We start from the raw sequence: 144,179 nt of genomic DNA on the forward strand, positions 1-144,179 counted from the left end.
CAGGGCAAAGGGCACGGCCTGCCCTGCAGGGGCCGGCAGCCCCGGAGCTAAGGGAAGTGTGAGGCCTGCTGCGCTCTGACATGCCTTAGAATAAAGTAGGTGAGGGTGAGATTGAGGCTTTATAACCCTGAAGTCAGGCCTTGAGGGACTGTAATTCCCTCACCTCCATGAAACTGGGTAGAAAACTGCTTGGCCAAACTTGTGCCTTTAGGATTATAGTCAGAGCAAGACTCAAAGCAAATCAATGAGAGAGACACTCGCATTGCACGTAGGAGCAGGCACAGAGAAAAAGCTTTCTGGGTGTACAGTATCTGCATCAAACCAAGCAAAATATAAGAATCTCTTTAAAACTGCTGGCAAGGAAATCTGAAAAAGTTTCTAGTGGGCAAAGCATAACGAAGTGGAAATTAATTGTATAGTACCCGTTTCTTCTAATTTGAGGTGTCACTGATAATCTCTCTATTTACCGTATTGTCTGTTGTTTTATGTTAGTGAAAGTAAAATAATTACCTATTAGAGCTTTTGTAGATTCATTTGCAACCGTGTTCCTCCAACTTTACTTCTTTCAGATGGCTTTAAGTTCCTGAGTCCCCAGTTCTCTTGCTGAGGGGGTTTCAGTGATGCAGCACTTTGCGGAGTGTGGTAGGCAGCCTCCAAGATGGCCCCTCATGTCCCTACTGCCTGCTGTTCACACCCCTACATAGTCCTCTCCCACGCTGTATCAGAGTTGGTCTGTGTGACCAGTAGGATACAGCAGAAGTGACTGGAGCTCATTTCCAAGATTAGGTTTTAAAAGACACTGCAGCTTCCGTGTCAGATACTTTCTCTCTCACCCTCTCTTGGGTCACTAGTTCAGGAGGCCAGCTGTCACACCACCAGGGCACACAGACAGACAGTCTACGGAGAGGCCCATGAGGCAAAGAACTGAGGCGGCTAGCTAATAGCCAGTGAGGAACTGAGGCCCCTGGCAGCCATGTGAGTGTGCTTGGGTGTGGTTCCCCCAGCCCCAGTCACGCCTTCAGGTGACTGCAGCCCTTGTTTGGCTACAATCTCATGGAGGAACTGAGTCAGAACCACCCGGCAAAGTCACTCCCAGATTCCTGACCCACAGAAACCGTGAGGGATCATACATGTTTGTTGTTTTAAGCTTCTGAGTCTGGAGGTAATTTGCTATGCAGCAATAGATAACTAATACAGGGAGGGAAGAGAGTATTTATTCCCTGCTACCCTGACTCTCTCAAGAAGAGGCCCTCATTGCTTCTGCAGGGATAGATGTCCAGGGCCCTGATTATAGGAGGTGAGGCATCCTTACTTCCTTTGCTGGTTTGGGGGCACCAGTGTTTTGAATTAAATATAGAAGGATATTTTCCTTATATTCATTGTTATATGTTTGTCACCCCTTAGCTATACCCTTGTTATTTGGATGTATGGATGGTGAAGCTCCCATAGAATCTACAGGATGATGCAGAGGCTTCTTCTTGTCCCGGTCCCAGCTGGGTAGAGTGTGGAAAACATTTTTGTGCACATTTTGTGCACACTTATTTATAAATAAGAAAAAAGTAAACCTTGATTGTTTATTTCTTTTTACAAAAGCAGTAACATCTGTGGTGTAAAAAAATAAAAAGACAAAACCATTAAACACCCTAATTCCACTATTTCTATCTCTTTATATATTTTACACAAAGAGATAATATACTAAGTGCTATTTTGTGACTTGTTTCTTCATTAAATATATTATGAGCCTATGTTTATGTCATTAACATATTATGTCATCTACAATTACAATTTAAAATGGCTACATAGTACTCCATTACATAGATGTGTCATAATTTTTTAAGCCAATTCTTTTTGTTAGACATAATTTTGCTTCCATTTTTGTTATTATAAGAAATGCTATAAAGAATATGCTTGTAGCAGGGCCGGCCCAGCGGCGTAGTGGTTAAGTTTGCATGTTCTGCATGGGCAGCCTGGGGTTCGCAGGTTTGGATCCTGGCGTGGACCCAAATACCAATTATGAAGCCACGCTGTGGCGGAGTCCCACATACAAAATAAAGGAAGATTGGCACAGATGTTATTTCAGGGCCAATCTTCCTCACCAAAAATAAATAAGTAAATAAATAAACAAAGGCACTTCATCAAAATGAAAAAAGAGGGATACGCTTGTAGCTAAATATTTGTACCTATCTTTGACTTTCCCCCTCTAGGAAAAATTATTAAAGTATAGTGGTTGGATTAAAGCATATATACATTTTTAGAGCTTTTCCTATATATTGTCAAATTGCTTTCCAGAGACATTCTACCAGTTTATACTCAATGAAAGTTATTAGTGTGTCTATTTCCTCACACCCTTGCCAGCTCTGAGTAATTAGTTTTTATCTTTCTGGCCTGGTATTTGAGTGGGTAACACAAGGCTTTTTGAAGACATCTAGCTCACATTCAGAAATTGGCAGCGGCTCGGAGTGTGAGCAAGCCCCACTCTCACCCAGTGCCCAGTCGAACGTGCGGGAAACGAAGCTGTGAATTGACTCTTCCTCCCCCAGATTATGCTCAGAAGATGAGGAGAAAGATGTTGAAACTCAGATGTATGTGTTCAGGATGTAAGAAAGATAGCCAAATATAAAATATTCACACCCTTTGATCCTGTAAATATACTTTTGGGAATTTAGCCTAAAGAAAAATCCCAGTGAAAGGAAAAAGGGTATATATGTGAAAAAAAGTGCATTGCAACGTTACTTATATTAGGGGAACATTGTAAACAATTCAACATGTGAGAAATGGCTCAAGAAATTGGGGTATATCAACTTGACAGAATATTATGCAGTTGTTAAATTAATAATTATAATGATTATGTAGAAACATGTTCATGATATAATGTTAAGTGCAAAAAGGATATAAAATTTTTAGCATTTAAAGTGGTATACTAGTCAAGGCCACATAGATGAAGACTGGAAGGAAATATAAAAACTAAAAACAGTTGTGAAAGAGAGTGATGCCCCATGTTTGAAAGTTTTCTTTGAAGTCATCGTTGTGCGGTTGAAGGAAAAGTAACAGTTTTGAAAGAGGTGGGAAGAGGTTCATATATAAAGAGGCAAATGAATGTGCTGGAGGGACAGTCATGGAAAATGCTTGGTCAGCCCCGAGGACGTTGCTTAGGAGGCGTTCCTGAATATCGAAAAGAGCGAGGCGCTGGAGGCAAGTAGAGCTGGGCTGGAAGCCAGGCTCCACTTCATACCAGAAGTATGAGCCCAGACGAGTTACTTCACTTCCTACAGTGTAGTTTACATAGCTCCGAGAAGGGATGAAAAGTGCCTACTTGAGCAGTTGCTGGGGGAGGGGAGAGTGTGTGCTTGGAGGCAGGTACGTAGTGGGTGTTAAATGAGTGTGGGGATTATAAAAAGTGATGCTGCTCTTTTTCCGTATGCGCCTTTTCATAATTATGGATACTACAATAGAGAGAGGGAAACCCAGCTATGAGCAGATACTTGCCTATCTATTTCTGGCAGATGTAAACCACACAATTCTGTCCAGGACAGAAGAGAGCGAGTGAATGAAGACTTCTCTCAGCTGGCTGGTGACCGAGCATCCTTACCGCCTGCCTCTCTGCTAAGTGATTTATCTGGACAGCTTGATTGACAATGACATAGCATTAAAAGTGTCACAAAACTGCAAGCCTTCTGCTGTGTCCTGCAGGAGTGAAATTGGTCATGAAAAGGTGATGACCAGAACAAGAATTTTGGAAAACAGAAAATCTTACATAGTGTCTATCTCCGTGTTATTTAAAAAAATTAGTTATACAGTCTAATTGGGGGTGTGGGAGGGGTAAAAACTCAGTGTTGGCTCCTGTTAATGCAGTAGTTTGAAATCAGCCCAGAAAGAGCAAGCTGTACTGAATTTTGCTCTCCATGACATCAACACAATTTGCCAATTACATTTGGATTTCCAGAATCTCTAGCTCCAGGGAAAACCCGGAAGGTGGAGAGAACATGGTCTGACTTACAGATGCTCAGCAGAGAGATTCTGCTGCCAACTGATGCAGCGAACCCTGTGACCTGAAAAAGTCTGTCTGTGTCTCCTCAGGGACTGCTGGCCAAGAAGACAGGGGCAGTTTCTCAACTATACCCACCCAATTTATAGGGAAAAAAGCCAGCACCTTGTTTGTACCGAGTCCCTTCCGACAAATTCCTTGTCATATTGAGAAGCTTTTTTTCTCTCTTCAAAAATCTTTTGCAGTAACAGCAGCTGCAATAACTTGAGTTATTTCAGCATTAAAACGCCAGCTTTGTGGACCTCTCATGCAGGTAGATGCAATTTCAAAGGAAACTTCTTTTGCTGAGTATTCAGCGTTACACAGGGATTTGGGGAGTTAATCGTTACTGTTTCTGTTGCTGGAGAAAAGGTAAGAGGATCTACCCTTCCCTCTGGGCACGGTCTCCTTTCGTACCTGGAATCGTGGAGATGCGGGAAGCACTCAGTGGTTATCTGACTAAGCCTCTTGAGGCAGGCCCGGCTCTCCTTAAAACCTCTAAGACAGATGGTTGGTGATGATAGTTTTAAAGATCCCAGGATAGACATTCTGCAGCCTCCCTGTTAACTGGTATCAGTGCTTAATCTTCTTTCATCCAAATAATCCATTTTTTAAAATTATACCAACAATAGTGAAAATTTTAAAGTGACTCCCTCCCCAAACCCACGCAAAAGCTCCCCACTCCAACAAATCACCTGTGACTCTGTTGCTACAGTTTAAGTTTACTGCAGAGGAGGCCAGAGTTTACAAGACCCAGCTTTATCAAAGTATAGTATTTTTTTCTTTTGGTGAGGAAGATTGGCCCTGAGCTAACATCTGTTGCCAATCCTCCTCTTTTTCTTGATGAAGATGGTCCCTGAGCTAACATCTGTGGTGATCTTCCTCTGTTTTGCATGTGGGACGCCACCACAGCATGGCTTGACAAGTAGTGTATAGGTCTGTGCCTGGGATTTGAACCTGTGAACCCCAGGCCACCAAAGTGGAGCATGTGAACTTAACCACTATGCCACCAGGGCGGCCCCCAAAATATAGTCTTTTTGAGAGAGAGTTAGAAGTACAAATCATCCTATTCCTCCTGGGGCAGGGGTGCTTCACCAAGGGCCCTGCCTTCAGAAACCCCAGCTGAGAAGCAAGTGCTGGCCTCTCGCTCCCGTGTGGGCCCAGCCTGCAGAAGACAAACACCCTGCCATGCTCCTCTCACATGTTGCTTCACACCAGGGTGGGCCTGAAGTTCTGTAGCTCCTCCGGTGTCCCCTGGGGAGCGAGGTGTCACTGTGCCTTTCTGGCAGGTCCCCCACACTGTCTGCAAGTGACTCTCTGGATTAAGGGCTGGCAAACTATGGGCTAGGGCCAAATCTGGCCTTGTTGCCTGTTTTTGTACAGCCTGTGACCTAAGGATTTTTTTTTTTAACCTTTGAAGTGGTTGAAAAAAAATCAAAAGAAGAATACTGTTTCATGACACAAAAAAAATCATATGAAATTCAAATTTAAGTGTCTGTAAATGGTTTTATTTGGAACATAGCCTTGCTCATTCATGTATGTCTCATTCGTTACTTCTGTGGCTGCTTTCACGCCACAATGGTCATGTTGAGTAGTTGTGGTAGAGTCTGTATGACCAGCAAATCCTACCATATTTATCATCTGGCCCGTCACAGAGGAAGTTTACTAACCTCTGTCTTAGAGCTTCCCATCCCTTTGGAATGCATCTCCTCCCTTTCCCCACAGGGAGGGGGCAGTAACCTCTCCTCCTGACACTGCCATCCTTGCTCCCAAGGCAACATACCCCAAAGACTGTCTTTCTTTCCCCAGTCTTCTTTTTGATCGTGGGTAGGGCTGGTTCAGCCAAGGTCATATTTGGCTAGGAGTGGCGCGGGGCAGGAAAGATGGAGGTGTCTGCTCTGGTCCCAGTTGTTTGCAGTAATCTTTAGAATGTGAGATAATTAGGACTTGCTGTTTTCGGCTGTGGGGTGTAATCCTCATTCTAAAGAATTAGAACCAACAGGACATGGGACTCAGGAACCAAGGACAACTCCTCTGTCTTGGCTGTGTTTGGTGCTGTGTATGGAGGTAGGAAGAACTGGGGAAGGAACAGGTTTGGGGAAGGAGAGGGAAGATTCAAGATTCCACTTCGCATGGACCAAGTTTGTGGTTCTTTGAGAGGACAAGAAGACAACTAGCCCCCGAGTGTGGGACGGAAGTCTGAATTTGGGAGTCATCAGCAGATGGACGGTATGGAAGCCTAGGCAGTGGACGACATCACCAAAGGACTGATACAGATAGAAAGGGAGATGTCTAAGGTCCATAGGCCCCTCAACATGTGGAAGTCAGAGGAAGAAGAACCTATGAAGGTGGGATTCTGAATGTCTAGTTCAATGCTACATCCTTAGTACTGGATACAGTGCCAGGCACACACTACATGCTCAATAAAGTATTTATTGACTGTATAAGTGAACTTGAATTCCAATTAACTAGAACCTTCCACCTTGAACATATTTCACAATTCCAACATCATACTTGTCTATCATTTCTCCATCTTCCCCTTCTCATGCTGCCTCTCCTTCCCTTTTCATCTGTCTTCTTGTCTTTTTCTCTGTAATGTGTTAAATCCATCAGGGACACCCAGGCACCTTGGCCATGCTTACCTGGTTACAATTCTGGGTGAAACTGGTTGACGATTCAGGGAACTAGTCAGCATAGATCCTTCTATTTGTCTATATAGGTTGTTTTAAAAAATGTCTCACTTGTTCCTGTTGAACTTCCTTATGAACAGTTTCTTTACTCGGTTAATGCTATTTTCACTTCTATGCCTACCTTCTTACTAATGCCTCACAACTTGTGTCATCTGTGATCTTAATTAGGAAGTTCTCGGTTACGTCACCGGGGTAAAGATAGAGCTGTTCGGCACGGGCTCCAGCTCTGACGTGAGTGAGAGCACGCAGGATGTTTCCAGGTTGAGGCTGAGTCATCGATAAGCCACCTTTCGGGTGATATTATTCAGCTCTTGGTGCCTGAGCCTAAGAAAGAAAAGAGTCTCTCTTAGTTCTTTCTATCTTGTTGATGAAAAGTCATTGGCGACGGAATCTAAGGTCATACTCCAGCATAGAGAGATTACATCTCTTGCCTGTTCCTTATCTACATAGCCTATCTATCATGGAAGAAAATTAAATTGGTCTGCCAAGATTTGATCTTCACATACCATTGAGGTGAGTGCAAACTGATTGTTTACTGTTGCTAGACTCACTCTTGACAATGAAGAGAAGTGGACTTGTATGATGGCCTGCTTGGCAGTTGCGTGGGGCAAGGGAAATAAGAGATACCCAACAAGGCTCGAGGCCATGCTTTGCACCAGGCATGAGGCCAGGCGCTTTACAGTGATCTGTTCACTTAATATTCACAATAGCTCAGAGAGGTTGAGGTGATTATTCCTGTTTTCTAGTTAAGGAACCTGAGGCTCAGAAGGTAGGGGATGCTGGGCAATGCCACACAGCTGGTGGGTGGCACAAGTAGAACTTGAACTTCAAGTCTTCCTGGCTGACTCCCGCAGTTATAAATGTATGGTATCCTGAATGGTATCGCATTGCGGGAAAGACCATCTTTAAACTCCTAAGGCTTCAAACATTGCCTGGGTACAGATTACTTCAAAGTTTGTAACTCTGCTCCAAAGATAAGACCCAGTCGTCATCTCCAACTGCCTTCTGGGCATTTCCACTTGGACATCGTTCTAAAAACTACGGCTCAACGTGTAAACTCAAACAATTATCTTCTCTCCAAAACCCAGGATGCCCCCACCCGTCCCGCCACTGTCCTGTGTTTTTCAGTGGTACAAAATTCTTTCAACCTTCTCGAAATCTGAGTTATTTTAAGCCCTTCCCTGGGATCCTTTCTCTAAAATAGTTCTTGCCTCCATCTCCTGTTCTCTATTTCCACCACCCTTATGGCTTTATCGCCTAGGGCTTAGATTATCACAACAGCTAAATACACCTCTCACCAGCTGTCAGACTTTAAACACTCTTAATTAAGTCAGTTCCTTAAAAGTATGGCACTCAATTTTGTCTGCATATTGGAATTACCTGGGGAATTTAAAAAGTACTAAGAATTATCTAAAGTTTTAAGTCTCTCCTTTTCGGCATGACAGGGACCACATCAGGATTATTGGTATCTCTAAGACTCTTGATGTTGTCCTGAGGTTCTGGGAATCAGACAGTCCCCAGGCACCAAGGAGGCGTGACTGTAGCCATACTCTTGTCTCTTGGACTGGAGGAAGGCAAGTGGGCTTGACTGCCAGTAAAAATAGCCAAAGGATGGAATTTGGTATCATTTTACCCTCCACTTTCCAAGGTTCCCGCTGCCGGTGTCTGCTCTGTTTTCCAGTGACTTAGTCAGGTGAATGGTGCCTCTACAAGGTTTTTGACCCTCCCCCTAGAGGGCCATACTTCTGATTTGCCAGTTTCACAGTTTACATTTCTGACCAACTTTCTCAGAATTCTGTTGCAGAAGACAGTTGGTTGGCAAATCTGATCGATTAATCCAAAATACAATGGCCTAAAGCAGTGTTTTAAAATGTATGTTCCATATAACACCAGTACTATAAGTTGCTCTACAAAAACAGAGAATTCCACGGCCAAATGATTTTAGCATATCTCTTGAGATGCACTTTAGCATGCTAACGGCTCTGAGAAGGGCTGTGTTAAAAACTTTTGTTTGATTTAGTTTATTCCATTACTAATAAGTTCTCCAAACTTATTTGACCATGGAACCTTTTTATTTTCAAGCACCATATTCTAATAAAACTAAAATGCCAGTGCCTATAAGTTGCATTATGATTTCAGAGATGTTAAAGAAAGAGAAAAATGGTCAATGATGATTATAAGATCCACCAGTTGTAACAAACATCTGGATTTCAGAGACATTAGAAAGGGAAAGATTGTGCATCTTAGTCTTAGTTAAATCCAGTAATACACAATAACTTCCTTCGAGACTAGGGTTTTGTGGAACAACCCTGCAGGGAACCATTGGGCAAGACAGCTCTGTTTTTTTGTGTTTTTTTTGAGGAAGATTAGCCCTGAGCAAACATCTGCTGCCAATCCTCTTTTTGCCGAGGAAGACTGGCCCTGAGCTAACCTCCATGCCCATCTTCCTCTACTTTATAAGTGGGATGCCTGCCACAACATGGCTTGACAAGTGGTACGTAGGTCCACATCCAGGATCCAAACCAACAAACCCTGGGCCTCCGAAGTGGAACGTGTGAACTTAACCGCTGCGCCACTGGGCTGGCCCAAGATAGCTCTGTTTTAACATGGATGTTCTGGATATGCCCCAATGGTGGAATTTGGGCACCGTAGAAAGAACAGGTAGAGGAGGATTTGAGGGGAGAAGGGATTTCCAGCAACTGCACTGGTCTATTTTCAGGAAGACTGGCCTGGAAAGGAAGGGACAATGTCTTCATTGCCAGCAGCCTAAGCTCTGACTGGGAGAACACAACAGCCCAGTACTAGAGAGCTGAATGGCAGACGCCAGGAGAAGGGAAAAATGCCGTCCTACCTGGCTTTCAAATGCTGAGAAAGAGCCTCTGGCTTGTCCATGGGAGTTCTCATAGAATTGCAAAAGTTTCCTTTATTTTGTAATCAGGTGGCAGGGGGCGGGTAGAAGCGTTGAATACCGGCCGTGTGAACTTCGCTGAGTTTCTTAACCTACCTGGACTTCAGTATCTTAATACATAAGTATAATTACCACGATACCAACAACAATCAGACACATACCGTTTGGGCTGTATGTAACAGATGGCCCACTATGGTGGTGTAACCAAGCAAAGCTTTCCGTTTTCACACTTCTCGAGAATTCCAGAGGTAGACATTTGGGGGAGGGTTGGTCACATCAGGAACGTTGCTTCTCTCTTCCTGCTGCATGATCCTCAGGAGGAGGCTTTTGCCTTCACAGCGGTCTCCTCGTGGTCGCAAGATGGCTGCTCTACTTCCCACTGGACTCTGCATTCCAGGCACAAAGACGAAGGAAGGAAAGGAAGAAAGGAAAGCCCCCAAATCTTTCCCAGAGATGGCTAGCCAGCTTCCAGCCAGAACTTGGTCACCTTTGTTCCAGACAGTCACTCTTGGCTATGAGGGAGTCTGAGTCGGCAAGTGTAGCAGGCGCTTTGCCACGGTGAACAAAACTGGGATTCTGTCAGAAAGAAAGAAGGCGAATGTGGATATCTAGAAGTGTTTGCCACAAACGCTGGCCTCTCAGTGCTGTGAGAGTGTGAATGAGATCACACACATGAATGTGCCCAGCTCTGGGCCTGGCGCACGGTGGACACGCAACAAATATTCTTCTTTCTACACTTCCCGCAGGGGATGATGGTTGATCACTTCCCCCTTCTTCACGGCTGGAAAACCTGTTGTAACTTGTGGTCATCATAACACAAGGTGGCATGTAACCAAGAGGGAGCCAGAAACCTGGCTGTGAAACCTGTGGCCCAACACACACAGTGGGGAAGAACGGACAGGACGATTTGCAACAGGAAGCCCTGGGTGGACACCAGCTTGTAGCTGGGACTACAGAGCAGTTGTCAATATGATATTCTGTTTCAATTGGAGAAAGTCACTGTTTGGGTTCCAGTCCTTCCCTCACTGTCCCAGCCGATTGCTGCCTTCTCCTCTAGGCTCCCAGAGGGAACACTGCACAGTCATTCGAACCACTTTATGACATCTCTTTTATTGTTATTTTCATCTGTTTACAACAACCAGCTACAGACTCCTTTAGGTGAGGATCGCACCTTGTTTATAATCCTCCCAATAGGTCGGTGCCTTTGAGAGCCAGCCAGGTAAACGTATGAGTGTGAGGTGAGCCAGGGGAACATAAGCCAGCCCCCTGCCGTGTGCACCACACCTGCCTAGAGGCGCTCACATTTAAATAAAAACCACGCAAACACTGGGGACAAAAGGTCTCGGCAATGACCAGCAATGGCTGCTGAGCTGACAAAAAGAAACGGTTTATCTTGTGCCTTCTGATAGGAGTACACACCTAGAAAGAATTCTTGTCAAAAAAATCAAACCTGAATCTAATCAAGCTTCTGGATATAACTAGCAACCTACAGGAAAGAAAGGAGATAGGGGAACATGTTAAATGACACCACAGGAATGCAACTAGCAAGACCCAGACTGTGGGAAACCCAGTAGGACAAAATGACCCGGTTTCTCCAACAAATGAATTGCAAGGAAAATAAAAACTTTGGAGGGCAAACCTGTAGATTAAAAGAGACTTAAACAATATATCAATCCGTTGCAATATATACCTTATTTGGTTCCTAATTCAAACAAACTGTAAAAAAATATTTGAGACAGAGAAATTTGAACACTGAATTGATTAGGGAATTATTCTTTTTAGGTGTGTTGATGTCATGGTTATGTTTTTGAAAGCCTTTATCTTTTAGAGATGCATACTAAAATGTTTTAGAGATAAAATGATATCAGAGATTTGCTTGAAAATAACGCAGTATATATGCAGGAGAGCAGATGGGCTGTAGATAAATTAGGACTCTCCAAGGACTGATCATTGTGGAAGCTGGGTGGCAGATGCATAGGAGATCATTGTCTTAATCTGTCTAATTTTTGCTTTATTAGAAATGTTCATAGTAAAAAGAAGAAAAAAATAGACTAAAAGAGGAAAAATCATTGGGTCAAACGAAACTCGTGGTGGATAGAGGTAGATATACCACAAAGTTGATAAAACTCAAGCTTCAGAACCCATCACTATACAGGCCCCTTCTCAGAGAATTTTTTTCTTTTTTTTTTGTGAGGAAGATTGTCCCTGAGCTAACATCTGTTGCCAATCTTCCTCAAGCAAAAAGAGGAAGATTGTCTCTAAGCTAACATCTGTGCCAGTCTTCCCTCATTTTGTATGTGGGACACTGCCACTGCATGGCTTGATGAGTGGTGTGTAGGTCTGCACCCGGGATCCGAACCTGTGAACCCTGGGCCTCCAAGGTGGAGCATGTGAACTGGATCACTACACCACTGGGCCAGCCCTGAGAATTTTGTATTCATGATTTTCCTTAAAGAGAATTCTTTAAATTGTAAAGGCGTCAAGCCTCTCAAAATGATTCGTTCTTAAGCAAAGATCTCCAACTAATGCCAGAAAGATGAAAGAGCCATTAATAAATTTCCTGCCTTTTGCATTTCATGTGAAGTCACACTTTCCCCCTCTCTCACAGGTGCTACTGTATGAAAATATCGACTGCGCCTGCCTTTTTTGTGAAATGTAACTGTGCTTGTCAAGTTAAAATAGTTGTATTTATCAGTGGCCACGAAGGGTGAGTAAACAAGATACACACGTTAGCTGAAAGAAGAGCTTATTTAAAATCTAAATAAAGCAACCTCTGCATTTGCTCTCTGTTCCTTGTTTCTACAGAGAATAGCTAGCATTCCCCCTTTAGCTGTGACCTTTACTGTTGCCCTTGTCACTCTGTAATTATCTAACGTCTCACGTATGCTTTGCATCCTACTGTCATGGACCACACTGTGTCTCCTCCAATTCCTATGTTGACGTCCTAAACCCCAATGTGACTGTACTTGGAGATGGGGCCTTTAAGGAGGCAAGTAAGGTTAAATGAGGTCGTAAGGGTGTGGCCCTGAGCCAATAGGACAAGTGTCCTTATCAAAAGGGGAAGAGACACCAGAGCTCTTGCGCTCCCTCCTCCTCCCACACACAGAGGGAAGGCCATGGGAGGACACAGGGAGAAGGCGGCCATCTGCAAGCCAGGAAGAGAGCTCTCACCAGATCCCGACCCTGCTGGCACCTTGATCTTGGATTTCTAGCCTCCAGAACTGTGAGAAAGCAAATTTCTGTTGTTTAAGCCCCCCAGTCGGTGGTATTTTGTTGTGGCAGCTAGAGCAGAACAATATACTCTGTAGACTATGCTATGTAGAGTAGAACACATAATAAGCATACTTCATTTTCAGAGTTGCTTGGCATAGCAAGGTTAAGCACCAACAAACTGCACGTGGGCACACACACGCTCACACACATATACACATCCTTGGATAAGGGACAATGAGGAGGAGGGAAGGAATGCTCATCAGATTTGAAATGACGACATCTTTAGGGACCTTATTAAGCACACTGCCTCTGCGGCATACAGAGATAAAATATGTCTTGGAAATTATCCAGGAGTGAATTGACTTGTAAACTGGTTACTTTAGGAGGTTGAATTAGAAGGGAAGGGAACATGTGTAGGATCAATGTCAGTTTGGGAGGTATGTGTGTATTTTAAGGGGAGTGAATAAGTGAACGGGGAACATTGAATGATACATATTAGATCTGGAAGGAATCTCAAGACATCATCTGGTTCAGCGGTTGAAGACGAGAGTGAATGCTGTCAAAGCAGAGGAACACTGGTTTCGAAGTAGAGAAGGGCATTGCTTCCCTGATCTGTGCTGGTCCTTCAGAGAAACGGGTGAAGGAAGGTCATGATTTTAGAGGTGAATAAAATTCACATGAAGATGGTAGCGCTTGTGGAGAGCACTCATAAGACTTCAGTCATTTCAAAAGGTGGGTTCAATGAAAAAGTGACTGGAACAAAGAGGAGGTGACATGTGGGCTGTGGAGGTTGGAATTAAAGGGGTAAAGAGTCTTTCTGAGTGTTTTGATTAGGATGACTAATTTACTGTCCAAACAGGGAGCGACAGGTGTAAACCTGGATTGTTCCCGGCAAGTTGGGTGTATGGGCATCCTGCCACTGACCGTCTGCTTTCTGACTGGAGATTTGTCTAGGGGTCTCCAACTGTTTGCAGTGTGGACACTTGTCCTCTCACTTTAAGAACCTGCAGAGGAAATAAGCCCTCCTCAGGGCTTCTGTGGGAGCAGTGAGACAGTCAACCTTCGAAACTGAAGAAGCAGGAGAGGCCCTTGTCCTTGGGCAACACTAGTGATTTTGGCGGCTGAGGCTGAGCCTGATTTTCTTCTTTGTGATACAGAATCTGAGACAGAAGTTTTATTGTGTTGGATCCTAGAATGAGGGGAGTATCTTTTCCCAGCTGGTGCCAGCAAAATAATTTTCTAAAAAGTGCAGGAAAATACTTGTCCCAGAGCCCGTAGGTTTAAAAATTAACAGCATATTGAGAAATCCTTAATTTCTTGGACCTGTTTTTTTAAAAAGCTCCTGATTTTAGAATTAATTATTTCTAACTTTGTATCTCTGATTCCCTCTAGCTTAAAAACCACTTTTTCATGCCTCTGTCCAAACAACTGCCTGCCAGCACCTCTTCCCCACTCATTGGACTCAGCGCTGTCTTCTTTCTTTCTTTTTTTTTTTTTTTTTAAGATTTTAGTTTTCCTTTTTCTCCCAAAGCCCGCCAGCACATAGTTGTGTATTTTTAGTTGTGGGTCCTTCTAGTTGTGGTGTGTGGGATGCTGCCTCAGCATGGCCTGATGAGCGGTGCCATGTCTGCGCCCAGGATTTGAACTGGCAAAACCTCGGGCCCCTGAAGCAGAGCGCACGAGCTTAACCATTCGGCCACGGGGCTGGCCCCACAGCCAAACCTTTTAACTCTTTCTGGTCATCCTGCCTTTCACCTCATTTGCTTTTGCCTACAAGAAGACCAAACAACTCCACTTCTGAATACCTTGGCCATTTTCGTATTGGGTAAAGCTGGGAGGGGTCTGAAAGTCACCTAGTCCTACCTGCTCATTGTACAGATGTCTGGGGTTCTGCGGTCAAATGAATACAGGAAATACTAAGTTTAAAAAGTTAAACAGGTGCAACCACTTTGGAGAACTGTTTAGCAGTTTTTATAAAGTTAAACATATCTACCCTGTGGCCCAGCAATTCCTCCCTTAAGTATTTACCCAAGAAAAATGAAAACATATGTCCACAAAAGGACCTGCGCAAGAATGTTCATACCTGCCTCATTCATAACAGTCAAAACGTGCAAACAATCCAAATGTGCACCAAAAGGAGAATGGATACACAAATCATGAGATTTGCCTGCACGCACAATGGAATACAGCTCAGCAATTAAAAACAAAAAGAATGAACTGCTGAGATATACAACAGCATTGATGAAACTCAAAAATCTCACGTTGAGCAAAAGAAGCCCCCACCCCTAAAAATCCATGTGGCATGAACGGATCTGTGTGAAGTCTAAGAAGTAGCAAAACCAGATTATGGTGATGAGAAGTCAGACACTGGTTGTTGCTGGGCAGGGATAGGGGATTGACTGGAATGGGGAAATTTTCTGGATTGATGGAAATAGTCCATATTTTGTTTTGGGTGGTGGTACATTGAGTATTCAACTCTCAAAACTCATCGAACTGAACACTTAAGGTCTGTGCATATGTTAATTATACCTCAATTAAATCTTTTAAGAAGTTTAAACATATTTCTTTACTATGGGACTTTTCAGAGGTGTTAGTCAAGCAAATATGCATCGTACATCTTTAAGAAGGAGACAACGTATAGAGTGTTTCTTAAACATATTTGTAGACAGACCACTCTTTGAAGGAGCATCCGGAGAACAGAAAATGCTTTAGAGGATGTTTTGGTTTGCACATTGACCTTAGTGCATTTCACTGTGCTGTTTCCTGTTGCTTGTTTCCTTCCTTCTGCTCAACATAGAGATGGACTATTCATGCCGATCCATGAGGCAGGATGATGAGTCACCTTCTGTGGCTAATTCTCCTGCCTTCCCATTGCCAGACTGAGTCCCTCTGTCGGCACCCTCCTTTCTCTACTGGATCGCCACCGCCCATTGTCTCCAGTGGCAAGAGACATGGTTGGACGGAGGGGAGAACGGCCATCTGATGTATTTGCAGGACTCTGCCTATACGGTTCATTTATTCAGTCACATATGCATCCATTCACTAGTTTACAACCTACATTTATGTGAGTACCTCTATGTGTCTGCCTCTGTGCAAGTCTCTGGAGACACAAAACTGAGTAAGGCACAATTCCTGCCTTAAGGGGTCAAGAGTCACATAAACACAACTTTTAAACAATGTAGAACTGTAGTATTGGAATGGTGCTAAAGGTCTTTCTTTTTTCTTATTCCTTCCCCTGCAGACAGGCGGATTCCCTTTTCCTCGGACCTATGGGTCTGCGAAAGGCAAAACTAATAATACCAGCTGCCTGACACAAAAGGAGAATTATCACTTTGACCAAAAGGGTATCTGCTATAACAGAAATACTCTACATGTCAGCAAAGTGGTAGAGTGGTAGAGTAGGCAGTGGCTCCAGGGCATGCCAGGTGTTTGCTGCACTTTTGTGGGTGCAGCAGCTAGGAGAAAACTCAGAAGCTGGTGCTCCAGTGATGAGGTGACATACAGATCTATGAGTCCAGTGGATTTTTTCTTGCTTAGAGGGAGGGGTGAGGGGGTCAGCCTTATAGCCGTGTAGAACCAGAGGGCTATCACACAAGACGACTCCTGGCTTCTTAGTCCTCGTTCAGTTCAAGCATGTGATATTCTTTGTTTGAACTTGTAGCGGGGCAGGCGGGGTGGGTAAATTCAGCTATGAGCTGCACTCAAAGGCAGCAGAAACAGCCTTGCATTGACCATGGCCATGGCCTCATTGATTGCCCTCACAAGCAGGTGTCTAAGGGAGGTGGAGAAGCTTCAAGTATCATTCAAGGACTAGAAGGTTCTTAGGGAGCAACATCTCTCTTTGTTGACTTATTTTTTTAAATTTATATGTGGCAATATTGACTTGGTGTATGTGTCTGTAGAGTTCTATGCGTTTTACTACATGTATAGAGATTTCTGTAACCACCATCACAATCAGGATACAGACAGCTTCATCACTCCAAAATTCTCTCATGCGATCCCATTTTACTCACACCCTCATCCCACCCCTGACCCCTAGAAACCACTGATCTGTTCTCCATCCCCATGGTTTTATCTTCTGAGAGCATCATAGAAATGAAGTCATTACTGCACATAACCTTTTGAGTCTGGCTTCTTTCACACAAAATAATTTTGTCTGAAGATCTTTCTTTAGTAATTCTTCTAGAGCATGTCTGCTGCCAAAAAGTTCTCTTTTCATTCATCTGAGAATGTTTTTATTTCACCTTCATTTCCGAAGGATATTTTCTTAGGATGTAGAATTCTGAGATGAATTTTTTCTTTCAGCATGTTCATGTTGTTGTTCAACTGGCTGCTCGCCTCCAAAGGTTTCAGATGAAAATTCCACCATCATTTAATTGTTGTTGCCCCGTACATAATGCGTTGTTTCTCTCTCATTGTTTTCATGATTCTCTGTTTGTTTGTTTCTAGTTTTCAGTAGTTTGATTATGATGTGTCTGGGCATGGATTTCTTGGGTTTATCCTGTTTAGGGTTTGCTGAACTTCTTGAATCTATAGGTTTATACCTTTTGCTAAATTTAGGAAGTTTTCAGTCTTTCATTTTTCAAATATCTTTCTACACCATACCCTTTCTTCTGTCCTGCTGGGACTCTGATGACACAAATGTTAGACTTTTTGGAATTGTCCCACAGGACCCTAAAATACTGTTCATTTATTTTTCCATTTTTATTCACCCTGGTTAAGATTGGATACTTTCTATTGCTGTATCTTCAAGTTGTTTGGCCTTTTCCTCTGTTATCTGCATTCTGTTTTTGAACTCATTCAGTGGGTACTTAATTTTTATCATTGTATTTTCAGTTCTAGAATAACTATTTGGTTCATCTTTTATATCTCCTATTTTTTTACTGAGGCTTTCTACAGTGTCTATTTTTACTTCTTGGAGCATTTTTATAATAGTTGCTTTAAAATCTTTGTCAGATAACTTTTGTATCTGTATTATCTCGGCATCGACATCCATTGATTGTATTTTCCCATGTGAGTTGAGATTTTCCCGGTTCATATGTTGAGTATTTTGGGATAATATCACAGACATTTTGAGTAGTATGTTATGAAATACTGGGTCTTATTTAAATCCTGTAGAGACTGTTGATTTTTTTTTTTTTTTAAAGCAGACAGTTGACACAATTGGGCTTAGGCGGCAAGTTCTGTCCAGATTTCTGGGGGTTATGGTTCCAATGTCACTTCCATTTGCAAAGTCTTTGCAGTGCTCCGCAGATTTCTCCTGACTGCCCGCCATCTCATGGTAAGGCTGGGGCCCAGATGGCAAGGCATCTGTTAGTTCAGTTCTCAAAGTCTCTGTTTGCTGTTTGTGGTCAAATCCAAGCATGCCTATCTTGGGAGTGAGCCCCAAAGTTAGCAAATAACTTTATGGGTTTTTTTCCCAACCTCCCTCTCCCCCTGATCTCCCTGGTATTTTCCAGTCTCCTGGGGGTTCTCCTTTTTGTTCATCCATCCAGAAAGTTGTGGTTTCCTTTACCCTGCTCTTCTGTGCAATTCCTGTGACTCTGCCCATGTCCACGGCCAAGTGGTGGGAGCACAGAGAGAGGAAAAAGTGTGCTTTTGGGACCACCTCTCCTTTGGTTGAAGATGCAGGCTGCCCTTCCTCAACATTTCCCATGCTGTGGGCCTTCCACTGCTGCTGTCACTGCCAGAAGGCTCCTTTCTCACACCTTGAGCCTGAACTAGAAGGTTCTGCTGGAGCTCTCTCTGTCCACACTGAGGCCCACTTCTGGGTTTCAGGCTGCCTTGAGTCCTGACCAGGGACTACCAAGGGGAAAAATGGTAAACCCACAGCCAGTTTGATGGTACTTTGAATTCGTGTTTTCTTCCTCAATCAACCTGCTACTCTTTACTTTTCAAAGAGTCCTCAAATAGCTGTTCTGTCCAGGTGTTATAGCTGTATTCAGTGCGAGAAACAGAGTGGAGTGTGCTTACTCCATCTTACCCAGAACTAGAGCCTGTGCACTGACTTTTGCTGAGCCGTTTGTCCAATATCCCTTTGGTCTGAGAACTGGCAACAGTTTCCTAGTTACAAAGGTAGAATGGATATGTCATCATACGAGTTTATGATGACAATTGTCAAATACTTGAGTTTATATATTTGTGTGTATGTGAGTGTTAATTAAGTGCTAAAAAAGGAGATTGCAGGCTATTATGAAAGCTCCAAGGAGGGGCCAAATCCTTGTCCCAGACGGAAGTGGTGGTCACTATGCTTTTTTTTTTTTTTAAGGAAGATTAGCCCTGAGCTAACTGCTGCCAATCCTCCTCTTTTTGCTGAGGAAGACTGGCCCTGAGCTAACATCTGTGCCCATCTTCCTCTACTTTTTATATGTGGGATGGCTGCCACAGCATTGCTTGCCAAGTGGTGCCATGTCTGTACCTGGGATCCCAACCAGCAAATCCCGGGCCACCAAAGCAGAATGTGCGCACTTAACTGCTGTGCCACCGGGCCGGCCCCCACCATGCTCTTATTCTCAGTCACTGCTGATATGAGCAGAGCCTCCTCTGTCTGTGCAGCAGTTCTGGTACTGCAGGCAACAGCTGGTGTGTAGCTCTATTCCTAATGGTCTATTGGACACATAATATTCTAGATGTGGAGCTGTCAGCCCTGCATCTCTTTGTAGGACCCTTCTGAAACTTTGTTTTCTTATCTTTTCCTTATATCCATTTCTTCTGCCTGCCCCTTTTATGGAGTAATGTGATTTTAGGAAAGAATGATTAGATCTAAATGATAGAAGGAGACGGGTGGAGTGTTTACGTGAAGAAATGAGGTGCTTCCATGTCGCAGATGTTGTGATCTAGGCTGGGGAGTCTTTTGTGGGGAGAAAAGCGGCAGTGCAGAAAACTCTTGATTGATCAAGATATAGTTGTTCTCGCCAATGTCACCCAAGGGATAAACAGCTTGCCCGGCATAAAATCTCGTTAGTCCTGTCAGGTGAATGAAGAAATGTAAAGCTCTGTGGCCCCAGTCTAACTAAAGCCGTCATCTCGGGAATGTCTCAGTCATGCGGAATGGGTCTACCTGAAGATTTCAATTTACCTGTGGTAGGCTTGCTTTCTTTTCTTCTACTGGAGAAAACATTCAGCCTGTTTTATTGTTTTGGATTCATTTTTAGAGTACTGAAACTATCATAGCCCTCTCTCCACAAAGGTAGAAATACCAACCACTGGCCTGTCGTCCCCCAGCAGACAGTCTTAAAGGCGATTCCATTTCTGCATGACAAGTGTCAGTTTAGTGGGTGCACAGTTGAATGATTTGGTTGAAGTAGTGGTGAACCCATTTGTAGATGAAAAGCATGCTGAGAATCTAAGAAAAGCTCAGAGTCTCTAAAGAAGAGACACTATAATTATTGTAATATTTTCCTTTTTTGTATATTGAATGTGTGTCAGAAATATTAATTCTCTCAACAAGTGTTTACGAAGTCCCTCTGAATGTCTGGTCGTGCGTTCAGAGCTGCAGATGTAGGGAATCCATGGAGATCCTGCTCTCTCCGAGCTGGCAATCTGCTCGTGAAGACAAGACACGCCGGGGGTGGTGCTGTCTGAGCGTCGCTCAGTCACCAGTTCAGAAAGCTCAGGTCAATCTTCACCTGCACTGGTTCCCCACTTTCCGCATTCAGCTGGTTGCCAAGTCTTCTTGATCCTACTTCTAAAATGCTTCTCAAATGTCCTTTGTTTTCTTTGTTCCACTGTCACTGCGCTCTATCGGGAATTACTATAATTGCCCGGACGACAGCAATTTCCTCCTCACCAATCTCCAGTCAAGTCACACATCTGATCACATCTCTCCTCTATTCAAAATTCCTTCATGGTCATTCATTATATCCAGAATAAACCCTAAACTCCCTAACACATTATTCTGGCTCTAGCCTTGGCCCCAACTTCCTCTTTCACATCTGTCTTCCACTGAACCCAAAATATTACATAGTTACTCTCTGAGAAGGACGTATATATTCCAACCCTTATGATTTTGTTCTTGCTACTCTTCTGTTTATGATTCTTTTTTCTTCCAAGTAAAATCACATTTGTCCTTCAATACCCAGGTCAAATGTTACCCCTTCAGTGTGGTCAGTCAGTGGCTAAAGCTCCCGTTTCTATGCTCCTGTAGAACTTTGTTTACATATCATTCACTCATTCATTCATCCGATCTATTCCTTAAACAATACAAACCGGGCAATAAACCAGCCGCTGAGAATGCAAAGGTAAGACATCATTCCTGCCCTCAAAGGACATAGTCCAATGGAGAGATGAATTTGAGTATAAACGTATGCAATGAGAGAAAACACAATGGCTATAATTGATTTGTGTACAAAGGGGTGTGTGTGTGTCGTATGTGTGTGTGTGAGGGGTCCAGGAGAAGAAGCCCCTAAATCTGCCTGGGGGATTCTGGAAGAGCTTCCAGAAGACAGAGCATTTGAGCTGAGGCTCGATGAATGGGTGGGGTTTTTCCTGGTAGACAAGTGGAGGGAGGGAATTTCAGGTAGAAGCAAGGGCATGTGCAAAGGCACTGAACGGTGTCACAGCCAGGCACCCTTGGGGAAGGAGGTGGACCTCTCCTTAATAGGATGTGAACTTTGAGAGGCAGCTGGAGGTTTTGGTTGAAAATGGCTGCTTCTAAGGTAGAGGGCAGGACAACCACAGACACCAAAGCAGAGGCTGCACGACTCCTGCGCTGGGCGGGAGGGGAGAGCCTGCACTGTGATTAGATCCTGGGAGCAAAGCATTTCAGGAAGATGTATGCTTTTAAAAATGTAGGTAAGGGGCCGCCCTATGGCCGAATGGTTAAGTTCACTCGATCCAGTTCGGTGGCCCAGGGTTTCACCTGGGCGCTGACATGGCACTGCTCGCCAGGCCACGCTGAGGCGGCGTCCCACATAGCACAACCAGAAGGATCTACGACTAAAATATACAACTATGTACTGGGGGCTTTGGGGAGAAGAAGAAGAAGAAGAAAAAAAAGATTGGCAACAGATGTTAGCTCTGGTGCCAATCTTAAAAAAAAAAATGTTGGTAAGAGTGTCAATTTACAATGAAGTCTGTTTAAACTATGTTTAAGCTAAAGGGTACTCGTGCTCCCCCAAGTGATCACAATATTAGTAAAAGGGTAACATATTTGTTTTTCATGCTTGGACCAATATATACATGAAATTAGGTCTTCCCACTCTCTTTCCCTTATTTCTTCCCCTTCTGGAAATGGCCATAAGACAGTACTTAAGGTATATAAGTGTTGTTGGATTTTGATTGGAAATAATAAGTTCTAAAATTTAAAAATAATTAGAGGAATATTCTATCTCTATAGAGATATATAATTATAAAACATATATCTAGGGCCGGCCTGGTGGTGTAGTGGTTAAGTTCAGCACACTCCACTTCAGTGGCCTGGGTCCACAGGTTTGGATTGTGGGCACAGACCTACTCCACTTGTCAAGCCATGCTGTGGCAGTGTCCCACATACAAAATACAGGAAGATGGCAACAGGTGTTAGCTCAGGGACAATCTTCCTCACCGAAGAAAAAAAAGTATAACATATGTCTATATATTTTTATGTAACTACAAAACAACTAAATTTATTTTATTTTTAGCTACATGGCTCTTTGTTGTGTTTCTGCTTCCCACCCGCTGTGTGGACCACAGCTTTCACACACACACAGAGCTTCCCCATTCCTGATTAAAATATGATTGCTGGATTCCTGGACCCCACCCCTACTGATTTGGAAGGCGTTAGGTGGGGCTCAAGCATCTGCTTTCTAATCCGTTGCTAGCACAGGCCCCCAGGTGATGCCACGCAGCCCCTCCAGAGACCACTCTGTGAGCAGCGCTGCTCCACACGCCACTGTCTCCATCATTAAATTCAGCACCGAAATCACTAATCTATACCTGACTTGCTGAGTTGAAAGGCGTTTTAGAGGTTATCTACACTAATCATCACTTTCAACTACTATCCAAGCACGGCTGCTCCAAGGAGGTGTTAAGTAAAAGCAGATGCCTGCAGTTTCACGTCCTGATACTCATCGACATAGTTGTTCTGCTTATACAGTTTGTAATCTTGCATAAGAAGTGATCCCATGATACAATATGAGGCCTATTATCATACACATAACAAACGACACAGCCTTCTAAACTATGATGCTAATGCCTTGGGACTAAAACAACTGATCAGTTAAGCTTTTTCACTTGAGCTTCAAGCTATCATTGTCACCTCTCTGTATCTTCAATCATCAAACCTGTTTTTTTAATCAACTTTACTAAGAATAATTTAGCTATAATAAACTGCATCCATTTAAAGTGTATACTATTCTAACCATTTAAATGATCAATTTACTAATGGCTTATTAATTGTTATTCACCAATATAAATAAAAAATAGTTTTAAAAACTCTGCACAATTGGGAAGTACCACGTGACTTTCAGAGGGAGTAAGACACAAATATGATTTTATCTTACTGTCTGGAATGTATTGGAAACACACGCGACAGAAAGGCAAGAGGGAGCAAATGGGAATCAGGATGAGACCGTCCACTGGGACACCGGAAGAGTTTCCTGGAAGCCTCTGGGGCCTCTGTCTTCCATCACTAAGAAGAGGGGAGAGGAAGCAGCAGAGCCCAGACATCCTCGGAAACCTCAGGAACGCATCTGGTCCTCCTGAAGTTGGCCTGGTGTGCTCAGATGACAAGGGTCTAGCCTAGGGAATATTCTGGCTATGAGATTGGAGGGAAGGGGACAAATCTTAGTCACGCCTTTTATGGCTGTCCCTTCTTGTTCCTAATGTCCTCACCTTGGTCCAGGACCTCATCACCTCATACCTAGATTATTATTAAAAGTCATCCAACTTCTCTGTTTTCTTGCTTCTGTTCTCTCCGCACATGAACCTATCTTGCATAGATCTGAGTTTATGCCACTTCTCAACTAACAAAACTTCGAGGACTCTCCGGGCAAAATCAAACTCTTCAGTCTGGTATTTGAAGCCCTCCACCATGTAGTCTATACCTGGAGTAGCTTTGACAATCTATCTCACCTAATTTCAAACACAAATCACCTGTTCCAGGTGAACGGTTCTATTTGCTTGCCTTACCGTCAGGCCTCCCCTCCTGCTAGAACATCCTCCCATTTTCCTTACCTGTGCTTCATGGCCCACATGCAATTCTCCATCGACTTTATGTGCACAATGAAGACTTGATTCCCTCAGAATTCCTTCTCTTCCAAATTTTTGTAGCTCTTGTCGTCTGAACTGCTTATTTTCTTTTTTTTCGAGGAAGATTAGCCCTGAGCTAACTACTGCCAATCCTCCTCTTTTTGCTGAGGAAGACTGGCCCTGAGCTAACATCCATGCCCATCTTCCTCTACTTTATTCGTGGGACACCTACCACAGCATGGCTTTTGCCGAGCGATGCCATGTCCACACCCGGGATCTGAACCAGTGAACCCCGGGCCGCCGAGAAGGGGAATGTGCGAGCTTAACTGCTGCACCACTGGGCCAGCCCCTCTGAACTGCTCACTTTATACACAATCATGAACTGCTTTAGATTTTTAATTAATGTTTCATAAGTGTACACTCTCTCTCAAATACAGCATAGACTGGTCGAGATCAGGGGCCACATTGTGGAATACTTCCTGGATTTAGGATTGTATGTAATAAGAAATGATACCCTAAATGTGTAACTCAATGGCTTGTTGAGACTTTCCATATAAATAAATCCACAAATCTGAAAACAATCCTTTGTTAGACCATATGTCTTGTTTTTTATGTTGAAAATTCATTAAATATTTTTATAGGCACTAAGGGAAATGCAAATGCGGTGATAATAATAGCAAATATTTGTTGAGTTCTTTCTTACTGTGTGTCGGGCACTTTTCCAAGTGTTTTCTGTGGAATAACTGCTTTAATTCTCCCGACATCCCAATGAGGCTGGTGCTATTGTTATCGCCCTTATACAGCCAGGGAAACCAAGGCACAAAGAGGTGAAGTCATTGCCAGGGTCAGAGAGCTTGGGCCAGGCAGCTGGGCCTGGGGCCCCAGGGCTTAACCACAGTGCACACTGCATCTCATTCATATAAGGAGCATATGAAACGTGGACTGTCTTGAGGAATAAGCGGCAGAATTACAATTAGAGGCCAGAGGAAAAGATCTTGAAGACACGTCAAGATTTACGCCTGAGAGGTGGTGAGCTGGAACATAGCTTCTGTATAATGAAGGTGGTGTGTTCTAATGAACTCTGGAGATAGAAGTGTTCATTATCTGTAGAGTCTATTTTTAGACACTTTTTCTTATGTCATTGTAAAGAAAATATAAAGTCTCCAGTTTGATTACTCTGTATATGATAGCTGTGACCTTAATTACTACCTTTTTTTAAGATGCCCTACCAAAGTTTGTGCACTTTGCTGCCTTTTTATTAAAAATCTCCTTTTTGGGTTTAGCAGATGCTTAATCTTTTCCATTTCAATAGTTGGACATTCTCCCAAGGGGGTCCTAAGCTCTTTAAATATTTTTAGGTTACCGAATTTCTTCTGTTGGGTGTCCAGGAAGCCACTTTTGTTCCTAAGCCCCTGAGAGCAGCTTGGCTCCATCTTGCACACACTCGGGGCATCGCCACGAAACGCTGCCGAATTACTGCTTTTGCGGGTTCCAGAGGCCTGAGTATTTGTCTCCAGGCTATCGGTGGACCATACTCTCTTCTCAGATGAGAGATAAACCTCTTCATTATTTAAATCTCCGGGTCTTATAACGGGGGTTTACTCCAAACAGATTGTTTCCAGTCTTGGTGAGAGAGGTGATCAAATGAGACGATGTGACTCACTTGAAGATAATTTCCAGTGGGACAAGTTTGAGGGAATGTCCTTTTCTAGCAGTGTCCAGATCTAAGGGGGGATCCTGAAAAATCAAATCCTTTATTCTGTTTCTTCATTTCCGGGATGAGAAGGGAGTTCGGAGGTGCATAGCCGAGGAAGTGTTACTTCGTCTCCTATGAAGACACCAAGTTCTAATTATAGCTAAACTCCGGATTTTAGCTGGATCTCTTCTTCCAATAATGGCTTTTTAAAGGAATTTAAGAGAAACAGCTAAGCCTATCTTTGTTCTATAAACTACTTTTAATAGATATGAAATAGATCATATTTATAAAGTAAATTTATGCTTATTTGCTTAACCATAAAATGAAACACATAGAACATGTTAATTTCTAAGTTCAGCGGGATCAAATGGAAGAAGCTAATATTAAATAGTGCATGATTATTTCCTTATTATTAGTGGGAAAAATTATAGGATTGGCCAGTTGTAGATTATGTGCTTATCTTCTGAGTTTTTTTTAAAATAAAGGTATTCAGTTTTCAAATCCCTGTGACATAGGAAAGTTACTGTAGAATGCTTTTAAAAATTTTTTAAATTAATTAGTTTCTTCTTATTTTTTTAAAGATTGATGCCTGAGCTAACAACTGTTGCCAATCTTTTTTTCCTTCTTCTCCCCAAAGCCCACCAGTACATAGTTGTATATTCTAGTTGTGAGTGCCTTGGTTGCGGTTTTTTTTTTTTTTTTGAGGAAGACTGGCCCTGAGCTAACATCCGTGCCCATCTTCCTCTACTTTATATGGGGGGACGCCTGCCACAGCATGGGTTGCTAGGCGTTTGGTAGGTCCCTACCCGGGATCCAAACCGGTGAACCCTGGGTTGCCAAGCAGAGAGTGAGAACTTACCTGAGTGCCACCGGCAGGCCCCTGGAGAATGTGTTTTGAGAAGCGGATCTTAGTGAAGAAACAGGGACGAGGACAGGGTGTTCAACACGCTCAGGCTGCTCCGCTGAGCTCACCGTCTTTCAGCCACATACGCATTGCCAGTGCTTTCCTCCCACGCGGCTGCAGAAAGGACGGCAGCCATCTCTGTCGCGGTGGGACATTAGTATCTTTGCGGTATCTTTGTTGGTATCTTTGCGGTCCAAGGTCCCATCCCTGGATCTCTTTCCCAAGTGACCTCAGACATACTCTGCTTCCGTACTTCCATCTCTGGAACAAATGGATGCATTTGTATTCTCTACAGCAATGGCTCCCAACCTTTGCTGCAAATTAGAATCAAATTAAAGAATACTGACGTCCAGTTCCTCCCCCTGCAGGTTAACATTTTAATTGCTCACAGTGGGGCCTAGACACCTGTATATTTACAGTTCCCCCGGTTATGCTAATATGTTACAACATTGAGAACCACTGCTCTAAAGTCACTCTGAGAAGAGAGCTTCCTCTTCCCTCACTGGCCAGCTGCTGGTGCCCATTTAGAGACAGTAGCAACAGGGGTGTTATGTAGGCAATAATATGCTGCAATTATTGAATGGCTGCAATGGAAGCTATTGTCAAAGTAAAAAGATGATAAATATTACTGTTATCATTTTGTTAGAAAAGAATGCTATGAGCTGACGTCTGTGTAGAGTCACGCACAGCATAATAATGTTTCAGTCAACGATCGACCACATATAGATGGTGGTCCCATAAGATTAGTACCATATCGCCTAGGTGAGTAGCGGGCTATCACATCAAGGTTTGTGTAAGTCACTCTATGATGTTCACGCAATGACAAAGTCACCTAACCATGCATTTCTCAGAATGTATCCCTGTCAAGCGACACGTGACTGTATTACCATCCCAGTTATAAAGCATTTTCTCACATACCACCAGTTTTGTCCTCTTAAGCACCCTGTGAGGCAGACATGGAAGGGATTATTATGTACATTTTTCACAGGTGAGGACATGAAGCTCAGAAAGGCTGAATGACATGTCCAAGATCACACAGCTAAGTAGCCAGCAGGGTTGGTGTTAGAATCCAGGTTTCCGATTGCTATTCCCTTGTAACAGATTGGTACTATTGTAAACTAGAGTCCCATACAGCTCTAGGTACTCATGCACTGTGGAACCCATGAGCAGCTGTTTAACCTCTCAGTTTCCTCATCTATAAAATTGCGAAAGTGCTTGGACCTCCCTCACAGGGCTGCTCCGGGATCGAGTGACATAAAGCTTCTTCTAGGCTCTAAAACTCAGTACAAATACAAGCTGCTGCTATTCTTACTCACTAGCGGGAGAAAGCGGTGATTGAGAGAGGTCAGCTGATTTACAATGCTGTTTTCCCGCACTTGGGATTTTAAATCAACTGCAAAGTGTAAGTTGTTACCTTCCAATATTTCGTTCTTTCCGATAGAGTGTGCATATGGTCTTGGCCTGGTTTATTCAGTAATTTACCAGCCAGGATTGCAGAGTTGACCTGAGCAGACTGGGCTTCCCAAGGTCGAAGGAGGGTCTGAGTGAGACCCTGAATCCATTTTGGATTCACACTTCCCTTCCTGCTGCATTTCTGAATTTTCTGGCTCATAATGCCATCCGAAGCAGCAGCTGTATGTGTCCTTAGCCCCCCTTAAAATCTGCAGCACGTCACGTTACCTCATTTTGGCTCTCTGGGCCTATTCTGGAGGGCCCCGAATTAGTCGCGTGGGGTCCTTGATCCAAAATCACACGAACAGTTCTGTTCCTTTGCTCGACATTGGGTCTCACTGATGGAGAGCAGACCTGGTTTAGGAGGGAACGTCTGAGGGGTGTCTGAGGGTCTTTCATAAGAGATGAAAATAGGGAATCAAGAGAAGCGATGAAAGGAATGAGTTCTTTCAATCCCATTTTCATCATTCACTCTACTGTCAGTGAGACATCTGACAGTACTTAGTCGTAGATATCAAGACACTCCTTATCTATAAAAGCACATCATTTTATACCTATTTTTTAAATTTGTCACTGTCAACTTCCACTATTTTTTTCATAATTCCCTCCAGCACAATGTTCTGCATACAATAGATTTTCAATAAACATTGTCAGGAACTTTTTCTCTATGACATTCATTCATTTATTTATTCACATAAGGAATATTTATTGTTTTCACTTTATGCTGGGCATGATGCAAGGGCTGGGGATACGCAATGTAAAGACATGGTCCTCATTCTCAAGGAGCTGACTGTCCAGCGGGGGAGCAGAGATGTGAACAGATAAGTAGAATCAGTGTAAGTGCTATGATGGTGGGGGGCAGAGAGTTCTATGGGGCACAAGCAAGGGGGAAAGGGGCAGGGATTCCAGAGGGAATGCCTGAGCTGACTCATGAAGAGCAGAGAAGAGCAGGAAGGTGAGAGGGACAGCGGGGAAGGTGGTCATAGGCAGGAGGGGGAAGAGCATAGGCACTGAGGTCTGGGAGCGTGAGAGGGCTGGAGTATAGAGAGCAAGCCAATCAAGCACAACCAGGTCACCATATACTCTGGACTGTATCCTATAGGCCAGTGTTTCCCCATATTTATTAGTAGTTCATGAATCCAATGTAAATGAAGTGGAATAGGGAATATCAGGATGTATGATATATAGTTTTGTTTCATGAAACTTACGTTTCAATTATAGATATATGTTTGAGTGTGTATGTGTCTACACATATATATGTATGTCTGTACTGAGTACAGAGTTTAATAGTAAAAAATGGTTGAGATACTCTGGTGTAGGCTGGGAGTGCGATTGAAGGGTTTTTACCCGGAGGAGTGACAGGATTAGATTTGCATTTTAGCACAATTATTCTGGCCACAGTATGTAAAAGGGATTTTTGTGGTTGGGATGCAGTGTGGTCGCAGGTGCTGGAGAAGCTATCTTGTTCAGTGAGGTAGGAGCCACATGTTGTGAATGGCAGATTAATGAATAGAAGGAGCATGGGTCCCTGATGATTGTGGGGCTGCCATACCAGCCTATCCAGTCTTCTAAATGAGAGAAATGAATCTCTAGTCTTGTTTAGCCCACTACTATTTGGGTCTGTAATGGCAAGTAACAAATATCCTTAACTATTATACCTGCCTATGGCAGATAGACTCTAAGATGGCCCATAATGATCCCCACCTCCTAGTATTCACACTTATGGGTAATTCCTTCCCCTTGAGTATGGGTGGGATCTATGACTTACTTCTAACCAATAGAATATGCAAAGGACGGCATTTCCTGAATAGATTACTGAAGATTCTGACTTCCATCTTGCCAACTAGTCTCACCTTTGCTGGCTTTGATGACACAAGTTGGCATGTTATGAGCTGCCCTATGAAGAGGCTCAGATAGCAAAGAACTGAAGGCAACCTCTGGCATACAGCCAGCAAGGAATGAAGGCTCTCAGTCCAACTATCTGCAAAGAGCTGAATCCTGCCAACAACCATGTGTGCTTGGAAGAGGGTCCTTCACCAGTCAAGCTTTCAAATGAGACCCCAGCCCTGATCAACACCTTCATTACAGCTCAGTAGACACCCTGAGGCAGAGGACCCAGCTAAACTGTGCCTGAATTCCAGACCCACAGAAAGTGAGATAATAAACACGTGTTGTCATGAGCCTGTAAGACTGCAAATTTGTCATGCAGCGATAGACAACTATTACACTGCCTAATTTATATTTTACTTCCTCTGCTTCCTTGGCTTTAGCTTCATATTCCTGACTTGACAGCACTCATACAGTGATACCATCTCAAACCCAAATACACCTTCAGACTTTCACACTCAGCACCTCAGCAAAAATAAAAGTGTTGGATAACTCCAAGATATGGTGAAGCAGGAATTCTCCTACACTGCTATTGTGTGTAAATGGATACAACCAGTTTAGGAAATAATTGGTAAAATCTAGGAAAATTGAAGATGAACATGCTTCACTATCCATTTTTTACTTCTTGGCATAAACCCTACAAAACTTGTCACATATATGAACAGTATCCAACGGTATTCATTGTACAATCCTCAATATTAGTGAAGTGCTGGGAGTGGGGAGCTGCTGTAACAAACACTTAAAAATGTGGAAGTGGCTTTGGAACTAGGTAACGGGTAGAAGCTGGAAGAGCTTTGAGGTGCATTAGTGTCCAGTGAAAAAGCCAACATTGCCCTGAACAGACCATTAAGGGCGATTTTGGTGGGAGCTCAGAAAGGGGAGAGCTGTAGAGAAAGCCTCAACTTTCTTAACTAATCCTGAACAGAATGTTGGTAGAAATAGGGATGGTAAAGGCAATTCTGATGAGGTCTTAGATGGAAATGAGGAACATTTTATTGGACAATGGAGGAACGGCCATCCTTTTTATAAAGCAGCAAAGAACTGAACTGTGTTCATGACCTAGTGTTTTATAGAAGTTAGAACTTGCAAGTGTCAACCTAAATAAAGAGGTAAACTGAGGAAAGCTCAAATTACCCGAAATTGAGTTTATTTGGGAATAGCAGAGGAACTGGCCACATTACCTGTCTGCAACCCACACTCCTGCACCGTGCTCCTCAGCTGCCCCAGGTGAGGCCCTGGCCGGCCCCCTGAATGCAGCACGGGCTGCAGTAGTTTCCCCTCGAGAAGGCGTAGGCAGCAAAGTTTGGTGACATCTGCACTGCCTGCAGAGTGTACGATCCCAGGAGGCATGGCTGCCTCCACCTAGATTTCAAAGGACAGGACCAATGTCCCATGGAACCAAGGAGTGGTGCCCAGCCAGAGGGCATGGGGCAATGTCCAGTGGGAGCCATGGGGATGAGACCACCCAAAACCATGGGAGCAGGGCTGTCTGGAGTTGTGGGGGCCCAACTTATGCCCAGCAAAGCTGGAAGGGCAGGACCACCACCCCAGTGTGTCTGGAAGGTGGGACCCCTGCCCCCATGGGCCTGGAGGCAGAGCATCAAGCCAAAGAGGATGATTCTCCAGGCTTAAGGACTGAAGCAGTTTGCCTCAGTGGGTTTTGGACTTGCAAGGGACCTGTCACTCCTTTCTTCTTTTGTATTTCTCCCTTTCAGAGTGGGACTGTGTGTTCTGTGCCTTCCCACCGTTTGTATTTTGGAAGTACATGGCATGTTTGGTTTCACAGGCTCACAGCTAGAGAGGAATCTGCCCCAGGATGAATCTTACCTTGAGTCTCATCCATGTCTGATTTAGATGAGTTTATATATTTTTTTAAAGATTGGCACCTGAGCTAACATGTGTTGCCAATCTCCTTTTTTTTCCTTCTTCTCCTCCCCAAAGCCCCCCAGTACATAGTTGTATATTGTAGTTGTGGTCCTTCTGGTTGTGCTGTGTGGGACGCCACCTCAGTGTGGCCTGATGAGCTGTGCCATGTCTGCGTCCAGCATCCAAACTGGTGAAACCCTGGGCTGCGGAACTTAACCACTTGGCCACAGGGCCGACCCCTAGATGAGATTTTGAACTCTAGACTTTTGAGCTGATAACATGTGAGAAGGACATGAATTTTCAGGGGCCAAGGGTAGAATGCTACAGACTGAATATCTGTGTTCCTCTCAAATTCATATGTTGAAATCCTAATCCCCAATGTAAGGGTATTTGGAGGTGAGGCCTTCGGGAGGTGATTAAGTCACGAGGGTGGAGCCCTCATGAATGGGATTATTACCCTTATAAAAGAGACCCCAGAGAGCTCCCTCTCCCCGTCTGCCATGTGAGGACAGTGGGAAGGTGGTTGTCTATGAACTAGGAAGTAGGCCCTCACCAGACACCGAAGCTGCTGGCACCTTGATTTTGAACTTCCCAGGCTCCAGAAGTGTGAGGAATAAGTTACTGCTGTTTATAAGCCTCCCAGTCTATGGTATTTTTGTTATAGCAGCCTAGATGCACTAAGACAGGAAAATTGGAAAGAAACTAAACATCCATCAATGAGAAATGAATAAACTGTGCTATGCAGTTACAGCAATTAAAATGAAGTAACTACGTTTATAAACATGGATAAACCTCAGAGACACAATGTTGAATAGAAAAAAGGCCATCTCAGGAAAGCACAGTATAAAAACATTTATATAGAGTCTGAAAACATATAAAGCAATGTTCTATGATGCTTACGATATAGAGATACATAGTGATACATAGCAACAGTAAAAAACATGCATCTGAAAAATAACATTAAAATCACGATGTGGTGGGTACCAGGTGTTTTTCTGATTGTTTTGCTTTTTTTTTTTGTTATACAACTCTCTAGAATTTTCATATATGTTTTAAATGTTAAAAAAAATCCTGAATTGTTTATCTGTCATGAAGGCATAAATCCTGGCACAGATCAGGGAGGGAGGAACATTACAAAACATAAATAATTGCTGTCCTTACTTTATTTCCTCCTAACTTCGCTTTCAGATAGTAGGACCAGGTAAGCGGTGAGGCGGAGAAAAGGGCCAGAGATGAGGTTGAACAAGGGCTGTTGGAATTCTTTCTTACAGCTGTCTGGGGGTTTTGGAGATGTGAAATTTGAGGTAAGATTTGAGAAACCAGCGAGGTAGCCTGGCGAACATAAGGAGAGAGTGTAGAGGAGAATAGGATGATGAACAGTTTGCTTGAATGGTTAACCATTTAGGAATGATTCATGGAGTCAACATCTACGATTTTTTTCATTTATGAACGTAAGTCACAAAGAAGACCTAAAATGTAGCAGAAAAACAAGAGGCAAGAAAGGAAATGGAATTTACCCCCCACACCCACCACTCTCAATTCTCTACAGCTGAAGTAGAACAGGACACAGAAAAATGGAGAAAAAACAGATTCCAAGAATGGGAGGGGCCCCCTGGAGTGGCTTGTATCTTAGAAGGGGAAATGGGATCCCAGCTGTCCTGATCCTTTTTCCACTCAGACTTAATATATTTTGTGATTGGGGTTGCTGGGGACAACACTGCCTTCTATGAATAGAAAACCTGAGCACAAGCTGCCTTTCCTCTGTGACATGCCACCTATGTTGTGACATGCTTCAGTGGCTAAATCAGAAGGTGACATGCTTCTCAGTTCACTGGAAAACATTCCTGCATGTCACAAATGAAGTAACTCTTGCCAACATTTGCCCGAGTAATTCACATTTGGTTATGTATTCCTCTACTAAATGTAAGGTCCTGAAACCGTTAGGTGCGAGACTTGCATATTAGCATTGTATACACGGTGACCTACTGCAGTGCTCAGTGAAAATACTATTATATGACTGCGGCTCTCAAAGAGGACTATATATTCATTCACAGAGTTATGTATCCACAACACTCCAGAGTGTTACAAATCCACTTAACAGCCTTGAGTCCTGGGTTCTCTGTTCATATTTCTAAATTAGCATAAAGAAATCCAAAATCATAAGCAAGAAGAATCCCCATGGGCTACTGCCAAGAGGTTTTGTGTTTATTTTAGTATACATAAGAAATATTTTGAATTCCTAAAATGTAGAGCAGTTCTTTTCATTAGGAATATGTGATTAAGGGCGGCTGGCTTAATAGTTCTGGTCTTTAAGGACTGTCTCAGTCTCACTTCTAATGGGAGCACTGAAGCAGAAGCATAGTAAGTTCATGAATAAAATACAGCAAAAGCCTCATTTTGGCTGGATAAGGCAGAAACACAGGTATAAGGTTCCTCATTTCCTTCTCTTGTCTATTATCTCCTCATATTACCTGTGAGAAAAGGCAGCATCAGAGAGACAAAACTGCCACCCTGAAAATCTGTTTCTCTAATCCTTCTCTTCCACTCACCAAGTTCCACTCTATGAGGTCTCTGGCACGACTTCCTTGTTCCCACTAACTTTTTGCTTCCCCCGCTTGCTAATAAGAGGTAGAAGGGTGGCAAGTTAAAAAGCTGAGTTTCTACATGTCTGAGAGAGGTCAGATTCCAGATGGAGCTCGGGGTTCCAGCCACGCTCTGGCTCATCTGAACCTACAACTGTAGGTTCATCAGCAGGGATCCTGACAGGCCAGGCCAGGCCTGGGGTCCAACAGTAACAGCCAGTGTATTGGAACTGGCTCTTTGCTCTTCAAATGAAATCCGGAGCACCTCTCCATGTCAGGACTGGCCCTGTGGCACTTAGCACATCTGCTTACCTAAGAACTCTGCCACTCCTCTAAGGTCGTGTTTCTTAAACCTTTTGGACTGACAGTCACAGCAGGAAATACATTTTACTTCACAATCCATATTTGTCAGGGTCCCCCAGTCAGGAAAAAAGAAACCAGAGTATTTCAACAGAAAGAATTTAGCACAGGGAACTGATTTACAGATGTTGGAGGACTGAAAAAATTAAGAAAGGAACATAGAATAACACATGAGTAATAATGCCAGAAGCAGCTACCACCTCGGGGGCTGGAGATCAAAGTGAGGAGAGGCCGGGCTTGTCAGAACCCAGCAGCTTAGAGGAAAGGTGCCATGGAGCAGGACCCAGATTCGGAAGAGGGGGCTGCCTGGCTGATGCTGCTAAGTCTGGGGTCGAAGGAGAAGAGGCTTGAGGAGGCTGATTCTGGAAGTGCAGTAAGAAGCTGGAGACAGGAAATGCTGGTACCAGGCAAAAAGGCCACTGCTGGGGTGATGCTGACAGGCACAGCAAGCCAACAGGAAGCAACCTCGTGAGCAAGTGGCTTCCCCTCTTTTAGCCTGTGCTCTTCCTCTAGTGCATCCGGGAGCCAGATGACAAAGGGGAAACGTGTTTGCTTGTTCCAGCTCCATGCACACAAAGCAGTAGATGGAGGGTACGCTGAAGCTGAAAGCGCAATAACTGCCATACACTTCCCCAGACTATGAGCATGCGCTCTGCATTTAGATTTCTATTGCCTCTATTCTGTTTCACCTTACCCTACTCTACCTTACCCTAACACATTTTAAACATTAAACAGCTGGATGGAACCCATCAAATTGATTTCACGACCTACTAAACTCTGTTCTAGGACATCTTCAAGGGTAGTGGTGACTTTGAGCACTGGAATTCAGTATCACTCACCTCCTGAACTCCCTCCATATCAAGAATGGCTTAAAAGAATTGCCTCCCAATGTACCCAGCCACTGAATACATATTGGGACCGACACTTTTCCATAGGTTTCAGGGATATTTATAATAAGAGGCTGCAAATGTCCTGTATAGTACTTGAAGGGGAGAGCTACCAGAGAGGAGGTTTTACCAAGGACAATCAAAAATATTTCTTGTATCATTATTATATAAAAGGTATTACAGAGATATTTTGGGGAGTATCCAGAAATGTACATCATAGGAGTCTGAAATCTAATGAGAAGAAAAAACAAAAGCCAATGAGTAAACAATACACAAGTGGCCACTAGGCAGTATGGTTAGTCGTCAAGTAGGTGATATATGCAGGAAATATTGTGAGCACAGAGCAGGGTGATATACTGCGAGCAGGAATGACCCAGAAAGGCTTCACGTAAAGGCCTGAGTTAGTTTTTGTAGAATAGGTAGAATTTACAGCAGGGGGATAGCATTCCAGGTGAAGAGAACATTAGGAGCGATAGAGCAAGGGAAGGGAGCACACGGCATGCTTGGGGAAGTACTGGAACCTGGGGATCAGAACTAGCCTGGGGAATCTGAGCATCGCCATCACTGAGAGACGAAAGCTTCGAAATGGAGAGGGTGTGTCGACTGAATGTTGGGAACTACTCCCACATTTAAGGAGTAGGTAGAGGAGCTGGTGAATAACACAATGATGTGTGCTTTGAAGAGAACCAAGGGCACGGACCACTAGGGAGGGTGGCCTGCAAAGTCCAATGCTACAGAGGCCAAGAAGACTGAGAACCGAGGAAAAACTTCTGGATTTGAACCAGACGCACTAGGTCTCTTTAACAGGACAGTGGCTCTTAACCATATTGTGCATTGGTGTAGATTAATCTGTTATTACTTTCAGCTCCATCTTTTGAATTTACATAGTGTGTTTAACTATCACTTGAACTGGTCCAAAGTATGTAGTGAAAACAATAAACCAAAGTTTATTGTCGGTCCTCATGGTGTCCCAGCTGTCCACAGCCATGCTAGGTTTTCAAGGCTGTGCTTCAGTGGCTCAGTCTTCCTTCGCGTGACTGCCCTCCTTCACCTTACTGCAGAGCAGCTGTTTCCTTTCACTGCTGTCATCCATTCTCCTCAAGTAGCTTGTCCTGCTCAGCGGATGCTATGGGATCCTGACTTCAAAAAACAAGGAGGGTTATGCATTAGGTCTTGCTTTTGGAGACTTCCTCATGGCTGGAGGCTGCACTACAACCCAGCTGCTCGGCAAATGCAAGCGACTGGTAACAAGGAAACCAGATCCTCGAGGGATAGATGGATCAGGTGAACCGCTCATTCCCTACTACAAAAACATGTGTTCAGCTGATAGCATATCAGTGTCATCTTCTCCAGGAGTAAAAGAGAATCTATTTATATGCTCATTATACATGCAGAGTTGTGATCAAATTGCTAGAGGTGACAGATCTAGGTGTTGCTTCTATAAGGATGTCATTATTGCTTAATACTCAGATTTCGTTCTGGATTTTATTGCTTGAATGTTGTCATTTCTTCCGTGCAATATAAACTCTGATCATGGAGACTTTGGTTTCTTTTCTTTCTCAGACATCAGATTCCAGCTACTATCAACTGCTTCCTCATTTACACTAAATAGTTTTCGTAATTGAACCCACTATGTAGGTAGCCTGGACAGGTCATGTGTGTAAGCTGTATAATATTTATTGAATAACTATACTGTAGGCTGAATCAAACAGAATATGCAGATATATACTGGGGCGAAGAACTATTATTTTAATAACAGGCACTACAGTTCCTCCTGGGGAACTTACTTTCTTTGTGTAGGAAAATACTTAGAGAAACAGCTTAGGAAGGGAAGGGAGCCCTGAAGGTATTGATTAGGAGACAGAGATAACTCAAAGTACTATTCAAAGAGAGAAAAGAGGAGGAGAGGGAGGGGATCAGAGAGATGGTGGATAGAGGGAAGTTGCAGTCTATGCTGAAAGAGGATGGGGGTCAGAGAATCCCAATACTGTGGGGATACTGAAGGATTTTTAAGAGCAGGAAATTCTAATTTTAGTTTATTTGCATCCTTCATTTAAAATCCCTCAGCTGCTCCAAACCTTCAGAAGAGTCTGCTTTACAAACAACCAGCGAAAAGGGCTTGATTTCCACATTAGTTGTCAGTAGGAGTAGAGAGAAAAGAGTTGCAGGAGGTGAGATGTGAGGAAATCTAAGTGTTCAGAGAAAGCAAGAGCTCAGAGCCAAAAGTGACCCTGAGATGGTAAGCCCTCACGGAATGTGCAATCTTGGAGAGGACACTGGCCTTTCCACAGGAGGTGCAAAGGGGACTTGAGTCAATTTCAACAAAAATCTCTGTGGACAAGGTGACCCCAACTGAGAACTGGATGACATACACAGTAGCTTCCTATTTTCAATCATAATTTCTCAAGAGATATTTATTACTAGAGAACGACAGGGTCAGACCCCTCCCACTCCCGATTTACTTAAATCTCTAGGCCTCATTTTCCTCATCTGCAAAATCTGGGTACCGGACCTAGAACATCTCCATGGTCTGTATTAGCGTCTATAGCTCTAATAATAACTAATATTTTTGTTCTTTTTGAGGTAAATTTACATGGTGAAGTGTACAAATCTTAAGTGTACCATTTCACGAGTTTTGACAAAAGCACATACCTCTGTAAACCAAACCCTCAGCAAGATCACGACAGAAAATACCCCTTTCCCTCAAACCCCACCCTCAACTCCAGGCTCCTCTCTTCTCTTATCCCAGTGGATTAAATAACCACTATTTAAAAGTTACTGTTAAATGCGAGGCTTTGTTTTATAACGCTTCATCAGTATCAATACTTTTATTTTTCACAAGCACGTTGAGATAGATACTATCTTCATTTTGCAGATTAAAACGCTGAGCATCAGAGCGAGCAAGCTGTCCCCGGTTATGAGCGTAGCAGCAGGACGTGACCTGAGCAACGGGTGAGAAGCCCGTGCTCTCAACCCCAGTTTACACCATACTGCATCTCTGAGGCGGGTCAGAGAGAGCCACACACGATTTCCTAAGGAAGATTACAGGTCAAAATGCAATTTAAATCAATGCCACTTACAAGTTCTCAAAATCCTAAAGGCCATATGCGTTACGTGTTGCTAAATGATTCCTTTCTGTCCCATTTCTCAGAAAATGGCAGAAAGAAGGGTGAAAGACTGCAAATTCGACTTTACTGATGAGAAGCCTCCAGAGAGGTGGTTTAGGGTCCAAACGCGCCATGCGGCAGAGCCCAGGAGAAAGCCCGGATGGGCGCGGAGGAGGGCTGGACCAGACGCCCTTCACCGAGCCGGGCGCGGAGACGCCCTGCTGTTCCTTCCTCTGACGCCACCAGCATCCTCCGAGAACAGCGCGGGCAGCAGCGCGCTCCGCGAGGACTGACACGCGTCCTGCCACGGGGACGAGGCGCCGCCGCGGCAGGCAGAACCAGCGCTCAATTAGTCACGGCCCTCCTCAATGTCACCGGCTGCCTCCTCTCCCAGACCCACCCTCGCGCCCCACTTCGCCCGCACCGGGGCGGGATTCCCAGGCTCCTCCCGCCAGCTGACTGGAGCACCCGCCCTCCCCCCTACCGCGCGGCCCACGGCTGCCATGGCAACCGTACGCCGCCGCCGCCGCCGCCACCGCCTCTTCACGCACGTCGCGAACTAACGGACTCCCGGGCGGCGGCGGCGGCCTGTGCCCCACCCCCACCCGACCTGGCCCGCATCACCTGCGGTCGGCCGACCTGCAGCACCTAGGTAAAGACTCCTAGGTAGACGGGCGCGAGCAGGACAGCAGGTGGTGGGGTGCCGGCCAACCCCCTCCACGGTTGACAGTCCCACCCCGTCTCCTGCCGCGGGAGACAGCAGGACAGGGCGCGGCGCGGGTTCTCCGGCGCGGGCCGCCGTGCGGGAGGGGGAGAGCAGCGGACGCGCGAGCCTCGCGGGGCATTATGGGGATTGTAGTTCAGCGGCTCCTCGGCCTCGCGGCCTTGGCGGGGTGGCCTGGACGGGCGAACTACAAAGCCCGGCGGCCCCGACAGCTGGGAAAGACCGATAAACTTTGAGCCGACCAGGAGAGAGAAAATCTCTCTTTGTGGTGAGGGGCCTCTTGGGTGGTCGCGGAATTGGGCTCTGTGCGCTGGGAAGGGGAAGTGGAGGTGAGACGTGTGCTTCCCGCCCTGCCATTTGGCCGGCCCGGGCTACAGCGCTCAGCCCCACCCCGGCTGGGCCGCCGCCCGCCTAGTCTCAGGGATGAGCAGCCGCCCAGGCTGCAGGGCCTCGGGCCTTCGGCGCCTCTCACCCTCCCAGGTTGCTGCCGCTCGGTGCAGAACCGTATGTATGTCACACATGTGATGGGAGACCCGAGAAACTGTTTTAACAGGCTTTTCTCCTTTCCCGGATACATTTATTTCTAGGTATTTAATGTTTATTCTGAAGTAGCTAAGAGGTTTTGCATATTAAACCCATTAATAATTAATTAATTCAAGGGGTATTAATGTTGAAAGGTTAAGTGTAGAAGTAAAACAAAGATACCATGCTATTATATAGTATTTGGTATTCTTACCGTTTTGCGTGTTGCATTTTATTTAATGAGGATCAGAATTGCAAAATGAGTACCTCCCACCTCGACCTACTAGCTTGAACATTGCCAGTACATCCTTTGATTCTATTTTGAAGATTAGTTCAACTTTAGATTACTAGTAATTTTTAAAGCACAGAGTTGTCCTTTTTTTTCTTTTTTGTTTTTTTTTAGCAGTGGGTAGTAATAATTATTTTCTTTGATTATTCCAGTGTTTTAAAGAATTTATCAGGAGCGTGTTTTCGGAGTGAAAAAGCGCTATGTTCTAATTGTTTTTTTTTTTTAATGCTCTGGAATAAGAGCATTAAAAAAAAAAACAATCATAGTCCCTATAGTTGGCTCAGGCCCTGGTGATAAGGAAGCTGACACAGATTTAGAAAACCTGCCTGACTACCCTATAAAATGTTTCCAATAGGCAGATAACCATTCTTGAAATTTGGTATTTTATGTGGTATATTGGAAAGTTGTTGACAGTATTGTGGGCTTCTTTTGTGTGTGTGTGTGTTTTTAAACAAAAAAACAACATAAAGCCCTGTAGAACTCCTTTTTCCTCAAAATCAAGCTGGCCTCTGTAAATTTTGCCTAATGTGGCCATTTTGTACAGGAGATGGGAAGTAGTTTAGTAAGACCATTAGAAAAAAAAAATTTGAGGCCTTGTATAGTACAGGGATTTGAAGTGTTTATTCATTCAAGATTTGTTAAGCACCTATTATGTGCCAGGCATTATGCCAGGTGTTGGGAATAAAGAGAAGAAAGAATATAGTCTGTCCGACATGCACAAACAGTCCTATCATTGCACTAGTGTGATTGAGAGAGGTGCAAGTTACTATAGGGGCCCAGAGTGGGAATAAACAACAGTGACATTTATTGAATCCTTACCGTGTTTGAGGCACTGTGCAGCGTATTTATCATGCAGCCCCTTGTTTGATCCTCACAATCCTGTGAAGCAGCTACTGTTATTTAGAGAGGAGGAAACAGGCTTCGAGACCTTGCCAGAGAGTCATAGCTGATAAGGCGTGAACCTGGGATTTCAACCCAGATGGGTCCAGTTCATCTAAGTCATGATCTCAAGCACTGATGCCATTCACTGTACCCTTTGGTGAAAAGATCCTGACTGTCTAAGGAGATCAGGGGAAGTCTCGGGTATGATGTGACGTTTGACTTGTGCTAAGAAAGTTGAGTAAGCTTTCACTGGAGAGAAGATGAGGAAGGTCATTCTAGGCAACTGGCAGAACAGAAGCAAATGATGGATGTAGGTGTTTTGTGTTTGGAAAACCCTAGGTCGTTCTGATGACTGAATCCCAGAATACTTGCAGTGTAGTGCAGAAATGCAGTGTAGTGGGAGAGGCCAGATCTTAAAGTACTTGGTACCACGATAAAGAGTTTAGAATTTTTCTTCAACATGGGGCTACCATCGAAGAATTTCAAATGGAGTATTGGCGTTATTGGGTTTGTATTTTGTAAAGATAACTCCAGCTCCAGTGTGGAGAATGGACCTAGGAGAGGAGAGATTAGAGTGGTTTTAAGAGAAACCAGTTTTAGAAAAAAAAAAAGTCCAGTAGAGAAATGGAGACAGTCTGAACTAAGCAGTCAGAGTTGTAGAAAGAGATGCATTGTAAAAATATTTGAGAGGTAAAATTGATATGACTTAATAAGAGTTTGAATGTTGGGGGCTGGAAAGATTTGGAACCCTGAGACAAATGATTCCTAGTTTTCTGGCTAGGATCACTGACAGGATAGTGAAACCATTGACTGAGGTGAGCAGGAGCAGGTTTTTGTTGGAGCGAAAGATAGAGATAGATCAGCTCAGTTTTGAGTATTTGTTCATGGTTCCTGTGGGATATTCAGGTAAGGATGCGTTGGCTTCTGGAGTTCAGGAGAAAGTTCAGGACTGGAGGTAGAGGTTTGCTTGTAGGTAAGTAGCTGCAGTTATAGGAGAGAATGGACCAGCTCACATAGGAGGAATGTGTAGAAATGAAACAGGAAGAATTTTGAATATGGAACTCTTGGGAAGCAGCATTTATGGAGTGTGTATGTTTGGGTGGTGTGTTTGAGAGAAAGTGGGAGAAAAGCCCACAGATGAGACCCAGAGGTTAGGAGGCAGAGAGGAAGGAGAGGACCCCGAGAGAGCATGCATGACAAGTGACAAAGGAGGGGAAAGTAAGAAACAGGAGTGGTCCAGAGTGTCAGGTGCCTCAGAGAGGGCGAGTAAGGTAAAGGTTGAAAAGTGTCCAGTGGATTTGGTGGCTGCGAATCATTTCTAAACTCTGCACAAATGAAGAAGAGGAATCTGACCATAGGCTACTTGAAAAAAAGTGTACATTTTTCCATAATAATACATGTACCAAAGAAAACAGAATAATGAGCCCCCATGTAGCCATCACCTAGTTTGAAGAATGAACACGTGACCAATTTTGTTTCATCTCTAACTTGTGCCCCTCAACTGGATTGTTTTAAATCTAAACTCAGATGTCATATCTTTTATATCTGTACTTCAATATCTATCTTTAAAAGTTAAGGATCCTTTTAAAAAATATAACTGTAATATTATGCTACTGAAAAAAATTGATACTACTTCCTTAATATAAAATTTCCAGTCACTTCTATTTAAAGAAGCTTGATTATGAAGAAAATAAAGAGATGAGGCAGTAACGAAAATAGGTTTGTAGGTTTGTTTTTTTTAGTTTTTTTTTTAAGATTGATAACAAGCTATTAGGGAGAGAGCCAATAAAGAGGAACTGTTTGAAGATGTAGGAGATGGAGAGAGAGGAGAGAATTTACAGAGGTCCTTGAAAATGTAGGAAAGGATGGGATGAGCAGGGTGAAAGAAGTAGTCTAGAATTAATTTGTTACATTTTATAAGCATCACCTAAGTGCTAGCTGTGTGCCTAGGCAGTGTGCTAGTGTTGATAGGTGAAGAGAGAACACTGAAAAAGGAAGAAAGGAAGTGAGAATAGACACTTATAAGTTGGGTGGTAAAAGGTGAGAGAGTTCAACGCTTATGGCCTCTAAGAGGTAGATAGGAATAAAAGTCAACTCATGAGAGAAGAGATTGGGGTTGGGAAAGGAGAGTGGTAGAAAGGAAACTGAGCTAGAACAAGAAAGAATTGTTTCACTGAGCCAAGATTAGAATTCAGTAATTTTCAATGACGGTAAAACAAGAGGTTGTGAGATTTTTTTCCCCCTTAAATTTCGATTGATTTACTAAGGAAGAGCTTAAAATATTGAGGAAACTAAAAGCCTAAGGTGTTACTGAAGAGACGGGGATCCAGGCCAAGACCTTATGATTACACCATTCCTCAACAACTTTAAATTTATTCATTTAACTGATAATTATTGTCTCTTTTGTGTAAATATCACAGTAAAACTAGAAAGGCCCTTACAGATATTTTGGATCAATACTTTATTTTTTCAACATGTACAGTGGTATTCTTTTATAGAGAACATCTCCCCAAAGATCGTTTGCTGAATGTGATATAGTGGAAGGGGTCAGATAAATCTGCGGTCCAATTCTAGAACTACAAGTTATTTTCTATGTGATGATGGGAAAGTTTACAAACCTGTACCCTTACTCAAAAAGATGTTAATGCTATCTATTTTATAGGATTGTTGGGAAGATTAGACAGTTTGATGGAGGTAAATCCTAAGTGCTCAATAACTGAAGGCCTTTCTCTTCCCCTTATCCATCCTTACCGACAATGTGACAGGATTGTCAGTCTGTTTGACAGAAGACCATGTTCTGTGACTTTACCTGACCATATTAAGCAGGTAGATTAGGTAGTAGTTACATTACAAAATGATGATTTGATCTGTAAAAGGATTCATCAATTATTCTTTTAAATGAGGTGTCAAATGCTATAAAATGTTATTATATGGACTATTAATAGTAACAACATCTTTGCCTCGGTTTCATCTTCAAAGACACAGAAAGTTCCACTACATGATTTGAGATCCCAGTAGCTGTAGAATTCTTCTATTCTCTGACTATATCTCATTTCTAGACTAATTTATATTATGATTTCACTAATATTTAAGCATCTGTTTATAAGTGAAAATATGTGTATATTTTAATGTACTCAGCATTATTTTAAACATTTTCTCTCCTAGATAACTATACTTATGTATGGTAGACCTAGTGAAAGTGTGCCTTAGAATGCCCAGTGAAAGTCTGGTACATACAGGCATTTGCTAGGTGAGTTTAAGGCATAGATTGGGAGAGGAGTTAACAAATGGAGTCGTTTTCCAAGGCCGGTTGTTTAATCTCCACTAGATGTCTTTGAATATGTTCCCTTTGCTAGGGAAGGCTTGATTGTGGTCCTCTGTGAACGTATGGAGATGACATGAGCGACCTTTTAAGTCTCTTCCTAACTTTGTAATTCTAAATTAGTAACTGTCTATTCGTAATTGTTGATCAAAAACTCCTATTAAGCAACCTATTACAAAGTGAGCTTAATTTCAAATTTTTGTTCTTTCTAATATTCTTTTGATGTGAAGTTTTTTTTATAGACACTTTTATAGTTTATAAGCATGTCTGTATTGTTTTGTGTTTTGTGCTTAGGTACTGACCACTAATTGCATTTACTTCCCAAGCTATTCTTAAACTCTTTAGAATGAAAATTACATGGATCTTTATGAAGCACATGTGCCTGGCATTTCAGTTCAAGAAACATTGTGTGCCTCTTTGTCAAATGTTGCATCAGACCTGACAACACACGAATAAGATCTGGCCCCTCTCTCAGAGGAGCTTGCTGTCTAGTCAATGCTCAGTAGATATTTAATTGTGGTGTACTCACTCTTGTGGTTCTTAAGGAGATAGTCTCCAAAGAACATAATCTATTTTATTTCTAACCTTTCTAACTTTCACATGTTTGAGGAACAAGTAATATAACTTCATTTGTTGTATTTCGATGTCCTCTTTCTTTATTCTTTTTTTCTTTTGTGAGGAAGATTAGCCCTGAGGTAACATCTACCACCGGTCCTCTTCTTTTTGCTAAGAAACATTGGCCCTGAGCTAACATCCATGCCCCTCTTCCTTTACTTTATATGTGGGACGCCAAAACTAGCGAACCCTGGGCTGCCGAAGCGGAGTGCACGAACTTAACTGCTGTGTCACCAGGCTGGGCCCTTTTATTGTCTTTTATGCCTCTGTCTCCGTGAGTGTCTTTATCCTTCAGTATCCTTTCCTTTCTGATGATTTTCCTTTCTTTTCAATTTTCTTGGCAATTAGGAGGTAGAAGGAGGAAATGAATAAGAGGGAATCAGTAGGTTCCGTTTTATTTTTCTCATCTACTTATGGGAGAATATGGATGAAAGTGGTATTTAACACATACTTCCTGGTGTGAATGTAGATATTTTTATACTCTTCTTATTTCCTCTGCTTTATTATATATTCTTTGAAGTCAAGAATTATGTTGGGGGCTGACTCTGGGGCCTAGTGGTTAAGTTCAGTGTGCTCCACGTCGTGGCCCAGCTTTGGTTCCAGGGTGTGGACTTATACCACTTGCTGGTGGCCATGCTGTAGCAGCGACCCACATACAAAGTAGAGGAAGATTGGTACAGATGTTAGCTCAGAGTGAATCTTCCTTGGCAAAAACAAAAAAAAAAGGACTATGTTGGTAACTCCACATGGCCTTACGTATACATAGGTATTTGCTAGATGGGATAGATATTTACTAAATGGTGTAGATTGGATGATGAATGTATGAGTGAGTGAATATGGTAAAATTACTTGTTTAAAGACTACTTGTTCAGGTAATACGAAGAAGACAGGGTTTTGAAAGATTTTATGTTATATCCTCAAAACACCATGAAATTAAGGAATGATGGTATTTAGCTACATAGTCAACTGGAAGAAAATACATTTTTTGTTTCATCTCTACTAATTAGCATTTTGTTTTTATTTTTGGATTAGTTGTATAACTTTGAAGGGGTGGATGGATTTTAAAGGAGTTTGAGGCAGCAGAGTATAAGGAGCCAAGAGTGCAGGCTCTGATTTAGACACATCTGGGTGGAAATCCAGCCTCTGGGCAAGTTTAAAGTCTCTGAAGCCTCAGTCTTTTCTTCTATTAAATGGAGTTAACCATTTTTGTTTAGTAGGATGGTGAGGATTAAATAAGCTAATGACTAGAAAGCCATTTTTATTACATTGCCTGATGTGGAGTAAGCATTTGGTAAATATTGTTACTATTATTTTTGTGCTAAAAGGGTATTTATGCACTTAGGATAAAATTTGTAGTTTAAGTTGCCATCTTGAGACAGAGTGGCAGATGATAAACATTTTCTGTCTTTTGTAGTGTTTTAAAGATGCCGTGGAGGGGCCGGCCCTGTGGCCGAGTGGTTAAGTTCTCATACTCTGCTTCGGAGGCCCAGGGTTTCGCCAGTTCGAATCCTGGGCGCAGACATGGCACTGCTCATCAGGCCATGCTGAGGCAGCATCCCACATGCCACAACTAGGAGGACCCACAACTAAAGATACACGACTTTGTACTGGGGGACTTTGGGGAGAAAAAGGAAAAAAACCAAAATCTTAAAAAACAGATACCTGTGGAATCTAGTACGTGGGCAGGAATTATTGTGATGGTTACTTCTGAGAAACATGTAAACCTTAGAATTATCTATCTAGATTCTTTTATGTTGCATGGACAGTTATTTTTCTCTTTTTCAAGTATTTGAGATGTGAGCTCAGGTGGGGAAACAAGTGAAAAGGCTTCATTGCTACAGGTATTGTCCTCTTATCCCTGGGTTTGTGATTAAGTCATATATTCTTCATTGTTGATGGCAAGCTGCAGTCCTTGAGAATATAACCCAACATAAAGAGATGGGAGGTATTGTGACTTTCAGAGTTAACTATTTTGGTGACTGGTACTCACATAGTAGGTTAATTTCTTGCTATTAAAACATACTTGAAGATGCAATAATTTGAGAAGTTGTGGTTATGTGTGTGTTTTCTTCGTTTTTTTGGTGAGAAAGATTGGCCCTGAGCTAACATCTGTTGCCAATCTTCCTCTTTTTTTGCTTGAAGAAGATTGTTCCTGAGCTATCATCTGTGTCAATCTTCTTCTTTTTTGTGTGTGGACGCGGCCACAGCATGGTTGACAGGCGGTGTAGAGGTCTGCACCCAGGATCTGAACCCACAAACCCCAATCAGCTGAAGTGGAGCGTGCATGCTTAACCACTATGCCATGGCGCTGGCCCCTGATGGCATGTGTTTATAGCAGTCATTGCATGAAATAAACTGGACTTTGGTGATTTGGATAAAGAATTTTTTTAAATATATAGAGCCTGGATGTTGGTAGAAATCAGTGTGTTAGAAAATGCTGAAAATCAAACTTAATTTGTTGTTATGCTATCACTAACTAGTATTACTTTATTCACATTGTTATAGCCAATCTTCCTCTTTTTGCTCAAGGAAGATTTACCCTGAGCTTCAGTGTTTCTAAAATGAACGTCTGCTTTCAGGAGTTTACAACTCCTAGAAGGAAAAGGGGGAATATGAGAGAAATATGGAAGTGAGAGAATGAAAACAGTTTAAAGCAGAAATTTTTTTAAGCCCCATATGTATTATAACTAAAGTAGATACATGTCACTCACATAAAAAATTAGTTTGAGAAAATGTTTTCTTCCCTATTTAAAAACCATTGCTGTAGAGACAGAAGAATTATAAATATTATGATTTTAAAATTATTTTTAAAAAAGAATTCTTGGTTACGTCCTAAGCAGTTTTGGGTTCAGGATATAAGCTAGTTTCTAGTTTTCCCAAATATATATCTTAGTCTCGGTGTGAGATAAAAATCCAAGTATGTTGGGAGAGAAGGCTGTTTGTATGTGTGCATGTGTGTTTGTGGTGCATGTGTGTGTGGGAGAATGGTGAATTTAAAGGAGAGAAGAGTGTGGTTGGAAATGTAGCTGGAGAAAGAGGTTGGAACCAGGCTTTATTTGTTATGTTTAGTTAGATCTGAGTCATGGAAGAGACAAGTCATAATTATCTAGGACCAAATGAACCAGTATTCCTCCTTCTTGGTCTGAGCAGGAACTTGAACTGATCTCTTCTTTAATTCTGAGCTAAGAACTCTCCTTGAAGATATTACTTGGATCATTTTGTATAAGATGACCTTACTGGATTAGTTTAGTAATAAGTATTGCAAGAAGATGCTGAATTCATTTTTGAATATGTAATAAACTCAAGGGAAGTATTGTCAAGTATTAGTCATTGCTAAAATCTATCTTGCTTTCTGTAGATGTAACCTGACCTTTTAAAAGTCCTAGAAACTTTTAATTTGTATTAAAGGGATTTTTTAAAAACCTGTATATTTCAAGATTGTAGTTAAAAGTAATTACAATCATGGTATAGCTTCTAGGAATTTATAATGAAAACTGGATCAGTTGATTTCTTGTGATTATTGAGGAGAAATTAGCTGCTCCAAACCTCTATATTAATGTTGAGTGTGGAGTAAAAATAATAGCTTACATTGATTCAATTGTTATTATATACTAGGAGTGATGCTAACATCGCATTTAATTTTTGGAATAAGCTTATGATGATAAATATTATTTTCTCTGTTTTATAGACGTAGAACTGAGACGTAGAGAAATGATCTGCCTGAGGTCACAACTAGAAATTTGTGGTGCCTGGATTCATACCCACGTTTTTCTTTCTGAAGTTTTTATATTGCCTTCACACTTGAATGATTTAGTTTGGGATATAATTCTGGGTTGGCAATCTCCCTCCCCACTCAACCCCCCTTAGCACTTGGAAGATGATATTCCACTGTCTCCAGGCTTCCAGTGCTCCTTTTGAAAAGTTAGCTGTCAGTATATTATCTTTCCTTTGCAGACAATGTATCATTTCTCTCTATTGCTTTTAGTGTTCTTCAGTTTTACTATGTTGTTTCTAGGTGTGAACTTATTTTTATTTAGTTTGAAACAGAGTTATTGTCTTCTATAGATTTTGGAAATTTCTTAGCCATTGTATGCTTGGATATTGCCTCTCCTTTTTTCCTTCTGGAATTCATAATAGACTTAGGGTGGACCATCTCTCCATTTTGTATTTCTTCTCTTGGTTTACTTATTCTATCTTTATATGCTGCCTTCTGGGCAATTTCTATAGCTCTGTCTTCTGGTTTGTTGATTCTCCTTACGTCTATGTCTACAATGCTATTTCCTCAGTCCATTGCATTCTTAATTTCAGTGACTATATATATATATATATATATATATATATTTTTTTTTTTTTTTTTTAAGATTTTATTTTTTCCTTTTTTCTTCCCAAAGTCCCCTGGTACATAGTTGTGTATTTTTAGTTGTGGCCCCTTCTAGTTGTGGCATGTGGGATGCTGCCTCAGTGTGGTTTGATGAACAGTGCCATGTCCACGCCCAGGATTCGAACCGACGAAACGCTGGGCCGCCTGCAGCAGAGTGCGTGAACTTAACCACTCGGCCACTGGGCTAGCCCCCAGTGACTATGTTTTTTAATGCTAGAAATTCTGTTTGATTCTTTTTTATATCTGCCTATTCATTTTGTAAATGTCCCTATGTTTTTAAATATACTTATTTTTTTACAGTAATAAATAGATTTTCAAGTGCTTTAGATAATAGCATTAATTCTGCTATATGTTGTATCATTTCACTGTCATGGTGGATGTATTTTTTGTATCTTGAAATTTTGGGTGTAACCTCAGTGGAAATACTGTAAGGTCTGGATCAAGGATATATCCTGTACCTTTGTGTTTGTTTCTGTGAAGTGCCTTGTGGAGAACTGGTGAATTATCAAACAAATTTTAGTATGCTACTGAGATACTATTCAGTAATAAAAATCATTGAATTGCTGATACATGCAACAAAATGGTGGAATCTCAAGAGCATTATTCTAAATGAAAGAAATCAAACACCAGAATGCATACTGTATGATTCTATTTATGTCACATTCTAGAAAAGACAAAACCATGGTGGTTAATGAACAGAATAATGCGCAGTGGGAATAGGGATTGACTGCAAAGTGGCAAGAAGGAATTTTCTGGGGTGATGGGGATATTCTATCCGTTGATTGTGGTGAATATGCAGTTGTATATGTTTTTCAACAGAAATCAAATTGTACACTTAAAATTAGTGAATTTCATTGTATAAGAATTACACCTCAGTAAAGATTATTTAAAAAAAGTGGATAAAACTCATTGATAGTAATAGAAGTCTGAATAATAATTGCCCTTGAGGAGAAGTAGTAACTATGAGGGGACATGAAGGATCCTTCTAGGGTGTGGAAATGTTCTGTATCTTGATGTGGGTGTTACCTGGGTGTACCCAATGTTAAAATTCGTTGAGCTGTACACTTAAAACTTGTGTACTCTATATAGAGTTATAAATTCAGTAATAGACTACAAAAGAAAAAAATACTGTAGGGAAGGATTAGAATATAAAGTTGAGAAAATCTCAAAGAAAGTAGAGCTAAAGGACAAAGAGATGGAAAATAGGAGAGAAGAGATAAGAAAATTAGAGGACCAATCTAGGAAGTCCAATATCTGAATGAAAGGTGTTCCAAAGAGAACAGAAAAAATGGAAAGAAATCATCAATGAAACAATTCAGAAATTTTCCTAAAATTGAAAGACGTTAATGTCTAGATTGAAAGAGTCCCAAATAGACCCATTTCAAAGCACATCATCAACAGTTTTAGAAAGCTTTTGTCAATGAGAAGATCCAGGGCCGGCCCTGTGGCCCAGTGGTTGAGTTCACGCGCTCCGCTTCGGCGGCCCAGGGTTTCAGTGGTTAGGATCCTGGTCACAGATATGGCACTGCTCATCAGGCCATGCTGAGGTGGCATCCCACATGCCACGACTAGAAGGACCCACAACTAAAATGTACTACTATGTTCTGCGGGGATTTGGGGAGAAAAAGCAAAAAAAAAAAGAAAAGAAAATTGGCAAGAGTTGTTAGCTCAGGTGCCAATCTTTTAAAAAAAAGAGAAGATCCTACGAGCTTGCAGCAAGGGGAAAAAAAAGATGACATATAAAGGATCAGGAATTTGAATGACTTCAGTCTTCTTAATATTGAAACCTAGAAGGTAATAGAGCAATGCCTTCAGAATTCTGAAGGAAAATTATTTCCAAACTAGGATTCAATAGCCAGCCAAACTATCACTGAAGTTTGAGGGATAAATAAAGGCATTTTTGGACATATTCAGTCTCAAAAATTTTACCTCCCATCTAGGGAAAATGTGCTTCATAAAGGTAAAGGAGTAAACCAAGAAAGAGAAAGGCATGATAGACAAAAAAGGATTCAACATAGAAGAGGCACACGGCTCTCCAGGATGAAAGGAGATACCAAGTTGAACAGCCTTGGAAGGGAGATAATAGTGTCTTCCTCCAGAGCACAGGTTAGGCTTGCATAGAGCCCTAGAAGAAAGAGAGAGTATCTTCCTTTGGAACAAAGAGTAGGCATGCATACTGTTCAGTATAATAGACTTGGGTTTCCTAAACTTAGGGTTCCTCTCCTGTAATGCAGCCTATACCATCTGCAGGTGTCACCTGGCCCATTGTGTGTTGCCCCATGGCAATTGGGGCTTGATACTGGTGCGAAAAAAAAATACTTTGGGTTGCATTGTCTTCTGGAAGTTTTACCCTTTTAGCTCTTATGTTTAGGTCAATAATTCATTTTGAGTTAATTTTTGTATATCATGTTAGGTAGGAGTTGAGGTTCAGTTTTTTTTTGGCATATGGATATCCACTTGTTTCAGCACCGTTTTTTGAAAAAAAATTGTCCTTTCCTTGTTAACTTACCTTGACAACTTTGTTGAAAATTAATTGGCCATTTATGTATGGATCTATTTCTGGACTCTCTAATTTGTTCCATTGGTCTGTGTCCGTCTTTATGCCAGTGCCACACTATGTTGATTCCTGTAACTTTATAGTAAATCTTGGAATCAAATAGTATAACTTGTCCTACTTTACTCTTTTTTTGAAACTGTTGTGGCCATTCTGTGTCCTTTGTGTTTCACTATAAGTGTTAGAATCAACTTGTCAATTTTTACAAGAAAAGATGCTGAGATTTTGATTGGGATCAGATTAACTCTGGATCACTTTCAAGAGAGTTGACATCTTACCCATATTGAGTGTTTGAATTCATAAACATGCTGCACACACACACATATATTGTATCAATTAATTTAGGTCATCTTTAATTTTTCTTAGCAGTTTTTTGTAGTTTTTAGTGTTCAGATCTTGCGCATATTTTGTTAAGTTTATCTGAGTATTTAATATTTTTGAATGATTTTAATTTTCAATTATTTATTGTTAGTATGTAAAAATACAATTGATTTTTGTATATTGGCTTTGTATGCTACGACCCTACAAAACTCACTTATTAGTTTTAGTAACTATAGTAGATTTCCTAGGATTTTTTTCCATTAAAAATCATGTTGTATGTGAATAAAAGCAATTTTACTTCTTCTTTTCCAGTCTGTGTGCTTTTAATTTTTTTCTTGGCTTATTGCACTAGTTAAGACCTGTAGTTCTAATATTGAATAGAAGGGGTGAGAGCAAGTATACTGGCCTCGTTCTTTCTTGATCTTGGGAGAGAGCATTCAGTCTTTCACAGTAAATCTGATGTCAGCTGTAGGTGTTTCGTAGATGCTCTTTACTAGGTTGAGGAAATTCTCTTCTTAGTTTGCTAAGAGTTTTTTATTGTGAATGGTGTTGAATTTTGTCATATGCTTTTTCTGCATCTATTGAGATGATCATATGTTTCATTTCTAGTTTCTTGAAATCATATTGATTGGTTTTTTAGTATAAACTACCTTGAAGTTTTCGTATTAACCCCACTTGGTCATAATGCATTATCTTTTTTATATATTCCTGGATTTGATTAGCTAAAATTTAAAGATTTTTGGCTTTGCATTCCTGAGGGATATTGGTATGTAAATTTCTTTTTTTTAAATGTCTGGTTTTGGTATCAGAGTAATGCTGGCCTTAAAATATGAGTTGGAAGTTTTTCCGACTTTTCTTTTTTCTTAGAGAATTTGTTTAGAATTAGTTTTATTTTTCCCTTAAATGCTTGGGAGAATTCAGTTGAAGTCATTTGGATCTGGAGGGTTTTTTTGTGTATGTGGGGAAGATTTTAAATTACAAATTGAATTTCGTTGATTGATATAGGACTATTCAGATTAATTACTCTATTTCTTCTTGAGTAAGCTTTGGTGTGTTTGACCTTCACAGAATTTGTCCATTTCATTAAGCCCTCTTTTGCCTTTTAGTATTTCTAAAGTTTGTAGTGATAGCCATCCCCTCCTTCAGTTCTGATTTTAGAAATTTGTGTTTTCTCTCTCCCTCTCCTGGTCAATGTTAATACAGGTTTATCCATTGTAATGATCTTTCCGAAGAACCATCTTTTGGCTACATTGAAATTTTCTTTTGTTTTTCTGTTTCTATTTTATGATTTCCACATTTAACTTTACTGTATTCTTCCTTCTTCTTCTTTTGGGTTTAGTTTGCTTTTATTTTTCTAGATTCTCAAGCTGGAAGCTGAAAGCAGGAGTCAGCAAACTACAATCTGGGGGCCAAATCCAGCCTGTCACTTGTTTTTGAATGGCCCACGAACAGAGAATGGTTTTGCATTTTTTTAGTGGTTAAAAAAGTCAGAAGAATACTGTTTTGTGAAATGTGGAAATTAAATGAAATTCAGATGTCAGTGTGGATAAGTAAAGTCTTATTGGAACACAGCCACACTTATTTGTTTACATATTGTCTGTGGCTGTCTTTTGCTAGAGTGGCAGAGTCGAGTGGTTGTGACAGACACTTGTGTTGTTCTCAGTGCTTCGCACTGCTGCTTGGTGGGCTCTAATCACAGTGCTTCAAGCACCATGCATATCACTGTACTGAGAGATTTTGCTTTAGTTATTTATTATCAGCACATACCCATCATGTCAAAACAAGAACAGATAAGAAAAATGGACTTGACATGTTATACTTTTAAGGCACAGTGGAATGTGGATTATTGAGTTAGGTGACAAAGCATTGTGATTATTATGCAATGGCACCATAGCTGTGCTAAAGAAATACAGTATATACTGACATTGCCAGACTAATCGTTCCTCACAGTAGTCTCTATACACAAGAAAACAATGGTCAGAAAAATTAGAAAACTTAAGGAGTGTCTTAGCACAGCAAAATTTCTTCACAAAATTAAAAAACGAAAATCAGGTTGCACTCAGAATACGTTTATGAGTGTCTCATTTGTTAGCTAAACAAAGGAGTCATTTACTGATGGTAACTTTACTAAATCTTGTTTGATTGTAGCAGCCAAAGAAATGTGTCTGGAGAAAATAATCTTATAGTCTTGTTAAGACTATTAGCTTTTTGGCAAGAACAGTTGATGGGAGAATTGAGAACATCAATAATCAATGGAATAATCCAAAAACAAGGCAAATGATTTTGAGTGGTTTTGCTGGGCTCTTGATGAATTGACAAATGTTACCAGTGCAACTCACTTGTTGTTAATTGAGAAGTCAATGCTGAGTTTGAAGTTACTGGAGAATTAGTTTTAATGAAAAGTGTTCGTGGAATAATTACAGACCAGAATATTTACAAAAAGTTGAGAAAACACTAATTCTTTACAACCTAAAGTAGAATCTGCTAAGATGTGTTACAACTGATGGTGGTAAAAATGTGTTTAGAACAGAAAAAGGCTTAGGTGAACAAATTTACAAAGCTGTGAAAATGTGGGTGGTTAATGTCTATGGTTATTCATTCAGGTATTTTGGTATATTCAGGTTATTCAGCAGGTATTTTGCAGAGGAATTTGAATCTATCATGTGATATGGAACCAGGAGTGCCTCAGGACTCAAGAATGTTGCTGTTGTGGACATTGTCATTCCACGTCAGTTCCATGAATTTTTGTCAGAAATAGAAGCTGAGTAGCCTGACTTGCTCTACCACACCACAGTTCAGTGGCTTTGTAGTGGTAAAGTTATATTGCAATCTTTTGAGCTTAGCGCTGATTTGAAATTTTTCTGAATGAGAGGAACTGCTCTCAGGTAGTTTTATTGAACACTGCATGGCTTTGGCAGTCAGTTTTTGCCGCAGACTTGCTAATGTTTCTTAATGACTTCAACATAAAATTACAAAACAAAACAGTGCTTATATGCAAAACTAAAAGTTATTTTGATGCCAACTAATGTTTGAGTCACAAGTTATATGGAACTGTTTTGTGTAGCTTTCCATGTTGTCAAAAGTTAAAGCAAAGAAGCGAGATCTCCATTCCTACCCAGATTTACAATAGATTTATTTTCTGAGCTCAAACTACAGTTTCAGCAGCGTTTTTCAGACTTTGATGCAAGTACAAAGGAAATTTCCATATTACAAACTCCATTTAACTCTGCAGTTGAGGCGCTTCCACCCAGCCTTCAGTTGGAAGTGATTAATCTGCAGTGTAAGGACATGCTCAGAGACAAATGTCAAGAGGAGAATAAATTCCTTAAGTGCCCTCCAAACAATGGATATGCTGAATTGAAATCATTTGCTTGAGATTTGATAGCAATATGTTACAGTACCTGTCTGGGTACAATTACATTTTCAGACATGAAATACATAAAATCTTATTAAAAAGCAGCATTAACATATGAACGTTTGCAATTGGTTTGGATGATAGAGAAGACTAAGTGAAATACTATCCCCTCATAGAGTTCCATTCCCTTTAGTAGACCTGTTTTTACAAAAAGTTGTTCTCAGCTATTATTATTATAATATTTTGAATTTCATCAATAAAAATTGTGGAAATTTTTTTCTTGTTATATAAGTACTTACATAAAATCCTCAGTTTTGCCTGTTGGCCTTCAAAGCCTAAAATATTTACTGTCTGGCCCTTTGCAGAAAAAGTTTGCTGACCCCTGCTTTACATCAAGATTTTTTTTTTTTTTTTTAAAGATTTTATTTTTTCCTTTTTCTCCCCAAAGCCCCCCCCGGTACATAGTTGTATATTCTTCGTTGTGGGTCCTTCTAGTTGTGGTATGTGGGACGCCGCCTCAGCGTGGTTTGATGAGCAGTGTCATGTCGGCGCCCAGGATTCGAACCAACGAAACACTGGGCCGCCTGCAGCGGAGCGCACGAACTTAACCACTCGGCCACGGGGCCAGCCCCTACATCAAGATATTTTTATTCTGCATAGTTGTGTACCTGCACTTACTAGCAGAATTAAGGCTTTTGTCTCACAGTAATTTTAAAAGAAAATAATATATGGAACAGTTTTGTTTCTGCTGGATTTGTTAATTGCAGCTTATTCATTGTAATAAGACCTTACTGCTTTGTGTTCGTGTTCTAATTTGAAGAAGAGGCTTTCAGTGGTCTTCCTGTAGTCTGTGGGTAGATCTACTGTATGCTGAAATATCTTACTTTGTGAAAGTAGTATACTATTTGCTGCAGTGTGATTCTTAAGCAACATAGATGCTGCCTTCAGGGAACCTATGCTGGGGGAAGGGGCAAATAATATGCCAAAATACAAAAAGCAAACAGCTCTCAAGGATGTGCTGGAGTCAGTTGAAATGCCTAGAACTAGATGTGGTTAATTTTGAGGAAGAGTTTTTTGCCCCTCAAGAATAGATAAGAGGCAGAGAGAAATAGCCAAGCTACCCACACCATAATTTAATTCCCTCAGGAAGGCATGGAGAAATGTTTTGATTTTCTCTACTAAGTGTATTCATTGGCTTATTGTTCCAGGAAATGAGTAGGGCAATTTGGACTCTTTCCTAGGATGTCATTCTTCTGTATCTCTGGACTTCCTACTCTTTGTAGTCTTGGGTGGCAAGTGTCTTTGCATAGAAGCCTTGGATGATTCTGGGAGACTTTTGGGAAGCCTGGAAGAAAAGCCAGAATTACTGGGCTGGAGGGCCTTGGTGGAAACCAGGGGTTCACGTGATACCTTCCTATCACCTCTAGAAGGGAAAAGATGAATGATAGTTATTTGCACAGACAAAAAGTCAGAGAGAAGAACAGGAGCGTAGAAGATTACGAGTTGAGGAGCCAAAAGGGCTCCGGTAGTTTAATTCAGAGGTATTTGCTTAGATTTAAGTTATATGGGACAATTAAATGTATATAAATGATGGACAGACAACTATAGGCTGTTCCTTTAAAATCTATTCCTTAAGTAAGATTCTTTTTGTTCTTGGGGCCAAAAAATTTTAATGAGAAGTAATTTCTGCAGTTTTAATTGACATCAGTGGAAAATATGTTATTCATATATTTATTTCAGGATTGTCAAGAATAAATTGAATAAAATAAAGCAAGTTCGTCATTACTGTTATTGTAGCTTGTGTAATTATAAATGAGGCTGGAAAACTAGTGTCCAATTTAGGTACCTGTAACATAAATCAGTAGTTCAGAGCTGCGTGATTTCTCTCCTTTATCCCCTTGGGTGTTCTTTTGTGATCTCTTTTGCACTTCCAAAATTAGAAACTTTGTTCAGTATTATAAGATGCGTTCGGATAACCTCAAAGACTGAGAGAACCACTTTGACTTCCAAAGTAGTTTTAAGCAGATATTTTAAAGAATAATAAAAAATGTTTTAAAGTCGGTGCTGAAAACTTAATAACAAGTCCTTATGTTTTATGTTTAGGTCTCTGAAAGAAGATGAATTTGGCTGAGATTTGTGACAATGCAAAGAAAGGAAGAGAATATGCACTTCTTGGAAATTATGACTCATCAATGGTGTATTATCAGGGAGTGATACAGCAGATTCAGAGGCACTGCCAGTCAGTCAGAGACCCGGCTGTCAAAGGCAAATGGCAGCAGGTGAGGCCACATCGACGTGTTCAGTGAGTGAGGGCGGTAGTCTATTACGCTTGAAAGATTAGAGTTGGAAAGTTAGTTTGAGATTTTGTAAATACTTCTTAATTGTCTGATTACTGAAATATATTTAAAATGTCCTCTGAATAATTTTTTGTCTTGCCCAGTTAATATTTTATATATTTTTGATAATGTATTTCATCAGACATATTTCAAAGATATTTAATTCTAATTGAATCTACTTTTTTTTTTTAAAAGATTTTATTTTTCTCCTTTTTCTCCCCAAAGCCCCCCGGTACATAGTTGTATATTTCGTTGTGGGTCCTTCTAGTTGTGGCATGTGGGACGCTGCCTCAGCGTGGTCTGATGAGCAGTGCCATGTCCGCGCCCAGGATTCGAACCAACGAAACACTGGGCCGCCTGCAGCGGAGCGCGCGAACTTAACCACTCGACCACGGGGCCAGCCCCTAATTGAATCTACTTTTAATGTTTTTTTTTAATTTTCATGATCAGTTGTCTGATTGTGTGTGATTACAAATTTTTGAAATCAGGTATTTCTATTCACCCTTTCTCCTTTCATTTTTACATGTATTTTGACCCATTTCAGAATTTTAACGTGTATTTTGACCTTTTTCTTTTTAAGAAAGTTTCCTCTTCTTTTGAAAGACTCCTTACATACAAAGAAGTCAGTAATCTAATAAAAAACACTAATGTATTTGTTATGTCTCTTGACTATACAACTTGATTATATAATAGGACAGTTAATAAAAAGTTGAATTGTATTTCCCCACTTATTCTTAAAACTTAAAATCCTTTTAAAATTAAAAGTACAAAGTCAGGCATTTCTTTGAAGTTTCCATTTTATGTAGTAATGCCTTTCAAGTGTTTCTTCTAATTTCTTCGTTAGTCAGAAATTGATGTTTGACTAAGTTTTCAGGGTAAATTTGGCTTATTTTCCGACTTAAGTGTTACCAAATTATGTTGAGTGAGAAGAATATACTTGCTGTAACTGAAGTTGAAATTTTTAGTTGTATTCTTGTATTCTGCATACTAGCCAGAGGCAAGAGTTGTTTATTAATGTAGCATGGAAATGTTTTTGACATGTTCTTAATTGTCTTAGTGACCATTTCTATTGAGATATTTCTACTATATTTCTTTTCATTAGGTTCTGAAGTTTCGTTTCTCCAAGTAGAGCATATAATTGCATATATTAACAGTTGAATTTTACCTAGATTTTTCTTTGGTTCTACAACTCCTATATGTTCCTTTCTATATATTAATCAAGATAAAGTTAAGGGAGAGTTTCTTATGCTCTGCTTTACAGTAAACTCTGCTTTCTGGTTAAAAAAATCAGAATTGTTAAAATGAATTTGTAAATGTAGTTTTCAATCTATTATCTGTTTGCCTTTGAAAACTAGTTTGGGTAAACAAGAATTTCCACCTAGTAGGTGCTCAGCGAAGTTTTGTAAATATAGGAAGAATCTTGCCTTTGAGCTCAAAATAAATTTTACCCAGAACTTGAAAGAATTTAAACAAGTGCAAAAGAATTCAGATTTTAGGTGAAGGAGAATTTAAATAAAAATAGGAGATGGGTAATTCATACCCATTGCCATGGTATAAATATGTGGAATGAACTCATGTAGAATGAACTGAAGTATTGTACCACTTCAGGCTTTCAGATACTCACGGCAGCATTACATAGTGATATTGGGGGTAGAAAATGCTGGTGAAAATTTTAGCTGATAATTGTTTGGAAGGTATTTATAAATATATTAAAAGTGTTTAGCATAACATTATAGATTTCTGGGAATGATTAACTTTTTGCTGACTCAGTTGCTTTTTTTAAATGGTATTAATGGTTATCACATTCTTTGGTGGAAATAGAGTTCCATTATGAAAGATAAATAACTACTTTTCCTACAAAAAGGTATGTAATTATGTCTTTTTTCAAACCGATTCCCACCTTCCTATCTTAGTTTAAGTAGTTCTTTGTTTTCTGGCTGTGTTTTAATGACTCATTTTGCATACTTTAAGTGACATAAAGAAAACTTGCACTCTATGGCAATTTATTATTTGCAGTTTATATAAACTTTAAACAGTTTCTAGCATAAAGGTTATTTTTTTAAGGTTCGGCAGGAATTATTGGAAGAATATGAACAAGTTAAAAGTATTGTCAGCACTTTGGAGAGTTTTAAAATTGACAAGCCCCCAGATTTCCCTGTGTCTTCTCAAGATGAACCGTTTAGAGATCCCGCTGTTTGGCCGCCCCCTGTACCTGCAGAACACAGGTGGGTGGGACTTTATGTTCTCTTTAGGTACTTCTGTAATTAATTGATATTCAGAGTGAAGAGGGTGAAGCTTTATTTGAACAAAGTATTAAAAAGTATTTTGGTTGGGGGGCGGGCGTGTAGATTTATTTGATAAGGAACAGAAGTAAATCACTTGTCATATATCTTGCTTTTAGAATGTTTTACTACTGTAATCATAACAGTAGAAATCTTGTAGTCATAAAATTTATCAGTTAAGTGAGTTCTTTTAGATTTATAATATCAGCATCAAAACTTGGATGGCTTTTTTGCTTTAAAAGACTCTAACAACTTTAGATGCAATGGTGGACAAATTGGATTCATCTGGTTGAGCCTACGGCCAGTTTCCAGAGTCCTAGTGTAGAAGGAACCTTACCATTCTTTAGAAGGTTAAAGATCAGATTCCCTAGAGTGGCAGGTAAGGATCTAAGTTTATCTCCTATGCATTATCTACATTAAACCTCCCTCTTCTTGTTCTTTCCTGTCATCTTGTCTTTGCAGTCTGTTCCTTCTTCAAGGACTATCCATAATCCCCATCTAAGCAGCTCGTATTCATTCTTCAAGTCTTAGCCCCACTGTATTTCCTCTCTGTAGTCTTTTTCAATTTGCCCAGGCATTAACGGTTTGTTCATAGCAGTTATCATATTGCATTTCTTTGTCTCTTCACAAGATTAGGAGCTTTGTAAGGGAAAGAACCATGATTTTATTTACTCAAAACGAGTAATAATGGGGCTGGCCCCGTGGCCGAGTGGTTAAGTTCACGCGCTCCGCTGCAGGCGGCCCAGTGTTTTGTTGGTTCAAGTCCTGGGCGCGTACATGGCATGCTCATCAAACCACGCTGAGGCAGCATCCCACATGCCACAACTAGAAGGACCCACAACGAAGAATATACGACTATGTACTTGGGGGCTTTGGGGAGAAAAAGGAAAAAAATAAAAAATCTTTAAAACAAAACAAAACAAAAGAAACGAGTAATAATGAACTTCCCTTGGTAACACAGGGTTTGGCATATAGTAAGCATTCAGTCCCCATTGAATGAATAGCTCCATTAATTCTGTAGGTGAGGACACTGAGACCTGAGAGACCCTGACCTATAAGATAGGCTAGACGAGGGTCTGAGTGTAGGTCTTTCTGGCTTTCAGTCCGTTTGATTGTGAAGTGGTATTGTGGCCAGAGCGTTGCATCATAAAAAATAATTTTCCCCTTGATCAGTAGCTGTGATCGTGTCTTTTACTTGTTGATCTCTTAAAATTTCCTAAAAGCATTTGGAGAACTGTGAAAAGTGGTTAATTTATTCCTTCAGGGTTTTTTCCGCTGAACAGATAATTTTGTGATTCATATTATAAAAACACTAGACAATGATTCTTTTCTAAGGTCTACAACAATATAGTGCTTTCCTCCATGTGTTTTGGATTAAGGTAACCTTAACCCCTCAAAAGGCAATGTTTCAAGTCATAGGATTGTAACCATGGAAGTTCTAAAGTAAATATTGAAAAAACGAAATAGTGGCATTTTAATCTATCAGAACTTGAACATTTTGTGAATGTATATAAAATAAAATACTTTGTTTTTTTCTGAAAGTCATTAATTCAGAAATATACTTCGTTTGTTTATTTTTATTTTTTTGTTAATTTTATTATTTATTTATTGAGGAAGATTAGCCCTGAGCTAACATCTGCTGCCAATCCTCCTCTTTTTGCTGAGGAAGACTGGCCCTGAGCTCACATCCATGCCCATCTTCCTCTACTTTATATGTGGGATGCCTGCCACAGCATGGCTCGCCAAGCGGTGCCATGTCCACACCCAGGATCTTAACCGGCGAACCCCAGGCCACCAAAGCGGAACGTGCGCACTTAACCACTGTGCCACTGGGCCGGCCCCTACTTCTAGTTTAAAGCTAAAAGCTGACAATAACTATTTTTATTTAGATGTAATGAACATATCACATTGTGTAAGATGTGTGTACAACGTGTTGATTTGATATATTTATATATTGCAATATGATTACCACCATAGCATTAGCTGACACTTCTATCACGTCACATAGTTATCATTTCCTTTTTTGTGATAGGAACAGCTAATATCTCGTCTCTTAGCAGCTTTGAAGTTTATAATACGGTATTGTGTAAAATCATTATGCTGTGCATTTCCAGGACTTCTTTCTTTTCTAATTGCAAGTTTGTACCTTAAGCATCATCTCCCCAATTCCTGCATCCCCCAACCCCTGGTAACCACCATTCTAATCTGTTTTTATGAGTTTGGCTTTTTTAGATTCCACATGTAAGTGATATAATACAGTATTTGTCTTTGTCTGACTTATCTCACTTGGCCTAATGCCCTCAGAGTCCATCCATGTTGTTGCAAATGGCAGGCTTTCCTTCTTTCTCATGGCTGAATAATATTCCATTTTATATATGTACCACATCATCTTGATTCATTTATCTTTTGATGAACTCTCAGGTTATTTTAGTATCTTGGCTATTGTGAATAATGCTGCAGTGAATATGGGAGTGCATATATCTTTTCAATGTCCTGTTTTCATTTCCTTTGGATATATACCCAGGAGTGGAATTGCTGGATCATCTGGTAGTTCTATTTATGACTTTTTAAGGAACCTCCATACTGTTTTCCATAGTGGCTGAACCAGTTTACATTTCCACCAACAGTACATAAGGGTTCTCTTTTTTCCACATCCTTGCCAACACTTATCTCTTGTCTTCCTGATGATAGCCATTTTAACAGGTGTGAGGTGATATTTCATTGTGGTTTTGATTTGTCTTTCCCTGGTGGTTAGTAATGTTGAGCATCTTTTCATCTATCTGTTGGCCATTTGGATATCTTCTTTGGAAAAATTTCTATTTTGTTCCTTTGCCCATTTCTTTTTTTTTTTTTTGAGGAAGATTAGCTCTGAGCTAAAATCTGCCATCAATCCTCCTCTTTTTGCTGAGGAAGATTGGCCCTGAGCTAACATCTGTGCCCATCTTCCTCTACTTTATAAGTGGGATGCCTGCCACAGCGTGGCTTGATAAACACTGTGTAGGTCTGCGCCTGGGATCTGAGCTGGCAAACCCTGGGCCACCGAAGCATGCGACCTTAATTGCTATGCCACTGGGCCGGCCCCTCCTTTGCCCATTTTTAAATCAGATTGCTTTGTTGTTGTTGTTGAGTCATATGAGTTCTTTATATATTTTCGATATTAACTTCATATCTGATATATGGTTTGCAAATATTTCCCCCCATTTAGTAGCTTGCCTTTTCATTTTTTTGATTGTTTCTTTTGCTGTGCAGAAGCTTTTTAGTTTGATGTAGTCTCATTTGTTGGTTTTTGCATTTGTTGCTTGTGCTTTTTGGTATCATATGCAAAAAATCATTGCCAGGACCCATGTCAAGGACCTTCTTTCCTATGTTTTCTTCTAGGAGTTTTATGGTATTGGTTCTTATGATTAAGTCTCTTTAATCCATTTCAAGTTCATTTTTGTGAGTGGTAGTCCAATTCAGTTTTTCTGATTGTGGTTATTCAGTTTTCTCAACACCATTTGTTGAAGAGACTATCCGTTCCCTATTGAGTATTCTTGGCTGCCTTGTCAAATATTTGATCATAAACGCAGGGGTTTATTTCTGGGCTTTCTATTTTGTTCCATTGGTCTGTGTGTCTGTTTTTATGCCAGTACCATACTGTTTTAATTACTATAGCTTTGTAGTGTAATTTGAAATCTGGAAATGTGATGCCTCTGGCTTTGTTCTTCTTTCTCATGATTACTTTGGCTATTTGGGGTCTTTTGTGGTTCCATACAAATTTTAGGATTTTTTTGAATTTCTGTGAAAAATCCTATTAGCATTTTGATAGAGATTGTGTCGAATCTGTAGATGGCTTTGGGTAGTATGGACATTTTAACAAAATTAACAAAATTAGTCTTCTCATCCATGAACATGGGAGGTTGTTCCATTTGTTTGTGTTTTCTTCAATTTCTTTCATTAAAAACTAAATGTAGTTTTCATCATACAGATCTTTCACTTCCTTGGTTAAATTTATTCCCAAGTATTTTATTGTTTTTGATGCTATTGTGAATGGGATAATTTTCTTTACTTCTTTTTCAGATGCTTTGTTTTTAATGTCTAGAGACATAACTAATTTCTGTATGTTGATTTTATATCCTGCAACTTTACTGAATTTGTTGATTAGTTCCAACAGTTTTTTGGTTGAGTCTTTAGGATTTTCTGTATATTAGATCATATCATCTGCAACTAATGACAGTTTTGCTGCTTCTTTTCAGATTTGGATGCCTTTGATTTCTTTGTCTTGCCTGATTGCTCTCGCTAGAACCTCTGGTACAGTGTTGAATAAAAGTGGTGAGAGCAGGCATCCCTGTCTTGTTCCTGGTCTTAGAGGAGAGGCTTTCAGTTTCCCACTGTTGCGTGTGATGTGAGCTGTGGGCCTGTCATGTATGGCCTTTATTATGTTGAGATATGTTCCTTCTATACCCAGGTTGTTGAGGGTTTTTATCATGAAGTGATGTCGTATTTTGTCAAATACTTTTTCTGCATCTATTGAGGTGATCATATGATTTTTATCTTTCATTCTGTTAAGGTAGTGTATCATGTTTATTGATTCATGTATGTTGAACCATGCTGACATCCCAGGGATAAATCCCACTTGGTCATGCTGTGTAATCCTTTTAATGTGTTGTTGAATTTGGTTTGCTAATATTTTGTTGAGCACTTTTGCCTGTGTATACATTAGGATATTGGTCTATAGTTTTCTTTTCTTGTGATGTTCTTATCTGGCTTTGGTATCAGGGTAATGCTGGCCTCATGAAATGAGTTTGGAAGGATTCATTCAGCTTTTTAGAAGAGTTTGAGAAGGATTGACATTAGTTCTTTAAATGTTTGGTAGAATTCACTAGTAAAGCCATCTGGTCCTGGGAATCACTTTCAATATAGGAAATACTTGTTCTAAATTGATAAAGCACCATGATGTATTTCAAAAAGCGGTAGCGACACATAATAACTCTAACAGTGGCTCAAGCTGAATAAAAAGTGTGGCTGGAATTTTCCCATTGATGAACTCTTACTTGAAAACATCTCATCAGAGAGACACCAACCCAGTTATTTCCTTCTCTTTGTCCTCCCTTAACTGCCCATTACACAAATCTTATTTGTTTTTATACTTGTGTTTTAATCCTTATTTATTTTTTTTGGTGAGGAAGATTGGCCCTGAACTAACATCTGTTGCCAATCTTCCTCTTCTTGCTTGAGGAAGATTGTCCCTGGGGTAACACCTGTGCCAATCTTCTTGTTTTATGTGGGATGCCACCACAGCATGGCTTGATGAGCGGTATGTAGGTCCAAGCCCAAGATCCGAACCGGCTAGCCTTGGGCCACTGAAGCAGAGCATGTGAACTTAACCACTTGCCACCAGGCCAGCCCTTAATCCTTATATTTAATGAAAGCAAAAGGTGAGTGGACTAGAATATATTTCTCCAAACCTCCTTTCTTCATACTAAATTAAAAAAAAGTTTACCTTGTATATAGCTATTCTGTGTATTTTTTTTCCTCTGTGGATGAGAAAGCCTTAATAAAAGAAAATATAAGACTGTATATTGCCTGAGGAAAAAAAAGATTCCCATTCCCACATATGTCATCACAACACTAGAAAAACCTCCAACAACTCCACATGGTTCTGCTAGTGAAGGAATTCTGTTTACTATCTTAGGTGATAGCATGGGATTAGGAGTTTTAACCTTTATGAATAAAATCTTTAAATAAGCAAAGCCACAGTTCCTTCATCAAGTGATAGCATCGTAGTGACATATATGTAAGGCAGATGTTAATGAAATAAATGTTACACAGGTTTGTAACACAGAATGTGTGCATAGGCTGATAAAATAAGGAAATATTAAGATTATAAGTTTAGGGTTGAAAGTTATGGGAGGTTAGAGTTGTATAATATTTTTCTGCTTTTACAATTTTGGTTTTTTCACAGGTCGTGGAAAACAAACATCATAAAATTTTCAGCTAGAGATAGTGAATAGTGAATATAGTCCTTAGATACTCTTGGTTTAACGGGAAGACACTTGATTTGAGTCCATGAGATCTGAGTTTGAATTCTGCTTCTGACACCTACTTGCTTTATGACCTTGAGCAAGTTATTAAGCCTCTCTAAACATTAGTTTCACTATCTGTGAAATGGAGATCTCTACCTCATGGAGTTAATTAAGAGAATTTAATGTCTCAGAGTAACTGATTTGTAATAAATAATTAAAATGCATGTGAATTCTGAACGTACTACAGTGTTCTTTCAGAAAAATGGTAAGAGAATAACAGAATTTAAAAATAATGGCCAGAAATCTGTAGTTTTCTGAAACATTTTGAATAATTCTGGCAGAGAGGATGTGGTTTTTTAAATGTCCAAGTCTCATGAAGTTGATGATCATTTTCAGGAAAAGGATGATAACTAATTATTGGTCACTTACTGTAGGTTTCACTAGCATTGATTATCTTATTTTAAACCTCCAGTGATCCCAGGAAGTAGCTAGTGTTATTGTGTACCCATATTACTATTGCTAACTTATTATTAGGAACCCCGTTTACAGCTCAGGAAATTGAAGCTTACAGAATTTGTTATTTTCCCAAAGTCATCTGAACAAGAAAGTGGCAGAGCCAGGATTTGAACCCAAATCTCCTCAGCTTCAGGAGTCTTATTTATACCCACTCTGCTGTGTTACTTTCCCACCTATGATTCTCAGTGGTATCTGTGGGTATGTTTTGATATACATCTATATATCCTAACACATGATATATAGATCTCTTATCCATTTGGTTTACTTCTTTTTAGAGGTAGTAGGAGAATAAAGAAACTGAAAATGCTTAATGAAATAAATATTGATATGTTAAATGTAATTAAAAAAATTTATTTCTGGGAACACTACACTGAAATTACGGTGTAATTCAATAGGAAAATATAATTTACTTTACCTTGCTTTGTACAAAATGTTTCTGGGATGCATGGCAGACATTAGCCACTAATTTGGTGGCCTTGTTTATGGCTCTGTCCTTTTCACTTCACAGACTTTTAACACAAAACTTATCCTCTATCCCTGTTGCCGCACACCAAGGTAATCTGTACGCTGTGGTTTCCAGCAGTGGTTTGCCACATCGTTTGAAGTTATACCTTATATGTCATGCATCTGCTGAGTTTAATCATGATCCTGTTTTAAATCACCAGCAGCTGCTTGGATAAATCAAAACAATCTTTTAAAATGAGTTAGATTCATTATCCTAAACATGAAGAAGTTGAGCTACAAAAGTAGGATTACAGTGGGAGGTAGTCAATATCAGAATTAAAACTCCAAAGAAACGAAGCCTCCAAGTCATTCTTAGTGTCCTAAGTTAAATGATATCTGGTGTCAATTAAATTATTTTATAATATTTTCCATATGCGGGTTTTAAGTACATTGTTTTTAAGGAGACCATTTTAAAATGACCTCTCCCAGTGAGACCTGAAGCCACAAAACTAAGATTTTCTGTGTTGGAGCGTGTTTGACATAGCATATATTCAGTAAACTATTCTTTCTTCAACTTAAAAAAAAAAAGTGTGTTCTTTTTAAGTTACGTCTTTTGAGAGAGATGGCAGTAAGAATAGGATTCACAAGCCCAAAAGTTGGCTTATTCTCTGTAGGTAAATTAGAACTCCAGTAGAACCTCTAACATTATTTCATCTGGAACCGAGGGAAAAGGCATAATGTGTTTCTGTGTACATACAGATAATAAGGTTGATTTTTTAATCAAATTTGTGCTGTTTTGTAGAATTTCAGCAAAGAGGAAATTCTTACTGACTTGGTATCAAAGTTGTTGCTTTATGTTTCTTTGGGTGCCCAAATAGATTAAGTAACTGCTAGCATTTAAGATCCCAATTTGCAGTGGAAAAAGATCAGTTAAGGCCACATCAAGTAGAGAGTAAACTTCCATCTCATCCTTACAGGGGTTTCACCCGGGCTCCAGCTCGGCTATTTTCCTAGGGTTAGGGGATAGGAGAGCAACTTTTTGTATCAGTTCCACTGCTGATTGAGTCATCCTCCAAGTTAAGTTCACTTCTCTGTGCCTCATTTTTTCCCTTTATAAAATGTATATCGTGATGAGATTGTTTTGTAAAATTGTTTTGAAGTCTTAGGAAGAAAAACACTCTATCATTGATCTCTCCAAAATGTGTTTTATGAATATTCATTGTATACTAAACATGGTCTTTGGCCCTGTGGAAAGTTTAAAGGTGAAAAAAGTCCCACAGACCTTGGCCTCAAGAAGCAAGAGAAAATAATCCAGACATTCTGGAAAACTTGAGCTAGGATGCTGACATCTATTATATGCCAAGTACTGTGCTAGGTGCTGGTACTATGCTGGGATGTGGTGGGATACAGAAACAGACACATTCCTTCCCCTGTTAAGCATGTGGTCTTGTGAAATGGGTGTGAGAGCCTTTACTGAGGTAGAATGGACTGGATTTGGTGATTAATGAGATACAGAGAATGAAAGAAAAATTGGAGCAGCTAATTAAATATCTAGACCAAGCTGTTGAATAGGAATTGCGTATGAGAACCAGAGTTTAAAAGAGATTGGGATTAATGGCAGTTATTTAGGAATCATCAGCAAGTACGGAATTTTGAGAAAGAAATTTTAAGGTCATTCTTTTTATGGTGGAGTAGGTTATTTGTCTAATGATTGGTAAATTGAGATTACACTCATTTTCTCAACATTCTGGAGTTACCCTCTCTTCCCACATTCCATTTCTGGGGTATGGGATGGACTTTCGACTGTGGGTAGAATGTAGGTAGCAGTAACTGGTGTTGAGTTCTTAACTGTGAACCAGGCAGTGTGCTAACAAACTTCTTATGTAGTTTTTTTCTTAATCTTTACAACACAGTCTGGAATAGCTACTGTTGTTATCATCCCTATTTTTAGAAGAAATTAAAGTTTAAAGATTCTAAGCATCTTTATCAAATGCTATGTGTAGGTCAAATAAAATAAAGATTGAGAATTGGATTGGATTCAGCAATATGGAGCTCATTGGTGACCATCATGATCAGTTTGGGTGGAATTGTAGAGAATAATGGAGTGGGTTCAGAGAATGGGAAGAGAGGAATTAAAAACAATGAGTATATATAGTTTTTTCAACGAGTCTTGCTGAAAAGGGGAGCAGAAAAATTGAGTGATAGTTGAGGAAGACATGGAGTCAAGATTTGTTGTTGTTTTAGAGAGGAGAGGAATGACAAGATGTTTGTATGCTGATGAGAATGCTACGGTAGAAAGGGGAAAATCGATGCATGGAAGAATGTGGATGACTACTGGAGCAATGACCTTGAGTAGCTAAGAGGAGATGGAATCTCATGTACAAGCGGAGTGGGTGCATGGATAGCTGATTCACGGTAACAGGAGTGAAGGCAGTTAGTTATAAGGATATGGATGTAGAGAAGTGGCTAGATATGGAGGTGAGCGCTTGTCAACGTTCTCGTCTGATTATTTCAGTGAGGGAACAGCAAGCAAGATCATCTGAGACTGAGGACAGAGGGAGCAGATGTTTTCCAGGGTCTAAATTCTGATCTGAAGTATCCCCAAAGTGGGAGGTCATTCCATTTGACTGTTTTATTTTATTCCTTTTATGTAAGTTTTCTCTAGGGAGCATTTGTCTTATTTTATAGAACTCAGTAGTCACTCATTTGAAATCTTTATTTTGGAACCTAGGTATTTATTACAGTAATTGCCTAAAAACTTGGTATTTCTATAATTTTTTTTAAAGATTTTATTTTTTTTCCTTTTTCTCCCCAAAGCCCCCAAGTACATAGTTGTATATTCTTTGTTGTGGGTCCTCCTAGTTGTGGCATGTGGGATGCTGCCTCAGCGTGGTTTGATGAGCAGTGCCATGTCCGTGCCCAGGATTTGAACCAACGAAACACTGGGCCGCCTGCAGCGGAGCGTGCGAACTTAACCACTCGGCCACGGGGCCAGCCCCTATAATTTTTTTTTATATTACAGAAAAGACAACTGAAAGATAGAAATTTTAATTCATTAGAGATAAACTAAGGAATGGGAACAAGATAGTGGTAAGTCAGAATGAAATCATAACATGTTACTTTTAAATTTTTATTGAAAAAATCTTTGCCTTGCTGCACTTTAGACACTGTCATTTCCCCTCTTTGTTCCTTTTACAAACTACTGTAAGGTATACTGTACATCTGTTGCCTTCACTGCCCTTTTTCCTTAATAACTAGAAATCCTGGATCTCTGTTCATTGCGGTATCGGGACTGAATTCTTGAAGATAATTTCCTAATTTGATAATGCAGCACCTATCCTCAAGACTTATTTCACTTTTGTAACTTTCGATACTGTTTACCATCGTTCTTCTTTGGAACTCTCTTCATCGTGTAGCTGTTGTGATGTTAGACTATTCTGCTTTTCTTTTTTCTAGCTGTGGCCTCTTCTCTTTTATCTCGTTGTTGTTCCCTAGTCCTGTGCCTGTGTTCTTTCTGTGTTCAGTTCAGCTCAACATATCCAGCCCATTATGTACTAGGCACTATGGGTGCATAGAGGAGGAGGAAGGTTCCTGCTCTCCAGGTGCTCAGATTCTAGGAAGGCTGTTTCCCTTGCCCAGAGATTGGTAATTAACCAAACACTGAGGGTTCTTATCCTAGCTCTGCCACTTAGTGTGTGTGAGGACAAGTCATTCAACCTCTCCTTCATTCTCCTCCTCTATAAATTGGTGATCGATATTACACTACCTCATGGGGTTATTTTGAGAATTAAATGATTGAATATAAGTAAAGTCTAAAGAGCAGCCTGGATATAGGAAGTGCTCAAGAGACATTTGCAGTCTTCATCACTCACTCCCCTCCCCCTCACCACTGCCCCACTCGGTACGCAGATAGCCGGTGCCCTCACCTCACTGAAGTCTTTGTTCAGATGTCCCCTAGAGAGTCTTTCCTTGACCACCTTATTTAAAATGTTTACCCCCTTCTCTTGTCATCGCTCTGTCTCCTTACTCTGCTTTATTCTTTTTCCTAGTACTTACTGCTTGTATTGTGTGTTTATTGTTTGTCATCCCCTATGTTGTGAGCTCTGTAAGTCAGAGCCTTTGATTCTTTCCCTGCGGCACCCCCAGCACCAAGAATAGCGCCTGCACAGTGTAGGCATTCAATAAAACTTATCGAGTGAATGAGTGAATAAAATGCTTTTTTAGATTTTTCCATGTGTTTACCAACTGTTTTGTTCACCATTCCTTGCATTTCACTCTTTCTAGTTTCAGTTTCTTCTTTGCTGAGGTATATTCTTTAGTAGTTCTTAACAAAGGTCTCTTGGTTTTTTTCTCAAAATATCTTTATTTTCCTGTCACTCTTAATTGATAGTTTAATATAGAATACTAGATTGGTAGTTATTTATTCTCTGCTTTGAAGGTGACATTAGTAATAGTATTATTTTGCCTTCTGGCTTACGTTATCAGTCTAATTGTTGTTTATTTGTAGATAACCTCTCTTTTCTCTCTCATTGTTTTTATGATTTTATTTTTTGTCTTTGGTGTTAAACAGTTTTGCTATGAATTATCTAAGTGTGGATTTACTACTTAAGACTTGTGTTTCTTTTGTTTCAGATTTTTTTTAATGCTTTTAACCATTTTAAAGATTCATTTTATAGTCTATATCTGATAGTTCTATTATCAGAAGTTATTGGGAGTGTTATCTTTTTTTGTTATTTCTGGTGACTCTTGTTTGTGGTAAATTTGAGAATGTCTCTTCAAGGTTTTAGTCATTCTAATGTGTGGCTTGTTTAGAGGGATGTCACTCCTGAGAGGGTCTTTGTTTGCTTCAGCCGAGTGCCTTAAGGATATCACCTGCCTAGGACCACTTTTAGGTAAATTTCTTTGCTGAATCCCAGATCACATGAGAGCAGACCCTTGGTTTCTATTTCTCGGGGAGACTTTTGCCTCGCTCCCCAGATACAGAACATAGGCCTGGAACTGTGTGTGTGTGTGAGTTTTAATTCTACCCCTTTCACTGAAGGTGTAGCCCTTTGAGAGTCCTGGCTCCATGTGGTAGTCTCCGTTCAACTTCTCTGACTTGTGCAAACTTAAGACCTTGTCTCAGGTCTCGCTGTGTGGTCTCAAGCCCTTAGGTGTCTCCGGCCTGGAAACCCTACTGGACTGCCATGTCATCAGCTCTCTTCTTTTATTTATTTTTTGGTCATTAGGTATTTCTCTTACCCTCTGGTAGGATCATGTAAAAGGATATTTGTTTTATTTTATCCAGAGTTCCTACATGTTTTATAGTGGGAAGGTTTTCAGCTTATTTTTGTTGTTGTTACCATATATTTATTACTGTTGTATTTCTATTGTCATAAGTTCTTGGGGGTCTTATCACACGGTTTGTTACTTTTGAGGACTCTTCTTGATAGTTTAGTTGGGAACTCTTCTTCAGTAAGGCTTTAGTTGTAGGATTTATGTGTGAACAGAAAGGGATGCCCGGTATAATTCTTAAAATATGTGTATATTTTTAGCTAAATTATAAGCTTCTTGAATACAGGGACTATGTCATATTTTTCATATCCTCGTGTTTTGAAAATCAGTAGAATCATCTCAGAGCTTGGCTATAAGCTAGACAAAGGACTGTGAGATACCTGAAGTTAAACTGGTATCATTTTAATATCTGTAAAAGTTGTGTAGTCCTTCTAGTCTGAAAGAATGCCATTGTCCATCTAGTTTTAAGGTCTTTAGGGTTAGGCAGAAAATAAATTAAATGTTTTATTTAAGTTTTTCAAGTTCAAGGGTCTTTAGAGTTAAATGGAAAAGACAAGCGCCTATCTTTAGAGCCACAGAAGAACAAGGTACAATCAAGTAATTACCCTGCTGGGGAGTGGTGGAATTCTACCATTAGACTAAATCAGTAGTGTTCTAGTCGGCTTTCCCCACACCTTTGAAGCGAGAGAACCACTGGCTTAGCGACTTTAAATTAGGCTTAGCGTGTCCCATCAGAATCACTGACAAGAATTCAGTCACTATCCTCGCTGAAATATCTGGTTGTGGGTAACATCAAAATGCTAAGAAGACAATCCCCATGATATCAAATGGGATTGTATAATATTTGGTGTGAGAAGTAATGTAGCTCTAGATCTCATGTCAGCTGAAATTTCTGGTTAAATGTCACCTTGGTTAACTTGGATGATAATTGCTTTCTATAGTGGGTAACCATCTTTTAACTGCAGGAAGACTTAGAATTAAGAATAGACATGTCTAAGAGAATCAAAGCTATAGTAATAATATTTTTTTGTTAAGGGATATGTGCATATTTGCATATTTATTTTATTATTTTTATGTACTTGTAATTTAAGAAAATATGTCTAATAAGGGTGATAGCGTGCAAGTCCAATTTAAAATGTATTATGGAATAATTTAGATCTGTGAATTTTTACATAAAAATTTATGTTAACTCCTCTTGGGGAACATTTAGGAGAAATTTAGGCTTGCCATATTTATAAATTTAATTTACTAGGTTTATAAAAGTATTTATATGTAAGTCATTATGCTTTATTAAGTAAGACAATTGGAGAACTAAGAAAGAAATAAAATATATTAAATTTATAAATGTAGGTAAAACATTTTGGTGGCATTTAATTAACCAGATTTGTAAATGGGACCAAACATTATTCAAAAGCCTCCTAAAAGTGACTTCTAAAATCTGCTACTTGTACATAGAAGAAGATTGGTAAGCTGAATCTAAAAAATTCAAGGAATAACTGAGTTTTTGCCTTTTTTACTTTAATAAGTTGAATATTTAAAAAATCAGAGTAAGCCTTTGAAGAGTATATTTTCTGCACAAAAAGCACCCTTGAGTATAGGAGACAACTCATGTCAGCATGGCTTGTCGTCCTTAATGTATTCTGAACGTCGCTGATTTGCTTGTTAGACAACGAAGGAAGACTTAATCTAATGACGTCTTTCGTGTTGTGTGGCGTAGCATCTTGGATTCATTAGGAGTTCATATATTGAAAAAATTAATAATTTTGAACAGACTCTGGAATATATCATAATAAAATATTTGTTTATAGTCTTCTGATAGCAAACAACTAAAATTTTAAACTTCTTTTTAGAACTGGAACTTCTCATTAAAGGTTAAATTCTATGAAGTCACTTGATTTATGAAGAAGGCACTACTGCAATTCAATAGGGAAAGGTACATCTTATCAATAAATGCTTCTGGATTAACTGAATATCCATGTGGGGGAAAAACCTTGACCCCCCTGCTTTATACCATGTAGAAGAACTAATTTGAAATAGATAACTACCTAAAATGTAAAAGGTAATAAAATAAAGCTGACAGAAGAAAACATGGGGGGATATCATCATGACCTTCGGGTGGCAAAGATTTATTAAACTGGACACTAAAGCATTAAAGATAAAAGATTGATGACTCAGAATTCTAAAATTATGAACTTCTCTTCTTCAAGAGACTCACCATTAAGAGAGTAAAAAGGTAAGCCATATACTAGGAGAAGATAGGACTTATAAGAAGGATTATATCCAGAATATATAAAGAATGACAGTCAATAAACGAATAGGAAAAAGTCAAACAGCCTGATTGAAAAAAAATGGGCTAAAGACTGGAATAGATACTTTATAAAAGAAGATACTCACGTGGCCAATAAGCATATTGTTGAAAAGGTATTCAACGTCCGTTGTCATTCAGGAAAGGCAAGGTAAAACCACGATGAGATACCATTACACCTCCACCAAGATAGCTAGGATGGAGCAACTGGCACTCTCATATGTTGTTCATGGGAGTGTAAAATGGCATCACCACTTTGGAAAACTGTTGGGCTATATTTGCTAAAGCCAATCTTACATATACCCTGTGATCCAGCAGTTCTACTCCTGGGTACATACCTGAAAGAAAGGAATGCTTATGTTTACCAAGAACATGATCCCCATATACATAGAAGCTGCAATAACAACTTCAGATGGAAAACAACTCGTGTCCATCAACAGTAGAATAGATAAATTGTATTATATTTATGCAATAGGATACTACACAGCAATGAAGAAAAATAAACTAATGCTATATGCAGGAACATGGATGAATTTCACAAGTAATGTTGAAAGAAAGAAACCAGACACAGAGTATGTGCTGTAGGATTCCATTTATATGAAACTATTAGAATAGGCAAACCTAATCTATGATAGTAAGCTCAGAATAGTGGTTACCTTTAGGGGATGATACTGACTAAAAGGAGCCATGAAAAAACTTTCTGGGATATTGGGAAATTTTCTGTCTTGATTTACTGGTGGTTATACGGTACCAAAATTTATTGAGTAGTATACTTAATATATGTACATTTTACTGTATATATGTTATATCTCAATGAAAAATAGATTTAAAAACTTCTGTGAAGTATTATCATCTCCATTTATAGAGGAAGAGCATGAGGCTTGTAGATGTCAAGTGACATACTCATTTAATCAGTAATTGGTGGATTTGGGAGTAAAAAGGCACCCAGGTTTTAGGATTCTAAATCTAATGCTGACTTCAAATCACCATGCTATTTGTCTGTGAAGGTAGGAATTATGTTTCTAACACTTTTGTGTCAATATAACATCCAGCATAGTTCCTGTACTTATTAGGTAAACAATCAGTAATTTACTGATTTGAAAAAATAGCAGTCATAAATTTGATGAGAGTGGACATTAAAATTCTTAAACATGAATGTTTAATTTCAAATCATAGGTCTTCTAATTTCTGTTTAAGCCTTGTTTTTTGCCTCCTAATTTCTTACCAAATAATTTCCCTTGGACTCAGAAGCCTCATGTATTGATTCCAAATCCTTATAGTAAAAATATCAGTATGAACTACTTGGAACTTAACTTTCTTGTCTTTTTATTAGCTCTGGAGAGAGATATTTTCCTGTTTGTTTAATTCTGGAGTTAGCAAAGTAAAAATTTTTTTTTTCTTTTCCAGAAGTTAACTGTAGGTAATCTGGCTTATCTTCTTGGGCATGTATAGGACCTGTTCCAAATTACTTTTTCTTATACCAAATTCTAACAATGTATAAACAAATAGATATAACCAAAGAATTCAGAATAACTGCTAAACAGAAAGCTAGAAGAAATGGAAAGAACTTAGTAGATGGGAATCTTAAGAATGTGCCTAGATAGCAACTAGAGAAAATTGTGAAAGTATCTTAGACCTTCTTTCTTAATATGATGTGGAATGAAGGCATCTTCAGAAGAGGTCTCTTTCCCTTTGATTTCTGGAATCATGGAAGAGTGGTGCTCTGGGACAGATAGTCCCATTTCTGTTGTCCGATCTCTTATGGAGATTTGCCAGGCAGTAATCCTGTATATTCAACTGAAGGTGGATACTCTGAGCCTGCATCAATAGAACATGTGTTTCTGGAACATGCCAAAAACTTTGTAGCAACCCACTTTTTAGGTGCTCAGATATTTTAATTAGTGTTGTTGAAGTATAATCATAATTAAAGTTTTGTTAACTACTGAGTAGATAATATGAATAATTAAAATTTGTATAAGGTATAGGGAATCACAATACAATAGCATCTATGTACTTACCATGGAGTTTAAGATAAAGCACTTTACTGTTACCTCTGAAGTCCCCCTATGAGCTCCTCTGCATCCTATTTCCTTTCCTCCCCTTTCAGAGTTAGACACTATCCTGAATTTGGGGTTTATCATACCCTTGCCTTTCTTTATACTTTTGGTACATACATTTGTATTCCCAAAAAGTAATTCCACTTTGCTTGGAATTATACTGTGTGTATTCATTGTACTTACTTTTTTACTCAACACTATGGTCTTGAGATTCGTGTATTGTTACCGCGTGTAGCCGTAATTCATGTTCATGTGAATGTAATATCCCATTATGTGAATATATAATAATGTATCTGTTCTGATACTGGACATGTGAGTTGTTTCCATGTATTTGCTATTACAAGCAGTGCTGATAAGAACATTTACATATCATAGTGATATTTAATATAGCTTAGAAAGAGGATGTATTGGATTTTGGAGGAAATCGTTTATTGCATATGATAGAATAAGGCATATTTTTTCACTCCTTTAGGAAAATGTCCTCAAATAGAACTGAACATGGTGTAGACATTCTAGTATTTTATCTGCAGATCCACCAGTTATTCTCTGTATTTGAAATACTATAAGCTAGTACAGTGTCAGTCTCTATTTGACCATTAGGGCAGAGATTGATGATGCTGTATAACCCTCCTAAAGTCTCTTTTTAAAAAGAGACTAGTAAAAGAAGCCTTGAGACTTAATTTTCATGCGGCCTGGAAGCTGTCACTGAGTCCGTAAATTGAAGTATGACGTTGTGCAGTGATACGCTAATGGAGGAAGAAGTGCAGAACAGCCTCAAGGGTGTCCTTCGGGAAGTTGACAGAGTTTGTTACAAATGTGATATCAAACTGCAGTGAGGTGGGACTGAAGACCTGCAAAGCACAGGCAGGCTTTCTGTGAGACATGGGACTTGCCACAAATGGCACATCTGGCTTCTTGAGCAGTTTCATTGAGACTGTTTATGAGCTCATCAGAATATTGAGCGGCAGGACAAGGTCAGCAGCAACAAACACTTGGAATGCAGCCTATGTACAAGCTTTGAAATAATTCTTCTCATAACCGCTTTGCCGAGCTGGATGTGAGTGCAAAATGAACTACAGCAGGACTCCTAAGCACCTGTTAAATAGCAAGCTGAGGTGGGGAAGCACAAGCCAAGAAGGCAGAAGAAATGTTTCAAGATTCACTATAATTCACCCCTAAGCAACGAGGCCTATTGGGGTAAGCCCAGCAGCTGACGAGCAGCCTGGCATGCAGCTGTAAGGGATGGGTTTGCTGCTTGTGAGCAAAAGCTTCAGGCTGGCTGTGCGTTGAAAAAGCAAGACCACAGACAATGCCAGGCTATTTAAATAGCAGACGCAGCTGCTAACAGAAGGGCAAACTGGACGTGTGTTCTGTGTGGAAGAGATTGTTGCTCTCATTTTATTGTCTTTGGCCGTATGCATGAATCTGATTCAGGAAAGACATTTATACATACACAAATGTGTATAAATAAGTGTAGAGTTCTGCTCTACTCCTTTCCACCCCTTCGTCAACCAAAACAAACATTCAATCAAAAAATAGTGATTGTGATGAAATACTGGGAATAGAGCAATGTAACCTTTTTAGTTTTTTATTTTTTACTAGTCTCATCACATTTTTATTTTATCAGAATGCTTAAAAGACTAATAATGTACTCAAACTAATAATGTAACAGTACCTTTAAATTTGAATAGTACCTTATAAATTTTAAATTATAAAATACCTTATAACCATTTTACTATACACGATTTTCTAGTTCCTTTCCTATGGATTTCTTTCACAAGATTGCTTATTCCTCTTTGTCTCCTGCTAGGGCCTGGCACAGTAAAGGCTATATACCTCCTAATGGGTGTTCAGTAAAAAATTGTTTCACTGCATTGAACTCCAAGGATTCAGATATCAATGTATGGTAACCTAATAGATAGATACTTTTCACCAGCGTCTCTTAAATCCTTAGCAATGTCATGTGGTGGTCTAATTCCAACAATCTGAAGGTGCTATATTAGACCCGCAATATTTTAACAATTTTTTACCTTTTTTGACTTGAGTTTGCAACATTCCTGGCCTTTCATCTGTTTTCCTATTTTCCTGGGTTCTTGAGTTATATACTTGTGTCACTTTTTCTGATACTAGGGAGAGAAACTCCATGATGAGTTAGATGAACTAAAAGCATGAAGTTGGAAGAAGGATAATAATAGATATGGCATATGGGTGAAAAAGGAATACACATATGGGATCTGAAGAGCTAAAATACAGGCAGAGCTGTAGAGAGAGAAAAGGTAGGAAAACAGAGGCAGAGAGAGTTCAAAGAAGAACTGAGAGATTCACACAGTGCTAGAGTCCCCCCAGCACCCAAAGAGAGACAAATACTGTGCTGAGAGACCTCACAGCTACACTCTTTGAAGAAGACATGTTTCTTATTACATGAAACAAAATATACCACTTTGTGTGCATGGTTACATTTATATATTTATAAAAATTATTTTTTTATTGAGGTATAATTGATGTACAACATTATATTAGTTTCAGATGTATGACAATGATTCAATATTTGTATATATTGCAAAATGATCACAGTAAGTTTAGTTAAAATCTGTCACCATATATAGTTATCAGAATTCTTGATTTCCATTTAGAAGCCTATATAATTGGAATGATCCTGTGATTTTTGACACCCTCAAAGCATGGATGATATTTTTACCCAGAAATTACTTTTGTTTATAAGGAGATTTCATTGTTAAGCCCTGCTGTTTGTAATTTGTTGAATGAAATGTTGGATTTTCCAGTACAGAAGCAGAGAAAATAACTTTGGTTGTAAAAAATAAATTAGTAAACTGTGCAAAAAGATATATTTTGAATTTTTGTCCTTTCAGCTTTTAATGCTTTTTTTCTTTAAAGTTACTTATTCTTGGTTTGGGATAGTAATGAATAAAGTAATTGACTTTCCGTTGCACTGTTAAGATTATTGGATGGGAATAGTCTGTATTGCCCTCTATTGGTGATTATTAGTTATTGTTTACAAAATAATTGCTGCTATATATGTCATTTATGTGTATTTAATAATTGTATCAACCAGTATATTTTATAGAAAAGTGCTTTTAAAAACTGACCTAATAGTTATGGATGTGAATTGGCAAAAGGGAGAAAAATTGATATTTTGGGTTTCTTGATTTAATAGTTTTATTGACTAAGATAGTATTGAAATACTTTTGCCTTTGATTAATTTTAATTTTAATTTTTTCTTCTCAGAGCTCCGCCTCAGATAAGGCGCCCCAATCGAGAAGTAAGACCTCTGAGGAAAGAAATGCCAGGAGTAGGAGCCCGGGGACCTGTCGGCCGAGCGCATCCTATATCAAAGAGTGAAAAACCCTCCACAAGTAGGGACAAGGATTACAGAGCCAAAGGGAGAGATGACAAGGCAAGACCGTCTCTTTGTAACTCACTCACGTGAAGCGTGTGACTTTTGGTGCATATTATAATTTGTGTTGGCTTTTCAGAGTACCCTGATTTTGACATGGAAGAGATTAGAAAAAGTCTGATTCAAAACCCTAAGCAGTCTTTGCATTTCGAAGGCCATTCTACAATGCCAGTAACCTCAGAGGTATATTAAAAAAATACACACACACGATCTTTAGTAAAATGGGTCTTTTGTAGAAATATTTAAAATAAAGTTTTAAAACTTTAAAAAATATTTTAATGAATATTCTCAATTGAAATGAACAATAAATGAAAACATAATTGTGGGGAAAAGACCTATAAGGAAATAGATGTATACATTCATAGAATAAGATGATGGATGTGATTCACTGCTGCTAAAAATAAAAAAAAAATCTTTGATTTATCTGTAAATTTCAGAGTAGAACATGGTTTTCTTTTTTCTTTAATGAGAAAATTTCCCTCAATTAGGGTTCACTGTGTCCATTGACTTTATCTGGGAGGTTGGTCAGTGAATAAACATAGTATTGGATGGAAATTCTGTACTGCCGTACCAGGCCCTTTTTGAAGCTTTTTACTTATTTTGGCTTATTTAATTCCTATAAATTCCTGTGAACTCATCTTTATGTCTCCTGTTCCACGTAAGAAGAAACTGAGGCACCAAAGTCATAACTGCAAGTAGATGGTGGAACTAGGATTTGAACTCTAGTTCCTGAGCTTTTAATCATTAGACTGTGCAGCCTCTTATTTGAAAATGCTTACTGTCTTATTTTAATGTATCACGAATACCTGTTTCTTATGAGAGTACCAGTTCATTTTCTGAGAGTGATTAAATCTTTTCTTTAACTTTGTTTAAACTGTTGACAGGCTTCAAGTTAGATCCAAGCTTAAAAACACTGTTTTTCCGTAAGTAAGAATCACTTTCTATGGTGATGTGTTGTTCAGGCCTTACAGTTTTTTCTCCCCTGATGGTCACAGAATCATCATAAGGCCAGTTTGTTACCCCATTTACTTGAAGCACATTTAAGTGAGTATTTGTGTCAGTCGTATGTCTAGGTACTAGGAATACAAACTTTAATAAAGTATAACTCCTGGCCTCAAATTGATCTTTTCTTATTGAAGAGAGGGAGTCAGATGAATAAATTAACTTTTACAGCTGTATTTTTCAGTCTTATTTGAATGTACCTGAGAAAATTAGATGTATTATTATTTTATTGTCTTGAATCAGTATAGAAATGTGCATAGAAATAACAAATCCATTTTTTATTTAAAAGAGATAGTCTAAAAATATTAGCAGAAGAAATGTTTTGTATTATAACAAAAAATAAATTTAATTCATAAAACTCTGATTTTCAAATATTTTTAAGACTAACTTTATGGTTAATTAACTCTTAGTGAAATGAGCAGTGTTTCCATTATGATCTCATGATTAAAGCTGTATATACTTTTAAATAGAATTCAGATTAAAGTATGATAAATTATATTCATAAAATTAACTTAAAGTTATTAACCTTGACTTCAGCCTTGAATTACCTATAACAGATGGCCATTTTTGAATACACTCCTTCTCATAACTGAGTAAGTCGAGGGATGTCTGATGTACAGAAATGTTGTAAACTGGGTTGGAGTATTCTTTTGAGAGCTGTTGATTGGTGATTGCACAAATGAACAGTGACTTAAAAAAATTATTGTTGAAGAAGTGTGCACAAATTAGAAAGGTACTAACTGATGAATGATGATCATCTAACCAGCAGTGTACTGGTACGTGTTTAATAATTAATTTTCCGAAAAAAGTGTGTGTGTCTGTCTATAAGAATGTGTAGCACATAATTTACAAATAATAAAATATACAATGCTCTTTATTGTAAATTTCATTGAGCCAGTGGTCTCTCACAGAACCACCTTTGCTGTATTTTGCTCAGCTCGTGTATCTGTAGCCAACCTATGGTTGCAGTGGACAGATGAGTGGGAATGTAGTTCTGGTGTGAATGTTGGTTGATATTTTGTTTCCATTAATTAGTAAGATGAAAGTGAGACAAAAACACTGGAACTTCACTCATTCATCCATCACTCGAGCAACTTTGATGAATCAGATAATACTTTTCAAATACTCGAAAAATATTTCCTTAATTTTTGTGCTATTTACAATGTAGCAGCTACAGAAATGACACACTTTTAAGTTTCATCTGCATTATTAACATTTTCCCCATTATTTTCTTAAGTCTAGACAATTAACAAAATAACAAGTCAAGCCCCGATTTGTAGTATTTGCTAATTTCTATGGTATAAATACTTCCACTAAGACCAATTTCAAGCTGAACCGAACTCAGAGTGGAGAGGAGGTGTGGGTAGTAGCCTACCATTATGTAGTGTTTCCACTAAACAGATACAGTGAGCTTATAAACTCCAAGTGCATGGATAATAGGTAAATAATGAAAAGGTGAGCAGTTTTGAGTATTTTTTTACCTTTGTTTTTAATATAATTTAAATTTGTGTAATTTAATTTTTATTAATGGGTGTGTGTTACAGCTGGCTTGCAAATGTCCTGAAAATTTAATGATGGGCTCTTGCAAACCATTAAGAGTCAGCTTCAGCATACCACTGCATGTAACCCCAGTAACCACCGTATAATCCACGCAGCTATCACTCAGAGGTCAAGAGCAGAACATTTAGCGCCTCGGAAGGCATGTTCACAGTCCCTCCTGATCCCTGCCATGTCCTTCCCCCAAATGACCACTGTTCCGCCACTTCCCCCCCAAAGGTGACCACTGTTCTGATCTCTAATACCGTAAATGACTGATGCCTATTTTGAAACTTTATGTACAGTATTATTTTTTTGTCTGGCTTTTTTTACTCAGCATATGTTTGTGAGATTTCTCCATGCTGTTGCATATATCTAAAGTTTGTTTGTTTTCATTTATACGCAGTACTATACCGCAGTTAAATCTGTTTTACTGTTAATGGATATTTGGATTGCTTTTTGTTTGGAACTATTATTAGTAGTGCTGTTTTGGGTAGTTTTCTACTTATCCTTTGGTATATATGTGCAGTCATTTCTAGTGAGCTTATACCTAGGGGTGGAATTGGGGGGTCGTAGGATATGCGTGTGTTAAGCTTTAGTAGATAACACCAGATAGTTTTCCAAAGTGATTATACCAATTTCCACTCCCACCTCAGAGTATAAAAGTTCCGGTTGTTCCCATCCTCACCAGCACTTGATATTGTCTGTCTCTCGTGGGTGTAATCATAGCTCGTTGTGATTTTATCAGTATATTTAACGTGTATTGTATATTTACCTGATAACTTACAAGGTTGAAAATGCTTTTGTCTGTTTATTGGCCACTTGTGTTATCAATGACTTGTTTTTAAGAAATATCTTCTCTATCCTTTGGATATTCAATCACTCTACAGATTCTTCATCTGATGGCAGCTAATTTATAGTGGTGTTTTTTGCTTTTATTTTGCTTTTTACCTTATTACATTAGATTACAGTAAAGTAGTTACTGTTCTGTCCCTAAGTGTTTTACTGTGTGTTTTACTTATTTATGAGCTGTGTCCCCTAATGTGAACGTGTGGCTCATGAAGGCAGGGATTTTGTCTGTTTGGCTCATTGCTGTTCCCCAGGAGGTAGAATAGTGCCTGGCACATAGTAAATATTCGTAGATAGAAATGTGTTGAAAGAACATATTTATTGATAAGTATGCAGAAGCTGTGGGTTCATTATTTCAACTTAAATGTATTTTGTATTAACATCCCAGTACAGGGCATAGCACTGAAATTAGTAAGCTCTGTTTTGCATTGATCAACCTATTTTCCTTTGTAAAATAGTAAAGACTTAGAATGAGATGCAGTTGAGAGATCTTGTCTAACTTTTCCTGTGTTTGCTTCCCACACCGGGGTAGGAGTAGCCCCAAGTGTGCAGCAGTATGCCGTAGTGTACAAAGTAGTTGGAAGCACTGATTCTGGAGCCAGACAGCCAAGGATATAGCTGTGTGTCCTTGGACAATTTACTTAACCTCTCTGAGCTTCAGGTGTCATCTATGAGATGAAAATAATCAGAGTACCTGCCTCATAGGACCTTTAAGATGGTTCTGTCAAGTGCTTAGAACAGTGCCTGGCACACAGTAAGCAGTAGGTGAGTGTTAGCTATAAAGGTAACATGAAAGTGGGGAACTAACACAGATATGGTACAGAATATAAATCACTTTCTTAAAAAAGAGAAAATGAGGTTTCCAAGAAATTTTGCGCTTGCCTTGGGCTGTTGAATTCAGGAAACAAATGAGTAAGTGGGCAAGTGAGAGACACTGTCTTTACAGAAAGAACCAAAGGTCAGCTATCATTCAGCTTAGACGTCCTTGTGACTGTGGATCGGTGGTTTTTATTACTAATTAGCCAGTAATTCTGATGTGAGACGCTCACTACCTAACAAGAGAGATGACTCCTTTGTTGGATAGAACTCATTGTTAGAAAATTATTTCTTTTGGGGCTGGCCCCGTGGCCGAGTGGTTAAGTTCGCGCGCTCCGCTGCAGGCGGCCCAGTGTTTCGTTGGTTCGAATCCTGGGCGCGGACATGACACTGCTCATCAAACCACGCTGAGGCAGCGTCCCACATGCCACAACTAGAAGGACCCACAACGAAGAATATACAACTATGTACCGGGGGGCTTTGGGGAGAAAAAGGAAAAAATAAAAAAAATCTTTAAAAAAAAAAAAAAAAAAAAAGAAAATTATTTCTTTTGTTGATCTGAAATTTACCTCTTTGTCACTTCATCGTGGTCCTGGTTCATTCCTTTGGAGTAATGTAAATAGAGGTAAATAGGTCAGTTGGTTGTATTGCTATTTTAGCATTTTCTTCTTCAGCTTAAATGTCTCTAGGGCCCTCAATCCTCCTCCGTATGACTTGTTTTTTGAACCTGTTATCACCCTGGTCATCCTTCTTTGGGTAATTCACTTGTCAGCATTTCTCTTAAGATGTACGACTGAGAGCTAGTAACTGGCTGTGTCTCACTTGAGCTGCCGCCGTGAGAAAGCACACAGTAAAGTGCAAAAACCATCTGCATTTTAGGTCAACCTGTGTCATGACTGGCTGTATTACTTTGAATAAGTCACTAATTTTAGCTCCATTTCCCTCAAATAGAATGATTAGCCAATACTAGTGAAAGATCATTAACAGACTTTCTTGATAGGGGTAATTTGGATATTAGTAAAAAGAAGCTAAAATGTTTTGCTTTAACAAGAAAAAAAGTGTTTCAAATTTCACGATAAATGTCAAATTTTTGCCAATGTTGACCTTAGTCAATTAATATGAAAATCTAATCAGAGAATTGTAAGATCATTTCAGTGGCACTGCAGCTAGTATTATTATAAACTGTACAGGTAATAATGTCTTGGGTAAAGTTAGCTTTATTGCCTAAAAACGAAGTTTCTTTTGGGTATTGCAGTTAGTCTAGCTGGTTACCTGAAACCAGTTACTTATATTTGATATCTTATTCCAATTTCTTTGAGTACATATTTTGAAAGGTAATAGTCCCCCATTTTGTTTATTTCCCAATGTAACCAAATTATTTATTTTTACTTTTCCTACACCTATTTTTTAATAACCTCACCATTTTGATTTGAAAAAGTTCCTAGAATCTTCTTTGGAGGACTTAATTTGTATTCGAGTCTCATCCCTACTGTAGAGGAACTGGATTCTAGGGCACGTCATTTGACTGGCTTGTGCCCACGTTTGCTCTTCTGTGGCTTCAGAGGCTTGGCCTGGAGTGCTCTACTCCATAGGCTTTTCTTTCTCTGCTTCTGCTGCTCCCTCTGCTTCATCCTTTTTCCACACAACAGCCAGAAGGGTCGTTTACAAATGTGAGATCCTGTCATTCCCCTGTTTAACACATTTCAAAAATTTATCCCTACACTCAGAATAAAATCCAGACTCCTTCCCATGGCCTATAGGAGCTGGGGTGAGCTGGCCTCTGCCCGTCTCTCCAATTTATTCCTTTTGCTCAATACCTTTTAGCCACAGTGACCACTCAGCTTTTTCATAGCACTTCACAGTATGTAATAATGTGTTTTTGGTTTGTTTACTTGTTACTTGTTTCCCCCACTAGACTAGATGCTCCATGAAGGCAGATAGTGTATTCTCAATCACTAATCTAAGACCTAATGCACAATAAAATGTGTTAGACGTAGATGCTCACATCTTTATTGTCCTTAAAATCCTATGATTCCTGTTACTTTCAGGTAAGTGTACAGCTTTTCCTGTCCCTTGGTAGGGCTTATCAAGTCCTCCTGACCTCTTGGACATTCATATTAAAATGGCTGTCTGCTGATATTTCTTAATACTAAATTTTGGTAAGTCTCAAATTGCAATGCCATATCGAGGCTTTTTAAGTCCCAGATATATCATTTCTGTTGCATTCTTTAGTTGATTTATTTCTAGAAGAGTTTTAAAATGATTATAGAGTGTTCCAATGATTTGTTTGAATGTGACTTTGTAGCCTTGGCCTATCTTATTATAAAATGTTATTCTAGGCTGAGTTTATTTTAAATTTGTTGATGTTGTTATGTTGTTGTTGTGTAAGTATGTCAGACATTTACTCCTTTTTTTTTTTTTTTTTGGTGAGGAAGATTGGCCCTGAGCTAACACCTGTTGCCAATCCTCCTCTTTTTGCTCGAGGGAGATTGTCATTGCGCTAACATTTGTGCCAGTCCTCCTCCATTTTGTATGTGGGATGCCGCCTCAGCATGGCTTGTTGAGTGATGTGCAGGTCTGCACCTGGGATCTGAACCAGCAAACCCTGGGCTGCTGAAGCAGAATGTGTGAACTTAACTGCTATGCTACCAGCCTGGCCCCATGAAATTTACTCCTTTTAATAGTGTCAATATTGGTATCTGTCATCTGAAGTACAAGAATCTTTCTGAAAATTTAGCTTAATATTGTCATCATGCTACCTAGAAACAGTAAATTATTCATTTGCCCAAAGGGACCTATTTAGTCCCCTCTCAGCACTTACAGTCAAGCCTGTAGTTTATCTCAGCTGAAGTGTGGTAGGAGGGGTTCATCCTCTTCTCTCTCTTCAGATTTAAGCTTAGGAAATGGACTCATGTTTTGAGCGTTTCCCCCTTCATTTTTGTCTTCAGCAGTAGCTGTGGGGCTGACGTTCTGGGGGGCACTTGGCTCTGTCTGCTGAAGCAGTTCCAGTGGCTGAACCAACTCTGGCGCCTGAGCACATTTCATTTAAAACTCCTCACAGCTCCCTAAGTCTTGGGAGAACCCCATAGAAACCATAGTATATAATTCTTTTTTAAAGCCACCATATTTTTAAGTAAGGAATTTGGGGTAAAGTATATTGCTTTGATGGTATTAATACTACAATTTAAAAAGCTCCTTTACCATTGTCATTACGGTGACTTTATGATGTGGTCCAAGGACCTTACTAGGAAGAAACCCTGAATGCTGTACTTAGAGTAACAGGGGAAAGACTTTGTGAGATGCAGTTCAGAGTCCCAACTCTTTCCTCACCCGCAGGCTCTTTCCTGGATGCTTTGGAGGATGTGATAGTTCTGCCGTACGCAGCCCTCTCTTAAGCTTTAAGCTGACTCGGCCAGGCGTGAGGTAGTCTGATGTTGTGGAAGGGGCACGGGTTTGGGGAGTCAGGAAGACCTGAGTTAACGTCTCTACTCAGATATTTAATAATTGTGAACTTAAGTTACGTAACCTTTCTGAGTCCCAGTTCCTTATCCTTAAAAATAAGGATAATCATGCCTACCTTGTGGGGTGGTTGTGAGTATTGAATTAGATAATGTAGGTGAGATTTCTTGCCATATAGTAGGCTCTCAGTAAATTAATTTTCTTTCTTCCTCTGCATTAATATTCTAAATATTCTCTGGCAGTGGTGGAGATCCCCTGCATCCACAAATTCAGAGGTTTCTAGCAAGTATTAGTCTCACCTACAACTGTCCCCAAGAATGTAAATTTGAAGAAGTGTATAATAAAGTTGGCTAGTTCATCTATTATTGATGAATTAAATAGGGGAGGATGGCATTGGGTAATAAGAAAATAATAAAAAGTCATTTTAAAAATGATTACATTACAATATTTTGAAAGCCTAACGATGTTAATTTAATTATTGACCAGTATTTTTTTTACACCTGTCCCCAGGGAAGGAAACATATGCAAGATGCTGCAAGTGATGGTGAAATTCCAAAATTTGATGGTGCTGGATATGATAAGGACTTGGTGGAGGCCCTCGAGAGAGACATCGTGTCCAGGAATCCTAGCATTCATTGGTTAGAGTCTTTTAAGTTCTTTAATTAAAACGGTGGAGAAAGTAAGCTATAGGTTGGCTTGATGTGAGTCTTCTCTTGTTATCTATTAACCTCCTGACTGTGACTTCATCCATAACGTGAGTGTGTAGAATTGATAGGACAGATCTTTCAGAATATAACCAAGACATTTTACATGTTAATTTGATGTTGACATAACTGACAAAGGTTGTTAATTGAATAACATGTCCTAATTAATAACTGCAGTATGTTTTCACTGATCATTTTATGCTGTAAGAATTAGAATAATGTTCTTAATATAATAATAATTTCATAAGTAAAAAAATTTAAAAGAATCAGTATTAACCATAACTGAAAGTTGTCCCTGAATAAACATGAAACTTGCTGTTCTTGCAAAGGGATGACATAGCGGATCTGGAAGAAGCTAAGAAGTTGCTGAGGGAAGCTGTTGTTCTTCCGATGTGGATGCCTGACTTCTTCAAAGGGATTAGAAGGCCATGGAAGGTGAGAATTTATTAAAATAATATAGGGATAAAAATGCTGCTTGCGTGATAATCAAAGACAGCATTGTAGTTTCTTAACGTATTTATTGACACAGTTTGTAAAAGTTAGGGAGGTTTGGGTGCCCTCCAGATATCTGGATTTGAATTTGTGATTGAGGTGGGCTGCCTCTGCACAGCAGGAGAGGCGCTTGGAGTTTTGGAACTATAGTCTTTATTTAAAGTCATTTCCCTCAGGGGCACTGAGCTAGAGATTAGTTTTAAGAACTTCCTAGATGTTTGTTTCTGTAAGTAAAAAGTTAACAAGCAAACTAAATAGTAATAATGCATAGTCTTACAGAATAAGTGTTTTATCAAATAAATATCTTTCTAAAAGTTGGCATATTTCTCACGAATTAATTATTTTGATCACTTCATCAAGGCTTGGTATAATTCGCAGACATAATCAGAATGTTTGCTTCTTTCTAGCTTACCCTCTGCTTTGAGTTTAAAGCCTGCCTGGGACTAGTTCCTCCCAGGTCCAGTGTTTCCATTTTGGCGTATTAAAAATCCTTCCAGCGACTGCTGCCTGGAACTCCTTTTGGTCTTAGCCATAGGCAGAGTCTTCCTTTATTCTGGCTGGTAGAGGGGAATAAAAGCGTGATCTTACTTTGCACTTCTGAATTAGCTAGGAAGGTCTCTTTCTCTTCTCAGTAACCTCCTCTTTCGAGGTGCCCAAAAGTAGAGAGGAGGAGAAATTGTGTATTTACATAAGTAGCTTGGAACACCTGTGGCATTTTGATTGCCTCTCACAACTTAAAAACTTTTATAGACTGTTTGTTACAGATTTAGGTATTTTGGGGAACGTATTACCATACGTTTTCCCTTTATTATAACTTTTACAGCAATATTTAAAAGAGAGACTAAGGTCTTAAAATAGATATTTAAAGGACTTGTGAAACACCTGGAGTGATAAGTGTAACCTATCCATCATGATGAGCTCTGTAAAGTTTTTAGCAGGAGAGTGATTTGCAAATATAGAAAGATGGATTGCAGCAGTATGGAGGATGGGTTGGAGATGGGCATAGATGGATGTAGATGAGGAATCTGTTGCAGTAGTCTAGCTGGATGATGAAGACTTGAACAAAGGCATTTGTTATTTGGCTAATGAAAAATGGGTGTGTTTCTGAGAGGTGTTTAAAAGGTACAAGTGATAACATTATGGCTGATAATTTATAGGGATGAGGGAGAGGGACCAGTTGTATGACTCCTAGATTCCAGGTTTGAACTGAAGGAGTATACAGTTACTTCTGACACCAGCTACCCCAAATTGAGCCAGATTTCACAAGTTGAGGGCAGTTTTCCACAAGACTGCCCTAATTTCAGATGCTAGCTGCAAACTTGGGGGTCTCCAGGTCCCCTTCACTTCTGACCAGTGGGCTATAAAATTCAGGGATTCTCCCTACCTGCTCAGGTTCAATAATTCCCCAGAATAACTCACAGGATTTAGGAAAGCATTATGCTTGCAATTACAGTTTTGTTATAGCAAAAGGAATCAAATCAGCACTAGGCAAAAGAAGAAATGCACAGGGCGAGATCTGGGAGGATAGTGAAGGTGGAGCTCCTGTTGTCTTCTGCCTGTGAAATGAGGATGCTGTACCCTCCTTGTGCGTGGATGTGTGACGATACGTAGAGTACTGCCAACAGGGAGCTTCACTCAAGCTTCGGTGTCCAGAGTTGTTATTGGGGTTTCATTACAAAGTTATGATTGATTGAATCATTGCCCATGTGTCTCAGTCTCTAGTCCCCCTTCTCTCCCCAGAGGTCCAGTTGATAGCACTGGCTTAAAGCCCCAGTCCTCTAATCTTGTGGTTGGCTTTTCTGGTGAGGCCAGCCTCTGTCCTAAGTCATCTCATTAGCATCAAGTATATAGGGGCCCATCGTGAGTCACCTCATTCAGGGCCCAACATGAACAACAAAGGTAATCCTGTCACTTTGGAAATTCTGAGGATTTAGAGTCTACCTCCCAGGAACTGGGGGAAAAGGCCAGTACAATGAGCTGATATTGGATATTGAGAAGAGGAGAAGGTTTAAATAGAAACAAAATATATTTAGGTAAATACTCAGTAAGTAATTGGAAATAGAGGTCTAGCGCTTAAATAGAATTTGAGTTTAAATTAAAATTGTAAGATGTAAGTGGTGGTTGATAATATACATATAGAAATTGTTCAAGGAGTTTTATAAAGGGAAAAGAACAAAAGACTCAGAATTGCTTTGGGAATGTAAAGGGCAGGGGAAAGAGGAGACCTGAAAGACACTGTCTTGAGCAGGAGAGGCATCAGGAAAGAGCAGTGCCACAGAACCAACCTGGGGAGAAAGGGCTTCAAGAAGAAGAAAATGAACACCAGGTATCAACAGTGTCAAAGGTCAGAGAGAAGGAAAGAAGATATGAATTGAAGATTGACCACTGACTTAGTGAATTAGGTACTTTTAGTGAGGTAGTGGAGGCAGAAGTCAGACTGTAGCTTGTGGAGAAAAAATAGTAAACATAAACCATTTATTCAGGAAGCTTGGCTGAGAAGGGAAGGAGAGGTGGATAGTAGCTAAAGGATTTGTAGGGTCAAGTGAAGGATTTTTTTTAAATGGGACAGATTTAAGTATGTTTCTCTACTGAGGAGAAAGAGCCAATAGAGAAGGAGATGGAAAATAGAGGAGATGATTGAAGGAGTAATGTCATGAGGAGGTGAAATTTATAAATATTGTATCTATGAGCTGTACCTATGTACAGGTGCTAACGGTGGAAATTAACTCCTACTGGAGGGCCATTTAATGACAATACAGGAACTGAGAGGGCATTGAAAGGGGACATTAGAAAGAGAAATATGAACTTTGCTACAGTTCCTATCCCATTAGTTGTTTTTACAATTTTCAAAGTATCAGTCTCATGCACAGCTAAAGGCTCTTTGCAAAGCACGAATTTTTTATAAAACTAATGTTTCAAATCCTAGTGATCCCTAGTTGTTCTGGGTACCAAAACTCTATAGCTAGAAAAGGATTTGGACAGTTTCTGAATTTGGACTTTATGAAACTTTGATGCACACAGTTTTCAAAGTTTAAATCCCCAGAATAACTAGTATTAGTTACTAATAGCTACTGAATGAATCTTTATTTTTGATTAAAAGCTATATATTGTAAGTGTGTTTTGGAAGATTAGTTTTGTCCCTTAGAAGGGCAAGGAATGTATAATTCTACATGTGGTAGAAGGTGTTGTCTTGTTTTCATTGTGTTTTAACAGCAGTCATTCTTAAGTGGTGTTCAAGACTCCACATAGTTATCTTCTGCCAGGTTCAGGAAAATTGGCTAGATTCTTTCTAAATATATCAGAAGATTCCTTGTTCTGTAGACTGTTTGTTAGCCCATCTCTGAGTACCTCTGGTTTGAGATATTTTATGGAATCACTCTTCATTTTTTTTCTGTCTGTAAAGTGATACTTGTGCTAAATGCACCAAGATTTTACTGCGACAGTTGAGTTTGTCTTTTGATGGGAAAATTTTCATGTACATTAAGAAGGCATTTTAATCTGATAAATCATTTAATACACCTTTTGAAATTTCAGGGTGTGCTGATGGTTGGACCCCCAGGCACTGGTAAGACTATGCTAGCTAAAGCTGTCGCCACGGAATGTGGCACAACGTTCTTCAACGTTTCCTCTTCTACACTGACGTCTAAATATAGAGGTGAATCTGAGAAGTTAGTCCGTCTGTTGTTTGAAATGGTGAGTGATGATATATTCAGATTTCAAGGTACTGTTTGTGTAGACGACTGATGTCTCTATAATCTAGATCCGTTCACCCAAGGATTTTTTTTAAAAAGGGCAAGTGTAGTTTCGTTTGATAGTTCTTAACACACTAACAAGATTTGGGGTGGTGAGTTTTGTGGACTAGTCGATGTGTCTTCAATGTATCCTCCTCTCTGAGGTAAAAGAAGGCCCTTTGGCATCCTGTCCAGTGAGTGTGGAAGAGACTTTGGAAATGTGTGTGGTTTGACCGATATTTCTGGATCTTTAATGAACTGATTGAACAGAAGTATATTTTAAAAACTAGTTAGGAATTAACCTGTCATTAAAATCTGTTTCTTTTTCATAAAGGATTTGCAGTAGTTACGTAAGAATGCATATTTGAGGCTAGAGGTTGATAATTTATCTTAAAAAAAACTTTTGAGGAGCTGGCCTTGTGGCTTAGTGGTTAAAGTTCCCTGTGCTCCACTTTGGTGTCCCAGGTTCATAGGTTTGGATCCCGGGTGCAGACCTACTCCACTCATCAGCCAGGCTGTGACAGCATCCCACGTACAAAGTAGAGGAAGATTGGCACAGATGTGAGCTCAGGGCTAATTTTCCTCAAGCAAAAGAAGAGGAGCATTGGCAACAGATGTTAGCTCAGGGTGAATCTTCCTCACGAAAAAAAAATTATATTACAGAAATTTTCAAACACAAAAGTAGAAATAATAGTACTATGAATCCCTGTGTATCTGTCACTCAACTTCACTCAACATACAACTTACCTGTTACTTTTAGAAATTTCTTTTTTTCTGATATGAATGATTGATTTAACCTCTGTCAGTAGCCAATTGGTGGGATTAAAGCAGTGAGAATGTTGTTTAAGAAGGAAGAAATGGCAGTTTTAAAAATTCAGGTTATTTTATGAGAGAATTGAATGATTTCTTTAAAATCTTTTCACAAAGGCTAGATTTTATGCCCCCACCACAATCTTCATTGATGAGATAGATTCTATCTGCAGTCGAAGAGGAACCTCTGATGAACATGAGGCCAGTCGCAGAGTCAAGTCTGAACTACTCATTCAGATGGATGGTAATTGATATTTTATTACTGTCTCAAAACTGTTGTATTGCCTTTTTGAATTTTATGTAGATTCATACTTTGGAAATTCTTAATGAATGAACTAAATGGCAGCCTGGATTTACAGTGTAACCTGTCTTTCAAATTTATGGTTGCACGCATGTTAAGTAAATGTGAATCCTCTTCTGTTCTATCTTCTTGAGAAAATCAAGTAAATTAGACTAACAACTAAAATAACATTTTTGAGGAACTTCATGATTTAAAAAAGTAAGAAAGGAATAAAACAGCGTAATCTCTCCTGCTTTTTCTATTCAGAGGAAATATACATTCATTTTCTTACAGAAAAAATTGGTTTTTCTTACTGGATTAGAATCCTGCGATAGATTATGTGACTTCTACCTCTTTGTTTTATAGTTACCTGTTGATGTGTCTGGTTTTGCCACCATATAGAGGTCGGCAGGACTGCATTATTTTTGTCACTAAGCCTGCCACCAAGCCTGCAGCTGATGGTTAGAAATGTTGGTCGAGTGAAAGAATAAAAGATTGTAAGAAAAACAATCTTTTTCCCCCTTACTGTGTACAGGAGTTGGAGGAGCTTTAGAGAATGACGATCCTTCCAAAATGGTTATGGTGTTGGCTGCTACTAATTTCCCATGGGACATTGATGAAGCTTTGCGAAGGAGATTAGAAAAAAGGATATATATACCACTCCCAACAGGTATGATACCTTCCTTTTGCTGTATTTTGCTCTTCCTTTTACTTTCTGTTACCTTTTTCTATTTCTCTAGGTCTTTATTCCATTAGTATTCTGCTTAAAGAAGTTTGTAGCATCACACCAGCAGTTTGTAGTAGACAGCAGGTCACAGGACTCTGTTGAAGTTCCTTACATTTCAGAGTAATTCTTACGTTCAGAGCTGTATTCGTGTTAATAGACCTGGTAGGACATCTAAGTTTTTAGTTTTAAACTTGAAGAGTCTTCAGTAGACCTTAAGTGATTACAGGTAAAGTTCTCTTAGGATCTTTTTCAAAATATGCTGCTTTGAAAAATATAATTTCATCCTATTGATGAATGTTGAAATTTTCATAAATGAATTTTTTCTTATTGTATTGAGATAAAATTTACATACAGTGAAATGTTAGATCTTAAGTGTATAATTTGGTGAGTTTTGACAAATGAATACTCCTGTTTAATCAATACCCTAATCAAGATGTAGGACATTTCTGTCACCTCAGAAAGTTTCTCTGTGCTCCCTACCAGTTAATTCAAGCCCCTTCTAGGCATTCACTTTTCTGATTTTTATCACCATTGATAAGTTTTACCTATTGTTAAACTTCATATAAATGGAATCACGAGGTATGTACTCTTGTGTGTCTGGCTTCTTTCACTCAGTGTAATGTTTTTGAGATTCATCCAAAATTCATTCATGTGGCTACATGTATGAGTAGTTTATTTGTGATATGATTGTACCAAAATTTGTTTATTCTCTTTTTGATGGGACATTTTGAGTTATTTTTAGTTTTTGGCTATTATGAATGAAACCATATAAATATTCTTGTATAAATCTTTTTATGGATGAATGTTTTCAATTCTTTTGGGTAGTATAGATAAGACTAGAATAGGTGGGTCATAGGGTAGGTGTATGTTTAACTTTATAAGCTCAAACTGTTTTCCTAAGTGGTTGTACCATTTTTACTCCTACCATCAAGGATTGAGAATTCCAGTACTTCCACATCCTAGCCAACATTTGGTATTGTCAGTATTTGAATTTTAGTCATTCTAGTGAGTGAGAAATGCTGTCTCATTGTGGTTTTAATTTCCATTTCTCTGATGACTAATGATGGAGCACCTTTTCATGTGCCCATTGGTCATCGGTATATCTTTTGTGCAGTGTCTTTCCAAGTCTTTTTCTCAGTTTTTAATTGGCTTATTTGCTGTTTTACTAATGCTGTGATGTTCTTTATCAGATACATGCATTGTGAATCTTTTCTTCCAGTTTGTGGTTTGCCTTTCAGCTTTCCTTATGTTGTCTTTTGATAAGCAGGCATTTAAATTTTGATGAAGTCCTCTTGTCATTTTCCTTTTATGCATAGTGTTTTTTATGTGTTAAGAAATCTTTGCTTACCCTAAGAGGGCAAAGGTTTTCTCCTATATTTTCTTTTAGAAACTATAGTTAGATCTGTGATCCATCTTGAATTAATTTTATGTACATGTATCAGTTAGGGGTTGAGTTTGATTTTTTTCATACGTATGTTGAATTGTTTTAGCACCACTTGTTAAAAGGAGTTTTCTGTTTTTCCATTAAATTACTTTGGCACCTTTGTTGTAATTTTTTTTTAATTATTAAAAAAAATAGATATAGTGCCGTCTACTCAGGTTATCTATTTTTTCTTGAGTAAGCTTTAATAGCTTGTGTTTTTCAAAGAATTTATCCATTTCCTTTAAGTTGTCTAATTTATTGGGATTTGACCTAATAGAAATGTGGAAGCTCACTAAATGGTTTGTGTGAAGCTGTTGATTTCATGTCTACTTCTGGAGCCTGAACTCAGCAGGGAGAGCAGTCAGATAGAAAAGATGAAGTGGTGGAAACAAGGACAAACTATAACCTGTGGGGATGTGCTGGAACCCATGTTGGGCTCTCATTTCCCCTGAGACTTCCAATTTTGATGGTTGGGGTGTCCTATAGAAGAAGCTAGCACTGTTTGTGACCAACAAATATAAGTACCAAATATACACCTGGCTCAGGAGTCAAAAAAGCTCAAAGAGGAAATCTGGCAGGATCTGGAAAGAGTTGGAGTTCAGGTGTTGCCCCTCACTAACAAAGTGAGCCAGCAGACAAGTGACAGTATGCATGGGCTGCAAATACACCTCATGCCCTGAACCAGCTTTCTGAGTTAATTCATTTCTGCCTTTCAAATCTCGCCCGTAATTACTCATGTGGTCCATACTAACCCAGAACCATGTAGTGAAAGAATTCTGGGAGGTGAAATTCCAGCTTTGCTGAAGTCAACATAATACAAATCCATACACCTTATTTTCCTTTTATTGTGTGTAGGATCTATAGTAAAGGCTCAATTTTCATTCCTAAAATTGGTAATTTGTGTTTTATCTGTATTGTTCTTGATCATTCTTGCTGGAGATTTATCAATTTTATTAATCTTTTCAAATAACTAACTTTTTGCTTTGTTAATTTTCTGTTTCCTATTTCATTGATTTTTTCTCTTATTTTTATTATTTTTCCCTTATATGTTGTTTTATTTTCTCTTCTTTTCCTGAAGTTAGAAACTTAGACTATTGATTTTAAACCTTTCTTTTTATTTTAATATAAACATTTAAAGCTGTAAATTTCTCTTTAAGTACTTCTTTGGCTTCATCTCACAAATTTTGCTATATTGTATTTACTATTCATTTAGAAATAGTCTCTAGTTTTCCTTTTTCTTTCTTTCCTTGATCCTTGGGTTATTTAGACATGTGTGACTTAGTATCCAAATATTTGAGGATTTTCTAGGTATCTTGTTGCTGTTGGTTTTTAGTTTAATTCCATTATAGTCAAGAACTACTATATAAGATGTCAGTTTTTGAATTTTGTTGAGATTTATTTTATGATTCAGCATATAATCTATCTTGGTGAATGTTTCATTCTGTACCTGTTGATTATAATATTCTATAAGTGTCAGATCAAGTTGATGTGATAGTATTGTTAAAATCTTCTAGATTCTCTACTGATTTCTTACTCTGGTTTTTCTATCAATTACTGAGAGTGGGTTGTTAAACTCTTCAACTATGATTGTGAATTTGTGTCATTTTTGCTTTAATTCTGTCAATTTTTGCTTCATGTATTTTGAAGTTCTCTCATTAGGTGTACATAAACAATTGTCTTCTTGGTCATTCTACCATTATGAAATGTCTCTCTACCTCTGGTTATACCCTTTGATTTGATATTTAATTTGACATTAATATAGCCTCCCCATCTTTCTTTTGCTTACTGTTTGCATGATGGATCTGCTTTCTTCCTTTGATTTTTACCCTCTCTGTCTTTATGTTTGCAGTGCAGTTCTTGTAGGTAGCATGTAATTGGGTCTTGCTATTTGTCCAGTTTATCTCTGTGTTTTAATTGGAGTATTTCATCCATTTAAGTATAATGTAATTATTAATATGGCTCTATTTAGGTCTGCCATCTTGCTATTTGTCCCTTTTTTAAGATTGTTTCTCTGTACCTCCTTCCTAACTTCTTTTGATAATTGACTATTTTTTATTATCCATTTTAAATCCCTTATTGGATTTTTAGCTATACCTAATTGTCTTTTCTTAGCAGTTACTCTAGGGATTACAATACGCATCTGTAACTTATTACAGTCAACTTAGAGATATTGTACCATTTCATGTAAAATGTAAGAGCTATTTGCCTCTCCCAGCCTTTGTGCTGTTTTGTTATGTCTTTTACATCTTCATACATTATAAATCCCACAATATAATGGAGTTTAAATTGTCAATTTAAACTTAAAGAAATTAAGAGGAGCGCAAAAACGTAGTCTTTTCTGTTTACTCACATATTTACCATCTGCTGCTCTACTTTCCTTTTTTTTGGTAGTTGACTAAAGTACTTGTTTTTGGTGAGGAAGATTGGCTCTGAGCTGACATCTCTGGCAATCTTCCTTTTTTTTTTTGTTTCCCTCCCCAAAGCCCCAGCATGTAGTTGTATATCCTAGTTGTAGGTCATTCTAGTTCTTCTGTGTGGGATGCCACCACAGCATGGCTGGATGAGTGGTGTGTAGGTCCATGCCCAAGATCCGAACTGGTGAACCCTGGGCCACTGAAGCAGAGCACGCATACTTAATCACTTGACCCTGGGGTGGCCCCCACTGTTTTCCTTTTTTAAGGTCCAAGTTTAACTTCTGGTTCATCTCCAGTTTATCTTAAGAGCTTCCTTTTGCATTTCTTCTAGTTAAGGTCTGCTAACATCAAATTCAGGTTTTGTTATCTAAAATGTATCTGTTTCACCCTTATTTCTGAAGGATATTTTTCATTGATAAATAATTCTGGGTTGGAAGAGGGTTTTTCTGTTTGTTTTTTCTTTCAGTACTTGTAGAGATATCATTCTATCATCGTCTCGCCTCCATTGTGTTTTGATGTGACATCAGCTGTCCTTCATGTCATTGTATGTAATGTATCTTGTGTATAATGTATCTTTTTCCCTCTGGCTATTGTTTTTTAAAATTGACTTTATTGCATAATAATTTATATATAATAAACTTTATCCATTTAAAATTTGATTGGTTTGACAGTTGTATACAGCTATGAAACCACCCCACAAATAAGATACAGGACATATCTTTAATCATGAAATTTCTTATGCCCCTATGCTTCTCTCCCCCCAACACTGCCCAACTCAGGCAACCACTGATCTGATTTTTGTCACTATAGATTATTTTGAATTTCATATAAAAAAGGATCTATAGTATGTATTATTTTGTGACTGGCTTCTTTTATGCAGCATAATTATTTTGAGATTCATTAATTCCATTATATAACCATACCACAGATTAGTTATCTGTTCTCTTCTTGATGGATGTTTGGATTATTTCCAGTTTGAGACTATTGTGAATAAAGCTGCTATCAGCATTCATGTGCAGTTCTTTGTGTGGTCGTGTGCTTTTATTTCTCTTGGATAAATGCCTATGAGTGAAATAAGTAGGCCATGTGGTAGTATATGTTTAACTCTAGAAAACAGGTTGACATTTTCTTGAGTAGTTGTCCTCTATGGTTGTTTTAAAGTTATTCTGTTTATCTTTGTTTTTCAGCAGTTTGACTATGATATACCTCTGTGGGGTTTTCTTTTTATTTATCCTGCATATATGTTGGACTCTTTGATATTGTTGCACAGATCACTGGCGATCTGTTAAATTTTTTCAATCTTTTTTCTTTCTATTCTTCAGGTTGTATAATTTCTATTCACATATCTTCATGTTCACTGACACTTCCTTCTGCCATCGCCAATTTCTTTTTAATCCTGTTCAATGAATTTTTTATTTCAGGTATATTTTGTAAATCTAGCATTTCCATTTGGTTATTTTTTATAATTTGCATTGCTTTGCTGGGATTCCTCATCTGTACATTCATTTTGTATATTTTTTCCTTTAATTCTTTGAGACTTTTCCCCTTCAAAAATAGGAGCTTAATTCCCCTCTCCTTGAAAATGGATTGGACTTAGTGATTTGCTTCTGGGGAATAGAATATGGCAGAAATGATGCTATATGACTTCTGAGGCTAGATCATAAAAAGGATGGTTTCTGCCTGGCTCTCCTTCTCTCAGATAACTTGCTTTTGGGGAATCCAGTTACCACGCTATAAGGGCAAACAGCCTGTAGAGAAACTCACATGGGAAGGAACTGAAGTCTCCCACCAATAGCTGGCACCAGCTTGCCTGTCATGAGTTAGCTGCCTTTGTGTGATTGTAGTCCTGGCCCATAGATTGACTGCAGCCTTATGAGAGACCCTGTATTAGTCAGCATTCTCCAGAGAAATGAAACCAATAGAATGTGTGTATATATATTTTAATGAATTTGCTCATGCGATTACGGAGACTGGTAAGGCCAAAATCCACGGGGTAGGCAATTCAAGTTCAAAGGCTTTCTGCTGGCAGAATTCCCTCTTGCTCTGGGGAGGGCTGTGTTTTGCTCTGTTCAGGTCCTCAACTGATTAGATGAGGCCCACCCATATTACAGAGAGTAATCTGCTTTACTCAGAGTCTGCTGATTTAAATATTAATCTCATCTCAAAACACCCTCACAGAAACATCTAGAATAATGTTTGACCAAATATCTGGGCACTGTGGCCCAGCCAGGTTGATACATAAAATTAACTGTCACAGACCCTAAGCTAGAACTTTCTAACTAAGCTGCTCCCAAAATTCCTGATGCACAGAAACTGTGAGAATAATAAATGGTTGTTTTAAACCACTAAGTTTTAGTGTAATTTGCTATTCAGAAATAGGTAATTAATATACTGCTTTATAGTTTTTGTCAGCTAATTCTAACATCTGGAACATTTGTTTCTATTGGCTACTTTTTAAGTTGCTTGATTATGGGTCATATTTTTCTGTTTCTTCACAAGTCCAGTAATTTTTATTGTATGTTCTACATTGTAGGGAGTCTGGATTATGTTGTTTTCCTTTAAAGAGTGTGCAGTTTTGTTCTGACAGGCACACAGATTATTGGCAGAACATAAGAAAAAGCCACCTTACAGTCTTTGCTGTCTCTTGGCTAATGCCTGAAGACAGTTGCCTCTTACATTTTGTTTTAAAGTTGTTTACCATAGAAGGACAAGTCTGGTACGAATTTTTTCATAATGACCGGAAGTGGAAGCCTCGTCTGTGAGTTTTGAAGCTTAATTTTTGTAGCATTTTCATTACTCACTTTTGTGACTAGATCTCAAGGCTGTATACTATAATTAATTGGTAGATTTCTCTCAGATTCCATTTTGTATTGTCTTTCCTGGCTACTACTGTGTATTTTATTAATTCTAATAATCTCATTACTTAAAAAGAACAGTTTTCTTTTTCTTAAAACAGTGCTTAATTTACTGATTGAGCTTACAAAATAGTAAGCTTATTGAAAGCAATAGTGGAAGTGATTCAATTTAGAACGTATAAGCTGTCCTGGAATATTACACCTCCAGAAGCAGCTCCTTCGTACCTGGCTCACTGCTGTGTTAGCTACTTGAAGATTTGAGATGTGAATGGTTTGTTATCACTTCTGATTTAATAAGCTTTTTCCCTTCCTCTTTTTCCCCTTTTTCTCTTTTTCCTTGCTTTCTAAACAAAAAATGTGTGTGATATCTACTATATTTATATGAAATATTTTAATTTTACTGCCATATACCATGATTATAAATAAAAAATTAATACTGATGGGGGAAGAAAAGTTTTACTACTTAAACTGATGTCATTTAAACTTTTTTACTTTGAACTTTAATTCACTATAATAGGGAGAAAAAAATGCAATTGGAAAAAGAGTTAATGACAGCAATTTTATAAATTGCTGGAAAGCCTAGGTGTTGAGGGAAAGGCGTGCTTTGTGGTACAAAGGTGGGAATTTAGCTTTCTTTGAAGTATTGGAGAAGAAAATAGATTTGGCTGACTAAAGGACTTTCTTCTAAACTTGTTTTCCTTTATGAAAAGGTTGTGTCCGTTTTAGGTAATCGTTTTTGGATGGTCCCTTTGCTCATTACTAGTCTGAAGGTGTGTACCTTATGACCATAGAACTTGAGAAATTGCTTTCTCTTAGAGGGCTCCCAAACAAATAATCATAATTAGAATGCCACTTTTTCTAACTTTTTCTTTCATCTGTATTAATGAATTCAACAGGTGGTTTTTGACTCTTTGCTATCTGAAAGATATTTATTAGGTACTGTGGGAATATAAAGGTAAATAACATACAATCCTTGGCCTTAGAGAACTCACTGTGTGGTTAGAAGGTGGGCATACACTAACCTAACTGCAGTGAAAACTACAGAACGTGTGATACTGGAGTTCTCCAGACTACATTTGGAATGGAGAATAAGGAATAATAAATTCTGACTGACGTGCTTAGGGCAGACTTCCTGGAGGAAGTTGCATTTTCACTGAATTTCCATAGAGAAAGACAGAACAAAGGCCTGGTTGCTTGAAAATGAATAGCTGTCATGGCTCGCGCATCTGTAGGATAGAAGGGTCTGGAAGAGGCAGAACAATGAAGACAATTTGGAAAGATGGGAGACACATGAAAGAATGATTTGGAAATCCAGAGTAAAATTAATGGAAAATTATGGATTATATTAAAGTAAAAAATTGAAGGACATTTTATGAACAAAATCAACATGAAAAGAAACTTGTAGTTGGAAAAGGCAAGAATGAAAATAGATAAAACAGGAAAAGCCACCCAAAAAGGCATATTATAAATTATGTAATTTACATAAAGAAATATGCAAATTTCCTTAAGACTGAGAGGCAATTAGAACTTGATGGCAAAGAAAGTCAGTGTATCAGTTACTCTTGCTGTTTAACAAGCCACTCCAAACAATCTTCTTTTGCTCACAGATTCTGTGGATCAGCAATTCAGATAGGGTACCACAGGGATGGCTTGTGTCTGTTCTGTGATGCCTGGGGTCTCAACTGGGAATCAGAGACTGGGGGTGACTCTGCATCTGGAGCCTGAGATCGTCTGGAGTGTCTGCTCACATACCTGGGGGTTGAGGCCTGGGGCCTCAGCTTGGGTTGTCTTTCTTGAGCACCTCTGTGTTACCTGTGGCCATTCCATGTGGCCTGGGCTTCTTCAGGCATGGTGGTCTCAGGGTAGTCACATTTTTTACACGGTAGCTCAGGGCTCCACTGGAAAAGATGGAAGGTGCATTGCTGTTTATAAGCTAGCCTTGGAGGTCATGTAGTGTCACTTCTGCTGTACTCTGGGTTGAAGCATTTACAAGCCCACCCATTTTCAAGAGGAGGGGACTTAGACCAGCTCTGGGTGGGAGAGTGGCACAGCCACATTGTCGAAGCACGTGTGGGATGAGAGAGACTCTTGCAGCCATCTTATAAATGCAGTCTGCCATGTTCAACAACAGGCAATGACAGGCACAGGCGCAGCTTAGCCTTACACTAAGTCTCTTCTTTATGCATCTAAATTATGGCAGCAACGACCTGCTCAGCCTAGTGAACTCCTTTCTCCAGCCCCTTCACTTAATTGTATTTTGCTTTTAGACTAAACTCCCTAAACCACCAAGGCATCATAAAGTCTCTTAGACTTTAATTTCCTATCACATCATCGTCAGAGTCCTTTTTTTAAATTGCAAGTTCACACCTTATCTATCCTATTTGTGCCTATTTGCATCTCTTGGTGTTCTGTTGTACTTTTCCACTTAACCTTTTTTTTTTCACTCTGATATACACTTGCTTTTTCCTACTTCCATGTCATTATTTATGGTGTTCCCATTTCCCAGATTGTTCCATCTCTTTCCTCCTGTTTCAATGTTAGTGATTTTTCAAAGTTGACGTTAAAGCATACCGATTCTATGAAGTCTTCTTTGCTCTGGCCTGTCTCCCTTGTGTGGACTTACTTTCCTGAGTGTTTCATCTGTCTTATCTATCTCCCAGATGTTCGGTAGTAGAAGGGATCTAGGTTTTCTTTGTCTGCCTCTAATCCTCTTTGTTGATTGACTGATGGTGGTGGTGATAGAACAATGGACATGTATTGAGTGCTGACCGTGGACCAGACTTTACATGTATTAACTCATTTAACCCTCACACCAGCTTTATGAGGTAGATTCTCTTCTTATCTTTACTTCACTTACGAGGAAACTGAGGCACTGAGAGGTTAGGTATGCTACCCAGTGTGGCAGAACAGGGATGTGAGCCTGGACAGTCTGACCCCAGAGCACATGCTCTGTCCACTGCCCTTGACTGCCCAGTATGCTCAGGAAGAATTGGTATTACAAGAAGTGTATGATCCTTCTAACAATGTTTATTTAAATTTAGAATGTGTCTTAACTTGGTTATGTAGCATTCGCAGATCTTTATACTATTATTAACACATTAACCCCTCGTTAAATCCTTTCATAAGGTTATTAAATATTGTAAATTTAGTTTTATAGAGCTGATAAATCCTACATAGTCTCTTCTAAGAAATCACTGATACAACCAGTATTAAAAGTTAATTTTCACCAAATCATGGTTACTAGGGAAAAGGAAGATGCTTTCTACTCAGCTTCAGTATCACCAGGCCCTCATGAATGAACAGGTCTGTGCTCCAAAGTTCATTTAAGTTGGCTGTCTGGAACTTTGTTTCTGTGGGAGAGTACCTTATGTTAAGCTTGGTGTTTAAGTTCTTAGGGCAGGCCACAGTAAAACATTTGATTTACAAATACAGTGGTATTCTAACATTGGGGCTAAAAGAGCAAAGAGATACTCCTTCACTAACGTTCACCTGCTGCGTGTGGAGCACTATGAAAGGATGCTCTTATGTTAAATTCAGAGTTCTTACTGGGGCATCAGGAGCATAGCCACCTTCTGTAACAGCAAACCTAGGATCTTCCTCCCCTTCCCTCTTTCTTTCCACGCCCCTTTGGCTGAGCACCTGAGAGCACTTCTTTGGCCATATACCACCTGTGGTGTACCCCTGTGAACTGTGGGCCTATTGGCTGGGGATGGTCAAGGACAGGGAGCTCCTGAGATTAAGGACTTCTGGAGGTAAAGGTTTCGTAGTCACACCTTTTCTTTTTTTCTGACAATGCCAGATAAAGCCTGCTTCCTTCTCTTTCCATTGTGGCTGCTCTTTGTGTTGCTTTGCTTTGTCTTACTTCAGGAGTGTGTGTGTGCATGTGTGTGTGTGTGTGTGTGTGTGTGTGAGAGAGAGAGAGAGAGAGAGAAATGTAACTCAGATACAGAAACATGTATTAAAATGTTCAATTGATCCAATAATTGGCAAAGCAAACAACAATATAACCACCTTCTAGGACAAGAAATGGAGCATTATCAGACCTCAGAAGCTCTCCAGTATGTTCCTTCCCTAGCATAGCTCCCTTCCTGCCCCCTAGTGGTAATCACTGTTATTCCTTTTATGGAAATAATTTATTGTTTTTCCTTATAATTTTATTACCTACTAATGTATCCCCAAACGGTTTTACCTCCTTTTAAACTTTACATAAATGAAATCACACTGATTGTGTTCATTTATATCTTGCTGCTTTTTGCTCAATACGTTTTTAAGACTCACCCATATTGTGACATGTAGATGCAGTTCCTTTTTGTTGCTGTGTGGTATTCTGTTGTATTAGTTTACAAGGGCTGCCATAACAAAGTACCACAGGCTGGGGGGCTTACACAACAGAAATTTATTTTCTCACAGTTCTGGAAGCTGGAAGTCCAAGATCAAGGTGTTAGCAGGATTGGTTTCATTCTGGGGCCTTTTTCCTTGACTTGTAGATGGCCGTTTTCTTCCAGTGTCTTTATGTGGTCTTCCCCCGTGTGTGTCTATGTCCTAATCTCCTGTTCTTCTAAAGATGCTAGTCATACTGGATTAGAGCCCACTCATATGACCTCATTTTACCATAATTACCATCTTTAAAGGCCCTATCTCCAAATACAGTCACATTCTGAAATATTGGAGGTTGGGACTTAAACATAAGAAGTTAGCAGTGAACACAATTCAGCCCATAACATGCCTTATGTGATTATACCATAATTGTCTTTCATATTATTTGATGGATATTTTGATTGTTTCCAGTTTTAGGCTATTATGAACAATGCTGCTATGAACATTCTCACACATGTATAATGGTGGAAATCCCTAAGCTTCTTTAGGCTGGGAGGGAGCTTTCCATCCTGGAGTGAATTGCCAGGTCCTGTTGTATAGCTGGAACATCGATAAATAAATCCAATCTGTCTTCCAAAGTGATTGTTCCAATTTACATTCCTACCAGCAGTGTATGAGAGTTCTTCTTGTTTCACATTTTCCCAGCACCTGATATTGCCAGACTTTTTAATTTTTACCAGTCTCTTGTGTGAAGTGCTATCTCATTGTGGTTTAATTTGTGTTTTTTTATTATTGAAGAATTTGAACATCTTCTCCTTTATTTATTGGGCATATGGGTTTTGTGATATATCTGTTCAAGTCTTTTGCCCAGTTTTCTATTAAGTGGTCTGACTTTTCCTTAATGATTTATAGGAGTTCTTTAAATACTCTGGATATAAGTCCTTTGTTACTTATATATGTTGAATATAGCTTTTCAAACTCTGTAACTTAGTGTTTTCACTGTATTTACTGTCTCTTTTGATGACTAGGAGTTCGTAATTTTAGTGTGATCAGTTTATCAGTCTTTTCCTTTGTAGTCTATTTTTTTTTTTGACAGGGAAAGATTCGCCCTGTGCTAACATCTGTTGCCAATCTTGCTCTTTTTTGTTTTTCCTTCTCCCCAAAGCCCCAGTGCATGGTTGTATACCCTAATTGTAAGTCCTTCTAGTTCTTCTATATCAGCCACCACCACAGCATGACAACTGTATGGCATGAGGTAGGACCCAATTTCATTTTTCCCCCCGTAGATAGTCAGTTGTTCTGGCATCATTTATTGAAAAGACACTCCTTTCCCCCACTGTGTCATAAGTCAGATGTCCATAGTATATGCTTTGATCTGCTTCTAGGCTCCTTTTCTGTATCACGGATCTGTTTGTCTATCTCTGCAGGAGTATTACACTGATTTGAATCCTATTGCTTTGTAATAAGTCTTGGAATCTGATAGAGCAGTTCCTCCTAGCCTGCTCCTGTTCTTCCCGAGTGTCTTGATTCTTCTTGGTTCTTTCCATTTTCATAAACATTTTAGTATCTACTTGTTGGGTTCTGCAACAGACCTATTGGGATCTTTATTGGAATGACTTCACTCTATAAGATCATTTGGGGGAGAATTGTCAATGTCATGAAAGACAAAACAAACAAACAAATACTGGGGGCCTATTTTAGATTAGACTAAAGAGATCTGATAACTAAATGTATCATGTGATAGTTTTTAAGAAAGTTATGAAGACCTGGGACAAATGGGGACATTTTAGTCTGGATTGTGTATTAGATGATACTCATGTACCAATGTTAAATTTCCTGATAAGTTTGATAATTGTATGGATACGTTTGTTCTTAGGAGATACATGCTGAAGAATTTAAGGTGAAGTGTTTTGGTGCCGACAGCTAGCTCTCAATTCAAAAAAGTGTTGGGGGGGAGGAGAGGAGATGCGAAAGGAGTGATAATGGCAGAATGTTGACTATTGGTGAATCCACATGAAAGGTAAATAGGTGTTCATTGATTCTTTGTTTTTGACCTGTAGTTTTAAATTTTTTCGAAATAAAAGTTGGGGAAAATTATGTTTCATTTTGTATGTCAGGATAGTAGAGAACCAGATCCATGCTAATTTTGCATTATCTTGGTATGCTGTGTTAAGGAGATGTACCACTAAAACTGATAGTAAAACAGCAAGTGCGATTGTTTTTTTAAAACATGCTGTAGTTTGCTTGCGCTTACTCAATACACATTTCAATCATACTGGAACAGCAAATGTCTGTAGGCTGGCTCTCGAAGTAAAAAAATACATTAATAAATGTTTTGTGCCAATTGTTGATTTGCAGAAAAAGAAAACTGAGTTTTTTTTAAACTACTGATTAGAGTTATGGAAATCTTTTCCTATATCGTACCAAAAGGTGAGCATAGTAATTCATCAGAGTTACACTTCATGCAATCTAGTTTTATAAAACTAGGCTAAATATTTTTCTACTAAAAGCATTTCTGGTGCTTGCATGCTAATGTTTTTATTTTTCATAAAGGATCTCAGACCCTTTGTTCTCACAGCAAGTATCTTCCCAATCTATAAGGAAAACTCTGAGTTTTGTTTCAGTTTTTGGTTATTGCAGCCAGGGCACTTAGGAAGTTAAATGATTCCATGAGTCATGCAATGAATTGATGAAACTCGTGGACTCACAGTTATTGATTCTTCTTTGCGTTAGTCTCTCTTTCTTTTCCTGAATGTTAATATGTGATTTCTCATCAAAATGACTTGTAAAATAAAACATCTAACAGTAACAAAAAACTCTTCTAATAGCAAAAGGAAGAACTGAGCTTCTGAAGATCAATCTTCGTGAGGTTGAAGTGGACCCTGATATTCAACTGGAAGATATAGCAGAGAAGATTGAGGGCTATTCTGGTGCTGATATAACTAATGTTTGCAGGTATTTTTTTAATGATCTGTGACCTTACACGTTAGTTATAGGTTTGGCAGGAGGACTGGTCTTAAAGTCAGTGTAGTTATTAGCCCTTGACATGAAAGCAGCTGCCTGTTGCCTTGAAATGATTTCCCCTTTGTCTTTTTTTTGCATAACTTCATTGGTCCTTGTTTGATTGAATAATTACGTAAGAATACAGTCACCTTTTCTGTCCTTTGATTTTTAAGAAATTATTGTATCTAACTTGGTACTAGTGACTTTGACAACTGAAGTTTAATTTAGCCCTAAATTGGAGCCTAGCTGCATCAACATAAAATATCATCATTTAGTTTTGGTTGGCATTTTCCCACATGCAGATGAACAAACTTGATCAATTTGAGCTGTGAAAGATATATATTAAAATTTCTCTTTCAATTTAGTGACATCATAATTTTTAGACATTTCACATCACTCAATGAAGAGGATTTTTTTCTTCTAGTTCTTTTTTTTTTTCCTTTTTCTCCCCAAAGCGCACCAGTACATAGTTGTGTATTCTTCGTTGTGGGCCCTTCTAGTTGTGGCATGTGGGATGCTGCCTCAGCGTGGTTTGATGAGCAGTGCCATGTCCTCGCCCAGGATTCGAACCAATGAAACACTGGGGCGCCTGCAGCGGAGCGCGTGAACTTAACCACTCGGCCACGGGGCCAGCCCCTCTTCTAGTTACTTCCCTAAGTGTACTTAAATTGACATCAGTAGGCTTTCTTTAAAATTATAACATCTGTATTTTTCACTTTTTCTGCTAGTATTTTTTCTGTGTGCATCTAAGTTGGGTGGCACTCAATAAGCTCACAGAAGTTTCCACTATCACTATAGTAAAGTATATAAAAATTTGAAGTTTTGGTTGGCTTGGCTTCCTATAAGCTTTTTTGTGAGCAGTAATTGTCCATTTCTTCCAAACCTTCTTAATTATTTGCAAGTGATCAGAATGGGACTGAAAATAGGATCTGGAGAAGTCAGATTTTATCTCTTTAGTTGCCCACAAATACTCCATGTAGGGAATTCCACATCCTATATGTAGATATATTCATGTTCCAGAGAGACAGCTTCCTGGCTTTACTTCCTCTAATTAGATTGTAGACAAACCAGGATAAGATTTGAATTATCTTAACATTAGCCATATACGCATTTTCAAGTGTGCAATTCAGTATTTCAAAATTCTACTTCATTTTCCTAAGCTTCTTGGCTGTCTTTGAAAGCAACAGTGGGGAAGAAAATTCAATTTATCTGAATGTACTGAAAATTACACTCAAAATTCAGTACTATCTGAGCACAACCTAGACTTTTAGGATTCATTAACAATACATTTTATGTTTAAGTCCTTTGCTTGCTGTTTTAACCTTTTCTGAACTTTCAGGATATCTCTGAAGTAGAAAATTCTGAGCAGCATCATAAAATTATATAAAATGATCTTTTGAATGTTTTCTTTTAACTTGGTTACAATTGAAAGTGTTTAAAATATTTGCCACAGTGAGTATTCACTGATTTTGGTGTATTTTTAGGGATGCCTCTTTAATGGCAATGAGACGGCGAATCAATGGCTTAAGTCCAGAAGAGATCCGTGCGCTTTCTAAAGAGGAGCTTCAGATGCCTGTGACCAGAGGAGACTTCGAATTGGCTCTTAAGAAAATTGCTAAGTCTGTCTCTGCCGCAGACTTGGAGAAGTATGAAAAATGGATGGTTGAATTTGGATCTGCTTGAATTTCTGACAGGTCTTTCATTTCTGGTATTTTTGTTTATAAAATGTGAAGAATTCCTGCAATTAAAAAAAAAAATAGGTTTGGAACTTTTCGTTGGAGAGATTTTCACGTAAAGGAAAAAAAAACCCCCTAAAACCACAAAGAATATAAATGTAGTTGAGAAATAAGAAAAGCTTACGTAGAGAGCCTGATAGTCTCCGTCCCCTGGCTTTGTGCTGGTATTCTACGTGCTCATGCATTGGTATTGCACGCCCAGACCAGGGCGTCAGGGGGGCTGCAGAAAGAGATCGGCATGCTGTGGTAGGAACTTGTTTACAGAAGATTTAGAAGGACCTCTATTTCTCTCCCATTTGTTGTTTTTTGTTTTTTTCTATTCTTTGCTCTGAACATGAGGGACCTGTATATGCTGACTTTCAACACCAAAACTGGGTTTGTGTCAAATTCATTATTTGTTGTTAAGAATGACAGTTTTGGATTAAATAATGAATTTGCTAGTTAAACCTTTAGAATTCACCTATGACTATTAGAGTCTATCTGTGTAGTCTGGAGTTTTACCCTCTCTTCCCCACCATTTCTTCTTTTAGCTATTTAATCACTTATTAAGCTTTATGGGGGAATATCCTCATGTTTTGTGGTTTTTGAATCATTTTGCCAGGTTGTTTCTCTGTTCTTTATTATTTTTTGCCGGTACTTTTTATATTTCATATCAGAAGAGTGGGAAGTGTATTATGACCGCAGAAGATGCACTTCTTCATTCTAGACTTCTAAGTTTGTTTTCACTTTTCTTTCAATATGTTCAAACACATAAACCCTTTATTTTTCTCAGCTCCAACATTGTTTGAGTTTTGCTGAATTTGCCTTTTGTATTCTAAATAAATACTTTGGTATTCTAAACAAGTCCACTCTCTTGTGGCTAATGCAAAACATACAAAACAAAATCTTTGTAGTTTTCCAGACAGCTTGTTTAAGAAAATAACATCCTACATAGTGGACGATGTTTATTTGAAAATGTTAAAATTGTTCCTTGCCTAGGTTGAGAACTTGTACACACAGTAAGATTAGGATAGAAACCTGACATGCTCATTCAGTTTAGCAAGAATTACACAATAGAAAGAGGCCAGAAAAGGTAGATGGCACATGTCTAATTGCAAGTAGAGTACAGGCATGCGCCACGTAGCGACGTTTCAGTCGACGACAGACTGCGTATAAAACGTTGGTCCCTTAAGATTGGTACCATACAGCCTAGATGTGAAGTAGACTACACACATCTAGGTTTGTGTAAGTGCGCTCTATCATGTTCGCACAACGACAAAATTGCCTAATGACACATTTCTCAGAGTGTATCCCCATTGTTAAGCGATGCATGGTTGTAGTTTGGTGTTAGTTTTTAAAAATTACATTTATCGTATTTTAATTGGGCAACCTGTGCTTTAATGGTCAAGCTTTTTAAAATTTGTATTGATGATATCCTGAATTTCCAATTTTTGACAGCACCTACTGGTTTAAAACTAAAAATAATACAACTTTTTAGATACTTAAAAACTCTTAGTATCTTGCTTAAGAGATTTTTTTTCACTAAGAACTATGTAGTTTTCAGATAACTTAAGTCTGCCTTTAAACTTCATTATTTATCTAATGCTATAAATTACCCCCCTTTCCTCTGAGGCATAGATTATAAGAGTTAAAATCAGAAGGCATCGTGATTTTATTTCAGTTGAATTAATTCATCTTGGAAATTGAAGTTTCCTTTTATTCATGAACTTTTTAAATAAAGAAATAAATAATCCCACTAAGATAATCTTGCAAACTATTGCCATCCAGTAACCTGTTTTTTTCCTGAAGTCTTAGGAGCAATCATTAAAACATTAGTGTTTTATTGCTAAAACTTGTTTGTGTATTTTAGTTGATTAGTTAGACCATTTTTCCAGGTTTTGTGTTATTTGTTTTGGCATGCCTTTTGGGGTTTTTTTTCCTGAATTCTTCATGGATAACATGGTATTTATGATTTTTAAAAATGATCAGTTAAGCAGTATTTGGAGTTACTCAGGCTTCCTAGAAGCTTATCTTTACGATGTTAAGTGTGCTATTTTGTTTCTGTTGTTTCTCATTTTGCTCTGTCAGTAGATAATGCTTTGTATATCTTAAACTCCTTAAAGGCTCTTGAGGAGGTCCCTCTGGTGTTCTGTCCAACTGTTACTGTCCGTTGTATGTACATTGTTTTTATTGCAAGACAGTGTGTTGCCTTACGCAGAATGAAAGAATTGTTGTAGTTTGCTTTGTTTTATTTTTTGATGTTGTGTTATCAAATTAGAAAGATTTGGTTCCTTTAATTCATCTGAAAACATGAGTGTTTTGGGTTCTGCAACACAGTGATGTTAGGACTAAGTTTTGTACCATTCTGTCTTGCAGATATTTGATCAGAGGGTTCCTTCATTCAGCAGACTTGCGTTGGTTGCCTACTGTGTGCACCACCCTCCCGTGGGAGCTCTGTGGCTTACAGAGTCGGACTAGGCAGTGCAGTTCCGACTGGGCACTTTGTGTAATTACAGTGTACAGCGTCTAACTCCAACTGATGAAACGAGTTCATATCATAAACAGAGAGGGACAGTAATCTGTGTGTGCTTTGGAAAGATGATACATAAAAGTTTTTCTCTCTTTAAATCTGTTTTAAAATTAGAACCAATACCCGTTTGTTTGAACAATATAACTGTTATAGGTCTAACTATTTTCATGAACCATTTCTGTTTCCCAGCTACATGTTTATTGTAAACATTTTACTCTCATAGTTCCTTTATTTTTTAAAGGAAATTAATATTGATGAAATGTACCAGACAAATGGCCCTCTAGCGTAGACTGAAACCTTCTAGTAATCCAAGTAGAAAATAGACGATGGCGTCACAGTCTGTATCTTCTAGTCAGTAGCAGCATAGGTATTCCAGAATGACCAAAACATCGTTTGGACTCGGAACTCTGCCTCCAAAACTACCAAGACAGCTTGGAAGAGGAAACATGTTGTGGTCCAGCTGTGTAACTAGGGACTTCCTTTGAGCTCCTGAAATGGCCATTTTTATGATGTGATATTTGACTGTCAAAAAATAGGCTGAAATCACTAATTACTAAAAAGTGAGCAAGTATCTGGTGAATCTGCTATTAACAAACACCAGAAAAAAATGTGTATACAGCCCAAATTTACAATATAATTGTCACGCTTTCACTTTGCTCCCTGTAGCCTGACTCTATTGAACATAAAATTATTGATACTCTAGGTTTTGAACGGCTTGAGATGGTTGAATTCCTTCCTTGGAAATAGACACTGTCAAATCCATGATGAGAATCACAAAACAGTAACTAGTTGACATAGATATATTTCACTTTCCCCCACCCCAGCCTGAGAGAAGTGAAGGACTTAGGCAGGTGTTTCATGTGGTGTGGGCTTTGGCTCCTTCAGTATTGTCTGGATTATTGTCTTTTTTGCATAATGGTAGATTCCCACGCTTCTTATTAATGATAAATCATCTTAGGACATATCCTATATGACAGGCATAAAATGTTAAGGGTATTTGTTGGCCTTTTCCAAGAAAGGGCCACCTTAACTTGTATGAGGAAACAATAGTAATTATTTTTTTAACCTTTTTTTGTACCTACTGTTCCTTAACTGTTTTGATTGTATAATATTTTTTACATACCAATTAATTTGTGATGCACGAAATATTTACGTGACTCTAAGAATCTGTCACAATAGAAAAGAGTAGGAATTACAGTTGGAGGGCATGTTAAGGGGATAAAAATATTTAAACCCCAAATGTTTTATTCTCGACTCCACCAATTATTTTTGTGGAAAAAACTAAAAATGCTGTTATAACACTATGTTTACTTATTTATACTAAGTTAAGCTTTTCATATTTATTTATTTAATTTTTTAAGGACATTTACTTTTAGTATTGTTTCTTAATATGGAAACTGTATGAGTATTTTAGAAATAAAATCCCTAAGATAATATGTTTTTACACATTCAGAAATTAACAATAATTCTTTGAATTTTTGTTATATTTTTTAACTCTGGACAGCCTTTGGCTTTAATGGTATTTCTACATTTCCTGGTGACTAGGAAAAATATTAAGGTAGAGTCATATATCACCTAAGACAGGGATAAGTTCTGAGAAATACAGTGTTAGACAGTTTCGTCCTTGTGCGAACATCATAGTATGTACTTACACAAACCTAGATGGTATAGCCTACTACACACCTAGGCGATATGGTACTAATCTTATGGGACCACCGTTGTATATGTGGTCCCTTGTTGACCGCAACATCATTATGTGACACAAGACTGTAATGTCATAAAATTTATTCTTTTTATTTTACCTTTCTCATTTCTTGATTGACCTTATTTTGTATATGTATATAAATAACCTGGATACTGCTTGGTCACCAGGAGTGTACAGGTTTTTCAACATTTGGAAATTATTTTTTTTTTAATGATTGGCACCTGAGCTAACAACTGTTGCCAATCTTCTTTTTTTTCTTTTTCCTGCTTTCTCTCCCCAAATCCCCACAGTACATAGTTGTATATTTTAGTTGTAGGTCCTTCTAGTTGTGGCATGTGGGTGGTGCCATGTCCGCGCCCAGGATCTGAACCAGTGAAAGCCTGGGCCGCCGCAGCGGAGCGCGCAGACTTAATGACTCAGCCACAGGGCCGGCCCCTCTTTGGAAATTTCACACAGCAAATAGGGAATTAATATAGAGGTTTTCCTCCTATAAAAGGGCTTCCATTTGATTTTATGTTCAAAACTATATAATGTACTTTTGTTTTACTGTCTCTGAAATGACTAAATCTTGCCCTTGGAAAACCTGAATCTTTGCACATGTTATTTCCAGAGTCTACCTCAGTTAACCAGGTTTAGTTTTAGGTAGGAATGAATTGAAACCATGTTTAAATTCGGTTCATCATCTATGCAGGTTTGTTTGTTTAAGCAGTTCCTTCTCTCCCCTCTTGCCTTACTCTAGTTAACTTTTTTTAATCCTGAAATTTTAATTTAAAACATTTGTCTTTCTTCCTCTGGCAAAGCCATATATTCCAAATTAAGCCTCTGTGAAATGTCTGAATTCTTTTTCTCTCTTTGTTATGGCTATCTTCATTATTTGGATGTATTTCATTTCAAGGAGGAGTTTGAAACACAACACACGTCCTCCTATTTTCTCATAGCTTCATAAAGACAAATTAATGTGACAACATGAAAAGCCTTGGACCCTAGCAGTTCCTGTGTCCGTTCTCTAAGAACCTGAGTACTTACTGACAGCATACAGAAACGGACACCTGTCTGCTCATATGGCAGAGCAGCAGGGCGTCTCCTTCAGTTAGCGTTGTGTGGACATGTCCAGTGAGATCACTACAGCTTACCATGGTTTGTAAGGGTGTCGTTAAGTTTTTTGTTTCATTGTCTGTCTCGCAGTATTTTGAACCTAATTTAAAGAAAAAGACGTTTCTAAATTGTATTTATTAAATGTGCTTTTGCCTACATTTTGTGCTGCTACTTTGCCAGTCTCATGAGCTTAGTTGTGTTTGTACATAGGTTGTAGTTTGGTAATAAATTTATAGTGTTGCTTGTCAGTGTTTTCTTTGTGGTTCATATTTGATCTGTAGTCACTGGTCCACTTATTGCCACCAGTGGGAATAACAAACCCCACACCAGGAAGGAATGACTTTTCCCAGAGTTTTAGTTCTTATAAAATCACGCGGTAAACCTGACATTTTGTGTTTGCCATGCATTGTACTAATAAGTTCAAGGTTGATGCAAGTAAGATGAGTGGCTTTTCAATTAATTCCAACTGGTTTAATAAATATACTTGTCTTATTTGTGTGTCACCCTTGCAAAATGGATGTTCCATATGGTGAATTTTCCAGATGACTGTGTCTTATTTTATGAATCCTCCAAAGCTATGTTTTTAATTCATAGACTTTATTTTTTTGAGCAGTCTTAGGTTTACAGAAAAATTAAACAGCAAAGAGAGTTCTCATATACTTCCTACCTCCTCCCCGTAGTTTCCCCTTTTATATCTTGCTTTAGTGTGGTATTTTTGTTATAATTTAAGCCATGTTGATACATTATTATTGCTAAAGTTCATAGTTTACATTAAGGTTCACTCTGTATTGTACAGTTCAGTGGGTTTTGACAAAAGCATAATGTCGTGTATCCACCATTACAGAATCATACAGAATAGTTTTCCCACCCTGAACATCCTCTGTCCTGCCTGTTCATCTTTCCTCTGCCAACAACCAATCTTTTTATTGTCTCTGTAGTTTGCCTTTTCCAGAATGTCACATTGTTAAAATCATACAGTATGTAGCCTTTTTAGACTGACTTTTTCACTTAGCAGTATGCATTTAAGGTTCCTCCATGTCTTTTTTGTGGCTTAGTGGTTCATTTCTTTTTATCATGGGATAATATTCCATTACATAGATGTGCCAGTTTGTTTATCGATTCACCTATTGAAGGACATCTTGGTTCCTTCCAAGTTTTGGTAATTATGAATAAAACTGCTATGAACATTCATGTACAGGTTTTTGTGTGGATGTAAGTTTTCACGTCACTTGAGTAAATACCTAGGAGTGCGATTGCTGGAAGGTTTGGTGAGAGTGTGTTTAATTTTGTAAGAAATTGCCAAATTGTCTTCTGAAGTGGCTGTACCATTTTGCATTCCCACCAGGAATGAATGAGTTCCTGCTGCTCCACATCCTCACCAGCATTTGGTGTTGTCACTGTTCTGATTTTGCCATTCTAATAGATGTGTAGTGGTATCTCATTGCTGTTCTAATTTCCAGTTCTCTAAAGACATGATGTTGAGCATCTTTTCATATGCTTATCTGTTTTTAAATTGTTTTTTATTGAAACCTTGCTAGCATGTATCATACTTGTTGTCTGGCTTTGTAAAATAGAGAATTTGAACTTAACCCTTTCTTTGTGATTCAGAGTTATCCTTATGATATGCAGCTAGTGGTGGGGTAGCAGTGGTTTTCTGCCTGTCCCTATGTGAGTTTTGATTTTGCCTTTATAGCCTTTTTTACTTGTCTGTTATCAGGCTGTCAACCTTTATTCCTCTTCCGATTTCCCACCTCTAGTCTTCAGTGAACCTAGCGAAACAGTTGTTAGGCTTGTTAGAATTATGAGTGAATTAGGAGTACAGCCGTTTGGGGATAAGGAAGTGGTGGGGCAGTCTCCTCTGTGATCTTTAGTGCTTTATGTCATTTCTCTAGGCCATCTGTGGCCTTTTTAGCACTATCTTTGGTTCCCAGAAGTGTTCCAGGTAGACAAGTGTGAAGAAGATGTTTATGCTTGATTGTGTTGTCGTGTAGTTGTATAATACTTATAGCTAGAAGGCCCCTAGCAACAGTTTAATTCCATGGCTCCACTCTTTTTTCTTGCTGTGACCATTAATGAGGATTTGATCTATTAAAGGATATAAAGGAAAAGAGGTAAGTGGGACAAAAATAGGAAATATTTACGGCTAGAGCCTCCCTCTCTCCCTTCAATCCTTTCTACTTTCTCCAGTGCATATGCCCAGTGCTGCCTAGTGATGTGACATGGCGATGGGCTCATACGGCAGAACATACTTGAGTGTCGGGATGTTTGCCCAGAGAAGCCAGGAATTTAGCTGGAAACTATGCGGGAAGATAAAGGCGTTGCCTGGCTAGCGCCAGCTGCTGTCTTTCAAATGGAAACACGGAAAGGCAGGGTGGGCTCAAGTCTCACTGACTGATTCCATCCACTGAGGCTCAGATCCCTGAGGCTGGTGCCAATGTGCCTTCCTCGCTCCCTGACTGGATGTTGCCACAGGCAGCTGCATCTGTCCCGGATACCCCTGGGGATTCACCTGGGGTTCCTCCAGTCCTTACAGCCATTGCTCCTTCTACCCCGAACAGTGGGAAAAGGGATCAAGGGGGAGGAGCACATGTTCAGTGGCTACTTTCTGTCTTCTTTCTGAACAGAAAAGTTTTATGGCCAACTCTTCTCTAATTTTAATTGTTCTAAGGTCTTCTTGGGACCTTCCCTGTAAATTTGGAGAGGCTCAGCAGTGACCGAGGGCCTTGAGACCTGAAACTGGGAGCAAATGGTGTGGTCCAGTCCCCTCATCTTACAGGTGAAGGATGAACCCAGGGGGATTTTAACATACGTGTTCAAGATCACATTCTGAACTGGGAAATAAGACTTCTATCTATATCTGATCTTGAAGAAGGCTGCAGATAACGTGCAAAGCAGACAAGCCAGATGACCAAACATTTATTAAGGATCTTTAAGCCTCTGAAGCATGATACCAATACAGAGTAGTCACCCAAGTTGATGTTAAGAATATGAAATGGAGGATAAATTGACACCATAGGATTGGAACTAACATTTATAGTGTTTACTATGTGCTAGATACTTTTATTGTTTTATTGAATTCATACGCTAGTTCTAAAATGTATTTACTGCTATTCTCTTTTTGCAGGAGAGGAAACTGAGCTTTATAGAAAGACTTGCTCTAGTTATTTGGCTACTAAGAAATGGAAGAAAGAATGGAACCTAGGTCAGTTTAGTTGTAGAACCTATTCCTTTGCCATATTCCAAGATTACTTTCAACAATGTTAAATGCAAACTCAATTCTTGAAATAAATATGTTACATTCACCCATTTTTCTGAGGTTATTAATCTGTCTTTTACCTTCTCTTTCCTGTATGCTTTTTTTAACCAGACTTTTAGGCAGACTGCTGTGATATATTCTGTTACAGTATTTACATTTATAATGACAGGAAAAAATAGTGGCTCTTGTGTTATGAGATTAAAATGAATTTGGGAATATTGCTGCCATTTATTATTATCAGAGTGTAAATATATACCTACTTGTTTTTCATGGAAGGCTTTATGAAATGAGCCTATCATTCCAAGAGTTTTTATGAATTACATTTAGACCACCAACTTCAGTGACCTAGAGCACTGTCAGTCATTTTTGTTAGTAAGCTTCCTGACAGCGGTCTGCCCCCGGGATGGCAGCTCCAGAGTCATTAGCTGTATGCATGGTCTCCGTCAGTTACTAGGAGAGCAGCCCCAGTGTACTTGGCCCAGGGTTCAGTGTCCGTGTTTGAAGCACTACCCCAGAGCTGAGTTTAGTCCTGAATGTTCAAAATGGTTTCACTTAGCACATCTTAAATAACTTATTTAAAGACATAACTAATCATGATATGACTACTGTATTCCATAACATAAATCCTAAACTATAGTGTTAGTAATTATTGTGTAATTAGAGATGGGTGAATCAACTTCATTTGGGATTCGTAAAATACCTCAAGCTACTTTTCAAACATTTTGAAATATATTTTGTAACATTTCTCAAACATACTTTACCAAGCAGATTTCCTCTAATTTTTAAACCCTTGTGTATTTTAAGGGAAATTTAATCCATATGTTTCTGATTCATTTGCACTTAACTCATCTAAGTTATTTTTTAAGAACAATTTGGTTTCCAAGAAGCCTTAGGAACCCTTCTCATGAATTCTATCATCCTTTGAAAGCCTTTTCCCCAATCAAAACTTTTTTCTCCAAAGATAAATGTGCATGAAATGTTTCAGTTCATTTTACAATTTAGAGCCCATATTTCACAATCTAAGCTAGTTTTGAATTTAATGTAATGTTACTCTGCCTTTACTGTAAGAACTTGCTTTGTCTCTCTTCAAAGCAAGTCTCTGCAGAGAGCTTGTAATCACAGTGTGCTCTTTTGAAAACACAGTGCCCTGACATTCTATGCTGTCATAGCACAGGTGACAGACGTGGGTTGATCAAACATGTCAAACTGAATTGTCTGTTTAGTGCGCTGAATATGTATACATATTTGTACATATTCAAATATACATGTACACACTCATAAAAATGTTTAAATTTTTATAGGCTATCTTTTTTGTTTTTACCTCTACTTATAATTCTCACAAGACATTACTGTATTCTGGATGAATTAGTGATTTATTGTTCTCATCTCTCTTCAGAAATGTCTTTCACTTGAGACTTAGTCAACAGGTTTCTGTTGCCTAGCAAGTAGGTCTTTGAGAACAGCTCTTTGTGTAGTTTTAATTGAACAGCTTGATTGTATGAAATCTTCTTAGAAAAATCAAGGTCATTGCAGTGAAGGTAAAAGGAAATAAGCTGACAGCTAATTGGACAGAGTGTCATACACCACAGCAACTCTGGAAAAGATTTGCAGAAACATAGCAACAAAAGAATGGAGTTTGCTTAAGGCAGCTAGAACCTGCATTCAGAAATGTTCACGTTAAAAGAAAGACAGCAGCATTTTCTTGGGTTCTCATTAGGGAATTGTGTGAAATACATAGGTGCTAATCACAAGAAATAGCCTCTTAAGTTCCTATTTTTAATGGAAACTATCGTTTTTTCCCCTGAATTTTTTAGTGTGGGATTTTTAAACAATGAAACCATCTTCTCTGTACTTTTTAAACCATACAGTTTCTTACATATTTTGTTAGTTTGTGCTATTAATGAACTCTTAATATTTTAGGAAATATAGATAAATAAATTAATAGATAAATTCCTTTTAAGAATTAACACCTAAATTTTTCTTTGTTTAAACCAAAATGAAAAACTTCATGCGTGAGGGGAGACTTTTAAGTTTTACTTTGTATTTTTCCGTATGGTAATTATTTTACTTTACAAAGGAAATATGCTTACAAAATATTAAGGTAGTTTTTAAAAAGCAATATTTATAGAAATTGAGTAAATGCCTGCTCTTACTTCTGCTTCCCAAAAGCCTTTGGCCTAAAAGTCGGTCGTGGCTCTGGACCTTATTTCATTTGACTCACAGGGCAAGATTGTTCTGGTCATTGTCACTGTGACAATGATCCTGGGATCATTGATCAGTGATCCCCATTGTCACTGTAACCTGGGTCAGTGATCTGCAAAGTTCTGTGATGATGCCTCTCCATCAATAAAATGTTTGTGAGTTTTATACTGTTACTATGTTGATGCTTTACAGAATATTTGTAATTTACAGTAGTATTTGTATGTAATTTATAAAAATACAAAATTAGAAAATTTAAAGACTATAAATATGAAAACACTGAAAAATAATTTTATTGGTACAAAATGCCCTAAAAAAACTGAATAATATTTGTATTGAGGGCCATGAGATTAAATATGCTTCGTTTTTTTTAAAGCTTGGACTAACCAGGTACAGCGATTTAGTTTATTTTAGTGCTTAATTTTAATGACTGTTGGAGGTGAAAAAGTTACTTCACAATGGTGTGTGATCCAAGTGGAAGAAGTGAATCACTGGCTGCAAGTACATGTCATGAGCTTCATTTTTTAATCATGCCCACTAATTATGCAGAAGTTTCCATTTAACTTTGGCTGTTAAATTTGCATCTTCCCTGATATCAGTCAGTTCTTGCAAATTAATTGGAAGTTTGCATTTTATATGAATAGTTTCAAAACCCACTGAACCTCTTCATTTGGAAGATTTTTAAACAAATAGGAAAATTGTTTCAAGTTTAAGTTGTACACTTTAGAGTTTTTAATGAGAGATTCACTGTTTTGTTTTTGGCAACAAAATCACGGAACAATGGAAATAAATGCTCTAGGTTAGGGAGTCTTCCCTCGGCCTGCCTGACCCTCATGTGCCCAGGAATTCCAGTTCTCAGCCAGTCCCGCTGAGTGTTTTCCTGGTTCTGCTCCATCTGGACATGACAGTCCTTAAATGACTTAGGATAAGTTTAATTCCTGTTGTGAGTTTTCATGCTCCTCAGTCTTAAAGTAATTCCTGACTTGTAGGTATAGTATGAGTGTGTCACTGTGCATTTCTTCCACTTCAGTTATCCGTGGTCTCTGTGCCAGTGTCCACAGCAGTCCCTCCAGCTTATGTCAGGGACTTCCCCTGGGAGGCACCAGCTTGTTGCAGCTCCCCAGGTTCTGGTGCAGGACATTCAGATGGCTGTCAGCTACCAGAGGCAGTGCTGTTGCTTGCTGACTCCTTGTTCATGTTCAACTAGATGTGAGTGGAATTGTCAAAGGGAGGACCAAGAGTAGAAGAGAGACTTTTAGTTACTAACAGGAAAGTGGTAAGGTATGAGAGTCAGACTGGAAGGAAGAATCAGGGAAGGAGGACCTTGAGCTTTCCAAGGGAAGAAATCCCCATGTATTCTATGACTGGGTGAAGAAGAGTGGCATGAACCATAGATGTTTGGTCTTACTTGGATGGTGCGTACTCTGGTCAAAGAATCTTTCTTGCTCTGTGGCTAGAGATCTGTTAGCTATTTAAATGAGGGTTCTGTCTGTTGGATCATAAGAGGCATTATGGAATTATGAGAACTTCAACTCTGGAGTCAGAAACCTAGATTCCAGCCCCAGCTCTGCCACTTCCAAGCTGTGTGACTTTGGGAAATTTACTTATTCTCTCTGAGCCTCTGTTACCTCATCTTAAAATGGACATGATAATAATAGTACATTCCTTATTGGACTGTTGAGAAGATGAAATGAGATACTGAATTTAAAGTGCTTATCAGTTTCTAGCATTGTGATAAAACCTCAGTATATGTTAGCTGCAAGGTGTGCTAGAGCTGGCACGTAACAGGCTTTCCCAGAGCCAATTGTTGAATATTAAGGAAGGTTGCAAGTCTTTCAACTGCTGAAATTGGCCATAGTGAGAGTACTTACACTCTCTACAAGTCAAGGCTCCCTCCTTCACACAACTCCCTTGGAGAGCCAGTTTACCGGCACATCACTGGTTACTATCTTTATTTTGTGGGGTTTTTTTTCTTCTGCAAATAGAGCAGCTCTGGATAACTAGCGTGGCTCTTTGTCAGTCCCTCTGAAACAAGTAGTTGTGGTGATGAATAATACTCCTAACCCTCACCAGTCATAGCAAATAGGGTCAGTTTAATTTGCAGTGAGCCACTTTCGTCTCCAGGGGTGAATGGCTGTTTGGGATCTGCCAGAATTAGAGACCACTCTCTTCTCTGAGCTAGACTTTGCTCTGATGCTTTCACTGCAGTGTAACAGAAATCTTAGGACGCCAGAAATAGATCACAGGATTTCACTGCCGTTTCATTCCCTGACAGATCCAGTCTGAGCTCGCTCTAGGCAATACCACAGTGCCTTCAGCCTTTTGCTAACAGTGAGATTCTTCAGTCTCCCCAAAGGTTCTGAACCCCCAAACTGGGCTGGCTTACCTCGTGGTCATGTCAGACACTTGGACACGGACGTGTTTTGCCAAGTGCTTGTGAGAGGTGTTTGGCTGTTTTTCAGCAAAGGTAGGAGAGGCAGGAGGAAAGGGAGCTCTGTCCTCACTTCTTTTAGTATCTTCCCTGAACCAAAAAGTGGAGTTTGGTGGTAGCACCCGGTTAGAGGTCTCTTTTAGCACACTAAGGATCAAATTTTTCCCTATTTACAGTAGAAACAAAAAAAAAGCATAATTTCCCAAAAAAGCAGCTCTTTAAATAGGGAATTTACCAACTCCACTCTGTCTTATTGCAGATAAATACATATCTTCTCAAGAGGATCGCGCAAGTTTTTGTGTTCCTTGCTTAAGAATCACAGACTAGAGTTGCAGGTTGTTACTCATTTGCTTTTTGCAAGAAAGAAAAAGCATTACATCACGTCAGAGGGTCTCAGGTTCCAGAAAGGGGAGCTTTCCAAGGTTTTCTGTGTAAGGAAGTTTCTGTGTAATCCATGGGGAATTATGCAGGAAAGGGGGCTGGAGGATCTAGCCAGGACTTATTTTTCCATCTATTTGAATTTGAATCTTAGACAAATATGTTATTATTTATGTAAATTTATTTAGACCTTTATAAAGTCAGTTTAAGTTATTGAATGCCCCACAGATTCTAAGCACAGCCCGTGCCTTAAGGAACTCGTCCTGGTCGAGAAAGCCCTGAAACAAACCCCCATAGAATGCTACAGTCATACGTCACCTAACGACGGGGATATGTTATGAGAAATGCATCGTTAGGCGATTTCATCATTGTGTGAACGTCATAGAGTGTACTCCCAGAAACCTAGATGGCATAGCCTGCTACACACCTAGGCTATGTGGCACTAATCTTATGGGACCTCGTCGTGTACGCAGTCTGTCGTTGACTGAAATATTATGCGGTGCATGACGGTATGTGCATTAATAACAGTGAATATGTGACTGAGAAGTGTGGAGGAGGAAAAGGACAAGGAAGGCTTCACAGAGGAGGTGATGTCAGCTATGTTCTGAAGCATGAAGAAGAGTATACTAGGTGGCAAGAGAGGGAAAACTAACCCATGCAGAGGAAACAGTCACCACCTTCCTGGTGACTTGTGTTAGAGTTACAGTTGCCTTTTATTAGAGCGAGTTCTTTTCTTCACTAGATGGTGATCTCTATGAGCACAGGGAGCAGTCTCTCATCATTGCCTCCTCCACAAGGCTTTGAGTATTGTAGGTGTTCATATCCTCAGTGGGCAGTGAGAATCTGTAACCATACAAGAAGGTCACTTTTCTTCATCGTGACCCTGTAAGCAAGGCTGTTCTGAAGAACACTGACATGAAGAAACGTATTCACTGTGTGATGATGGCAAAGCTCAGATTTGAAGTCAGATTCTAAGAGAAAGCCCAGAGCAAAATTGGATGTCTTGTCTGTGACCATGGTCTAAATAAACAGAAAACTTCACTTCCTTGCATTTTTGTGTAGCTTAAAGGTACGTTATTGTGATTACTGGTCATTGAGTTGTTGATAAACTGCTTTGCCTGCTTTCTCAAGAGGCACAGCAGCTTTCCTCTCAGTGGTTTAATGTTTATGTGCCGTGGATGATGACACAGTGCTGCAGTCACAATATCTTCTTGGTGCTATGAAAGCCCTCCATTTTTCCAGGTCCGCATGCAGTCTGTTAGTCCATCTTGGAGTTGTCTATAGGATAGAATGTTTTCCACTTATGAACCAGGCTTACTTTATGAATCAAAAGGCACTTCTTAATTTGCAGTTGTATATTAAATTCACACATTTCAGATGGAAATTCGCACAATCTATTTTGCATTACTCACACTTAATAGTAATTTCTTTTGGCTATTGCCCTCAGGCCATATAAGAATGAAAAAAAAACTTTGAGCCCTTTATTTTGACTATGTTCACAGATTGTAAATCTGATTAGTTCTCTGATTTTTTTTTTTTCTCTTAAAGTAACATCTGCATTACTCACTGAACAAAGACTGATAGCTAGGGACAGGTTTGCCTTATAACCATGTTCATCATACCTAAGTCATTCTATCAGTTCACTTGGAAGATGCATCTGTTTTTCTGCACTAATTTGCTACATCAAGTTCATGTGTGCCACTAATAGATGTGATATGCACCTGTGAAATGGTGAGGAAAATTATGTCCAGATTAGGTAATGCTTTAAGACTGATTTATTTCAGAGCTGAAAGGAACCTTACAGATCATTGAATCCAGTGTTTCTCATACTGAGCTACAAAATCTATTTGTCCTTTGAGAAATGTTTAAATACTGTGTTTTCATTAGGTGAACAATTACAAAAAACACATAAGCACAGTCTGGCCTATGGGGATGACCTCTCTGAATTGAGAACCATGAGATTTCAAAGGTCACATGATTTGGCTCCAGTGATAGAATCTAGGTTTCCTGCAAACCTAAAGGAATTCAGCAAGTGGGAGCTGCCTCGGGCCTCTGGATGGTAAGTTCAGGGTCCCTCTCACCACATTGGACTCCAATGAGATGTATGGTGTTTTGAGGGCATGACTATAATAGTGGTGTCATGCCAGCCCCAAATTCCTATGGGAGGCAGCTTGTGCTACAGATGTGAATAGTTGTATATTTCTGTTGTCTATCATACTGTTTGAATTACAAGGTTACTGCTGTCAGGAGCTTTCATTCTTAGGTCACACATTAGCCAAGCCATCCTTGTCATTCTTTGAGTATTTATCACATATGCCCAGTGGAGGGTGGTGGATCAGTCAGCTTTCTCTAGGTAAGACTGAGGTAATGAAATAACTCCAAAATTTCTGTGGCTTGCAATAACAAAGGTATATTTCTTGTTCACACGTCATCTGCAGCTCTGTTTTGGCTGTGATTCAGCTCCCTGCATTGTCTCATTTTGAGATCCATGGTACCTGCAGTTACCCCTGTTTTCAGGACATAAGGAAAAGAGCAAGAAGGCTCTGAAACACTCAGGCCCTTAAAACTTCTTTTCAGATGTCCCATACATCATTTCTGTTGTGTTCCACTGGCCAAAACAAGTTGTATGACCAAACCCTTTGTCAGTGGAACTGGGAAATATTATTCTCTCCACAAGGCGTCACATGGCCGTGGATAGAGATGTACAGTCATATGTCGCTTAACGATGGGGATATGTTCTGAGGAATGCATTGTTAGGGAATTTCATCATTGTGTGAACATCTTAGAGTGCACTTACACAAACCTAGATGATACAGCTTGCTACACACCTAGGCTGTGTGGTACTAATCTTATGGGACCGCCGTCGTGTATGGGGTTTGTTGTTGACCCAAATGTTGTTGTGCAGCACGTGACTGTATAATCCTCTTCCAGGCAGGGGGTTGAGTAATTGGGAACAATAATACACTCCACCACAGGCAACCCATAGAGCTGTGCACCTCACCATCGCTCGTCACTCTGGCTGGCTGGGCTCTTCAGTTTGGCTTTCTGTTTTTAATTTTCATTTTTTCTCAATTGCAAGTTTTAGAAGTGGAAAGCTTTAGGGTTGGATGGACATTTAGAGATCTCATCTCATGCTTTTATTTTTCTAGTAGAGGGACTGAGGCCTAGTGAGGTGATTTGCCCAAGATTGCACAGCAAGACTTTACTACAGTGCTCTCTTCACAACATCAACTTGGAAAATGTTGGAGAAGAATTGCTGCTTTGCTAATTGTAAGGGAAAATGGTTCTCTTGTTCCTGAAATCATACCCCTCCTGGGAGACAGAGGAATAAAACAGAACCTGAATGGTCAGTCTTGGAATGAAAACTGGCTCAATTTTCTATCAATTTTTTTTCTCAGCCACATTCGTATTAGGGGCAACTTATTTCAATTTATTATGTAGCATCAACAGAGCACCAGGATTTGTTTAGTGCTACAGTAAGTCACAGTTCCTGCCAAGGCAAATTGCATCTCTATTTTATAAATAGTCTGTACCCTGTGCTTATTTGATTTAAAATAAAATCTGTATGTAGTATGCAGTATGTTTCCTTTGAGCCTTTGTGTGGGGGAGCAGTCTGTGGATGAGTTCATACTGGAGACGTTCAACTGAGTGAGAGCTGTTCACTAGATACTCCATGGGCTTCTAATGTTCTCCTGGTGCTTAACTGATAAAAAATAAAACCCAGCACTGCCTACGGGAAATGTGGATAATCTTTATTCAGCTACTGACGTTCCCAGCACCCCACTTCACAGACTTCAAATTCTGAAGTCAATGACCAATGTCAAAGTGATAAATGGATAGAAGTTACTGGAAGAGCTCCCATGTAGAGGACTGTAGTTGGGAGACAACAGGAGGAGGCAAAATAGGAGCTGCCACTACTTCGGGGAGGGGGTGGTTATGGGGGAGACACAAGTGCTTACTGCGTGAGAGGATTACAAATAAGATTTGAAAGGAAAGTGAGTGGGATGATTGCTCAAGTGCCCCACTAAGCCTTTAATGTACAGTGTAATCTCTTTTCTCGGAGGTAAAGCTCACAGACAAGAACCTATTGATGAATGACTGCACAAATCTAGGTTAACAATCATGCTTCTCATTCTAAAATCTCTTACATCTGTGACCAAAATAATTTAAATATTTGATTGCATTTGTCAGTGTCTTAGACAATGTAGGCCACAAAAGTAGGGAATTTCTTGAGGTTAAGTGGCACATATGAGTAGTGCTATAGGGTAGAAGGGGCACCCCTCCCTGGACACAGTTTCCACCTTTACCCTATGGCAGTGGAAAGGGGAGGAAAGGGGAGGAAAGGACACACCTAAAAGGAGTTGGTTGAAAACTGCTTTGGCCTCTGGAGACTAGAGGTAAGGTTAGTCCGACTAAATTTTGAAAAGGCCTCTTTCTGTTTTTTCACTTCCTCGCCTCCTAAAACATCTCCCTACAAATAACCTGCCCAGTTCCCTTAGGTTTTCTAAAACCTCACGCTTTAACATCCACTCAGCCTGCTCCATATTGCGTCAAGGAAATATCCCCACCCGCCGTCTCAGTCAGGGTGCCTTTGCCCTGAGTGGCGGTGTTAGGAAAGCAATCTGGTTCAATTTTGTTGTATGTACTGACATTGCAGTACTTTGCGTATTCTTCAGCTTGTTTTCCCCAATCTTTCCTTTCTCTGTGGCTACAATTTCTAATTACCCTGAGGTACAAAACTTAGATCCATAAGGGTTCTAGATAATCAGTTAGGGTGATTATCAGGACCACGTAGGGAGCTTTTAGAAATACACATGCCTAAACCCCATCCCTTGAGATCCTGATTTGCTAATTGGACGCTTTGGAGTGTTGTAGGTGTCTGAATTTTTAATAAGCTTCCTAGATCATTTGAATGGAATCATGTAGTTCTTTGCCTCCCTGGGAAAGAACGCTTGCATAGGAAAGCCTGCGTTCTCTTGTTGCTTGTCGTAATAGAGGGAGGTGCTGCTTGTCACCTTAGTACCTTAGTAATACTCCTAGAATCAGCTTTAGTTGATTTTAGTTGACTTTTTATTTTTAGAATTCTTCAATTTCTTTTCTCTTAGAAAGGCTGATTAAATATTCTTAGACTCTATTCTCCCTGCCCAATTCCTAGCTTGTAAATTCAGCCACCAGCAGGGATTAGAAATACTATAGTCCTTGAAACTGCTTGGTTTAAGGAAGGGCAAAACCCACCCCTGAGCCTGATCTTATTAGATGGTCCTAATTCCCTCCCCCACATGCTTTCTTCCTTTTTTTTGGAACCTCTCTTTACCCATTTCTCACCCCAGGGGTTTTTTGTTATGTAAGAAAGTTATTTCAATTGTTGTGAATGTCTTATCATTCTTAATTTCATTACCATACAGCACAATCATGGCTGTGCACGTCATTAAAATGTATTAGATTTACTTTGTTCTAAGTTTTATTTAATGCTAACACTGAACTGTGTTTGTGTGTTCCTCTGATACCATGCCTGTATACTAAAAAATTAATAAAACAAAGTAGGACGATTGTCTGGTAACATTACATTTGTGTTTGACTGACAGTTTGGCACCATTGCAACAAAACCCAAGTGTAAACAATGGGCCTGAACTTGCTAGTAAGGCTCCAGCCAGATAGTTGGGTATTCTCATCTTACGTTTTGAATCTCAAAGCAATTATAGTCTCCCCAACCCTCTATCAAGATAGAGGGGGGTGTGTGTGTGTGTGTGTGTCTTTGAAAGTGGAATAAGGATCTTTGCCAAGGCATCTGGCAACATCTCCAATGATGTCTTTATGGACAAGGTAGAGAAATGTAACTGAATGATAGTTACGTGGATCCCTGGCTGGTCGAATGACTACCTCAAAGGGTATTAATTAGTGGATCTGTGCTGGACTACTCCATTAATACCATGCTATTGGGCCTTGTACTTGATCCTCTTCTCCAGGTGTTTTAACAGGAGGTGAAGATGAATTATCAGATTTCTAGATGACCCAAAGCTGGGAAGGACAGATTAGATTAAGATTATTGAAACATTTAAAAAGAGCTCAGTAGGTCTAAGGCAGAGCTGGAATGATCAAAGTGAAATGTAAAGAAGTGAAATGAGGTAGGAACAGATGTAAAATCCTATACTTATCAATTGCCTGATACACAAGTTAGGGAGACCTGATACAATAGTCACTGCATGACAAAATTGTGCTAGTATGTGTCAGCTGAGGGGTTCCAGCTTCCCAGAAGTTTGTCCTAAGGGTCCCAGAGGACCTCCAGGCGGGTCAGTGGATCTGGGATCTCTTGAGGTCTCTAGTCATGGAAAGCTAGTGAGAAAGCCTTGGAAGCCCGTGCCCACCCAGTAACCCAGCCTTCACAGCACTTTGTACCTCTCTTGAGTCGAGCACTTACCACGTCCTTTACAGTTAGGTTATTTGTGTATCTGTCTTGGCTCCTTAATTGTAAACTCCAGGGTAAGGACCATGTTTTACCCCTTTCTGAGTTCCCAGGGCCAAGCGCCTGACACAGACACAAACTGGGGAGTCCAGGAAGTGCCTGCAAGCGGGGCTTTTTGTCTGCTTTGTTTTGTTCACCACTGCATCCACGGAGCTGAGAACAATGCTTGGCCTAAGGTGGGTCTCCATACAGGATGAAAGAGTGAGTGACACATACAGATGCTTAATAAATCTTAGCCATTCATTCTCAATGTGGTTGTGGCATGTCTTGTTAATAAGTCACTGCTTGGCTGTTCTAAAACCTTCAGGAACTTCGCATCCTTTTTCTTTGGCCTCTCAGTTCTTCGTCCATTCCCATCTTGGATTACATTGTGGGTTTATTCAGAAAAGCCCAGATGGGACAGAAAAGTTTGATGATCCTTTGAAAAGACATACTGCAGATGTAATGAATTCATTACCTTTTGCAGGAAGTTAAGGCACAAGCAGAAGTTGGATTTAGGTTCAGGTTCCAACTTGGACAGTTGTTTGTGAGATTTATGACTTTGGGAAAATATCCTGTTTTCTTGAAGCCTTGGTTTTCTTATCTGAAAAACGTAGATAAAACACTCCAGAGGGTAGATAAGGTATGGATAACACAAAGTATCATCCTAATAAAAGTCATTATTATTATTATTATTATTATTATTATTATTATTATTATTATTAGTTTACCAAGGCCTTAGCTCAAGTAAGAGCCAGAGTAGAGAGGGAGAAAACTCTCCGGGAAGAACCAAGGAAAAAGAAATTAGAAATTACTAAAGGCTTGCCTTCAAGGTTTACTTCTTTTGTATGTCAAAGCACCTGCTCCTGTTAGACAAGTAAGTGCCTCAGAGTGGGGAAATAGAGGCCCTGCATTGCTGAGGGAGCTCTGGTCTCCATGGTAACAGCACATTAGATTCTGATGCAGGCACACCTGGTATTCTCAGGTTGCTCCACCATATGGCACCTCATATATTTCATCAAGGAAAAAAAACTACCTTGACCTCCCCCTACTGCGTAGGCACACGCACACACACATACCCCCACACCCTCTATGTCTGATCCATGGCCACTGAAGCGATGTAAGCCTCTGTCACAAAGATTGGAAACACAGTTCCAAAAGCCATTCAGTCAAACAAAGGGCCAGAACAGTTATTCTGGGCTTCAAAGAGGTGCTCAGAAGAGAAGTACCTGACAAATACATTTGCAATTTGCCTTTTCCGTGAGACTGACGCAGAATCAGGTGGTCCCCCTCGCCCCATGGCTTGTTCATAAAGCAGCCCCATTCATGACCCTGCTGAAAGCAGAATCACACATCCTCAGCCATGACTCATCTCATGACACCGTTTGTAAAAGTGGCCTCTCAAACTCTCCCTACATATAATGCCCATTAAAATGCTCTGCTTTGAACTAGTTTAAAAGGAAAAAGAAAGATTTCCTGGTAGGATTAAAAAAAAAAAATGCAGACAGCCTGTAGTTGCCATGTGACACAACCAAAGAATTATGGCTGCTTAGAGATTTCCTGTTCTGCTTCAGAAACAGATGTTTAAAAACTTCATGTTAAAAGAGATGTCAGAAATTGGGGACAAAAGTCACTGTTCCTTGCAGTATATCAAAGTCTTCCTTTTCAATGGGCATCTTATTGATTTGGTTTCTTCATACCACATTCCCCAGAAAGCCCATTTAAATTAACCACGCATGCTGCTCCAGCATGCTTGAGTGCAACCATAGTGCCTTGTGCACGTTATGCTTTATAAAGGGCCTTTGATGACAATGTCTTAAAAAGCCACAGCTAAGAAATGGTAGAATTTAAGTTCTAGAAATGTTAGCTTACTTATGGTGCTCATGGTAATTTTTTTAAGTACCTTGGGTAGCCTACTGAGTGGTAAATAATAATAACCAAATGTATCCCTCCAACCTGGGAAAGTGAGCTGTGTAAGCTGTGCTCTGTGAAGTTTGTAGTTTATGTTTTGAAACCGGCTCAATGTGCTGGGTTCCTGGATCATTGCTTAGTTTTAATTTGTGGGAAAGGGATTATGTTTAAAGCAATAAAAACTTTTCCTTCCATGTCATAACAACCTTTTGGCAAGCTCACTGGCAATTTCTCTCTGCAGCTTTTCTCCCCCGCTTGAGGGATGAGTCATGAGGGAACTTTGAGATTGCCTGTAACCCCAAAGGGAACTATAGGTCTCTTGGAACATATCTGACCTCTCCAAGACCTGCCAGATATAGTCAGACTTCCGGTTCCAGCCAAGATGAAGTAGCCCCATTCCTCCCAGCTCCTCCCTCCCTCTTACAACTTAAAGACCTTAGACGTTATACACCATACAAGCATAAGAAGATTCCAAAAGGCAGAAAGGAGAAGGCAGACTTCCCAGGCTCCTCAGGACTTCAGGAACAGTACAGTGGAGCTCCTCCAGGTCTCTTTGTTGCCTCCTGTTTATTCCAAGCGGGGCTCTACATAAACCTCCAACCTGGAATTGCCAACAGCCACAGACCAAAAAAATTTTCAAGAAAACCCTGTTTAGGGGCCAGCCCAGTGGCATACTGGTTAAGTTCACGCACTCCGCTTTGGTGGCCCAGGGTTCAACGGTTCGGATCCTGGGCACAGACCTACACGTTGCTTGTCAAGCTGTGCTGTGGCAGGCATCCCACATATAAAATAGAGAAAGAGGGGCACAGGTATTAGCTCAGGGCCAATCTTCCTCAGCAAAAAGTGGAGGATTGGCAGTGGATGTTAGCTCAGGGCTAATCTTCCTCAAAGAAAAGCCTGTTCCCCACAGCCAGAAAACTGAGAAAGGGGTGACCTAACAACAGAAAACCTTTTAGGCCATACTCACCCCACTCCAGCCAAACACCAGTGGAAAAACTACACTCCTTGCCCCTGGAGTTTCAGCAGGGCCAAACAGGGAGTTGATCTTCTACCACAACCCCGCTGCCCCAAGGAAGCAGATGGTAGCACTCCAATTCCCCTACCCATAGGGCTAAGGAGATCTAATCTTCCATCTCCAACTTGGTGGAAGAAGGAAGTGCCCTAATTCCCCTGTGGGTTGCTGTCTGTGGACCGAATGGGTAGTTGATCTTCCGTCCTTTGCTCAGTGGAAGCAGGCAGTGCTCCAATTTCCCTGCCAGGGTTAGTGGAGTCCAGTAGCTGGTTGAGCTTCACACTCACCTGTATCAAACAGACAGAATGAGGTGGGAGGAAGGGATAATTGGCTCACTGATGCCCTTCCCTGGTGTCAGCAGGGCCCAGCAAGGGGCTGAGCTTCTGCCCCAACCCTGCAGCAACAAAGCAGCGTGAGTCAGCCCTCCACTTCCCCTCTGCCAGGTGTCAGTGGGGCACTGGGGGGAAATGGAGCTCACACACACCCTTGGAGGCAATGGGACAGTGGGAGTTGGTGCCCCTCTTTTGCTGGGAAGGTATCAGTGGGTTTGAGCCATAAATCTATAGATTCACGTGTCAGAGTGAAATCCAAATGGGATAAACACAAATGGTGTGAAACTCACACCAAGACATATCTTAATTAAACTGCTAAAAACTAAAGACAAAAAAACAAATTCTTGAAAGCAGCCAGGGAGAAACAATGTGTTACTAGCAGGGGAACACCAATTTGAATGACAGCAGATTTCTCGTCTGAAACCATGGAGGCCATCGGGAAGTGGCACAACACTTTTCAAGTATTGAAAGAACAGAACTGTCAACCACACATTCTATATCCAGTGAAAATATCTTTCAAGGGTGAGACATTCTCAGACTAAGAAAAACTAAGAGGTTTTGTTGCTAGAAAGCCTATGCTTTTAGAATGGCTAGAGAAAACTATACATAAAGGAAATGATAATAAAAGAAGGCTTGGAACTTCAAAAAGGGAAAAATAACATCAGAATGGGTAAAATAGGGGTAAAGTATCCCACTTCTCATTAGTTTCTTAAAACATATTTGATGGTTGAAGCAAAAATTATAACACCATCTGATCTAGTGTTCAGTATAGATGGAGGAGATACTTAAGAAAAACATATTTTAAAAATGCAACAGGTAAAGGGACTGAAATGGAATAAGATTTCTACACCTCATTGAAAGTGGTAAATGTTGCGACCAGTAGACTGTGATAAGTTATGTATATATTGTAATACCTATAGCAACCACTAAGAACACTATACAAAACAGCATACTCAAAAACATTATCAATATATCAAGATGGAATCTTAAGCAATGCTCAGGTAACCCAGAGGAAGGTAAACAAAGAGAAATGGAGGAATTAGAGGAAACAAACAGAAAACAAAAAAGTGGCAGATTTAAGTCCTAACACATCAACAATTAGCTTAAATGTAAATGGTCTAAATACACTAAATAAAAGACAGACATTGACTGAGTGGATAGAAAAAATGATCCAACATATGTTGTTTACAAGAAACTCACTTTAAATACAACTACCAGGGTAGGTTGAAATTAAAAAGATAGAAAAAGATATGCCATGCGAATGTTAGTTATAATAAAAGGAGGCGTGGCTATATTCACATCTGATAAAGTAGACTTCAGAGGAAAGGAAATTACTAAGAGGGACATTACATAGTGACAGAAGGCTCAAGCTACCTGGAAGACATCAAGCAGTAAAAGAAAAGATAACCCCCTCTGGTTTTGATGACATTTGTCTTTTCCTTTCTGGACCATAACAGCTTTTGGTCTTGTTCTCTCACCTCACCTGCCCAGGATGTACTTAAGAAATGTTTTTGACTGAATGCAGTGGAAGTTCATGGCAGCTGCACTCTGGCTCACAAGGACACCCCCTTCTCTAGGAAGGATCTCAGAGGAGCTGAGGAGGCGGACTATTCACAGTGCCATGGTAGACTGTACCAACTGAGGTGCCCTCTCAAGCAGAGCAAATGTTGACTGGCTCACTTGTGACTTGAGGTGGTGGTAAGGGCTTGCTTTTCCAAAGTGCTCTCCTTTGGGATTTGGCTAGAGCGTCCCCTTGGGTAGCTGGGCCCTAAATGTGGCAAGTCTGCCCTTCAGCTGCTCAAAAGTCCTCTTTGTAGGCCCTCCCAGGAAGCCAGGGGTTCTTATGCAAATAACTTCCCAGCTCTCCTAAGAGACATATGCAGATTAGGCCCCACGATGACCCTACACAGAAACCATATCCATAAATAATCCCAACTTTTAAGACACACTGGGGTCAACCAGCATACCATTTGATTAAGTAATGCATTGAAATGCAGTGAGAGGTCCCATCTCATGATTGGAACGTAAATCTGAGAGAGACTGGCCAGGAATAAATAGAAACCTTTCTTGGTTGTATCATTATAATACTTGGTGGTTGGAAAGGAAATTATTTACTTGGGAAGTCTCCACAGTGACATTATGAGATCACTGGTACGTTGCTAATGATTTCTGTGCTCTTGTTTTATTGCTTAGGATTTGCTTAGTGCCCAAAATTTATAGGATGTGATGTGGTGGCAGGTTTGCCCTAAGTCATCAGCACCCTCAGCAAGTAAGGCCAGAGCAAGCGAGACTGTGGCTGCAGAAGGGAGATTTTCCTTGGTGTCCTTGAGGGAGAAGCTTGGAATCGTGGCCTCCTAGTCCAGCAGGACTCAGAGGTCCAGCCAACACATTTCCTGACCACATGACCCTGATGGGTCCATCCTGGTTCATCTTTCTACGATAATGTTTTCACTGCTGGTGGCCAGACTCAAATGTCTGTGGTCATTTTACCATGACATTCCCTAACCCAGGCCTCCTCCTCATGGCCAGCCTGACCTGGTGGCTTTCAGATGGATGCATCAGCCACATACCAGGAGGCTCAGGCTGAGCCACCCCACTGCCTCTCCACATGGAGCCTTATCTCCTTGTTCCTCATCCACGTTGGTCTCTTGGCCCCTCATTGGCTTCTGCTCTTGTCCATATCCTCAACTTTAGGATTCATCTTGGCTTTCACTTATCTTATGGAACTCTCTAGTTTTGACCTTTGACATTCTCTTGGACCCATCCATACTGGCCCCCTGACTGCTCTCAGTCGTTGCCCACCCAGGCAATAGCCTCTCTGACTAGAGCCCCCGCTGGATGCTCCAGTTTCTTATTCTTCCTCACTCATGAACAGTCACCCCCCAAATCCATTTAGCCTTTCTATAGCCCCACTACGATAGGGGTGACCATCCTTTATGTCCTGCACACCTCACTACAGGCGTGCATTGTCTAATGGTGGGGATATGTTCTGAGAAATGTGTTGTTAGGCCACTTCTTCACTGTGCGAATATCATAGGGTGCACTTACACAAACCTGGATTGTATAGCCTACTACACACCTAGGCGATATGGTAGTAATCTTGCGGGACCACCATGGTATATGCTGTCTGTTGTTGACCAAAATGTTGTTATGCAGCACATGGCTGTCTGTGGCCTTTATGCTGAGCGTGGGATAGCACAGTGGTTAAAAGTGTGCATCCTGGCGCCCAGCTGCTGGCTGGCTGCAAATCCCAGCTTTTACTCTCTCTGGCTGTGAGACCCAGCGCAAGTCAGTGACCCTTTCTCAGCCTCAGGTTCCTTATCTGTACAATGGACATCCTAAGAGTTGCTACCTTACAGGGTTCTTGGGAAGATTAAATGAATAAATTCATATGAAGCATTTAGAACAGGGCCTAGCACATAAGAAGTGCTATGTATTTACTGTTTTGCTAAGTTAATCTTTAAAAGCTAAGCCAGCTTTTCAGAACTTGTTTCTGTAATGTTAGGAGTGCTGCTATTGCATCGTGCTTAGCATGCCTGGCCACCCAGCCTGAACAGGAAGGCGAAAATCAAAACCAGACTTAAGGGAGGGGAAGGGAATTCCAGATGCTTTTCTGTCTGTAATTTTGAAAAGAGTTCTCTTCCCTGAAAAAGCTGAACTTAATATTAACTCCTGAAGAACAACCATGGAAGAAATGCCTATGAAAAGTCGGTACCATTTTCTCTAATTCTTAATCTTCCTCGTGAACTGACTCAGGATCTTAGCTCGAAAACTCTTCTGAGCTGGTGTTTCTGTGCTGCGTGCTGGCTCGCTGAGGCGTGCCTGGGCTCCTTATCGCTGAGTTGAGCTATCATTGCTCTTGCTTAACCACAGGTGGCCTCTGCACCCTGCCAAGGATGTTTGCGTTCCCTGCAAGGAAGACCTTAATTTATTTTGCAATATTCTTGTGCTCTAAGTTAGTTTTCTCTCTCTATCAGAAGAGGGAAGAAAGAAGTGCTTCAAAGCTGCTTGCTGCCATTGAGAGCCGACAAATTCCTTAGCGAGGCCTGAAAGCCACAGCCAGCGGCTGCATGGCCTGGAGAGCTCTGCATCCTGGCTGCTAGCCCTACTGCACACTCTCTGGCTCTTGTGTAGGCCTTTGACAGTCCACACCCAGCAGGACCACACGACCCGCCTTCACAACCCTGCCGCGCCACATGCACACCCGTGCTGCATCTGGGGATGGGGTCCCAGGCTTTGGTCTGGGGCTGTCTCCTGTGATGATGGGAGGACCTGGCTCTTTGTTCCTAGTTGTCCTGGCCTCACAGCGGGGACCTCTGCAGACTCAGTCCCACAAATAACACTGTGGAGTGACAGGTGCCAGATAGAAGGGCATGAGAGAGGGAGGGGTCAGTGCTTCCTGGGGCCTGGGAGCGGTGGGGGATGGGAGATCCAAAGAGGCTTCCTCAGGAAGATGGTGCCTGACCTGAGTTTTACAAGAAGAGTGGGTATTCATCAGTAGACTGCGGGGTGGGTGGGAGAGGGACGGAGAATTCCAGATGGAGGAAACACCTCGACCGAAGATGAGGCAGCACAGGGACTACGTGCAGGGGGAGGGGTGCAGTGAAAGATGAGATACCAAGGTGCCCAGGACTCCTAGGCTCTCGCTGGATGAAGCCCCGACCCTAGAGTACGCTTAGCGTTACACTGAAAATCATTCATCCTGGCTGAGCAAACGGCCCAAGGTTTTTGTGCCTGTAAAAGAACATGAAGTCTCCCTCCACAGAACAAGGTCATCCTTTGGGTGTAGGAGGTTTGGAAAGCAAACCTTTAATCTCTGACACATTCACTGCTTGACCCTGGCCAGCAGGACTAAGCAGCCAGTCTCTGCGCTGAGCAGGAAGCTGGAGGACGCTTCAGGGGAAAGCCTCAGTCTCGAGAACAGGCAGCTGTTTGGAGGGAGCCATCACAAGGGTCTATAATTAAATCATGCCGACTAGCCTCTAGGCTAAGCCAGAATCAACCCATTTTACCCTCCCTCAAGGCAGGAATTCCAAAGAACTGTCCTGGACGCATCCTCCAGTAATGCATAATGGTCCATTGTGATTAATTAGCTAGTTAGCCATTCATATTTAATTAATTAATCAAGCATTTATTAAATGGAGTCTATATGACAGGCATTGCACAAATGCAAAGAAGAGTGAAATGTGGTCCCTGCCCTCCAGGGGCTAACAGCTGGAGAGATGGATCCGTGAACAACTACCACCAGGACCATGTGACATGTGCCTGTAATCCCAGCTGTGGTCACGAAGAAAGGAAGACACCAGCTCTACTGGCCAAGGGGCTCGAGTCTTGAAGGATGAGTAGGAGTTTAATTGGGGCACAGAGTGGGAAAGAACCTTCAAGATAATTGCAACAGCATTTTCAAAGATACGAAGTTGTGAAAAACCGTGGTACACATGGGGATCGTGTAGTGGAGGCTCATTAAGTCACAGGACGTCAAGCCATTCCCCACCGCCTGAGCCCACCGCCGACAAGCCAATGAACCACAGCAGTCTCTCCCCAGGCTGCCTCGCCAGAGGGGTCCAGGCAGCTATGACAGGGCTGTGGAATCAGTGCTTGAGAAGGAGCCTCTCTGCCATCTGGGACTCAGTTTTTGTGTCGCTGGATTGATTATAAGGGGCTTAGAGAAGAACGGCAGGTGATGAAGCTGGGACAAAGTTGGGATGGCAGTTTGGGACCAGGATCTAAAGAGCCTTAGATGTCATTCTGAATTCCTTCTGTTGATGACAGAAAGCCGCTAAAAGTTTTTAGGCAGGGGAATAACACAGTCGGAGCCGTGTTGCAGAAATAACCTCCATGCGCAGTGTAGTCCACTTCAGTGCTGCAGCTCACGGGCGTGTGGCTATTGATTGTGAGACGTGTGGTAGAGAACTCATTACGCTCAGAGTGTTGAGGTTTGCAAAGGACGTCCTTAAAGCAACAAGGAAGGGTGGAGTTAACATTGCTCCCATCACCTCTTTCACTCACACTGGGGAGGTAGAAAAAGGGGCGGCAGTCCCCTGCTGCACCGGGAATCTTGTTGGGTCTTGGAACCGCCCCTGCCCCCTTTGAGTATATCGGGCACTAAAAACTGCTACTTGTTTCCTATTTGATAACTTCTTTTTCCTGGTTCACACTGCTTTTATACTCCCATATCTCTCTGAGCTTGTTATGTCAACCTAACTCTTGGTCCATTTGTTCCACCAGTTCTGCATCGGGGTGTGTGCTGTTTGGCTGTCTTTCTTTTAGAGCGGTTGTCTTCCTCAGAGGTGTGGTTTGGCCTAGGGGCTCATATTTCCCTGAGAGTGTCAGCTTCCCCCTCTGCTAATGTGTGTTAGCAGGGAAGCCAAAATTCAGGCCCTTGTGTGTGTCCCTCCTGGTGAGTTTACGGAGAGAGGAGGGAATGAGCCCCAGAGCAGGAGTCCCAGGAACCACAGAACCACGCAGCCTCTCCTTTGATTTTCCCTGTTCACAGCTACCACATCACTGATGCCCCTGCTCAGAGCTGTATCTGTAAAGCCCCAGAGAGACACAGCCTTGGGAGGTGCTGGGGTCCCCAGATTGCAAGGCTCCAGGCCTGGGGCCTAGATCAGCCTTGCTTTCATCATCCTCTCTGCTCAGCAGGGTTGGGGAGCTGGCACTCTCAAGACCTGGCCCGTTGCTGACTATTTCTGTGACGATGGATGAGCTCTGGTAGTCCCAAGGCAGTGTGGGAGAATGGCAGGAGCTGAACTTCCAGAACTTCCAGCTCTTCTCCTGCTCCTGTCTCAGCCTGCAGCACCATGCTGCCGGCCCCGCCCGACGACCCCCACCCCTGCTGGGAGCAACAACCTTCAGTTTCTCCAGGATTTTCTCACGGCTTCTTCTTAGTGCTTTACGTCCGCGTGCACTTCCCTCACACATCTGCAGTTTCTCCAGAAGTGACTGGGGAAATGTTCACGCTCTTGTCAATGGTGTTAATAATCTTCTCCATGAACCACAGGCCTGAGCCTCGCGATTTAATATATTACATAAAAAGCAGATATTCTAAGGCCTAATTATTCTAGAATTAACTATTGCTACACTCAGTTTCACTTATTTGAGAAAATTTAAGAATAATTTAAGGCTTTTTTGCAACACTGTAATTTTTGAAACTTATTGATCAACTACCTATCTTTTTATAAAGTATTTTTTTTTGCTGAGGAAGATTCACCCTGAGCTAACATCTATACTAATCTTCCTCTATTGTGTATGTGGGTTGCTGCTGCAGCATGGCCACTGACAAGTGGTGTAGGTCCGCATCTGGCAACCAAACCTGGGCACCAAAGGGAAGCATGCTGAACTTCAACCAGTAGGCCACGGGGCCGGCCCCCTTTAAGTTTTTAAATATAAATTTTATTTATTTTTGGTATAGACAATACTACGTTTATTTGGTTCAAAATTTCAAAGGTACAGAAAGGTATATGCCATAGTGAAAAATTTCCCTCCTTCTGCTGCCCCACAGCCGCCCCGTTACCTGCAGGAAACTGATGTGACCAGCTTCTTGTGGAGAGAACTTACGTCCCCACTCCACCTGTTGTGTTATGAAAACTTTCAAACCCACAGAAAAGTTGGAAAAATACAGTGAACTCGTTTACCTAGATTCACCAGTGGTTTATGTTTTGCAACATTTGGTTTTTGTGTGTGTGTCTGTGTGTCTCTCTCTATGCCCTTGCAGGACATTTGGTCCTGACCAAAACATCCTTAAGACATTTGGTGTCTACTAATCTTCTATGCACGTGCATGTGCACACACAGATACGTCTGTACACATATACTTTTTTCTCTGAACGTTCTGAAAGTAAGCTGCAAACATCACGGCTCTTACCCCTAAATCCTTTGGCAGGTGTCTCCTAAAAACAGGGACCTTCTTCTGCACAACCACCATATCACTGTCACACCCAAGAAATTTACCATTAAGACAATAAAATATCAAAGTCCTCTCAGATAGTGTCCTTTACAGCGAAATTTCCCTCTAGAATCCAATCAGAGAGCACTGATTAAGTTTAGTTATCACATCTCGTTAGTCTACAGCGGCCTAGATCTGTTGTCTTGTAGAGTGGCCCTGAGTAGGGACCTGTTTCTTCATGACCAGATTTAGGCTAAATGGTTTTGGCATGGCACATAACGTGGTTGACCTCCTATCTTTGATTCCATAAATAGAAGCTCCCTCAGGAATAACCTACATAAGGGTGTGTAGTGCTCCCTTTGAGAATTTATAAAAGAATCACCTCAAGGCACAAAATGGTGAAAACGGGTTCCTGAGAGGGCAAATCTCCACTCCAAACGGCATAGCACAATGTTATAGCCCTCTCCTTTCAACCTTCTGATTTGATAACATCTTTAAAATGTGATGTCATTGTCAGATGAGCGTAAGTTCTGCCTGGGTAAATGAGTTTTGATGGCATGGTCCTCCTCTGATGTGCCAGGAACGTCCTCAGGAAGCACCTGAGTCTGCTGTCCAGTTGTAATCAAAGAGCAGCTCAATATTCACGTCCAACGTCCATTTTGCCAAATGCTATTCATTCTGGCAATTATCTTCACCATCCAGATGGACTGTCCTGGTGAATAAACTCTAGTAAACAGGTTAACTCTCTGGAATGTGTTTGATGACCAACTCAGCGTGGTGTGTGACAGGATGTGGCCATTCAAAACAAAACCTTTTACAGAAGCATGTTAAAACTTTTCTAGGCCTTTTCTCTTCTCTGGAAGGTTAAAGCCTGGGGTTTCAACTGTGCACTTCAGCATTTGGACATGTCCAAGAAGCTATTTTCTGAGACAAGTCTGGGGCCTGCTTTCCAGTTCTCTTCTAATCTGTTCTCGGTGGAGATGAGATGACCTTCCATCCAGGCAAGTGTATGTAATTGGCTTTTAAATTTTCATAGGAAATTCGCAGATTTGCTTCCTGCATCACTGCCAGCAAAGCTTTGGCCTTTCTTTTAATCAACTGTTCAGAATACCTGCATGTCAGGCAATTCACCTGTTGTTATCTTACTTTTTCTACAGCCCACGCTGATTGCATAAACAAGCGAGTGAACATGAGTTTTAAGAAAGAGCCTAAGGGCCTGCTAACCTCCCCTTCCTCCTAAGTGGTTTTGGAGGTGAGGGTGCATATCCCTTCCCCAGATTGGAGTCTGAGGGAGGAGTGGTCTGAGAAAGAATATTCAAATTTATAATATAGTTTTATTTTTGCAAAAATGAAAAATGACCTATCCCTTTCTTAATAAAGACTATAGAATGTGAAGCTCTGGTGGATGGGGGTAGCGAAGGGCTGTGCTCCTCTCTCATCCACCCCTCACAAGTGGAGTGAGACATGCGTGTTTGTCAAAAGAGGGCACAGGTTTAAAGGATTATGAGAGAGAGTACTAAACTCTCTAATTACACTCTACTCCTGCAGGCTGAGCCCAAGCAACAGGTGGATAATGTTGGAAACTTCTTTCCACTTTGGACCACATTAGTACCAAGTAATACAGGAATAGAAGGCCAGTGTGACTCGCCATCCAAGAAGCTGTATTAGAAAGTGTCAAGAAAGATGGTAACAGAAGTTCACAGGAAGGGGCATCAAGGAAGTTGCCAAAGCCAGACACCAAGGAGGGAGCTGTGACTGGCGCCAGTGAGCACATGCAGTGGGTGATCGTTGGCACTCAATAGACACTACTAAGGCATCTGTACTCACTTTACATTCTTCTGATTTGGTCATCCTTATTTATAGATGTCTAACATGGCATGTCAACTTGATCACCAGAAAGTTGGTATATCCAGGCTACATTGTAATAGCGCCACACAGAAATCCCATCAAAGAACTACAAATCCATTGTGCCCTTGACTTTTAAAGACGGTCCATGTAAGAAACAATCATATCAAATCACTATTATATAAAGACCTGTATATGACTGGTTCCTTTCAAAGTTTCTATCCCTATGCATTGATGGGCTTCCTTTTGTTAAAAAATGAAAGCTGTGCAGCTTACGTGTGTTTCTCATTTTGCCTTAGTTCTTAGCGAAGTCTTATGCTCAGTCATAAAGCCTTATATTGGTCTAGGGTTTTGGACCAAACTCTCTCCCAGTCTTTACTGCTTTGTAGTTGGTCTTTAAAAACAAAATAAAACAAAACTTTTAAAAGGAATTCTTACGTATTTTTGACTATTCGTTTTCACTGTCTATGTCTTTTTGGAAATAGGTGGCATATCATATTAACAGTTCTTTCAGAAATAATTCCACACAGTGGCTTCTATTATAAAGTCTTATCTAAACATAAATTTTCCTTTTTTAAAAATTAATTTTTGTTTTAAAGACAACTTTTCGGGGCAGTTTTAGGTTTACAATAGAATTGAGAGGAAATCCAGAGATTTCCCATATACTCCTGGTCCCCAC

At 39.7% G+C, this 144,179-nt stretch overlaps 1 protein-coding gene and 1 long non-coding RNA gene across 8 annotated transcripts; one reads left to right on the forward strand and one right to left on the reverse strand.

Moving 5' to 3' along the window:
* Positions 1-6,505: 6,505 nt before the first annotated feature.
* Positions 6,506-26,985, reverse strand: LOC124241021 (uncharacterized). The gene is made up of 3 exons (XR_006889078.1): positions 26,560-26,985; positions 9,784-10,198; positions 6,506-7,038 (listed from the first exon to the last, which is right to left on the reverse strand). It is a non-coding gene; the product is annotated as an uncharacterized LOC124241021 (long non-coding RNA).
* A 12,296-nt stretch (positions 26,986-39,281) lies between these two features.
* On the forward strand, positions 39,282-119,758 carry KATNAL1 (katanin catalytic subunit A1 like 1). 7 transcript variants are annotated; one of them, XM_046664468.1, is made up of 12 exons: positions 39,682-39,798; positions 57,814-57,989; positions 60,111-60,271; positions 80,176-80,344; positions 88,517-88,644; positions 89,040-89,145; positions 92,737-92,895; positions 93,861-93,987; positions 94,559-94,693; positions 108,588-108,714; positions 110,247-110,456; positions 118,476-119,758. In XM_046664468.1, the coding sequence occupies exons 2-11, from the start codon at positions 57,828-57,830 to the stop codon at positions 110,443-110,445; spliced, it is 1,473 nt and encodes a 490-aa protein (XP_046520424.1). In that variant the 5' UTR covers positions 39,682-39,798; positions 57,814-57,827; the 3' UTR covers positions 110,446-110,456; positions 118,476-119,758. The 7 variants fall into 7 exon arrangements, with proteins under 7 accessions (XP_046520427.1, XP_046520429.1, XP_046520424.1 ...); XM_046664469.1 differs by lacking the exon at positions 118,476-119,758 and adding an exon at positions 112,854-115,022; XM_046664471.1 differs by lacking the exons at positions 39,682-39,798; positions 118,476-119,758 and adding an exon at positions 39,282-39,397 and having other exon boundaries at positions 110,247-110,944.
* The last annotated feature ends 24,421 nt before the right edge of the window (positions 119,759-144,179 follow it).

This window comes from Equus quagga, chromosome 6 (assembly GCF_021613505.1).
Source record: "Equus quagga isolate Etosha38 chromosome 6, UCLA_HA_Equagga_1.0, whole genome shotgun sequence".
NCBI lineage: Eukaryota > Metazoa > Chordata > Mammalia > Perissodactyla > Equidae > Equus > Equus quagga.

Excerpts from the sequence above, each read along its gene's own strand:
- KATNAL1 (XM_046664471.1), top strand. The coding sequence starts at position 57,828 with ATGAATTTGGCTGAGATTTGTGACAATGCAAAGAAAGGAAGAGAATAT. Across the intron at positions 89,146-92,736 it reads GGATTAGAAGGCCATGGAAG|GGTGTGCTGATGGTTGGACC; the intron begins GTGAGAATTTAT and ends TTGAAATTTCAG. Across the intron at positions 92,896-93,860 it reads TCCGTCTGTTGTTTGAAATG|GCTAGATTTTATGCCCCCAC; the intron begins GTGAGTGATGAT and ends CTTTTCACAAAG.